The 144,179-nt window shown below is 37.0% G+C and overlaps 2 protein-coding genes across 2 annotated transcripts; one reads left to right on the forward strand and one right to left on the reverse strand.

Annotated features, from left to right (window-relative positions):
* The first annotated feature begins 22,386 nt into the window (after positions 1-22,386).
* LOC131156008 (calmodulin calcium-dependent NAD kinase-like) lies at positions 22,387-73,060 on the forward strand. The gene is made up of 8 exons (XM_058109463.1): positions 22,387-22,597; positions 22,740-22,963; positions 23,106-23,176; positions 24,347-24,568; positions 24,836-24,962; positions 71,894-72,216; positions 72,577-72,721; positions 72,821-73,060. The coding sequence occupies exons 1-8, from the start codon at positions 22,387-22,389 to the stop codon at positions 73,058-73,060; spliced, it is 1,563 nt and encodes a 520-aa protein (XP_057965446.1).
* A 22,375-nt stretch (positions 73,061-95,435) lies between these two features.
* LOC131155496 (histone H1-like) lies at positions 95,436-96,888 on the reverse strand. Its single transcript, XM_058108689.1, has 2 exons — positions 96,487-96,888; positions 95,436-96,384 (listed from the first exon to the last, which is right to left on the reverse strand). Exons 1-2 carry the CDS (start codon positions 96,664-96,666, stop codon positions 95,719-95,721), a joined length of 846 nt encoding a protein of 281 aa, XP_057964672.1. The 5' UTR covers positions 96,667-96,888; the 3' UTR covers positions 95,436-95,718.
* Positions 96,889-144,179: the final 47,291 nt, after the last annotated feature.

Here is a 144,179-nt window from a genome sequence, read left to right on the forward strand (position 1 = left end):
CGGTTGACCAGGACACAAATGACTTGGTCAACCAGGGGACTTTTGAACTAAAAGGCTCGGTCGACCAAAGAGGGCGATTTCCTAATTTTCTGAGTTTCAGTCGACCAGGGCATTTTGAATTGCCTGGTTCGGTCAACTAGACCACTGGGAATTCTCCTGAGAACCCTCCGATCGACCAAGTAGTTGTAGTACAAAAGTTCTCGGTCGACCAGATGGTCAACTGTTGACCCAGGAGGGTTTCGGTCGACCAGGGCCTTTTGAACTACAAGTTTCGGTCGACCGAGTGGTCAATTTTTGACCCAAAGGAGCTTCGATCGACCAGGGCCTTTTGAACTACCTTTGCTGGTCGACCGGGTGGTCAAACTTTGACCTAGGATATCTTCGGTCGACCAGGCCAAAATGAACTGGCTTGGCTGGTCGACCGAAAGTGCATCGTGTGTGCATTTCAGTCCCGTTTTGAAACAAACAAGCCTTATTCAAGTGCCTAACAAATATATGTGAAAGTGTGAGTGTTCTAGAAGCACTTGGGGTCCAATTTGAAAACACCAAAAAAGTCCGGTGTCGGTCGATCGAAGGGTACACCCTAAGGTCTTTCTATGGTCATTTTCTCATTCATGGTTTATTTGAGCTTACAAAATAAATCATGCATGTAATGTGTGTGCTTATTACAAACAGATTACCCTAATTACTATTATAGACAAATTTCACTAAAATTATTACAATTAAGAGCATGAGATTGTCTTCAAGCTTTGAGCTTTCACGTGCCATTGATGATATGCTAGTATGAACCTGCACATAAACTAGATATTTATTAAATACAATCGTATTTGTCATTATCAAAACTAGGGCGTGACCTATAAGGTCAACAGTTATAAATGATTTTCTTTTTATCTTCTATTGACTTCTTAAGTTCAATTATTTCTAAATCCTTCCTATGTTGATCATCTACTTGTATTTTTTCTATTTCTTGAGTCATATCTTTTATTTTCTCCTCTAACTTTTCAATATGAGATTCTTCCTTTTTTTCAATGGATTTAGAAAATTCAAGTTGTTTCATTAGTTTTTCGTTTTTTTCTTTCAAGGTTATGTTTCTTTTGGAGAATTTGATAAACCTTTTATATAAGGCAAATAACTCAGCTTGTAGTTCTTCATAGGAGGGCATGCTATTGCAAGATTCATCACAAGATTCGTTACTAGATTTCGTTGATGAGGAGTAGTAAGAATTTACCTCTTCATCATTTTCCATGAAGCACATATTCCCTATCTCTTGTCCGCTTGACTCGTTCTCCGTTTCGCTTGAGCTTGAATCATCCCATGTAGCTTTCATGGCTTCCTTCTTCTTCTTCTTCTCCTTCTTGAGTAAAGGGCGGTCCGGCTTGATGTGTCCTGGTTTCTTGCAATGATAACATGTAGGAGGGTCATTTTTACTTTTGTTTTCTTTCCTAATAGTTTCCCTTTTTTCAAATTTATTTTTACTAAACTTTCTAGGGAACTTTTTATTTCTCCTATAGAACTTGCCAAGTCTTTTAGTAATGAATGCTAATTCATCTTGGTCTAGATAACTAGATTCCCTTTCATCTTCACTTGAGCTTTCACTAGTTGCTTTTAAGGCAATGGACTTCTTGTGCTTAGGTTCAGGGTTTCTTTCTTTTAATTTCATTCATAAGCGAGTAGTGAACATATAAGTTCGTCTAGTGAGGTAGTCTTAACGTTCCTACCTTCGGTTATTATAGTGGCCTTTTGTTCCCATTTGGAGGGAAGGCCTCATAGTATTTTTTGAATCATTTCATAGGTAGTGTAGGTCTTTCCTAAGGCACTCAGAGAATTTATTATGTGAGTAAATCTAGTATACATACTAGTGATTGTTTCATCTGAACTTATTTGGAAAGCTTCATACTCACTGGTTAGCATGTCAATCCTATTGTCTCTAACATCTATCGTTCCTTCATAAGTTACTTCTAACTTTTCCTTAATTTCTTTGGCCGTTTTGCAGGCAATGACTCTATTGAATTCATTAGCTTTTAGAGCATAATACAAGGCATTTATGGCACTTGAATTTATTTGTAGCATTTTGTAATCTATATCGGTCAAGTCCTTTTTCTCTTTAGGAATTTGTTTTCCATCCACTATTTTGATAAGAATTAGATCTCCATCCATGACAACTTCCCAAGCTTTCCAATCCATATGTTGAAGATAGTTTTGCATTCATTTTTTTCCAAAAAGTATAGTTATGTCCACAAAAGATTGGAGGTCGGGCTGAGGATTGGCCTTCTCCGAAGGGAGCTACTCCTATGTGTGTCATTCAATCTTTTTATAGCTTCTTGTTAAGATTTACTATAACTAGGCTTTGATACCAATTGAAAATAGCATATAGTTCTAAAGAGGGAGGTGAATTGGGTTTTAAAATATTTATGTTCTTTTTAAAACTTTTTATATTACAACAATAAACACAACCCAAACACAATCACAAAGTACTTGTAAAATAATCAATCCAAATCAACCACAATCAATAAAAAATAATCAAGCACTTGATTCTTAATAGCCCTGTAGTAATATGCAATGCTTGTTAGATTTGTGTAAGCCTTGTGTTGAAATTCACAATCACACTTCTTCCTAAGGTTTAGATTTTAAATAAACCTTCAGTTTAATAAGTTTACGATGATCAACCAACGTAGTTCCTTTCAATTTCCACAATCAATGCTGATCAAACCAAAAGAAATTATCTTCCAGTCTATTTAACAACCAAACACTCATTATTTAGAAATTATTAAGCATCCATGTAGTTTGTAAAGTATGCTGAAAAGTAAAGAGTAGGGAAGAGAGAGAGGAACACAAATTTTAACGAGGTTCGGTTTATACCCAGCCTATGTCCTCGCCTTTGGCAAACCACCGAAGGATTCACTAGGTCAGTTCCTTTGTCAGGCAGAACAACACCGTTTACAACACCCCTTCGATTAGGCTAGAGCCTGCCTCTCCAAACGATATCCCCTCGCTTGGCACGACAATCCAACAACCTTGAATCATCTAGAAACAAGAAACAAGTAGAGAGAAATTTGTGTACAATAGACACTCTCACAACAGAGTTGGTTAGTACAATATTCAGCACAAATATACTTCAATGTAAAACAATATAAAGATATTGAAGCTCAATTGAATTTAGATCACCGAATTTATCCTCCGTGTATTAAAATATTCAGACTTTGAAGACTCAAATTCGAAGTTGGGATCAGCAGTAATTCAGTAGTGAAAGCAAGATGAGCACAAGAGAGATTGAGAGCTTTGAGAGTTCTTGATTGCTAGAAAATCTTTTGCTTTAAAAAATCATTATAGTTTGGGCTATTTGTAGATGTTTAAAAGATAATTCCCTTACCCCCCCCCCCCCCCCCCAAATTTTTCTTGGAGTAAACATCAAGTTTTCAAAAAGAGTAGAGCCCAAGAAATCCATTTAAAAATTTTTCCCATTGAGTTTTTAAAAACCTATTCGAGTGGCAGTCACCTACCACAACCTAGCAGTCGCCAACCACAACCTAGTAGTCGCCTGTCATAATGAAAACTAAACAACTAGAAGACTAGCAGTCGCCTGGTTTGACCACCTAGGCGTCTAACAGGGCTCAGGCAGTTGCTTGGGACCCTTCTGTCTCCCAGATTTAATTCCTTTAATTTTGACAATCTACTACCTATATTGGGCAGTCGCCTGGCTCTCATAAAATTCCTTTTTCACTTTGAAAATTTCTTTCCCCATTTGAGACCTTTATCATTTTGTTTTAGAAAACATGTTTTAAGGTCTTTCAAAAATGTGTTTCTTAGTTTCTTTTTATTTGTAAGAGCTTCAATTCAATTTATATTGAGGTTTACATAAAGTACTAATATAAAGACATCCTTAAAACTCTAAACTTTTGATCTTCATGTACATCCTTGTTTTGAAATCTTTCTTTGATCATATATCATCTTTGAGCTTTCAATCATCTTTTATTCTTCAAGTTTTTATAAAGTATGTCCAACATGAGCTTTATTAACCCTTGAGTTTGGTTTTGAAATACTTGAGCTTTACTTGCTTCCTAAAACATTTCAACTTGAAAACCATATCAAACTTATCTTGATTTGCTATCATCAAAATAAGAATTGTAAGCCTTGTTAGGCCAACATGGGCAAAACACATCGAGCGTAAGTATCACCTGATACGAGATATTGTGCAGAGAGGTGATGTAATGGTGATCGAGATTGCATTGGCAAGCAACCTGGTAGACCCATTTACAAAGCGTTTACCAACTAATACTTTTGATAGTCATGTAGAGGGAATGGGAGTAAGATGTATGGTAGCATGGGTTTGAGTCTAAGTGGGAGATTTTTGGGGATTTATACTAAAAGGCATGCCTTATGTAATTGGTTTTAGTATTTATTAATAACTTCAATCATTCCATTTTAATGAGAATCTTTGTGCGTAATGTTTGTCTGAAATTATTTATTTAATGATTATGCATGTGTGTCTTTTATTCTATATAGTAGGTGATCTAGTGTGTAGAGTACGTCTTATACACAAAAGATTAGATCATCCGTTCTTATAGAATATAAGTTTATTGTTCACAGTCTTAAATGAAATTGGACACACCATGGTAGGACTGTAGCACAAGGTTTTAATAGGTCTGTCTTGACTATTGGGAATGGTATAGTTCCAAGTCCTTGTGCTAGTACACTTTGTGTGTATTGAACAGGACCATCTTGGGGCAATTGTTTTTATACTGACTATATAAAACAATTAATACCTCATGGTTATTATGAGTGCTTATGCTCTTAATCCTGATATGATTATTAGACACGTGCATATAGTGTTTATTATTTTGATTCATAGAATAGTGAGATTCTTTATGGGTCAATAAACTCAGTGAGTTGGGAGATGACATTATGTATATGGTGAACATTAATTATAGATGGAATCCACGTCCCGGTATCGGGATTGATGATACCCCTTGAGGAAGCTTATAAGTTTTGATTGTGTCAAACTCTGAAGGTGGATTTTGAATCCGTCACATCAATAAGTTAAGTGGAAGATCTCAGGGAATTAATATGTCAATTAATTAAATTATCAATAATTTAATTTAATAGATACCCACTGTAATCTTTACGTGGGGAGATAAATAAGCATTTAATAATAAGTGCTCAAAATTTAATTTCGAATATGATAGGGAGTGCAATTATAATTTTTTAGTGGTATGAATTATAATTAACATAATTAAGGATGAATCCGAGTCGGATTAGGAATTCTTAATTACGTGGGAAGCCATAGTCATATTTTCCCAGAGATCCCTGCTGTAACCTATATATACATGCTCCACTCAATAGTTAGAGTAAGACAAGCGAACTCTCACAGAGGCAGACGTTTTCATGAGAGAAGAAAACCCTATCAGCCGCTTACGAGTCCACTCTCTCAAGAGAAAGGCGTGTTCAAGGAATACAATAGAAGATACCTGGTCGTCTTCAAGAGCTTGTTTTAGTACTTGAAGATTCGGGATCAAATTAGACAGATCTCGCAGGTATAACCCCAATCACGTACTTAGGGAATACATTATCAGATTATTTTTTTTGTTGTTCGTATGCACTACAGTCGGATCTTAGGGCTATTCCGCAAGTCCCTTCACTTAGGACCCCAAATATGTAAGAGTTTTGTACATGGGATTGTCCTTTTAGTATACACTATGCAACACCTCCAAAATAATTATTACAGGAGGATGTAGTGGATCCTAAAAATAAATTAATTAAATAATTAATTATATAAATTAAAATAAATACATAAATAAATTATTATTATTAATTAAATATTATAATAATAATGATATTGAAATTATTATTATTATATTAATATATATATATATCCAAAGCTTCCTAAAGCAAAGCTTCAAGAAGCATCTTGAAATTTTAGGGAGAGAAGCCGCAACCCCCCCCCCCCCCTTCTGAGTCTCTCTCCCTCATCTCCGTCTCTCTCCCACTTCCTTTAATTTCTCGACTAATTTTCACCCGATCAAAAATTAGAAAATACCGCTGGACTCCATTCTCCGCCACCAACATTTCTTCTGGAGCGGATTTGTCATAGGAGCAACGTAGGCATATCTCCTGGGGTAAACTAAATTCTCACCTTTACCTCAATTTCTTGTAAATCTTAAGCCCAATTGATGATCGAACACCATCACAAGAATCTAGAGATGATTCTCTACAAGTTTAGCGGAGCAGATTTCTTGTGGGGTCATCGTAGCCATAATCCCAAAATTAGGCTAAGGGGGTTATTAAGGGGCTATTTATTATTTAATTATAGTAGATTTTGAAATGTTAAATATTGGGCATTCTGAGGTTGAATTAGGGTCATTGAATTTAGGGCTCAAGGCAAGCGCTGCGGGTGTAATTTTGGGACCCTATAGGCATAGTTCAGGAAAATCAAGGTAATTTGATTATTTTGGAGTTTAACAATTTATTTAGGTTATTGGGAGCCTAGGAAATGTTTTATGGAAATTATGTTGGAATTCTGTTGAAGGTTTTGGGGAAATCGAAATCGTAGATTTTGTGCTGGAAATGCCACGGGCTTAGGATTGAACTGTGTGGGCATCTTAGTAAGCCAAATAAGGGGATAAACTAAGTCAGAATTTTTCATAAAATTATTTATTATTTTGCAGCCTTTAATTTTAGGAAAATATGTATATTGCATAATTATGTTTTGGAATTACTGTTATGAATAGGGATATGATTTAAGTATGTTTATCAGGAAATATGATTTTTAGAGCAAATTTTACGTACAAAACGTTACTCATTTTTGTGTGGCATGAGTTTAAATTCCATGTAATTATGTATATCAGATTAATATGTTTTCCCTAGAACAAGCATGATATGATAATTTTCAGGGAAATTGTAAAATAATACAAGAACCATGATTTTATGAATATTATGTTAAATAGTACAAATAAATCATGTTTAGTATATTATATTATGCCGGCACAGTATCGTGATTCATGTTGGCACAGATGCCATATTCATGTATGATATTATATAATTCATGAAATATTGTCAGGTCAGATATTATTGTGAAACACGAAACAGTTATGTTTAGTATATGAAACATATTATATGTTATCAGAACCCGGATGGCATGGTATAGTTTAGTTTTCAGAAGCACGATACCGTAACTATATGTTCAGCATTATGATAGTGCAACCACACGACCAGAGTGTGGGAAGTGACAGTCGATGTGGCTTCAGTGTAGAGTTGTGATGTCTCCGTGGCAGTCCGAGATTAGCAGGCCCATCATACTTACAAACTCATGTTTTGATCTAGTGTGGTTGGCCATCCATTGCTAGGTCTCACCTTCAGGCTGCAAAACCAAGTCATGTGGGGGTATGACATGACATCAGTTAGCTATCCATCCTGGGTGTTATTTCAGTATAGTATAGTTATATAAGATGTTTTCCATGTACAGTATGCGGTATGTTATATTATGAAATGAAAAATCATATTTTACTCAATTTAGTACAGTTAGACTTTCCAGTTATGTTTTATGTATTATTTATATGTACAACACGAAAATACTTATGTTGCCACACATTGATACTAATTTAATTCCCTTACTGAGAGGTGTCTCACCCTAACATTAAAACATTTCATGAAATATGGGTAGAGGAGTAGATAAAGCTCTGCGACTGTAGAGTTGGATTGTGCTACCCTGTCAGAAGGGTGAGTTGTTGTGCTAGGGTCGGATTTACTTTGGGAATTGGCCCTAGGATACATTTCAATCTTTTGGTGGATGATTGTATATATATATATATATATAATTAGCGGATTTAATAGAACTCTGGTATTGTGATTGATTGGATGGTTGTATGTAAATTACGTTTCTTGCTGCTTAGGTATCAAAGTTTTTTAACAGGTATATCCCCAGTACCCACGGGTCTGGGTGGACCATGTTTATATCAGTATAACAAGGAAACAAGGTAATTATGAATGATGTTATGTTTTCATGTGAAAGAAAAAAAATATATGGTAAAATAGGTAAGTCCTTACAGTTTGGTATCAGTGCCTAGGTTGCTAGGTTCTGTAGACTTTAGAGTGCAGCAGAAACAATACTAGAGTATACGAAAGGAGTTAAGGTTTGGTTCTTTAGTCTGGAAGTAGGACTTTAGTTGTGGTTTCTGTGTCTTTCCTGGGGTGACGATTTCAGGAAAGTCATAGTAAACTATTGTCGAGTTATGTTTCTAAAGTGTAGGATTTAACCTTGAATAAGGATAAGAATGTCAAGATAGGGGGTTTTTGGTTAGATATGTGAATTATAAGAACGGGGTCTATGGATCATATTATTTTCTTTTCAGAATGGACCTAGGAAGCAGTTCTACGAATGCTGGGGGTGATGAAGCAGGACCTTCGGGTGCAAGTGGGGGTGATTCAGATGCCGTACTATCCAGGGAGCAGGGACGCCAGTCTACAAGCCCTGGGTGTACGATTGAGAAATTCACTAAGATGAATCCTATAGCATTCTCAGGAGGGGTTGGTCCTGCAGTCACTGAGAACTTGATGTAGGAAATAGAGAAGGTTTTGGCAGTGCTGCAGTGTATTGAGGAGCAACGGGTTCTAATCGCTACTTATAAATTGACAAGAGAGGTAGAGCACTGATGGACTGCTGTGAAACTCCTAGAATAGCAGAGGATGACACCGATAACTATGACGTGGAACCGATTTAGGGAATCGTTCTTTGACAGATACTTTCTAGCCACTATCAGAGAAGCCAAAGTGGAGGAATTTCTAAATTTGAAGCAGGGACAGCAGTCAGTCTAGTAATATGTGGTGAGGTTTATAGAATTGTCTCGCTTCGCCCCGTTTATAATACCTGATGTAGCAAGGAAGGTGAGACAGTTTAAAAGAGGGTTAAGGCATGAGATCTACAGACAAGTTATGGTATTGAAAATACAGGATTTTGCTGAGTTGGTAAATAGAGCTGCTTTGGCTGAGGCCAGTGAGTGGATGGGTGTTAAGGAGCAGGGACAGAAGAAGAGGTCTACACCTTTAGGCTTTCATCAAGGTTCAGGTCGGGGATAGTGGAGGACAGGAAATTATGGTAGGGGTCAAAGGCAATAGTTTCGGGGTCATGAGGTTCAAGGTGTGCAGACCTACCCTGTATGTTAGACATGTGGAAAGAGACATTTGGGAAAGTTTCAAGCGGGGAGAGGCGTATGCTATCGCTACGGCGGGTTGGGACATATGGCACGAGATTGTCCTACACCAGCTGGTATAGCCCTTGCTCCCAAGCAATTTAGGGGGGGTTACGGAGCGTGTAATGACCCGAGGAATAATGGTATTTAAATAATAAAGAAAAGGGTAAATGGAATTCGAACAGAATGAGGTAGCAACCTTCGTCGACGAACGTGAAGCGTTCATCGATGACGTGACAGTATAGGCTCGTTGACAAAGGCGTGCCTCGTCGACGAGAAGATACCGAGAGGTTTTTTTGGGGGACTCTAAATTTTGTCAACGAAGGGGAGAGTTCGTTGATGAATTTCATCTTGACCTCGTCGACGAGGTGACGTGGCTCATCGACGAAGCCCCTAGTATAAATAGCCTAAAACTTAGTTTTTACGCAGAAAATTGGCAGAAATCTCTCTCTCTCTCTCTCTCTCTCTCTTTATCCTCCCTACAGTTTCTCTCTCCTCTCTCTTCGATTTCGGCTCCATCGTTCGCCGGATCAATGATCTGAGGCTACCACGACGCTCCTGGGGAAGTTCTCTCCAAATATGTTAGAGCGAATCGTTGGTAGAAGCGAGTTGAAATTCATCCCTGAGTTGAGGTAAGGTTTTTTGTGCCAAATTTGGTCTTTTCATAGTTATATGAAATGATATTCACGTGAAAATACTGAAGTTTAGTTCTGATAGTTGTTGAATTCAAGGTGTTGAATGGGGAACCCTGCGGGTGCAGGACGAGTGGGATTTTTGGGGGGCTTCTTTCCAGTTTCAGGTAAGGGAATAAACTAAAGCAGTTACTTTTCATGCGAATTATTATTATTTATCAGCAAATTTATTTTCAGGGAAGCATGTATTATATTTGAATATTATTGAGAAAATGCACATTTGGGAAAATACTGCTGTTATACAGGAAATACAATTTTAGAATGAAATGTATGATTTTACTCAGCAATGTGTGGTATGAATATTATTTTACATGATAAGTATTATGTTATGGCAAATTTTATGAGTAAAACATGTTTTTAGGAATTATGAAATAATACTGTGCATTATGATTTTGAAAATACAAGATAATTGATTTATTTATTCAGAATGATATGTATGAGATATTCAGCGCAAGGTCGTGATTGATAGCAGGTGCAAGGCCGTGTTTTACGTATGATTTTGGCGCAATGTCGTATTTATGAAATGTTCGGCACAAGACCGTATTTATGAAATTATAGAAAATGCTATCAATCCATTTATGTTAAACACTATATTATCATGTATTATATGTTATCAGAACCCAGATGTTAGTTTAGTTCAGTTTCAGAAGCACGGTACCGTAGCTATATATAGATAAGATATCTATGTTCAGATTGGTGCTAACCACCCCACGAGGGGGTGAGAGATGGATAGTTGATGTGGCTTTCAGTGTAGAGTTGTAGACGTCCACCTGGTAGTCCGGACCAAGGTGTGGCGGGCCCATCGTACTTACAGACATTTTTGACTCAGTAGTGGTTGGCCAGCCATTGTCGGGTCCTGCCTTCGGGCTGCACAACCAGTCATGGGGGGTAATACATGACATCAGCTAGCTATTCATCCTGGGTATGTTTTTAGTATTATTAGTTATACTATACAATTATGATTAGTATGATTTATTAAAAATATGAAGGTATACATTTATGCAGTTATTAAATGATTAATGTTTTCTGGTATAAATAATGTACTGTATATCTATATTATCATTAAATATTCATGTTGCCACACAACTGTATTTAGTTTATTTTTCCTTAATGAGAAATGTCTCACCCCCGAATTTAAATAATTTTCAGGAAATCCAGAAGGACTGGCGGGTTGTGGCCGCCGTTAAGCCTGTTGTACCACCCCGTTAGGAGGGTAAGTTTGAACTAGGATCAATGGTCTTGTTATAGGATCCTAGGAAATACTTTTGGTATTTTTGAATATTTTTTGGAGATTGTATATAAACACAGTGTTATGGATTATTGTTAACTCTAGTATTATGTATTTTGTGGTAATGAGGTTGATGATTTACATTTACCGCTGCCTAGGTTCCGCTATATATGACAGGTGTCCCCTCTACCCACAGGTTCAGGTTGACTATTTTACTTATTATGTTTTATTATATGATTAGATAAGCAGGTCATTATAGGGCACCCCATGGAGGCTAGCAGAGGAACGTAGCCCCGGCGAGGGTTTATGCCCTAATGCTAGGAGACATTGAGACTATAGCAGACATAGTGATAGGTACCCTTACTGTATTATCATGCCATGCTATTGTTTTATTTTATTTGGGTGCTACTCATTCTTTTGTATCTGCAAATTATATTAAAATGTCTAGTGGTGAGACCCAGTCATTGGAGGTAGAATTGTCTGTAGTTACACCGTTAGGGTCAGTGGTGAGGTGTCGTAGAGTGTTCAAGGGTTATCCAGTAGAAATTCAGGATAGAGTGTAACCAACTGACCTGATTGCGTTAGATATGCATGGGTTCGATATAATACTAGGTATGGATTGGCTGATAGCTAACTATGCTAATATTGATTGTCATCTGAAAGAGGTGATTTTTAGACCACCAGGTAAGCAAGAATTTAGATTTGTGGGGTCGCAGGTGTGTTCTCCACTTTAGTTAGTGTTAGCCATATAGGTGAGAAAACTGCTCTGGGATGGATGTCAAGGGTTTATGGCCTTTGTAAAGGAGGTTTCAGAAAATGAATTGAAGCTTGGCAGCACACCAGTGGTTAAGGAGTTTTTAGACATTTTTTCAGAGGAATTTCCAAAGTTGCCTCCCGATCACGAGGTAGATTTTGCTATCGATCTACTTCCCAGGACAGCATCGATCTCTAAAGCTCCTTACCGTATGGCTCCAGCAGGGTTGGGGGAATTAAAGGACCAGTTGCAAGATCTATTGAATAAAGGATTTATCAGACCTAGTGTTTCACCCTAGGGAGCTCTAGTTTCATTTGTAAAGAAGAAAGACAGGTCTATGAAAATGTGTATAGACTACTGGGAGATAAATAAGGTAACCATTAAGAATAGATATGCTCTACCCCTTATAGATGATTTATTTAATCAGCTCCAGGGTACATGGGTTTATTCTAAGATTGACCTCAGATTAGGTTATCATCAGGTGAAGGTAAAAGTAGAAGATGTCTCAAAGACAGCTTTTAGGACTAGGTATGGGCATTATGAATTTCTTGTTATGCCTTTTGGTCTGACGAATGCTCCTTCAGTATTCATAGATTTGATGAATAGAATCTTTCATCAATATTTAGACCAGTTTGTTGTGAGTTTTATTGATGATATACTAGTCTACTCGAGGAGTTTTGAGGAGCATAAAGCACACTTATGGCTAGTACTCCAGACGCTCAGGGAAAAGGGTTTGTATGCTAAGTTCAATAAATGCGAATTCTGGTTAGAGAAGGTGGAGTTTCCGGGGCATGTTATCTCAGGTGATGGAATTTTAATGGATCCCAACAAGATTGTTGCAGTTGTGAAGTGGGCCATGCCGAAGAACGTTCAGGAAATCAAGAGTTTCTTGGGGCTGGCAGGTTATTATCATTGATTTGTTAAGGGATTCTCAGCATTATCAGAGCCTTTGACGTGACCGACTAGAAAGAATGTCAAGTTTGAATGGGATGACAGCTGTGAGAAGAGTTTCCAAGAACTGAAGCAGATGCTCATCACTGCACTAGTGTTGATCATCCCATCAGGGGGTGATGGTTATGTTATATACATTGATGCATCCTTGAAAGGACTTGGTTGTGTATTGATGCAGCGAGGCATGGTAGTAGCGTATGCTTCTAGGCAGTTGAAAACGTATGAAAAGACCTACCCTACCCATAAGTTTGAATTGGCTGAAGTGGTGCACGCGCTAAATATTTAGAGGCATTACTTGTATGGTGAAAGATGCGAGATATTCTCTGACCAAAAAAGTCTAAAGTACTTTTTTACGCAAAAGGAATTGAATATGCAGCAAAGAAGATGGTTGGAACTTATCAAGGACTATGATTGCACCATCAGCTACCATCCAGGTAAAGCAAATGTGGTAGCTGATGCACTGAGCCGTAAATCAGGTGATGCGGCACAGTTAGCAGCAGTAATTCAATATCTGATCTTGATGGATCTGGAAAGATTTGACATGTAGTTGGTTGAGTGTGATCACCAGGCTTTTGTTGCCAACCTGGTGGTGCAGCTTACGTTGTATGAAAGGATTAAGGCAGCCTAAAAGAATGACACAGAGTTGGTGGAATTGATCAAGAAAGTGCAGGACAGATAGGGGGAGGAGTTCAGTATTTCAGATGATGGAACTTTGTGGTTCCATTCTAGATTATGCATGCCTACAAATGCTGATATCAGAAGGACGATCCTTGAGGAGGCTCATAGGTCACTGTATTCAGTTCATCCAGTAGAACTAAAATGTATCGGGATCTATGGAAGTCCTTCTGGTGGAGCGGCATGAAGAGAGAAATTGTCAAGTTTGTGCAGCAATGTCTAACGTGCCAGCAGATTAAAGTTTAGCACCAGAGGCCGATGGGCCAATTGCAGCCACTTTTCATTCTAGAGTGGAAGTGAGACCATGTTTCTATGGACTTGGTGATTGGTTTACCACCGGCGTGACAAGGGCAGAATGCTATTTGGGTGGTCATTGATAGATTGACGAAGACCGCTCATTTCATTCCCATTAAAGTCAGCTACTCCATGGACATACTGGTAGAGTTATATATTCAGTAAATCGTGTGATCACATAAAGTGTCAATATCTATTGTATCAGACCAAGACCCACGTTTCATGTCATATTTTTTAAGGAGCTTACAGGAGGCTCTAGGATCTTAGTTATCTTTTAGCACGGTGTTTCATCCTTAGACGGATGGCCAGACTGAGAGGGTGATTCATATATTAGAAGATATGCTGCAGGCGTGCGTGATGGATTTTAGGGGTAGTTGGACCCAGTATATCCCATTGGTAGAGTTTGCATACAATAACAGCTATTAGGCCAACATTGGCATGGCACCGTGTGAGATGCTCTACGATAGGAGGTGTCGTTCTCCTCTATACTGGGATGAGATAGGTGAAAGGCAAATTTTGGGACCGAAAATAGTGCAGCAGGCGTACAATAAAGTCTAGCTCATTAAAGAAAGAATCAGTGCAGCTCATAGTTGGCAGAAGAGCTACACCGATACTCGCAGCTGGAAGTTAGAATTTGAAGTTGGAGATCACATGTTTTTGAAGATAGCGCCACTGAAGGGGATTATGAGGTTTGGGAGGAAGGATAAGTTGAGCCCTAGGTTTATTGGCCCTTTCAAGATTCTGGAAAGAGTGAGGTCAGTAGCCTATTAGCTAGCTTTACCACCGACATTGTTCAGAATTCACAACGTATTTCATGTTTCTATGTTAAGGAAATACATCCCAAATCCTGCCCATGTCATTAGTTATGCCGAGTTAGAACTGTAACGACCTGCCTTTTCATGCCATTTTTTTTCTACTTAAACATATATAACAAATCTCTTTGTATCATCTGTTAACACATCTCATACCACAAGGGAGCACTGAGGAAACTTTGTTCACATTACATTCTAGGTAGCGGTAAACATAAATTTTCAATTGTATTTACAATACCAGAAATCTAGAAAGTCCTAAAATATACATCACAAAATACCCAGTGACATCAATAAAAAACCCTAGGATCTACCCAAACAACCAACACTCAGGAAACACTCATCCTTCCGAAAAGGGTAGCGCAAGAACCTCTTTACCTGCGAGCTTGATTTGCTCGCCTAGCTGGATCACCTCAAAAATGTTAAGTCCGTGGAATGAAACAACGCTCAGTAAAAGAAGATATGTTATCCCTAGTGTGTGGCAACTGAGTTACACATTTAATATACCAATATAATACTAAAACTTTAAAACTGATAATCTAGTTACTGTACAGATCACATTTATTATAGTTTAAAAAAATACAACTGTATATCTGAATTTTCTAGTTACACATAATTCTAATATTATAATAAATCTTCTGCTGTACTATAAATATGTATTTATAGAAATAGCTATGATAATACCCTGGGAACTGATTATCATGATTTAACCCCTCATGATAGGGTTGTGTGGCTCGTAGGCGGGACTTAACTCTGGTTGGCCTACCAGGTAAGTCAATCTGAAACTCTACCAATCAACAATCCGGCCCACTGCAATCTCTTCGGGCACGATACTAATCTCTACCTCGTCAAACCAGCCACCTCAACCCAGCTCTCAGGGGAGATTGCAATCTCTCCTGGCATGGTAGACGGAATCCACACACTATCTGAGATATATGGTTGTACTCTGATCTAAAATAGCAACGGTACCGTGCTCTGCTGTCTGAATCTGACTGAATATCTCCTCAGGGTCTAATACTATTTAGTTCTGATATTTATAATTATCTTACTGTTTTACCATGATTTTGAAATAACCATAACATGTTTAAACTGATCTTCATAATTTGTATATCTGACTGTATAAACGAATAACTGAGTGTTATGGTTCTGAAGTCATGGCGCTCTGAAAAACACTATAAATCATATTTTATGAAAACTGCATCTTGATATTTTCTGTTAATATATTGTATAACATGACATCTGTAAAACTGTATAAATACCATACTAACTGTAATGAACTCATGCCACACAATTGAGTAATTAAAATCTCATGCTCTAAAATCTACATCTCCTAATATAATAATAATTTTCTAGAAAAAAAAAACTAAATAATAAACTGAATTCCTAGCATAGCATATCTCCCTTATCTATCTGACTAGGAGGTTGCCCTTCACTCAACTCTTGCACCCTCGGTGTACCAACCCCAAAAACCTGCATTTACATAGACAAATTCTCCAGTAAATCAATACACACATGATTCCTGAAATTTCCTATTCATAATTTCTTGAATTGTAATTTACCTGGGCTCCCGAAAAAATACTTGCCGAGGTCCTCAACCCATGACTATAAGAGCCCAAAACACCCTATTTTTTAAAATATGACACCCCAAATTTATTCCACAAAACACTAGTATATTCTCATAGAATACAAAATTCATCCCCAAATAATACTGGTAATACTGAAAATACTTAAAAATCTATTTACCCTAATTTTGGGATGGTTCCAAAACTGCTCAAATTGAATTTCCGCTCCATCTAAGTTGTAGAGAATCTCCCCAGAATCATCGTGGTAGTTACTGATCGTCGAACCGGGGAGAATCAGAGCCATAAATTTAGAGAGAAGTGAGAGGGTGTGTTTTCTAGAGAGAGAGAGAGTGAATAGGATCTGAAATTCTCGCAGGAAAAACAATTTTCAACTTTATATAAAAAGCTGGTCCACATGGCCTCGTTGACGAGCCACGTCACCTTGTCGATGAGTCCAAGTTGAAGTCTCATTGACGAACGGCTACTCCTCGTCGATGAGATTCAGGCCCTAAAAACGCCCTCCCGATAACTTCTCGTCGACAAGACACATATCCACGTCAACAAGCCCAAGAAGACTTTTCGTCGATGAACGCTCTGCGTTCGTTGACGAGACCCTACTGCGACTCCCCTTTAAAATTATTTTTCCCTCTCTTTTCTTTATTATTTAATTCTAATAATTATCCGAGTTATTACAAGAACTCAGTGATACTTTGGCTTATAAGGAGATACTAGTGCAGGCTTTAGACAGGAAGGAACAAGAATTACGTAGTAAGAGAATTCCACTAGTAAAGGTCATGTGAAGGAATCATGTAGTGGAACAAGCTTCTTGGGAGCTTGAGGAAGAGATACGACAGAAATACCCGTATCTCTTCAGTGGAGATCAGCAGTAATCAAGGGAAAATACAGGTAATTATATAAAGTCTCTTTTGTGCAAGTTAGTTAGTAAATGTAATAATTTTCTACTAGTAGGTAGCGTTTTGGTTATGGGAGAATTCTATTTTATATGTATTTGTAATCTCCCAGAACCTTGAATGTAACCACGGTATTCCTCCGCCATAAGTGAGGGTAAGTAATAAGATAAGTAGCTCATTTCTCCTTAGGCGATGGTGTATAACACAAACAGTAAATTTTGAGGACGAAATTTTATAAAGGGGAATGTAACACCACAAAAATAATTATTACAGGAGGATGTACTGGATCCTATAATAATAATAATAATAATAATAATAATAATAATAATAATAATAATTAAATAATTAATTATATTAATTAAAATAAATAAATAAATTATTATTAATTAAATATTATAATAATAATGATATTGATATTATTATTATTATTATTATTATTATTATTATATCCAAAGCTTTTGCTTCAAGAAGCATCTTGAAATTTCAGGGAGAGAAGCCAGCCCCCCCCTTCTGAGTCTCTCTCGCTCGTCTCCGTCTCTCTCCTACTTCTTTATTGGAGCGGATTTGTCATAAGAGCAGCGTAGGCATATCTCCTCGATAAGCTCAATTCTCACTTTTACCTCAATTTCTCGTAAATCTTAAGCCTAATTGACGATCGAACACCAGCACGAGAATCTAGAGATGATTCTCTATAAGTCTAGCAGAGCAGATTTCTTGTGGGGTCGTCGTAGGCATAACCCCAAAATTAGGTTAAGGGGGTTATTAAGGGGCTAATTATTATTTAATTATTGTAAATTTAGAAATGTTAAATATTCGGCATTCTGAGGTTGAATTAGGGTCATTGAATTCAAGGCTCGGATAAGCGCCGCGGGTGTAATTTCAGGACCCTACGGGCATAGTTCAAGAAAACCAAGGTAATTTGATTATTTTGGAGTTTAACAATTTATTTAGGTTATTAAAAGCCTAAGAAATGTTTTATGGAAATTATGTTGTAATTTTGTTGAATGTTCTGGGGAAATGGAAATTGTAGATTTTGTGCTGGAAATGCCACGAGCTCAGGATTGAACTGTGTAGGCATCTCAGTAAGCCAGATAAGGGGATAAACTAAGTCAAAATTTTTTATGAAATTATTCATTATTTTGCAACCTTTAATTTCAGGAAAATATATATTCGGAATTACTGTTACGAACAGGGATATGACTTGAGTATGTTTATCAAGAAATATGATTTTCAGAGCAGATTTTACGTATAGAACATTACTCATTTCTGTGTGGCATAAGTTTAAATTCCATGTAATTACGTATATTAGATTAATATGTTTTCCCCAGAACAAGCACGATATGATAATTTTCAGGGAAATTGTAAAATAGTACAAGAACCATGATTTTATGAATATTATGTTAAACAATACAGAGAAATTATGTTTAGTATATTATATTATGCCGGCGCAGATGTCATGATTCATGTTGGCACAGATGTCATATTCATGTATGATATTACAGAATTCATGAAATATTATCATGTTAGATATTATTGTGAAACACGAAACAGTTATGTTCAATATATAAAACATATTATATGTTATCAAAACTCGGATGGTATGGTATAGTTCAGTTTTCAGGAGCACGGTACCGTAACTATATGTTCAGCATTATGATAGTGCAACCACACGACCAAAGTGTGGGAAGTCGTAGTCGATGTGGCTTTAGTGTAGAGTTGTGATATCCCCCTAGCAGTCCGGGACCAGGTGGGGCAGACCCATCGTACTTACCGACTCATGTTTTGATCTAGCGTGGTTGGCCAGCCATTGGTAGGTCCCGCCTTCGGACCACACAATCCAGTTATGTAGGAGTAAGACATGATATCAGTTAACTATCTATCCTGGGTGTTATTTTAGTATAGTACAGTTATATAAGATGTTTTCCATGTACAGTATCCAGTATGTTATACTATGAAATGACAATTCATGTTTTACTCAGTTTAGTACAGTTAGACTTTCCCAGTTATATTTTATGTATTATTTATATATACAACACGAAAATACTCATGTTGTCATACACTGATACTAGTTTATTTCCCTTACTGAGAGGTGTATCACCCAGCATTAAAACATTTCAAGAAATCTGAGTAGAGGAGCGGATAGAGCTCCATGACGGTAGAGTTGGACTATGCTATCCTATCAGAAGGGTGAGTTGTAATGCTAGGGTCAGATTTACTTTGGGAATTGGCCCTAAGATATATTTCAGTCTTTTGGTGGATGATTGTATATATATAATTAGCAAATTTAATAAAACTTTGGTATTGTGATTGATTGGATGATTGTATGTAAATTACGTTTCATGCTACTTAGGTGTCAAAGTTGTTTGACAAGTATGTCCTCAGTACCCACTGGTCTAGGTGGACCATGTTTATATCAGTATAATAGGGAAACGGGGTAAGTATGAATGATGTTATGTTTTCATGTGAAAGAAAAAAATATATATATGGTAAAATAGGTAGGTCCTTACACACTAACTACATATTTGGTACATCTAAATGAAATGCGGTTGAAGGGAATCAAATCGAAGTGATTACTTGATTTGGTCATACTTTCTTTATAAATTTTCATTCCATTACTTTCCAACCTCATTCTATCCACAAACCAAACATGACATAAGGATTTTGTTTGGGAAAAAGAAATCAATGAAAAATAAAGAGAAAATTCATTTATCATTATATGATCCTTTTATATTAAATATTGTTAAAATGAAAGTTTATTTTAATATAAGTAATAATTAAAAATAAAATAAAATATTAATAATGTATAAGTTCAATTTTTTATTATAGATTTTATATAACTTTACTTTTCTTTTTTTACTTTCCTTCATAACCAAATATGAAAATGTAGATTCCAAGACATTTTTCTTTCAGACTTCATTTGGAATTAAGAAAATATGAAGGGGAAAAAAAAGAAAGATATAAAAGAATTGAATTTATCATATTTGGTTATGAAGGAAAATGAGAAGAAAAATAAAATATGTAGTAAATCTATAAATAAAATTGTGATTTTACACATGCTTAACATTTATTTTTTTGAAGTTTTTAGTCATATCAGAACACAATTTAATTTGAATAGCATTTGATATAATGAAAATGTAGATTCCTTGATTTTTTTAGGCTCCGTTTGAAACTTAGAAAGTATGAGGGAAAATAAAGAAAGATATAAAAGAACCGAATTTATCATGTTTGGTTACGAAGGAAAATGAGAAGAAAAATAAAATATGTGGTAAATCAATAAAAAAAAATTTTTTGATTTTACACATGATTAACATTTAATTTTTAAACATATTAGAACATAATTTAATTTGAATAGTATTTGATATATAGATAAAATATGATATAAATCATATTTCTTTTTTTTTTTTCTTTTCTTTTGTCAAATAAAATATTGAGCTCCAAATGAGGTCTCCTTATGAAAGTGAAATTCCTCTTTGACACTTGATGTCTAAAATTAGGAAATTACAAAATAGAAACTAAAAAGAAAAGCAACTTCTCTTTCTAGATCCAGTTAACTCATATTTTGGCTTCTCATACCTTTTTTTTTTTTTTTTCTTTCTTTTGATTTTTTTATTATCTAGAACAATTTTTTTATTTGGTCAACATATAGAGGGATAATATATCCATGAGCAAATTTACGTCGTGTAAGGAGAGAGCGAAGCACACGATAATTTGCACTCTCATCTTATTATATTACCCATAATATTACAGACTTATGATATTTGAAAATGAACAATGAAAGTCATATCTCTCTCTTTGTCTCCTATTTTTGCTTTCGATTCTACGTTACTTGATTTTTCTTTAAACAAAAAAAAAAACATGAGAGAGAGAGAGAGAGAGAGAGAGAGAGAGAGAGAGAGAGAGAGAGAGAGAGAGAGAGAGAGAGAGAGAGAGAGAGAGTCTATAGCTATAGGTGTGACATGCAATTCCATGGAAGCTTTGCTTATTAAACAGGAGCAAGTGTAGTAGCAGGAGATGTAATATGAGAGGAAACATGATCATGTTCTCTCCGTAATATGAGAGGTTCTGTATTTCTACGACTGAGCATGCCACAAACAACAAGCATCCTTTTTCTTGTGACATCCTATTTGCCTATCACATTTATAAACAAAACTTTAGTAGGAGAAACCTGTTTAGCTGTGAATATATTTTCAGAAAATTCTAAAATAATTACGTCTTTTTTAAATTCTTCAGTATTTATATGCAAAAATAATAATCAAAAAATACAATTGACCCTATTTGCTTGTTATAATAGTTTTGTTTTTTACTTTTAATTTTAAAATATTTACAAAAAGATACCCTTTTTCTTAATTTTCGAAATTTCAATAGAAAAATTGGTAAATATTATTTTATTATTTTATAAATTTCTAATATCTTACTCTACCGAATCTTGAATTTGAATTTGTGTGAATTATAGCAAATATAGTATAACAATTATTGGGTTCTTGTCAATCAACGTCTCGCTTTTTTAAAGCTTTTAAAAAAAATTCATGAGCATGCTGCATCTCCGAGATTGTTCAGAGATTCCCGAGTTAGAACAAAAAAAAAATCATTAATAAAGATATGTATTGGATTAAATCTAGGCCTATTTTAAGATAGTTGTACTAAGTAATTTTGAAAAGAGATGTACTATGACCCCTTCTAACTCTTATCATTGTCTCCTTGGATCTCAACAATAGAGGGCAGTACGTGGACCTTAGGCCTCCATCTAGTAATTTAGGATTGACCAAAACACAACAGTATATGTAATATAACCCTGCAATTTTATTTGTTGGGTACAAATTTACATGACTGTCACGGTCATTTTAAGGTTTTTTTTCTTCCTTGGTAACTGAATCAAAAGTGCCATGCATGCATTGTGCCAAGAAAATTATGGGAAAGAAATGATTTGATGCTCAAATTATATATACACTTGTCAAGAGGAGGATGATAGTCTCATAGGAAATCCGAAAACCCATCTCCCAGTTCCATCCAGCTCCCAAACAAACATCACGATTGACCTGCACCTCAAAATTAAATCATTCAATTAATTACTCCATCCAAATCTGCTTGTAGTTTTTGGCTTTTGCAGTTTGAGATAAACAGGAAATCAACATTCCAATTCACTCTAATGAAAAATGCAGAAAGGTAATTGTCTTCAAAGACCAGGCCTGGTTCATCACCTCTCTCTCTCTCTCTCTCTCTCTCTCTCTCTCTATATATATATATATATATATATATACACACACACACACACACACATATATATATCCTCGATGGAAATTTTCTGAAAAGCAAAGAGGTTTCCATACCATGGCTGACTTGTGCACCTGGTTGTGTTCAGATTTTAACTCCAGCAAGCCAACCTTCACACAGATCTTCGTAGCCTCTTCAATCGGACTGATCATTGCTGTGGCAATGCATTATCATCATCGAAAGCGAAGACATGAAAAGATCATTCCATGCCTGAAAATCGAAGAAACCAATAATGCTGTTAAGCTTGAAAAATTCTCCCATTATGTAGGTAATTAATTCATTCTATCATCATAGAATTAACTACCAACAATTTGCATACTTTGATTTTATAAGATCAAATTATCATGCAAATAAACCACTGGATCTCATTGATTTGGAGTGTGTATATATATATATATATGCACATGCAGCAAGGCAACTGGGATTCGCTGATAGAAGAGAGTGTCCACAGCTTTGCAAGCTAGCATCTGCTTATGTCGCCAGACCTGAAGCATGTGAGGATGACATCTATTCATTCTTTGCCAGCGAACCCGATGCGAGTTCTCTATTTGTAAAGCTATTGGAGGAGTTTGAGAGATGCATTCTTAGTTACTTTGCATTCCATTGGAGCCATGCCGATATAGCAATCAGTCATGTATGAAATTAATTATAATTAAGATCCAATGCTGACCAACAAAGTAAAAAAAATAAGAACATTTCTAGGTTTTCATTTAATTATTTCTTTCACTCATACACTAATGCCATTAACTTATTTCTTCTAATTAATATGATTCCAGGTTTTGAGTGCTGATTCTGGCATTTCTGAGGCAAAGAAGAAGCTCAAACGCATTGTCCTGGCAGCTACTAGGTAACTACAGAATAACCAGACATGCAACATGAGAATTTTATTTTCTTCTCTCATAAGGGGTTGGGGTTGGACAAAAGTATGCAAGCAATTACCAAATTATGAACCACTTCTATTTAAATTTTCACACTTAGAGGTTCTCTATCACAGCATCAGACTTCCCGGGTCTGAGGTTTGAACTCGAAAGGGGGTGAAAAGAAGATGAGATGGGACATGGGGCTTCCTCCCATTGTGTAGCCTGGGCACAATGAGTCTCAAGCCAGAGATTTAAAAAAAAAAAAAAAAAACTCCCATAATAAATCTAAATTTTCAAGACAATATATCATCCTACAAGTTTTTACTCTTAAATCTAGCATTTTGACATGTGTTAAAGCTTTTGGGTCCCATTTAAAAAAAAAAAAAAAATTGTAGTTTTAGGAAGCTAGGAAGCCACATGATGAAATGCCACATTGAAGTAAAAACTTTTGTAAGAATTTTCTACATTTATAGTAGAACTCTTTGAAAAATTATAAGATGGGTATAAAGTGAATTACATTATATGAACTAGTATAAAGTGAATTACGTTAGATGAACTAAAATGAAAACAAGTAAAAGGCAATATATCCAAAAAGTAGATATAACTAAAATAAGAATTTCGTAAAGTAAAAAAGAATAATATCTGTAAAGCTGAGCAACTTAGTTGACACCGTGTCTTGTAGGATGGATAGATATAAACCTAAAATAACTACAACTTTCTTTTTGGCCCACCAGAGGCCCGCCTGTGCTACACAACACAAGAGGTAGCTCATTTCCTATATGCCCTTTCCCACCTTCTCTTCAAGTTCAAATCCGAGACTTTCAGCATAGAATTTCTAACCCCTAGGGGACAAAATATCTGCGGCTCAGATAAGGAGATTTGGCAATGCTCAGCTTTTAAAAAATACTGCATGTATAAAATGGTGAAAACAGATTCATACATTTGGAGGAAGACAACACATCAATTTTATGAAGGTTGGAATATGAAATTGTGACCTTGAATTTGACTCGAAATCTTAGGTTCCAATTTAATGTTTCCACCAAATGACTGCCAGCTCTATGATTTTTTCATCAAGTAAGAATATTGAAGGAAGCTTCCATTTCAGTCAACCAAATAGGATTGTTAATGTGCTTCTGTTCTTGTTTTGTCTGAGATAGAGAACAGAGGTTTGAGAGGGTGACAAAAAATTTGAAAGTTGCTAGAGTATTCTCAACATTGGTGGAGGAGATGAAGGCAATCAGAATTTTACAGAATGATGACTCACAGTGTACGGATGTGATGGCTCCAGTTGCCCACAAAGATAGAAGCTCAGTCCTCCTTTTCATGGGTGGTGGGATGGGAGCTGGGAAGAGCACTGTGCTTCAGGACATTCTCAAAGAGTAAGGACAGCTATATATATAAAACTTCCTTTTCTAGGTTGTCTCTGTTTACAAAGTAACATTGAAGCTGGTAAGAGGAAAAGAGGGTAGGAAAAAAGATAGGCAACAAATGGAGAAAGAACTATTTCCTTCTTTTCTCATGCATGTCAAATTGTTGTTATTTTAGATACTTAGCATTGGGAATGGCTCATCATATAATTGTGAGAATGAATACAAAAAAAAGGTGAGGCTACCCCAACTTATGATCTTTCATGTAAATGTTGACAGGCCATTCTGGGCAGGTGCAGCAGGCAATGCCGTAGTAATTGAGGCAGATGCCTTCAAAGAATCAGATGTCATTTACAGGGCTCTTAGCTCCAGAGGGCATCATGACATGCTCCAAACAGCTGAACTGGTGACTCTCACCTTCTCTCTCTCTGTTTGTTGCTTTATTTTGCACAGGGGGATTGGGGAACTGACGTTTTAAGTGTCTATTTGAGTATATCACCACTTCTTCCTAGTTGAGCAAAATCAACCCAATTATACAGACAAAATTAAGGGTTCATTTTCCATCCAAGAGTTTCAGGCATAACTGCATAAGAAGGTTGCCATCTTGCACAAGGCTCCTTGTCTGGACATAAAATACTCAGAAATGTGATCAAGTGAAACGTTTAGGATAACCCAAGCCAAACCTTAAGTGTTTTACCATCGGTCTTGAGTTCCTTCTACTGATTCTTCAACTGAACAAGATCGTGTTCGATTAATGGTCTACAAGTTCAACAGAATCCCAAGATCTTCCTATCCAACTCATGGATAAGTTAAATTTTCAAGCTTCTTTTTGTTGGAAATTCCACTTATGAGCTTCCCACAGTAAATTAGGTTATGTACATGCCTGAATCCAAGACATAAAATAACTTAAAACTTTTGAGTCAAGTTGGTACTTACCCATGTATATCAAGCCTATGTGCGAGGAGTCCTCTAGTACTAACAAGTGGTATCCAACTTGTTCAAAGCGGGCCTTGGTGATCATGCATGTGTTTCTACAGATTTTAATGTAGTAACTAACAAGTGCGGGAGGGATTATTGGGAATCCCAGTTGTGAGTTCGTAGTAAGTAGAAGAGAACAAGTAATTGTAAAAGGAGGAATAATGACCACTAGGAGGAAAAAGTTAATATAATTCAAACTTCATTTAAAATATAATTGTGTAAGCGTATAAAAATAAAAGACTAGGTGTCCAAACAGCTAGCCACACCATCCTTGGGAAATAAATTTGTCAAGAGTTAAAATTATGGACATTATATTTTGTCTCCACTTATGAAAGGTCCAGCTGACACAATATGCATTGCGATGCAGAGAGTTTTTCTTGGGGAAGTAGAAGGAACATGTATCACCACAAAATCTGTCAATGTGTTGTTGCTCCTTAATCAAAACAAAGGAATTCCACAGTTAAAGGGACATTCTGGCCTAAGAAACTCCACCCAGTCCAAACAGCAGAGTCAATTTTCAATATAACTATCGATATCATCAGCCAAATGCACTTTGCCCTCTTTGATTCTAAACATTACCATGCTGAATAGGTAGAGTTTGAGGGTGCTCTGAGTATCTTCATAGAACTTCTTGTTTGATTATTATTTAACTAGTATGGGAAGATCCTTACATCTAGAGTCGGATTCTAAATCCATGCAACCTCTTTCAGCATTTAATGATATTTTGTAGAAAAGTGTCAAATTTCAGGGAATATATTCCCATAGTTTCTTCATCCCAATGTTAAGTCCACCCATATCAACAATTCACTTGCCCAATATGGCTAATGGCAATGACAAAGTTGCCCTACTAACTGTTCTAACTTGGATCAAGATTGTAATCTAGTCAAAATGAAGAACATCGCCTCCAACTCCAATAAGTAACACATAATGAGAACTGAAAAGTAGCAATTGACCTAATCCTGCACAACCTGTTTTCTTCACTCCAAGGCTAGTAATTAATGAACTATGAATTTGCGCAGCGGAATATATAAACACAGCAAGCAATGAAGCGCCAAAATATAATTCACACACGCAGTATATTTGAAAACAACAAGAATCAACACAAAGGTTTACGTGGTTCGGCAAAGCCTACATCCACGGAAGCAATCGGCAAAGGTTTCACTATGTAAAACAAAGTACACAACACAATGGATTTTCAATGATCTTCTATTTTACAATACACTCAAACAAATGTATAAAAAAACTTTCCTTCGGAAGTTCCCCCTCCCCCCCCCCCCCCCAAAAAAACCCAACCAACTTAACGTTCAAATTCAAATTTTGAATTCAGCCTCGCAGCCCATAACAAAACCGTCGACAGTTTTAGGAATAAAATACCGAGAGCAGGTTTCTAAGATTTCTAAAATTTCAGTTAAACCGTCGACGGATTTTCCCAAAATGCTGATATTAACCATGTCCTTCTCCTTGTGTACGTTAACCATTCCAAGAAATGAGCCGCCAAACACACCAATCTCCAACTTGGAGAATTTTTTCCACTTAGGAGAACCCGAAAAACATATCCCGATTCTCCACCTTGACCTTAGAACATTTGGTTGGGAGCACTTGGAGACAAACACCAAGTCCAAGCAACACCGTTTGAACTTGCCGATGGCAACTTCAACTTCTACCATCAACCCCGATACAGTTGTAGATGCAACACTCGAAGACTTCACCCTAGACTTCCAACAAGACCTTCCCATAACAGTAAACACAAACACTGCTGCAAGTCTTCTATCACCAAAGCCCCTTGCATAGTCTTCAACAAAATTAACTACTGACGGTTCACTCTGTTGCCTGCTGAAACACCCCATTGCACAATCATGGGGGACCTTTGACATATCGCGAACATCACAGCCCGTCCTTGGGTACCGAGCGGTAGACATTCCATATTGATTTTCCACAGAACCCCCTTGAGACGGCAAAGCCACCCTGAGATAACACCAATCTCCCTGCAACTCTGTCAATGCGAATCAGCAAACCAAGACCCTTTTGGTCGTACCCAACACATTTATGTCAACCTTTCAATAGAGTTCCCAACTGATTAGCCTTAGTTAAAGCATTTCCAGCCAATAACATGTCATTCACACATAACAGACACATCACTCCACTGCATCCTATCACCCTCTTCCCAACTAGAAGCCTCACCAACTCACACATCTTGTACATATGCAATACTTCCATTTCCTCCACCATAGCACTCATCCACCTATTTTTCCCTTTGTCATGCATTGCAATTTGAAAAATAGTAGGAACCTTGCTGCTGGTAATAATGAATACATAAAACTCCAGAATGTCAAATTTATTTATAAGTGGTGGTCTGATAGTGCACATGGGCCCACCATGATTATGCTGGTCTCCTAAGCTAAAACTCCCTGCAATATGAACTATGTTATCTCTGCCCTAAGTCTCTTGCTCCAGCTGTATCACATGCTCATTCATACCGTGATACTATTGACCCGAGATAGAACTCCCCGCGTTTTCGCCCTAAGTTCCTAACTCCACCTGAATAATATGATTGCTGCTGCCGCAATTTTCTGGCATTTGTTTCTCTTCCTTTACCTGAGTACGTTGTCCCATGACTTTATCTCCAAAAATCATGTCCTCGATCATCCCTTTGTTTGCCACAAGATCACCCAACTTGCACCCACCTTTCTTATACCCTAGAAAGATGTACTGTCCGGACGTAACACCAAGCCTAGATCTTCCATCACTAGAATAGTGCACCAGTAGAAATCCACTCACAACCTAGTAGTCTACCCCAAAACCTATCCACAATTCACCCGTAACTCTCTTATCTAGTGATACCTTTGGCGATCAGTCACTCGAGAAACATGCTATACTCACTGACTTCACCAAGAAGAACCCTACAAGCCTTACATATAACCTGCCTTACTCACAAAACTTCTTGAACGAAACCAGCGTACTCAATCCCAATGTTTGACCTGAGGATTTCTCTCCTGGTCTAGTACTCCACCTCAACCACAAGTTTGACCTGGTAAACACACATCAACATCAGGTTTTTGCCACATGAGATAAACCAAGACCTTTCGTGATACACCCACAAAAATCATATGCCTGCCTCGTGATGCCATCCTCACTAGTCCCCAAACATATGAATACATGTAGTCACCCATATGCTCTAATCACATATACAACGGAATATCTAATTCAGATTCAATAGCTACAGCTCCACCTACAACCATAACACCCTGCAATGCATAGATATTTCCCGCTATCTTTTCTCCTTTCATCACTATCGAGTCTCCTTCACATACTTTTATTTCTCCACTTTTAGACTTGTAACTATGTCCATTATAGTCTAAAGTACCCAATGTAATAACATTCTTCCTTAGACCCGGTACATGCTTTACATCACATATGGTTCTTACAACACTATCTTACATTTTGATTTTGACATTTCCAATACCAAGTATTTTGCATGAAATATTATTTCCCATCAAAACACAACCAATATTAATTGACCTGTAGGTGTCGAACCATTTTCTATTTGCTGTCATGTGATAAGAGCATCCGGTATCTAGAATCCAAGAATCATCCATGAGACACTCCAAACCCGATGAAACACATAGCATATCCCCGTCACTGCTTCTGAATCTAATTCTACTACATTTGTAGATTTTGACGGATCTTGCTGATTTTCAAAATTCCCTTTCTTCCACTCCGGACATTTTGGTCTTATGTGCCCAATTTTACCGCACTTAAAACATTTCACATCCCTCTTCTTTCCGGACTGCAACCAAGATTTGCTCTGGGACTTGCGTATCCCATATTCTTGGTTACTTTTCACAACAAGTCCTTCACCATGTGAAGCTTCATCGCTAACCATTTTTCTTTGATAAAAACCGAGCAATACACTTGTCACCTCTTCCAAATTCAAGCTATCCTTGCCCCATGTAAGAGTGGTAACCAAGTTCTCATAAGTTTTGAGATGTAGGTAGGGAATTTAATAGCGTCATCGCCTTGTCTTTCTCCTCGAACTTTACATCACCACGAACCAAATTACTCACAATCTAATTGAAAGTGTTGATATGTTGATTCAAATCCGAACCCTCCACCATATTAAGCCAATACAGTCTTTGCTTAAAAAAAAGTTTGTTTGATAAGGACTTATACATATACCAGCTTTCTAGTTTATTCCAAACTACTGCCGGAGAATCCTCTTCCATCACATGATAGAGTACTTCGTCGGCCAAACACAAACATATTGTGAAAACCGCCTTTGCTTCCAATTCTCTCCAAGTTGCCTCATCCATACCTTCCAATTGAACACCACACAATGCCTTCCCCACACAAGCAAATCCTTCACTCTCCTCTGCCACAAACTGAAGTTTCCGGTTCCATCAAATTTGACAACATCAAACCTTGCAGAAGAAGAACCTGATGTCATGACAACAACACTCTGATACCAATTGTTGTCAATGAAATATGAATTTGCGCAGCATAATATATAAACGTAGAAAGCAATGAAGCACCAAAATATAATTCACACACGCAGTATATCTGAAAACAACAAGAATCAACAAAAAGGTTTACGTGGTGTAGCAAAGCCTACATTCACGGGAGCAATCGGCAAATGTTTCACTATATAAAACAAAGTACACAATACAATGGATTTTCAATGATCTTCTATTTTACAATACACTCAAACAAGTGTATAAATTAACTTTCCTTCGGAGGATTCCCACCAAAACCCAACCAACTTAACGTTCAAATTTAAATTTTGAATTCAGCCTCGCAACCCAGAACAAAATCATCGACAGAATAAAATACCGAGAGCAGGTTTCTGAGATTTCTGAAATTTCAATGAAACTGTCGACGAATTTTCCTAGAATGCTGATATTAACTATGTCCTTCTCCTTGTATATGTTAACCATTCCAAGAAATGAGCCACCAAACACAACACTATCTACTGCCCAATGAACTTTGATATGGCTTGGATCATTATTGCATGAACTTCACTTTATAGTCAGAGTAATCCCTCACGTTATCTACCTGCTCAAAGAGTATAAGTTTTTCTTAGAGCACTGTATTCCTTCTGTAGACCTACAGAGCTAAGTATGATGTTGGTCAATGTACATGGATAGTTCCAAAGACCACTAGGATTACCAACTTCAATTTAAATTTGAAACAGAATAAACAGAGTGTTGCTATAGGAAACGCTAATTGAATCAAGTAAAACCTAGAAGGTGTTGTGAGAGAGAGAGAGAGTGAGGAAGAGGAGGACACATGCTATAAGTATGTAACTACAGAAAGCAGTAAATTTGGGGAACTGACAAAAATAAAGAAAAAAAAATCCTTCAAAAACCCAAAATTTGTCATTTTCTTTCCACACATCACAAATTTAAGAAATGAAGGGTTGTTAGCCTTATACAAATATATTCATTCTTAACGATAACGACAATTAAGCCTTTATACTGTCTATTTGGGATAGAATACATGGGTCCATTTTCTCCACTTAATTTTGTTTGAGGCTGAAGTCATACTAAATTTAAGGAAAATTTACAAAGATATTCCTATAATTCTACTTTAATTACACTAACATTCCATAATTCTAACACACACCACTTAAACCTTTTCTTCTTTTTTTTTGTGAGAGCATTGTATCCACTATTTCAACCCTGTAAAAGCTGGCACGAGGATCAAACTTATCACATCAATTTGCAATGTCAAGTGAAAGAAGAAAAGATTGGAAAAAATATTTCTTTCATTCATTTTGTTCTTACGTACAATCCAATATATAATACAATAACCTATTCTAATCAAGGAAATAATTTCCTATTAAATGAAATCAAATCCCCCATAATTACTCACTAATTACTCACTTTCCTAATTTTTTTTTTATTTACAAAGATATTCTAGGTTGACATTTTAACACTCCCCCTCAAGTTGGATCATAAATGTTAATCATCTCCAACTTGTTAATAAGATCATCAAAACTCTGTAGTCCCAAGCCTTTAGTGAGAATATCTGCAGTTTGTTCCTTGGTTGGTACATAAGTCATACATATAATTCCCTCTTCAATTTTTTCTTTGATGAAGTGTCTATCTACCTCCACATGTTTAGTCCTGTCATGTTGGACTATATTAAGAGAGATGCTAATAGCTGCCTTATTGTCACTGTAGAGTTTGATAGGAAGGTGTACCAGTACCCGTAATTCCTCCAATAGTTTTCGTAACCACAATCCTTCACAAATCCCTTGAGCGATTGCCCTGAATTCAGCTTCAGCACTACTACGAGCCACCACATTCTGTTTTTTGCTTCTCCAAGTCACGAGATTTCCCCAAATGAATGTACAATATCCTATGGTGGACCTTCTATCTTCCACTGATCTTGCCCAATCTGCATCTGTAAAGATCTCTATTTCCTTGCTCTCACATTTCTTGAAGAAGAGTCCTCTTCCTGGGGATCCCTTGAGGTATCTAAGGATCTTGTATACGGCATCGAAGTGAACTTCCTTTGGTGAGTGCATGTGTTGACTTACTACACTAACTGCAAATGCAATATCTGGTCTAGTATGTGATAGGTAGATCAGTTTGCCAACCAATCTCTGATACCTCTCCTTTTCTACTGGTTTTCCACAATCTTCAACCCTCTTTACTGTTTCTATCGGGGTTTCACTGGGTTTGCACCCTAGCATGCCAGTTTCAACTAGGAGGTCAGTAACATACTTTCGTTGAGAAACACTAATCCCCTTTTTTGTTCTTGCCACTTCCATGCCCAAGAAATACCGCATCTGTCCCAAGTCTTTAACTTCAAATTCAGTAGCCAGAACCTTCTTCAATCTCTCCATTTCTACAGTATCATCACCAGTAAGAATTATATCATCAACATACACTATTAGAATTGTTTTCTTACCTCCTTGAGACTATTGGAAGAATAGTGTATGGTCTGATTGCCCTTGTCGATACCCTTGATTCTTTAGTACCTTTGCAAATCTGTCGAACCACGCTCTTGGAGATTGTTTGAGGCCATATAATGATTTCTTTAGTTTACACACTCTGTCTTCTTCACCTGTTCTACTGAATCCTGGTGGTATAGTCATGTAAACTTCCTCTTCTAATTCTCCATTTAAGAAAGCATTTTTGATATCAAGCTGTTGTAGTGGCCAATCTAAATTGGCTGCCAGGGACAAGAGAACCCAAACTGTATTTAAGTTTGCCACTGGTACAAATGTCTCAGTATAGTCAATGTCGTAGGTCTGTGTAAAGCCTTTTGCAACAAGTCTGGCTTTATATCTTTCAACTGTTCCATCAGATTTACATTTCACTGTGAAAACCCATTTACAACCTACTGGCTTCTTCCCTTTCGGTAGATCTGTCAACTTCCAAGTTCCATTTTTTTCTAGGGCTCGCATTTCTTCCAAGACTGCCTCTCTCCATTCTGGTATTTCTAGAGCTTCCTGAATGTATTTTGGTACTTTCTTCCTGTCCAGATTAGAGACAAATGCACGATATCCTGTAGACAAGCTTTTATAAGACATGTATTTCGACCAAGGATATTGAGTACATGACCTGGTTTGTTTTCTGATTGCAATAGGTAGATTGATATCATCAGGTGCAGAATTGTCAGAAGAAGACTCAATTACCAGATCATGATTATTCGGAGCCATCACCGGGTCCAACGCTATTGGTGCTTCAGATATGAGGTTCTCCTTCTCCTTTGTTTTCGGCTTTCTTGAGTAAACCAGTATGTCTGTGTTGTTTTGTTCTCCTGCATCTCCCCCTGAGGGTAAGTGTTCAGTTGTGTTTGGCAAATCAGGAAGTACTGTAATGGAAGACTCAATAGACAGGCCAGGGAATGAAGTAACTGGAGTAACCGCAGATTCAATAGTAAAAGGATCAAAGAACCGATCTTCACTCCTCCATTTCTCCCCCTGAAGAGAGGACTTTGAGAAATAAGGAGTGGTTTCAAAAAAGGTAACATCAAGACTAACGAACAGTCGTTTTGAGACCGGGTCATAGCATTTGTAGCCTTTTTGGGTAGGTGAATAACCAATGAAAACACATTTAATGGCACGAGGATCCAATTTATCGTGGTGGTGTGCATGGACATGAACAAACGCAGTACAACCAAAAATTTTCAGTGGGAGACTAGAAGGGAATCGAGAGTTAGGAAAGTTTTCCTGAAATTTTTGTAGAGGAGTGACAAATGAGAGTACTCGACTTGGCATTCTATTAATGAGATGTGTGGCTGTTAAAATGGCATCGCCCCAAAAATAATGTTTCATGTGGGTAGTAAACATTAAAGCCCGGGCGACTTCAAGTATATGTCTATTTTTTCGTTCAGCAACCCCATTTTGTTGAGGGGTATCCACACAAGAACTTTGATGAACAATCCCATGATCTTGAAGATAAGTTCCCAGGATGGTATTGAAATATTCCGTACCACTATCAGTACGTAGGATTTGAATATGAGTCTGGAACTGTGTATGAATCATGGTATGAAAATTGATAAAAATGGAACGGACTTCAGTTTTGTCTTTCAATAAGTAGACCCAACAAAGACGAGTATGGTCATCGATAAAGGTCACAAACCATTTTGTATTGGTGCGATTTAGGGAACGTGAGGGACCCCATACATCACTGTAAAACATAGCAAATGGGCGAGATGGTTTGTATATGGATGATGGAAACGAAGTACGACGATGTTTAGCAAGTTCACATACTTCACATTGAAACTCAAAAGCCATTTTATTTGAACAAAGAGAAGGAAACAAACGTTTTAAATATTGAAAATTGGGATGACCCATCCGTGAATGCCATAACAAAAGTTTACTATTTTTAAAAGTAGATGCAGAATCACAAATTGTAGTATTACATAATTCACTCAAACTTGCCTCCTCAAAGTAGTAGAGTCCCTCATACGCTTTAGCAGTGCCAATCGTCTTCCCCGATGATAGGTCCTGAAAAACACAATGGGAGGAAACAAATTTAGCGGAACAATTTGAGTCTTTTGTTAACTGACTGATAGATAACAAATTGCAGGATAACTTGGGGACATGTAAGACTGATTGTAAAGTTAAGGAATCAGATATGCGAATACTTCCTTTTCCAGCAACTGGTGAGAGAGATCCATCTGCAATTTTTACCTTCAAATTCCCGGCATATGGGGAGTAGGATGAAAAATATTGATATGACCCAGTCATATGATCGGACGCACCCGAATCAATTATCCAAGGGCATTTGTAACAAGATGTGGTTTTTAAAGCTGTCAGATGATTACCTCGATGAGCCAGAGAACCAGAGGAAGACTAACCCGATGTTTGCATTGATGAAAACATCTTATATAACTGATCCAACTGTTCAGGACTGAATACACTGCCGGATGGGGTATCATTGTTCTCTCCTTGTGATCTTTCATTTGACCCGCCAGTGTTGGCTTGGTACCCACGATTTTTGTGGTATTGTCTCGGTTTCCAGTCTGCCGGTTTTCCATGAATCTCCCAGCAGGTATTTTTTGAATGACCTGCTTTTCGACAATGTTCACACCACATTTTACCTCTCTGTGGCCGTTGACTAGGTCCTCCTGGGCCTTTTAATGCAAGGGCTGAAGCGTCCGACCCGGTGTGCGGCCCATCTAATTTTTGGGTAGATCCACGTGCAGCCGGGTCCAGCCCAGCGGAATCACTTTGGGGTCGCAACATTACCCGTCTCCTGTTCTCCTCACGCCTGACCTCTACGAAAACTTCTCGGGTTGAAGGGAGAGGGCGCCGGCCAAGGATCCGTCCTCTCACGTCGTCGAGCTCTCGATTCAAGCCGGCAAGAAACTCAAAGACCCTCTCGTTTTCGAGCCTCCTTCGGTATCGCGTGCTCTTCATCGATGCTCAGATCGAGCTCCTGCCAGAGATGACTCATCTCCATGAAATACTCGGTAACCCCTCTCTCGCCTTGCCTCATCTGCCACAATCGGGTCTTGATGTCGAAGATTTGAGAGTAACTCTCGCCATCGGAGTACGTCTCGCGTACGGCTTCCCAGACCTCCTTCGCCGTCGGCAAAAACAAATAAATTTTTCCGATTGATGGTTGCATTGAATTGACGAGCCAAGCCGTGACCATGGAATTTTCGGACCTCCATCTTTGCAAGGCGACGGCGTCGGATGGATCTGGTTTCCTTCGCTCACCGGTAAGGTAACCAATCTTTCCTTTTCCCTCAATTACTAGTTTAATGGACTGAGCCCATTCACGGAAATTTTTTCCGTTTAATTTTTCCAGTGAAAATGGAAAAACTGTGTTATCATTCAAACTCCCACCGGACGTAACCTCTGAATCACCGGTGATGTTTGTGGCAGAGATAGAATCTCTGCTGTCAGCCATTGTTTTAGCTGGGTTTAAAAAACCCTAGCTCTGATACCATGAAAGAAGAAAATATTGGAAAAAATATTTCTTTCATTCATTTTGTTCTTACGAACAATCCAATATATAATACAATAACCTATTCTAATCAAGGAAATAATTTCCTATTAAATGAAATCAAATCCCCCACAATTACTCACTAATTACTCACTTTCCTAATTTGTTTTTTATTTACAAAGATATTCTAGGTTGACATTTTAACATCAAGAATAAATTGAAAACAACAACAATAATCTCACACAAGGAGAAAAGAAGCACCAAACATTGGTTAGCTCCATTGCTACCATCAGCTCAATCTTCTTTCTTCTGCTGTTTCTACTCTTCATTTTCTGTTTTCTTTGATCATATTCTCCAAAAAGAAAATCCTCTGGGGCAACAAAAGCACGAGTCACAAGTTCAGGACCACCATCTATTGATAGTCCACCACAAGCACAAAAACATAAAATACCGATAAAGTTACTTTCATCTAACAAATCCTCGTCCTTTAGCCAGCTTTATTGTCTTATGAAAATCAGTCACTATCTTCAGGCCCTATTCTATTTACTTCTGCAAAAAAGTTAGCCCATTTTCTAGATTTTCCATGAACACAATGGCCTAAATAATTGCATTCCAGCAAAGCAAATTTCTCTCAATTATCCTATCAAGTAATTTTCATGCAATGGCCACTCTTCAACATTTGTTGTACATATCCATCAAAGCAATGTACATAACTAGATCAACTCTAGGAATCTCCTCATAACATTTGTTGAACATATCCCGTCAAAGCAATGTACATAAGCAGATCAACTCTAGGAATCTCCTCACAAGCTTCCCACAAACTAATTGACTTCCCTTGGGTCTATAGGACCAACAAAAAGCAGAAAGCACATTCACTCTCACCCTGTACCTCACCACCATGAAAAGTTTGCAAACTAAACACAAAATCACACATCTACATCCCCCAAGTACCGTTAGAAACACTTTGTGCTCCACGGTTTCAAATAGCAACTACAACTCTTAAGTAATGCTATTACATAATAAATTTTGAGCTCCCAATACTATTATGCATCGCTATAGCAGTGGCAAAAGAAATCACAAATGTAGCAGTCGCAATGCCTCACTTCTACACTGTAGCAACAGCTACAAGCCTACAAAACTCTTACAACCACTATAGGGCCTCTCTACAGGAGTATTTTTATTTTTTCTACCTTTTATTCACATTTTCACTCATTTTCCCTTTGGGCATTATTCCTAATTAGCATTGTGAGGGAGGGGAGAAGATGATAATAAGGATGACAACAGTATACAATTATTTATTTCTTGTAATACTCATAAGAGATCCATTAATTTTGATTTTGAAAAATATTAAAAATATATTCATTTTATTATTTAAATATTTGTAATTTGGGATTTCTTTCCTATTTTGTTCAAACAGCCCTTTTTTTCTTTCCTATTTTCTACATTGTCCAAGCTTTTAGCAATTTATTTTTCCAATAGTAAGTTATATGATCACAGTACTATACTTTTGTGGCTTAGATTAAGTAATATGACAGTAAAAGTTGGTGACTATTGGGGTGAAACCAAGTGATCAAGCAAAACAAGAATAATTTAACATTTTCTGAAAATAAAATTAAAACCACAACAGTTCACCACGTAAATCAAGCATACATAAAGCACACAAAAAAACTATAATTAAATGGAAATAATCAACTCATAGGGGAGACAAGAAATTTCTATGTGGAAACCCCTTCAAAGTGGAGGGAAAAAACCCTAAAGTCTCCAGTCTATTGCTATATCACTAGCGAACAATAAAAATAAATATATGACCAAGTTTGTGCAAACTCTTGGATAACAACAATGCTGATTACTTTAAGCTGGATTTCAGCAAAACATAAAAGGAAAAAATATAAAAATAAATAAATCAATAAAAACTCACCAAGTGGGCAGTTTAAGCAAGCAGAAAACCAATCACTTATAGTGTTTGTGTAATAAAATTAACATCAGTGGAAGGAACACACTGAAATTGCACCATATTGAGCTTCAAATGAACATTCAATCCTAGCTTCAAAGATGTAAAAAATAGTGAAGAAAAGTTCAAGCATTCATATTCTTCTACTTCCCTTTCAATGTTCTCATGTAGATGTCTTTTTGATTCTTTCAGCCAAGGGAAAAATAAAAAATAAAAAATAAAAAACCAACCAACTATAATCATAGCATAACAAGATTCCATGCAAATCCATTAGCAAACCCTAGTAGTCGGACTGCTACTACTACTACTACTACTAGGTGAGACACCAGCTAACAATTTTCCCTCATGTTTATATGGAGGATTCCGTCAAGACCACTACCTTAATAAAAGCAACTAGTTTTTCCATTAAGTTTTTAATCATCATATTCAACATCATACTTGACACATAATCAACACTGATTTTCTCAAGCTTTGACAACTTCATCTCCTATGCATCCCAAATCCAATGGCCTCACAACAATATGCTTTGATCTTGAATAGAATGGCAAGTTCTTGCTATGACTGCCACAACGAAGAATAACTTGCTCATACTTCAGGCTCAATTATGGAAGAAATTTTTTAGCCATAGAAGTTCTACCAATATTTTGGAATAACGAAGTACTTGGTCTCAGCAATACACAAAGAAACACTTTTTTGCAACCTAGATTGTCATCACACTACCATTCTCGAAAGAGTTATCAAGTCCCAAAGTGGATCTTTTAGTATCAACATCCCTTGCCATGTCTACATCTGTGAAACCATCCAACAACAGTTTATCATCACTAAAACACAACCTAGACGTGTTTGTAAGATTATAGCCCAATGTGCCTTAACTAATTTATAAAGGATCCAACTAACCACACTAACCATGAGCAACATCTACCCTAGGTAAATATATATCAAACTACCAACCATGGATGAATAAGACACTTTGTTCACTTCTTTTCTCTCTCTTTCGCCGTTAGGACACTACTTGGCACGAAGCATGAAGTGACACACCAGCGCAAAACTCATCAATTTTGTCTTGACCATGTTAGCATTCCTTAATACCTTTTCAATTTTATTTCTTCTAAGATAGTCAAATAGTTATAAAGTTAGAGATGCAGAAGGGAATAGGGAAACAATAGAAAAGGAGAAAATAGCAAATTGCAGTTTCTTGAAGCCTGCCTAGTTATGCATTAATAATTTGAAAAAGAAAAATATGGAAGATAAAAATACCACACACAACATAATTACAAAAATAATTTATTGTCTTCTAACATTCCCCTTTGAGGTTTATAACACTTAACACCACTTTGTTATCACCACTAGACAAGGCAGGCCTTCATGAAAACGTCACCTAACTGATACACATATTTCACAAACAGAGTACTCACACCTTCTTCAACACAACATCACTTATAAAATGATGGTCAACTTCAATATGTTTTGTCCTCTCATTAAACATTGGGTTGCTAGGAATATAAATGGCAGCTTGATTACCACAAAACATATCTATAGGCTTTGTTACCAAGAATCCCGTCTCTATTAAGAGACTTAATCACAAAAGCCCACTCATAGTAGAAGTCATAACTCGGTATCCAGCTTCAGCACTAGATCTTTCTAAAGTAGCTTGTTTCTCCCACACCTGGTAACAAGATTACCTCCCAAAAATGCACAGTATCTGGTAATATACCTCGATCATCGGCACCAGCCCAATCTGCATCAGATTGTCCCATGAGGAATATAAATGGCAGCTTGATTACCACAAAACATATCATCGTTACCAAGAATCCCATCTCTATTAAGAGATTTAATCACAAAAGCCCACTCATAGTATAAGTCATAACTCGGTATCCAGCTTCAGAACTAGATCTTGCTAAAGTAGCTTGTTTCTCCCACACCTGGTAACAAGATTACCTCCCAAAAATGCACAGTATCTGGTAATATACCTCGATCAACAGCACCAGCCCAATCTGCATCAGATTGTCCCATGATCTTATAATTTTACCTCTGCCACAACAGCCTTGAGACAACTTATGATCCTACAAACAACATCCCAATGTTGTTGTTCAGTAAAAATACCGAGTCACCGTCCCATAGTTACAGTCAAGTAAATCAACTTGCTAATCAACTTCCAATATCAACATTTGCCTTTAAAGACCAATATCCCTCAACAACTTCGTGTTGGCATCCATAAGAGTATCAAATTTTTAGTTCCCAACATATAATTCTCACTTGGCAAGCCCAAGGTACATTTTCATTGAGACAGAATCAACCCTTTGTCCCTTTCTCACACCACACAATCTAAATACCAAGAATGTAACGCAAAGTACCGAAGTCCTTGATTTGAAATTTTTCTTGAAGCTAATCCTTGACATCTGCAATTCAATCTTGCTCTAGTCACTAATCCACAACTACAAAGATGGAGTCAACACCCCTAGTTGTTCATGGCAGTCTGATCACAAAATCCATGGTAACATCAACCCATGGGGTTGTAGATATTGGCAAAGGAGTGTAAAGACTTTTGTATTCTGCTGTTGCCCCTTTGAAACTTGGCAAGTGCGACACCAATCAACATACTTATACACATCCCGGCACATAGAAGACCAAAAGTACCTTTTAGCTACTAAATTTAGTGTCTGATCCCTCTGCCAAAGTGACCTCCTAAACCTCCCCCATGCAATTCAAATATCAAGTATTCCCTTAACAAACCTAGGGAAATGCATAGCTTAACACCCTTGGACACATACGCATCTTTCACCACAGAGGCTACACACACGTCACGATTCCTAGCTGCAAATTTCTCAATAATTTTAAGAAAATAAGGGTCGTGTTTGTATTGTTCCTTGATCAGCTCCAACCCAACAACACTAATAGACATAGTTTTAAGCAAATAAGCCCTTCAACTCAATGTGTCACCTTATTTTGCAAACAAGCCTTATGTCTCAATGTGAAAGTGTACTCCTACAAGAATGCCACCCATTTAGAAATCCTTTGACTTAGCTTGTTTTGAGAATTGAGATATCTAAAGGCCTCATGGTCATAATTCAAAATAAAGTCCCTTTGAATAAGGTAATGCCATTAGATTTTCAATGCTCGAACAATAGCAGAAAATTGTAGGTCATAAGTAGAGTAGTTTTTTCAAGCCTTGTTGAATTTCTCGCTGAAATGCCACAGGACTTCCTTCTTGACCCAAGACAGCCTCAATTCCAATCTTTGATGCATCGCAATCAACTTCAAAGAGCGAAGGCCAAAAATGGCGCTTGGGTCGTCATCTTCTTTATCTCCTCAAAGCTCTCTTCAGCCTTTGAAGTCCAATTGAACCTCCTTCCTTTAAGACGCTCAGTGATAGGTGCAACTATATTGCTGAAATTTCTTTAAAATCTCCTGCAAAATATGGCCAAATAATAAAAACTTCTTGTCTCTGTAATTGTTCCAGGAGTTGGCCAGCTGGTCATAGCTTCAATCTTTGGTGGGTCAACTTCTATTCCCTTTTCTGAGACAATGAAACACAGGAAGTCCATCCTGTCCACCATAGGTATGCACTTCTTCATGTGGACAAAAAGCTGATTTTGCCTCAAGAACTATAGAATAGCCCTCAAATGGTTAACATGACTATGCTTCTCTGTGCTGTACACCAAAATATCATCAAATTAAACAACAACAAACGTCCTAATAAAAGGTCTTAGCACCTGATTTATAAACCTTATGAAGGTACTAAGTGCATTGGACAACCCAAAGGGCATGATCAGCCACTCATAGAGCCCTTCCTTGGTCTTAAAGGCTGTTTGCCACTCATTTCCTAGCCTGATCCTAATTTGGTGAATAACCACTCTTAATCTTGGAATAAACCTAAGATCCACTCTTCAAAGTCAATCTTAGAATAGGAAATCTGTATTTAATGGTGATTTTGTTCACAGTGCTACTGGAATTTTGTAGAGCATGTACAATGTGATATTCCCATCTTGCAGGCCTTTCATTTTGTCATGCAGACCTTTCAATTTAAAAACTCCTATCAACACTAGAGCTGGCAATTTCAGCCTTAGATTGCTTATTTATTCATTTCTTGCTCCTCTAACAAAATCATATTCATTACCGCCATCGTTTTGGTGGCCTCGATTACCAACAGCTTGTGTAGCAAGCTAAGTAGTCCAGCTTGTTCCTGCAGCTCTCCAAACATGCCAACAGTCACACATCTACATCTACCACCCCTATTTCCTCTTCCACACCTTGCGGCCATGAACCTAAAAGAACAACTTTGCTCTGATACCAATTTGATGCAAATAGGTGTATGAATATAAGAAAAATTCAGAAATAAAGGCTGAGATTTCATAATAGTGTTGTAGAAACCTTCTTCAACTCAAGTAGCTTTTAAATCTGTAAATTATAAATAGATTATTTCTGTGAATTTCAGTTCAGCAAATAAGACAATTTCCAGGCACAATAGAAACTTAATCCTCAAATCAGTACCTGTTTTGGCACCGTTCCAGAATGGTAACAGTGGCTTTCTGCTAGCCTATTGCGCCTTTAGCAGCGATGGAGAGATTGGCAGGCACTGCAAGATCGAATCCTCAAAACCCTAGCCTCCAAATCTTCACAACCCTAGCTGGTCTAAAGTTGAGCTCTGGAGAAATGGCAAAAACCTCCTGGAAAAGTGGTTGAAGACTCCTATTATACTAGGCCTAAGGCTTCCAAGATAAGCCGACTCTTATTTTGCACATAATCCCCTCTAGAAACCACCTATCTTCTAAAGCCCCACCAAAAAAAAACACCCCTGAATACTACAAATTGACCCTCCAAAGCTAATTTTCCAAACAAACATCAAAATTCTGAAATTATAAAAATACCCCTAGCACCCATAAATAACAACACTTGATATAAACAGAAAATTAAATTAAGATTGCCGAATTGCATCAGTGGAACAGAGGAACAGCAACAGCAGCATACTAGAAACAGAGTATAACTGACTTCACATCAACAAATCACCATGAAAACACACAGCTTCCTACCAAGGATGCAGCACAACCTCGCCAAGAGGAAGGTGTCCTTAAATGACTCTCAAACCAACCAGAAATTCAGTTTTGAGGACTGATTAGGGAAGAATAAGGAAAAAAAATGAAAAAAGGAGCATCAAAATCAATTCAGATAAATCAAATTTGAAGGAGATCAATGCTCTAAAACCATGTTGTAAACTTAGAGATGAAGGAGAGAAGAAAAGAAGAAAAGAAGAAGAGAAAAAAAGAAAACAAGAGGGAAAACAGGGCGGCAGTTCCTGGAATCTACTTAAAACTCCAGGTCTGCCCCTCTAATATATTATTAATAATAATAAAGTCTTAAGGACAAAAATACCTCCATTAACCCAACCTAATTACTAAAATAGCATATTCTCTTCTAACACTAAGACCAAACTAAGCTTTTATTTCCTAGTAGAGTTGAGTAAAATACATTAACAATTTTGCGTGTCTTTAACCAATAGGGGTAGGTCATATATGAAAAACCATCCACAAAGGACACAAAATATTCATGATCAATCAAATTCTTGGCTCTCCATAGACCCTAAATATCCAAATGAATAATAAAAGGCAATGACTTACTGCGAAATTAGACTACAGATGCAAAAACAAAAACAAAAACAAAAGTCCTAATATGCTTTCCTATTTATGACAATGACAGAACACTCAAAAAGGAAAATAGACTTGACATGGAAAAACCTTCTTGTAGTTTTTGAAGGTATGATGATCCAAATAAGCATGCCATTGACCCAAAGAAATGCCAAGACTAGAAATTGAAGAATCCATATAACAAGAACTCGATATGCCACCACCAACAAAGAATTAGTGCAGGTCATCCTTCTCAAGCTCCATCAATCCTATTCTTCATTGAGATCTTGAATAACACAATGAGAAGGAATGTTTTAAAATGCCCAATCAAGGCTCGCCTCAAGAGAAGGCATCCCTGAAGTGCCTCAAGGTTCGATCTAAAATATCAAATGCCAGAAAGGCCAACATAGTTACACACAGAGGCTTACACATTTGTACAAAACACAAGCCTTTTATGCCTTCACTTTTAAAACATTGATAAGGAAAAAAGATCAAAGAACATTTATGGGATTTAGTTAATTGACTAACTAATAATAGATACAGAGAAAATTTAGGCACATATAACACAAAAGGAAAAGGAATAGAATGAAACAAAAGAATATTTCCACAACCAAGAAACAAGTGTAATTGAATCACCACCAAAAGTAACCCTAAGAATGTAAAGTAGCAACTTTCATGGACAAAGTGTAAAGGTCTTGGGTTTCATAGACTGAAAAAAATTAGCTCTTCCTGTCACGGAGGAGGTACCACAAGGTCCAGAATCAATGACTATGGGGAGGAGGATGAAGAGACAAGAAGCCCAATTGTACCTGAATCAGCCACAATATCACTCTATGTAGAAAACTAGGTTTGGAGTTGTGGAATCATGCAAATAAAATTGTTATACTCCTAGGACATAAGAGATGATGTACTCAACTCCACCTGTAACGCCCCTGTTGAGCATTTGTGGAGCCTAGTTGCGTTCAATCTGGATAATAACCCGACCTTTCTTCAATGAGAGATTTCTATCCTAAGGCTTAGTCCATGGAGCGAAGGCTTGGGCCATTTTGTAGCCCATTCGGAACCCTGTGCGCAGCATATAAAATTATTGTTTTTGGGTGATTAGGGTTATGCGGTCACACTTCGCAAGAGAGCAAGAGGGAGAGCATTGTACCGCCACACTCTCTGTATTTTCTTCCTAATAATAGTGAAATCCCTACAACTCCGTGGACGTAGGCAAAATTGCCGAACCACGTAAATATTGTCTTGTGCGTGTGATTGATTTTTCTTTGGCGTGTATTCTTTCTCTATTTTGTTTCTCACAGGTTTCAGGAATTTGTTCTTAATTCCCAATAGCCCCGACCCGCCACGTGGGCCCGAGGTGCTACTGTAGTGACGTCTGTGTACCTGATACCTTATTCCTCATATATGAAACACATATATGCAGCGGAAATAAAATACAAAATCCTCAAATCACATTACCAGAGTTCTGACTATCTTTATACACAAATATCTCTATTTGCACATAATTACATCCCATAAAACCATACAAAAATAAAATCTCTGTCCATACATACCACCTACATAAATTTAAACCACTAGCCCGGCTCCTCTAGCCTGCTAGACCCGATCCTAGGATTTCCTGAAAAGATAGTTTGTAAAGTAGGGGTGAGGCATAGCTCAATAAGGGAAAGACTAAGTTAATGTCAGTGTGTGGCCAGCATGCATTTAGTGTACAAAAAATAACCAGTTCACTAAGTAGATAAACACATTTATAAAATCATTCTTATTTTACACTCACACACACAATTAGCCGAGGATAGGGAAGATTACCCATTTATACAAGTAGTTTCTCTCTGCTCTAATACCATTACTGCTACTAGGATACTCACCTTTCTCAGCAAGCCCTCGAAGTTATTAATTAATCGTATTCACATAAATTAACAGATATGCATATAAGACACTCTCTGTGACAAATACGTCATTTACTTCCCCCATAACACGGGTTGTGCGGCCCAAAGGCTGGACTAATGTCCAGGGGGATCCACCCAGACTATAGTCATCTATACTCTCTGCTAACATACTCCGCAGGTATATGCAACTCTAGCTGCTGGTCCAATTGCCCTTACCCAAGGGGGTACATTCACCTCACATAGGCAAATCGGACAAGGTCACCCTTCACCTCTCAGCACGGGTGTGGGCGCACAAGGCCACATAACAAATCCCTAGCAGCAGTGTCATGCTCACAATACACTGGTCCCGAAGGTTTCTAAAGCATATCATGCAATTTAGATAATAGAAATCACCATTTAAAACATCAATTCACATATATTTCCTGTTATTCCAAAAACCCGGCCCCCGGCCACAAATACAAATCCGGCTCACAGCTATTTAAACAAAACCCCGACCCTCAGTCGTCATATCAAATCCCTTCATTATTCACAAGAATTTTAACTATTTCGCAAACAATTTCAGTATTTCACAAACAGTCCAGTATTTCAAAATCCCAAATTCAGATATACAATAATTCATACCAATTAAATCATCTGCCACACGATTTCCACATTTTAACATAACCATATAAACAAACAAGTTTTCCACCGTTCATTTTATTTAAAAATACCATACCATATATCCTAAGTTTGTAAAACCCATTTCGAACAGTTGGTTTTCAAAGTAACCTTTAAATTCTTAAATAAATAAATATATATTTATTTATATTTAAACATAACAATTAAATTGATTCAATTTTCCATAAAATTACTGACTTAACTTAATCCCCTTACCTAATTCCCTGAAACTACGCTAGTTGGGATCCCAAAACGATGTCTGCGGCGCTCACCCGAACCCCAATTCACTAACCCTAATTTAATCAAATCAACCCTAAATAAAGTATTATTTTAACATTTCCTAAGCCTATAAATTCCAAATAACAATTAAACCCCCAAAAACAACCAATTTTCTTAATTCCCTAAATCCTACTCTCACTTTGGAGTGGTGCCTAGGACCCCCAAATTGAAAATTTGGTCCGACCAAAATGACGACAATTGAGACTAGAACCCCGTGATGGTGCCCGATCGTTGATTTAACTGAAGATTAAAGGAGAAATTAAGGAAAGAGAGGGAGTATACCTTTCCCCAGGAGTGGTGCCTACACCGCTCCCACAACAAATCCGCTCGGTAGGAATTGTTGTGCCGGGCACCCCACTTGTTCCAACACCAATACTACAACTATTGTTATTGAATATATAAGAAACTAAAGCAATGCAGAAACTAATAATAAAACAGTAAAAAGAACAAGACAAGAAATTAACGAGGTTTGGTATAGAACTACCAATGTGGGACAAAAAACAACAAATCTCCACCTTGACAATAAATTAAACAAATTTTTCGGTCACCAACATTTTCTGGAGTTCCACATCATCGGCGCCTTCAAAAAATATTCAGACTTGCGGGATATTGATCAAGTCCAAACAATGTTTGAACTTGATTGTTGTCACAATCTTGGTCAACATATCTGCGGGATTTTCAGTTGTAGCAATCTTCTGAAGAAGTATCTTGCCTCCATCAATAATATCCCGCATCAAATGAAACCGAACATCGATGTGCTTCGTTCGTGCATGGTAGACTTGATTCTTTGCCAAATGAATAGCACTCTGGCTATCACAGAACACAACAATGTGCTTCTGAACAACGCCCAAATTTTCAAATAAACCCTGCAACCAAATAACTTCCTTAACAGTCTCTGAAGCTATCATGTACTCTGCTTCTGTTGTAGACAAGACAATGGTAAACCGTAAGGTAGACCTCCAACTCACTAGATCATTAGCAAATGTAAAAACATATCTAGTAGTTGATCGACGTTTATCCAAATCACCTGCAAAATCAGAATCCACATATCCAACAACACGTTGATCAATAGTATTATTTTTCTCAAATACTATACCAACACCAATCGTATTCATAATATATCTCAAAATCCATTTCACAACTTGTCAATGTCCTTTACCCGGATCATGCATATACCTGCTCACCAGACTAACAACTTGTGAAATATCAGGTCTAGTACAAACCATTGCATACATCAGACTACCAACAGCACTTGCATAAGGAACCTATGACATATACTTACGTTCCTCATCTAATTTAGGAGATAAAGCCGCACTAAGTTTGAAATGAGGAGCAAGAGGAGTGCTTACTGGTTTTGACTGCTCAGACATGCCAAAACTCTGTACTACCTTCTTCAAATACTGTTTTTGAGACAAACTAACTCTTCCTCTCCTTCTGTCTCTGCGAATCTCCATGCCAAGTATATTCTTTGCTTCACCAAGATCTTTCATCTCAAACTTTTGATTTAACTAACTTTTCAACTTGTTGATTTCTTCCCTATTCTCTGAAGCTATCAACATATCATCAACATACAAGAGTAAATATATAAAAGATCCATTTTATAGTCTGCGAAAATAAACACAATGATCATGTTTATTTCTGATGTACTTCTGACCCATCATAAACTGATGAAATCGTTTGTACCACTGTCTTGGAGACTGTTTTAAACCATACAACGATTTACCCAGTTTACATACCCAATTTTCTTTTCCAGCAACCTGAAATCCATCTGACTGAGTCATATAGATTTCCTCTTCCAAATCACCATATAAAAATGCAGTTTTTACATCGACCTGAACTAGCTCAAGATCAAATTGTGCTACCAAAGCCAACAAAATTCGAATGGAAGAATGTATAACAACTGGAGAAAATACCTCACTATAATCAATGCCTTCCTTCTGTGCATAGCCCTTAGCTACCAATCTAGCTTTGAAGTGAAAATTATTTGCATCTGAAAATCCTTTTTTCTTTACATAAACCCATTTGCAACCAATTGCTTTCTTACCCTTAGGCAGCTGGGCTAGCTCCCAAGTCTAATTCTGATGAAGAGATTGCATTTCTTCATCCATCGCTCTTTTCCACTTGTCTGATTCAGAGTTCCTCATTGCTTCTTTGAAAGTGTAAGGAACATTATCATCCACAATAGGAAGTGCATAGGCCACCATATCAGTATACCGAGCAGGTTTTCGAATTTCTTGTCTTGGCCTTTGAGAAACAATTGATTCTCGTTGTTGTGAGATTCTCGAATTGAAATATTCTCTTCTTGTACACTATTCCCTGCTGTAACTGGAGAGTTACCTTGTGTAGTCTCATTTCTCACTGGGTTTCCCAAAATTGTCTCAACCTCCACCTGTTGTTGAGTACCACTGGTCTTCTCTTCAACTCGTGACTCCTTGCGTATTGTTTTCTTCATCATCGCAAGTTCATCAAAAGTCACATCCCTACTTAAAATCATTTTTTTCGTCTCTAGACACCAAAGGCGGTATCCTTTGACTCCTGCACTTATCCCCAAGAATATTACTTTCTTGACTCTTGGATCCAACTTAGATTCTTTAACATGATAATAAGTCATAGTACCAAATACATGTAAAGAATCATAATCGCTAGCAGGTTTTCCAGACCATACCTCATAAGGTGTTTTTCCCCCTATTGCAGATGATGGTAGACGATTGATGAGATGACACGCATATCTAACAGTCTCAGCCCAAAACCTTTTTATCCAACCTAGCATTAGACAACATATATCGAACTTTCTCCAGCAAAGTCCAATTCATGCGGTCTACCACCCCATTCTACTATGGTGTATCTCGAACTCTGAAGTTTCGAGCAATACCTTCGTCCTGACATACCTTCATAAACGGGTCACTCGTTTATTCACCACCATTATCTGATCTGAATCGTTTAATCTTTCCGCCAGTTTGAGTTTCAACTAATTTTTTCCACTTAAGGAAAATATCACTCTTTTCATTTTTATGCTTTATAGAATACACCCAAACTCTTCTGGAAAAATCATCAACAAAAGTGACAAAATAATGCATACCACCCAACGAAGCCTTTTTTGTGGGCCCCCATACATCTGAATGGATGTAATCTAAAATACCTTCAGTCTGGTGGATTGTAGTGCTAAATTTCACTCTAGTTTGTTTTCCTAGAATGCAATGCTCACAAAATTCAAGTTTGCACACCTTTGCACCCTTTAACAAACCTAGCTTAGCTAATTGTTGCAAAGATTTTTCTCCTGTATGTGCTAATCGCATATGTCATAACCTGGTTGTATCTGAACCTACATCTTTCTCAGAAACAACAGCTGCTGAGCTAATAACTGTACTACCTTGTAAATAACACAAGTTATTTTTCTTTATTCCTTTCATCGCCACCAGCTCACTTGATTTAATCTTTAAGGTTCCATCTTTCAAAGTGATAGTGAACCCTTTAGATTCTAAGGCACCCATGAAATCAGCTTCTTCTTTAGGCTTGGAACATACCTAACATCAGTCAAGGTCTTAATAGTTTCATCTTGACATTTCAACTGTATTGATCCTATTCCAGTTGTTTTACAAGTATTATCATTTCCCATTAAAACAACCCTACCATCTAATTCTTCAAAATTAGAAAATCATTCCCTATTGAGACACATGTGATAGGAACAATCAGAATCCAAAATCCACTCACCAAAATAATGTGACGAAGATGTTCCAACAAGAGAAAAAGCTGACTCACTCCCATCATAATTGGCTATATTGGCATTAGAATGTGCTTTTCCCTTATTCTTCTGCCGTAATTTAGGGTAATCTTTCTTCCAATGCCCTCTCTCACGACAAAAGGCGCATTTATTTTTAGTAGGTCTCCCACGAGATTTACTCCTCCCATGAGATTTACTCTTCCTTCCAGGCATACGACTCTGAGAACGTCCTCTTATTGTTAGTGCTTCTGTTTTTTCCTTATGGACCATCTGATCCTTCTTTCTGCATTCAGTACTAATCAATGCAGTACAAACAGCATCATAAGTAACTTTATCTTTCCCATACAATAAAGTAGTGATCAAATGTTCATACTCATCAGGGAGAGAATTCAGTAACAATATGGCTTTATCCTCATCTTTCACCTTTTCATCTAAATTTAACAAATCGGCCAAAATTTTATTGAAAGCATTTATGTGGTCATTAATCGAAATACCCGATTGATACTGGAAGCGAAACAATTTATTTTTCAAATAGAGCCGATTTTCCAGACTCTTGGTCATAAATGTATCTTCCAATGTCTTCCACAATTTCTTTGCAAATGTCTTCCTCATAACACAATATTTATGATTTTTAGCAAGACACACACGAATCGTACCACATGCCTGACGATTGATCTTTTCCCAATCTCTGTCACCCATATCTACTGGTTTATCATCCAAAGCAATATCTAGTTCTTGCTGATACAAGATGTCCATCACCTCACATTGCTACGTACCAAAATTATTGGTACCATCAAATTTCTCCACCTCAAACCGAGCATTAGCTATTGTCTTCGATGATGATGTCGAAGCTGAAGGGGCTGGAGTTCGTGTGGACAGAGTTTCTTCTACTGCTGCACTAGTTTCTGTCATCTTCTATATATTTAATAGCAACCAACAAAGCAAAATGCCTAGGATGAATAGTACGTACCAACTGTCTCTACTCTGTTTTATCCTATGAAATTCCACCTCCAGGGAGCGACTAAGCCGCAATGGTCTCTAAGCACTCGCTCAAATAAGGTCTTTCTTAGGCATCAAACGTGGAATCAAGGATCCTAACAAAGGAAGACCTTCGTATCGACACTATTCAACCTAACTCTGATACCAATTGTTGTGCCGAGAGCCCCACTTGTGCCAAACACCAATACTACAACTATTGCTATTGAATATATAAGAAACTAAAGCAATGCAGCAACTAATAATAAAACAGTAAAAAGAACAAGACAAGAAATTAACGAGGTTCGATATAGAATTACCTACGTCCTCGGGCGCCAACGATCAATCCACTACTTCTTGACAAAGTACAACTTTGAGGTGTTTTTTACAAATGGAGAGTTGAGCTCTTTATATAGCTTCAACCTCAAGTCCAAAAAACACTTCTCTCCAATGTGGGACAAATAATACAAAAAATTCAAAACAACTTTTTATACTAATGTAGGACTATTCTACCAATGTGGGACAAAAAACAACAGGAATGTCGGTGGTGGAAATAGGAACCCAACGGTATCTTCGATTTTCCAATCGACCGAACATTGGCCAAAAAAATGAGAAGAGTGGGAGAGAGAATGAAGGAGACGGGAGGAGAGACGCTGGGAGGCAAAGTGGGGGGGCGTCTGTTTCTTTAGAAATTCTGAAATCTTGAAGCTTCGTAATAGTTAACATATATATTTAAATAATATAATAATAATAATAATAACTTTTAACCTATATATATATATATATATATATATATATATATAGGTTAAAAGTTTTTATTATTATATTATATATATATATTATATTACTTAATTCATAATTCTTATTATTTATTAATTTATTTATTATTCAATTCAATTTTAAATCTTAAATAATTTATTTATTTATTTAGTTATTTTATTTATTATTTTATTTTATTTTATTTTATTTTTTACATTCCCAAACCTATTAATTTTTTTGGGGCGTTACATAAGGCAAGTGCACTTGATGTGTCAATGGTAAAATGGCCCTCAACAAGAGACTTATGCCCAATTTGGTTTCTTGTGGAGATCCCACAGCAATAAGTATGATTGCCATTGCCATATGCGTGCAAATGAGAGAATAATCATAATAAACTCCTTGTCCTTACACCTATGCCATGATAGCCAACCAAACCTCTTCCCATCCTCATCCTCCAATAATTTTAAGAGCACGGTTAAAGGAAACACTAAGCATGGCTGAACTATCACAAGATGAAAAGCCCAAGAAGAATATTGAGAATTTCTTTGGTGATACATTGGATTCCAGCATATGCTTCATTCATGGATGGAAAGGATTCACAGTAAGAATATGATCGTGGATGGATTCAACCTCAAGACTCAACCCAAAGAAAACTTGGCAGCGAATAACTCTACTTGTTGCAGCTTAATCATCTCCACGTCACAAGTAACCTTGAGTTCCTCCCACATATCCTTCAGAATGCTATAGCACTCACTAATGGACCTACCTTCTTGGCCATATTTGAGAACTTCTTTTATAGATCAAAGACACAAGTTTTATTTTTATCCTGTGAGAAGCTTTCACAAAGATCATCCCATATGGCCTTGGGCATTCAAATATCATGTTTGCAACAATTCATGGCTCCATGATATTCCACAACCACATGAGCAATATGTCTTCTCTTTCATCCAAATTTCATAATCTTTGGAGTCTAGTGATAGGAGAATGCAGCAGATACATGCACTTCCCTTTTGCATTAATAGACACATGCACTACTTGACAGCAGAACAGCTAGTCGGAGGATCTAACCAATTTTATGGTTGTAATCTGCATGTTAATGGTATCAGCTCATGTTCTCTCAGGCCATTAAAAAAAAAACTCTCAATGATCTACAATTGCAGACACCAGCATCAGATCGAACAACACAGCAACAATGCAAAATCAGGTAATGCACACTAGCATAGAACAGCACTTCACTTAAAATGTCCAGAACTTCAAGAGAAATCTATGACCACAGAACTAAAGTTACAATATCCTAAGAGGAATCACTTGACCATGCAGAACAGAGTAGACCACAACAAAACACCACGCGCACTTAAAAACTGTGGGGAAGCAGCTACAGGCAACATTATGGCTGGCAGCAAGTAGAAGTGAGTTCAGGAAAGAACAGGAAATACAGTCACTGAACACCAATCCAATACAACCAGAAAATGACACAAGATTGCAAGAAATCAATCACGAACACATGCAACATTAAAACAGCCACACCATGCCACAATCAGCATCAGAACAGGAAATAACAGTATACCAGAAACAGTGCACAACTGATGTCGCATCAGCAAACCACCAAAAACACACACAAAATTGGACCGAGGATCCTGCATAGTCTAAGTGAGAGGAAGATTGTCCCTCAACAACTCTCAAACAAAACAAAAAATCAGATTTCAGAATTAGGGAAAGGTTTTTTTTTTTTTTTTAAAAAAGCTGTCCAAAAAGAAAATTAGTGTCCAAAATCAATTATTAGATTTAGCAGAGATCAGTGCCACCATGCTGTAAAGACAGAGATAGAGAAGATAGGAATAGAACAAAAGAAGAGAAGATGAGAAAATAGCAAGCGGAGTTTCCTGGAGCCTTACGTTCAGCTCCAAGTCTGCCCTACTTAATAATAAAAAACTGTGAGAGACCAAAATACCACCACTCACACTGCATAATTACTAAAATAGAGCCTATTATCTTCTAACACAAACCTTTCCATTCTTCTCAGCATAAATAATCCTCATCCCAAGGATTTGTTTGCCGATGTCAAGTCTTTCATGGTAAAGATTAGCTATGTTCTTTCTTCAAAGTATAGTATTATCCATAACAATCAACAATAACATAGAGCAAAAAAATTAATAAAATCACCATCAAAGAGATTTTTTATAAAAGATAAACACCAAAGTATCAAAATTGGTCTAGCTATATACCCATTAATCACCACAAAAAAAACCGAACTTTTTCTATCACCATCGAGGTGCTTGTTTGATCCCATATAAGCTTTTCTTCAACTTGTATGAAATGTTTTTCCAACTTTTAAAACCCTTGCAGTTGCTCCATATAAATCACTTCTTCAGTCATCATGACGTGTTCTTTACATCCAACTGTTCAATCTTCAACTTTCACTCACACTTTACAAGATCAAGAACAACTCCAATAGAAGATTGTAACAGCAGCTAAGAAAATTTCACCAAACCCAACTCTTTTTCTCTCTCTTCACAACCATGCTTTGTACCTTGGCTTTGAGCTCATCTTTTGATCTTCAACCTATAAACCCATCTGCATTTAAGTTCCTTGTTGCCCTTAGGGAATTTTCTTTCGAAGATTTCATCTCTTTTCGCATGGCTCTCATCCACTCTACCTGTGGTCATCTAACATGGCCTCTTGATGGTATTCTATTATATGCGTAAGCAATCCATACTCATAAGGTACTCTCTATGTGCATCACTATGAACTTGAATTTCTCCACTATTTGCATTTATCATGAAGGAGGAATAGGACCCAAATTAACAAAGCTTCCTTGCCCAACTCACTTCTCTATGACGTCCCTATTTTGGCACATGACTCCATCTAACATCCGAGGGAGTCTCTAGGCCTAGGCAATAATCTTTTTTGCAAAACCATCATTTGAAAGCAAGTTAGAATCCAATTAAGAGTGAATATTTGTTAAAACACAAGACATATATTTCATAAAGCAACCAAAAAAATAGTTTTACTTCCATTGACAAGCTCTTTACATCGGAGTGTACTTTAAAACACATGCTAAGTGACTAAGTGTCTCTGGTATCTTCCTGCAAACCTATAGTACATGTCAAAATGCAGTCTCTTAGGAAATTTAATTAGGGGGCCCTCCTTCAGTTTGAACCTAAAATTGTCAAGTAAGGTGAGCAACCATGAGCTCAATAGACTAGACATTCTTAATTGCCCCTTAGTCAACTAAAAATTTCAATTCGTCAAGATATGATTTTGTATATGCATGCATAATCAAATGGTACATGAACACACTATTCTAAGCAATATGCATGAAGACACTCTTTATTCTAAGCAATCTCTTTATCTATATTAACCATGTCAAAACATTCAAATAACAAGCATTTCAACATTTTTTCAGCAGAGCAGTGCTGTCCCAGCCAAGTGCAATTTTTATCTCAAACCAATGCTGATTTTCAGCTTGACCAACCACCGTTTAACACAGAAATACCATCCAGAGATTTAGGACCTTTCACCCAAAGGAGACACAATATCTACTTGCTCAAATCCCACGATGTCACAGCCACAAACAACACATGGTGCCAGCTATTTCACACAATAGCAATTCAATATCTGCTCAAACAAGCTATACAATAGCAAGTATAACCATCATCCATACAAGATGAATATCTATAACATGAAAATTTCCCAGCAAAGCAAAATATGCAGCTATGATAACTACGGAAAACATATATGTAGCCATATCAAGTGATTAGGATTCAATTGCATGCAATTTTCTACCCCTATTTCCTTTGAATATGCAAAATCTCTAGATGAATAAATAAAAATTATGAACTCCTACATTAAACATCAGCTTCTCCCAATTATTTTGAGGTTCCTCTGAAGTTCATATTAAGGTTTACAGCACTTGGCAAGGTGTATTTTGCTATTTCCAGTATGCTTATTGCTAAACAGACTAGAACAGCAGCCGCTGCACTGTTGTCAGCTGTGTGCCCAGTGTCCGCTGCTGGTCTGCAGTGCTGCCAGTTGGATTTTGCTGGTCCGTAGTGCTGTGAGATGTCACACCTGGTTTCAGCATGGCCCCAGCTTTGGTTTTTTTTTTTTTTTCTTCTCTCCTTGCCCCTACTATTATATTATTTATGTTTAAGTATAGCCCTCATAATTTCCTTTCATCCAAGCCCCTCTTCCCACTAATAGATTGAATGGAATTTCCAATATACATAACTTAGTGAACATGATTAGTATGAACTTCTCTCTCTTTCTCTCCCTCTCTCTCTAAGGCTTACAGAAGTTGGCAAGGTGCATTTTGCTATTGCTAGTATGCTTACTTCTAAACAGACTAGAATAGTAGCCACTGCAGTGTTTCCAGCTGTGTGCCCAGTGTCTGCTGTTGGTATGCAGTGATGCCAATTCGATTTTGCTGGTCTGTAGTGCGGCTGGTGTAAGTAGGAGCCTTCAACCACCTTTTCAAGAGGTTTTTTGGCATTTTTCTTTGAGAAGATTTCTCTACAAATAATCGTAACATTAAGTAGAATCCTAATTGATTTAGGAATCATATTAATTAGAAATCCCAATTGATTTGGGAATCTGAACATTCCCACCTCCTTCAAATCAGCCTTGTCCTCAAAGCTGAGCAACAATAAACTTTGAGAATCTCTCCACTTTGCAGCTGCATGCACAATGGCTAGCATCTCTTTGTCAGCCATGCCTATGTGGGATGGAGAAAATTAATTATTGGTAAAATCAATGAAGCATCTATCTTGGATTAAACTACACCAATGTCAAACCATGATGCATCAGAGTCAATGATGAACACCTCGTTGTAATCTACCAAGGCAAGAACTAGTGTGGTGGTCATCGCTTGCTTAAGCTTGACAAAGGCTTGCTCAGCTACCTTACCCCATTTGAATGAATCCTTTTCCAGTCGAGTGATTAGTGGAGCATTGGTCAGTCCATAAACATTGACAAACTTGGAGTAGTAACCAGTCAACCCCAAAAATCCTCGCAGCAATTTTATTGTTTGTGAAATAGGCCAGTTTATCATCACTTGTATTTTAGAAGGGTCAATTGAAACAGCTTCTTGGTGAACAATATGCCCAAGGTATTCCACATGCAGTTGAGCAAAACTGCATTCAGATATTTTGACAAACAGATGATGCTCACGAAGAGTGGTGAGTACAGTTCGCAAATGACCTAAATGATCTGGCAATTGAGGAATGCAGTGATCATGTGTTCGCTAAGGTGGCAATCCCTATGGCTCCTCAAATAGGTCAAAAAAATTATGAAATAAGAGATTCTAGCACTTCAACTTGCCCAGATTGATGTTGTAACTCCTTTGATGCTCGAAGTTGTACAAGTAGCCACGTCGCTCTTTTTTAAGGAGCTTCTCCATACAATGGCTTGAAATTGTAGTGAACTTCATAACCTGTTTAGAGAAATTCCAAGCTATATCACCTAAAGTCCTCAACCATTCAATACCCAAAATCACTTCATAGATTTCTAGTAGCAGCAAAAAGAAATCAACATACAACGCATGACTTTGCATAGTAAGTTAACCTTCAGACACTTGCTTTGACGGGTCAAGGTCCTTCCATCTACAACCCTCACATCAAACTTTTCACATTGCTCCACATGAGAGACTAGTCATTTAGCAATTTTAGTGCCCATGAAATTATTAGTGCTACCCGTATTAATTAAGATAGTAACAAGTTGGCATTTTAGGAAGCCACTAAATTTCATGGTTTGAGGATTAACATAACCAATTAAAGCATGAACTAAAGAAGTGATAGATTCATCATTATCATCAAATTTCATACCTTCTTGATCTAAAGAAGGGGGGTCATCCTTAACCTCTTCTGGCCCCTTTTTGGTTCAATCATCAAGAGTTGTCCTTTTTCACAACAGTGCCCTCTACGCCATTTTTCATCAAAATGCCAGCAAAGTCCTTTTGACATTCACACTTTAAGCTCCTTTTGAGTCAATTGTTTGGCAAAGGGATTGTGAGGAGCAAATGGTGTGAAACTGTCATTCTTTTTACTAATGGTCTTGTTAGAACAACACCGTTCTTCTCCTAACTTTTTTTCTTCTAACTATGCAAAAGGAAATTGTAGCAGTCATAGTTCGTGGCCAACGCACTTTGACCTCATGCCGAATGTCAGATAGGAGACCTTTAATAAAAGTACCGACAAGTTGGCTTTCATTCCAATCTTTCCTGTTTGATAGCCACTCACATCGTGTCTATTATTCCAAGACAATGCTAGTTTGGAGTATTTTAACAAGCCCTCCATCAATATTATCATATCCAATGGGCCCAAATCAGACAAGTAATCCAGAAACAAATTCTTCCCATGAAGGCATTCCATAACGAGCTTCAAACCAATCATACCATCGAATAGCATCGCCATCCAGACTAATAAAGGCAAACTCAACTTTAAATATTTCTAGAGTACAGTGAAAGCAAAAGTATTTTTCAGCCCTAGAAACGCAACCGATAGGGTCATATCACTGTCCCATCAAAGAAATTCCAGCTTCATACGAGTAGGACCATGATCATGCTCTCCTTGGCAACCTCCTTCACGCATGTACGGCTGCTCCCTACGATTAGCTGATGTAGAGACATCATTTTCTCTCTCTTTATGGGAAGATGTACTGACTAGTTTAGAGAACAATGCCTAGATCTGTTCAAATTGAGACTTTAACATATTGCTAAGTTCAGCCTTTAGCCTAGCTTCCATCTGGGACTCTATTGAATTTTCTAAGGCCATTGTGTATAAGTGAAGATCACAAATTTCAAGATCTTTCTTTTGTTGGTGGGTTAACTACATCCAAAAGAACACCGGTTCTAATACCAAATGATAAAACCTTGGGGTTTTATTGTGGAGAAATTGAGGAAATTTAATGGAAAATATTAAGAGAAATAAGGTTTGATCACTTCGAGGGGATCTGCCACCAAATTAGCCAAAGGCTATAAATTATGTTATTGCTTCATTGTTTGAATGCCAAAAGCCTTATAGGGGTCACATATATATAGGGTAGAGAAACTGACTCCTATTAGGACTGTAAAATATCTCCTCAAAACCTAAATGATTTGGGAATCCTAACAAACATTAAATAATACTAACATTAAATAGAATCCTAATTGATTTTAGACCCATATTAATTAGAAATCCCAATTGATTTGGGAATCCTAAATAACAATCATTAAATAATCCCAACATTAAATAGAATCCTAACTGATTTGGGAATCAGATTAATTAGAAATCCCAATTGATTTGGGAATCCTAACATGTGGATTTGAGGTGTTCACACTGGAGACTAGAATAAAGGTAGATATAGCCTTCATCTTGATATTTCTAGACTGTTTTCTTAATTCTCTATGGAATGCCATCTTGTATTGGAACTGATCTGATAAAGATGTTGTGCCAAGGAATTTCCTGATTTGATAGATTAAAATTCACATTAGTAATCTCTTTATTATTTTGAGGATTTAGTAGTTATTTGAGTCAAAGAAAGTTGTTCAATACTATTATGAAATCTTAGTCTTTATTTGTGAATTTTTCTTCTATTCCTACGCCTACTTGCATCAAAAAGGAAAGATTAACCACTGAAACTCTTGGATAAAAAAAAAAGGGATATTACGTTGAGTGATGCAAAGATAAGTGAACCATCAAAAATGGCAACTCGCAGTGAAACGAGTTTCTTCTACAAAGGGGAAACAATGCAGTTTTGAACCAATGAAGTATCAGTTAGTATTCTCTAGATGTTAGTTGACCCTTTGCCTTGTTGGTTGCAACTTGCAATAGTATTAATTAATTTTTTTTTATCTAGGTGTTGTTTTTATGGTCTAGTTAAGTGTTTCATTTCCTAATTCCATGTTTACAACTTACAAAGTCCACTTTTTTTTTTTTGGTAGAAAAGGGCGGCACCTCCTATCTTTATTAGAAAACCCCTCACTTATGAAGGAGGAATACCGTGGTTCCAACTGACTTGCCAATTTATTCAAAACTAATAAACCAAAGACCAACAACCAAACAAATAAATAAAAACTAGACAACTATATGATCGAGATATACCAGATTTGCCCTGCTTGGCAAAGAAATCCACACTTTGATTCACCTTTCTGTACACATGTTCCACTTTGTAATGTATGCCTCTCAATGCTAACACAAGCTTTTCCCACAATTCCCATAAGTTCCAAGCCAAACACTTCCCAGAATTAATCCACTGAACCAACAAAGCAGAGTCACAGGCAATCTCCACTTGATCAAACCCGAGATCTTTGCATAGATTAATCACTATAATAATCGCTTTCAATTCAGCCATATTATTGGTTCCATAATCCAGTAATGAGGAAAAAACTGCTTTAAATAAACCATTTTCATCTCTTATCACGCCTCCACCACCACAATTACCTGGGTTACCTCTACAGCTTCCATCCACATTCAACCTAACCCAACCTATCCCAAGTTTAATATGAACCCACACATTTTTTACTCGAATATCCAAAGCACGAAGGACTGTAATATCCGTGCAAGAAGCAAGTGCACATCTAGAGAATTTGTCTAAAATGGATCTCATCCAATATTTAATATCAAGCCACACAGTTCTCACCGAATCATGAATGGATTCCATCCTGGCTCTACATCGACGAGTCCAAAGTCTCCAAATGATACGACTAGGTATGAGACCTACCAAAATGCCTAACTGTGAGGCCCGTTTTGCACAACTTAACCAGAAATTAACTCTGGTTTTCCATTTATTCGTTGCCATAAAACTAACACTCAACGCCACTGCTGCTTGTTTCCAAACCTCCTGAGCAAAAGATCCCGTGCAAAACACATGGTCTAGAGATTCAATCTTAGCATTTGAACAACAATCACACCGAGAGGCCATATGAACACCAACTTCTTGAATACGAGTATCAACCAGATGACAAGTGAACCAAGACTTCTACATACCAATTGACACCCGTTTTGGCAACATAGGATGCCAGATCCATTTTGAAACTAAGAATTCCTCTTTACGCTCCCTTATAATTTCCCAAGCACTTGCCGTGGTAAATTTCCCATCTGTTGAAGGTTCCCAAATTACTGTATCAGGATCCTCCTTGCAAGAAATAGCGGAGTTCATTACTTCCTCAGCCTGTTCTTCACCCAATAGATCCACTAATAAATCAACATTCCTCCCATCTCTATCCCAACAATCTCATGTTCGTAGCTTATGGTTTCTGATTTCCTGAACCTTAGCAGAAAGGGGACCGGAGGCTAACCAACAATCAAACCAAAAAGAGGCCGACCCTTCTTTAATTTGAACTCAAACATGCTTTAATACTTCAGGTGTCACACGTGCAATCGATCTCCAAAATCTAGTTCCTTTATCTGGCTTCATTTCTCTCAAGTGGTGTATATTATTCAAATACTTGGCTTTAAAGAATTGGGTCCACAGATTATCCATAGTTAACAATCTCCACACAAACTTCATATGCAATGATTTTTTTACTTACTCAAAATCCCTAATACCCAAACCACCCTCATAAACAGGCTTAAATATATTAGGCCAGGAACACCATTTCCTTTTCCTTTTTTCATTTACTCCACTCCAAAAAAAAAATTCGATAACAGAGGATTTATCTTTATGATGACAATATTAGGAATGTCAATTACCGCCAATTAATGAACCGCAATTGATGATAATACATGCTTAATTAAAGTTAAGCGGCCCCCTTGAGATAAAAGCTTAAATTTCCAACCCACTATCTTTTTCCTCAATTTAGCAACTAGAGGCTCTAAAATACGGGCCATAAGACAACCTGATACCAAAGGAACACCTAAATATGTTGCAGGGAACCCTCCTTCCGCAAAGCCAGTCATCCTTAACAAGGATGGCTTCCGAGCATAAGCAATTCTCTTTGAAAAAAAGATACTTGACTTGTCTTTATTTATCATTTGACTAGACCAATCCTCATATTTCTTAAGAGTCTTGATAAGCATTTGAATGGAACTTCTCTTACCATTGGCAAAAATAAGAATGTCATCCGCATAGAGTAGGTGAGATACCAAAGGCGCCCCATGAGGATGATAGTAAGCCCCAATCTTATTCTCCATAAAATTTTTCTTTAGAAGCCGAGAAAGAACTTCCTACAAAATAATAAACAGATAAGGAGATAGAGGGTCTCCTTGGCAAAGCCCTCGAGAAGGTTCAAAGAAACCTTTATAAGTGTCATTCATCATAATGGAGAACCAAGGAAACGAAACATATTCCGCCACTAAACCACAAAATCTCTAGGAGAATCCAAAGCTTTTCAGAACCAAGTTTAAAAAATCTCAATCGACCCTATCATATGCCTTTGCCATGTCAACTTTAATCATTACATTTCCACCATTAGACTTCTTATGCAGTGAATGAACCATTTCTTGCGTCAATGTAATATTTTCAAATATACTTCTACTAGGAATGAAAGTTCCTTGCTCCGTAGAAATCAATGAAGACAATAAACCTGTCATCCTTGCAACAATAATTTTTGAAAAAATTTTGTAGATAACACTACAAAGACTAATAAGCCTGAACTTGTCAAAACTCTAGGGATTCTGAACTTTTGGGATTAGAACAATGTAAGATGCAAAATAAAATCTAAGAAGAGGAGACCCAGCAAAAAAATCTCTAGCTGCATCGATCACCTCTTCTTTTACAATATCCCAACAATCATGAAAAAAAGTCAAACCAAAACCATCCGGACCTGGGCTACTATTTCTCGGGATAGAAAGAATAGCACCCCTTACCTCCGCCTTGGACGGTGCACGACAAAGACCAAAATTCTCCTCTTCAAAAACCATAGGAGATATAATATCATCAAGGTAAGTTGTTCAACTAGGTTAGGACATCTATTAAGAAAGATTGAAAATACCTTACGGCACCCTCATGAACAGCCTCCATAGAATCCAACACTTCTCCATTCGGAAGTTTCAATAAATGAATCATAGCCTTCTTCCTGTTTCGGTTCACAAATGCATGAAAGAACTTTGTATTATTATCCCCTGCCTCCAACCACTTCTTTTTAGCTTGCCGAGAAATACGAATCTCCTCCCTCTTTTCCCATGCTTCCAACTCGAGTTTAGTAAGGAAGAAATCTTCCTCAATTTATGGCGAATACCCTTCCTGAAGCTGAGCCTCTAGACCCTCCATACTTTCCTCCAGTTTTTAATGTTCTAATGCACATGTCCAAATACCTGCTTGTTCCAGTCTCGGATTGCAACTTTCGTATGCTTCAATTTAGCAGCAAGTCTAGCTAAACCCGTGCCAAGGAATTCCTCCCTCCAGGCTTCCTCCACGCAAGACTTAAAAGACTGATAAGTGCTCCACATATTCTGATATGTGAAGGGAGAAGGACCATACCGATGCAAATCTCTATGAAACCGTATAATCAAAGGGTTATAATCTGAAGTCCTCCTATTTCCATACTCAACATAAATATTTGGCAAAGATTGGAGAAGAGTCGAATTAAAGAGGACCCAATCCAATTTTGCCCAACTTCGAGAACGTCCACTGCAACCATTACACCAAGACATGTTGCTGCCAGAAACAACCAAATCCATAAGACCACAGTTGTCCAAGCAAGTATTAAATTCCTCCATAGCCGATAATGGCCTCGTATGACCACCAATACGTTTCGAATCTGAACGGATGATATTGAAATCTCCCGCCACTAACCAAGGGAAATCATCCCTCTTTACAAACTCCAAATCATTCCAAAGATCCCGTCGATCTGTTTGACGACATTTAGCATAAACAAATGAAGCCAAGAACTTCTAGTCCACAGAACGAAACCCGAAATAACTTGATCAAACATATGTTGTAACTCAAAGTGCACTCCCTCTTCCTAAAACATCCAAAGTTTGCCCCCCACTGATGCATTTGCACAAAAATTCGAAAAATTTAGAAAGCCAGCCCATTGCAACATCAAACTTTCATCAGAAAATGGCTCTGAAAGAACCAAAATAGAAGGCGAAAATTTCCTTATTAACTTTTGTAAACGGCTTTTAGATGTGCCTAAACCCCGCACGTTCCACACTAGAATTGTATTAATCATAAATCAAGTTTCTTTGGATAGGTAATAACCCGTTGAGACTTCTTCTCACTTTGCCCATTAATATCCTTTAACTTAACAAGCGAAACATGTAAATCATCATCCGAACAATAGCCTTTTTCCAATGGGAGTTTCTCTAAAGTATTTGTCCCCACCTCCCTATCCGATTCACAATTATGAAGGACATACCAAGGCATGATTGTACACTCTTGTTCCAAGATTTCTGAAACCATGTTAAAAGATGTCATCAACTGATCACGCACTACTATAGTATCTTCCACTATCAAAATATCAGCGTCTATAGCACCCAAGACTGGTTCAACAATCTTCTCCCTCTGCTCAATCTCATACTGTTTTGTGTTCATCTGCAAAATCTCCACTTCAGGCCTCGATTCTTCAGGTACAAACTCCCCCTCTTCCATTTCACTTTGCGGAACTGTCTCAACCACTAGCAAAATTTGTGATGTCGTTGCATCCTCTTGAACATGATCCACCTCTAAAGTTTCTTCAACAATGCATGGATCTCTCAATTTTCTCTGAACTTCTTTCCCTTTATCCACATGCTTCACACGCCAAACTTCTTGTCGATTTTCTTATCTAGCATTTTTTGTATCCTTACGTCTATCCTCAAATTTCTGTTTCCTTTCACCCACATGGCATACAACCTTGGACTGCCCTTGTCTATGACATTTCTCACAATAAAATCCTTGTTTTTCGTACCTCACTTCTTGCCAAATTTTTTATTTGCAAAAACAACAATCAAGAAAGCATCCCCCTGATCTGCCAATAAACCCACCTCCATGCACATTCTCGCACCCGTAGCCCTGGTTCGGTTAAGCGTAGCATTGTCAGTTCCTAGATATCGACCAAACCTCGTGGCTAGAATCTGTAAACAATCAGGCCTGTACATGTGCATCAGAAGACCAGGGATAAATAATCATTAAGGGGCCAAGGATGGTTCTTGCTTCAAATTGAAATCCTTTGTCCATCCAAAAAGACGAAATGAGAACCCAGCCAAAATCTTCCTGCACGTGACCATCCATGAAGAAAATCTCGTTCATTATTCATCTAAACCAGTACGTGAAAATCATTCATTAAACTAACAGAAGGGAGCTCCAAAAGGCCCCAAGACTTTATAATATTCAAACAGATAACGTCAATGGATGTCCTAGAGTGCAAAAATTTCAAAACTAACGCAAACCAGAAATCTTCCGCCGCTTTGTGCATCTTAGCCTCAGAGAAAATGAATCCTATATCTCCATCTATATCAACAGGATATCTCATGGCTAGTTTGAAAAAGGAAGACGACGGGTTAACAACGTGAGAACGTGATACTACATGGGCATACCACAAAAGTCCTGAATCGCCTTTAGGAAGACGCCCCACTGGTGGAGGATCCACCAGAGGGCCGGCGTGCGCCGCCATCGAAACCCTAGGTCCGTAGGCACCTAACTTCAGCGAGTCTCAGTCAAATTCATACCTGGGAGGAGCTCACGCCAGCGGCAGCGGGAGAAGCGAACGCCAGCGGCAGCGGGAGAAGCGAACGCCAGCGGCAACGGCTGCAGGTTGCACCTACTCCTGCTCGTGAAAAACACTGGCGAACGGCGACGATGATGACGAGATCGTCCTTGTGTCGAAGGGGGCAAGAGAGCTATCAAAGAGATCAGCGGCGAGGCATGGTCACAATAGCCATGGCGGGCGACAGCGATGGCAGCGATTTGGTGGTCTGCAATGGTATGCAGCGCCGATCGGAAAAAGAGAACCACGGCCGGCGATCAGAAGTTCTCTGCAACTGCAAATCAAGGGTTTGCGGCCCCCCGCAGAGTCTCGTTGTGTCGAAGGGGCCACAACTATACTTACAAAGTTAACTTATGAGTATAGTTCCAATGTTCTTTATACAGTCTTTAATTCTAGAGAAATTAAACAAAGTAGTTAACAGCAGTCATTTTCCAGGCATATTTAATGCCCAACACTGTTGTGCACTCATATATATATATACTGAAGGAACAATACAGAATTTTCTCTCAGCATTTCTCTTTATCTGTTTTGATATGCTTATAATCTTCCTAAGATATTGGTAGTGTGAGTTGAGGATTCACTGCCTTTGCTTCTGCATGAGAGGATCTCTCTTTGCCACTACACATCCCTCCAATTAACCCTAATCCTTCATATTTCTAGTAAAACGGATCCTACAACCTTTCCTCCATGCACACTAAATCAAAGTGGTGCCAAAGTAGTTCTGTCCTTGGGATTGTTTTTATTGCTTATTGTTTGTTTTCTCATCTTGGGTTGTTTTGCTTTTGGTCTTCTTCATATATCCCATTCGCAAGTCCATTGATATGTTCTCTCAAATTTGCAAGGTAGCAACTTATTCAATCTTGAATCATCGCATAGCTACCCATCCATGTTTAAAAGATAAATTATTCTAATTGTCAAGGCTTTGGTTTTTGAAACTAAGAGAAACCTTGGTTCAATATAACGGGTAAGATGGCAGTAGCAATCTCAAAATAAAAGCAAAGGACGTTCGTGAAAATATCTGGAGGAAGGATAACAGGTAGCACAAGACTTATTTTAGAACAAGATGCATAGCAACAAAAAAGCTTTATAAGTTAGAAATTGACAATGACAATTGCATAAATATGTTGAGGTAGTGATGCACAAATTGAAACTTGAACAGGTGGAACACCCTCTCTATGGTCCAATAAAGGGAAAGATAGATTCATGGCAATGAGATGCATGGGCAATTTTCAATTGGAATATGTTTGGTGTGATATAGCACCAATGGCACATGCCATACTCTACTTGCTCTTCCTTGGTTAAAGGATTGAAGTGTTGTCCATGATGAGCATAACAACACCTACTCTTTCTATGTCAATGATGACAGCAAGCTAGTTTAAAGCCCATGAGGAATGTTGATGTGGCAAACAAGGAAAAGGAGGAAATGCAAGCCAATAGTTATGATAAAACAAACCAACATGCCACTCAAATGAGAAAGGCTTAATGGAGATATCAAGTGCTTCCTCAATTGAAATTCAAGTTGACGAAGCTCTTGGTACATTTAGTTACCCTAAAGACATAAGTGGAATGATGACAAAAGCAAGATTCATCACTAATGTCGACCCCACTCCCATAAATGGTTGTAGCAATAATTAAGCAATCTATGATTAGCATATTCCACGAAACTGGAAAAGTAGTTGCCAATACCGAAGCCAGCTCAAGAGTAAAACAACAACAAAAACGAGTATTAGGGGCAAAGAATGCCGGAAATGTGCATAATGTTCAAGAAGCTCAAAGGAAATATGCAAAAACATGCTAGAAGGAATCTACTAATCTCTGCTGCAGGTTTAGAGAGGATCAAGTGAAATTTGATCTCTAAATTGCCATCACAACGATAGGGAAAACTTTGAGAATAGTTAACCGCTAAAAAAAGAGAAGATGTGGCAAAAAAAAAAGAAAAAGCAATCAAGGTGCACGAAATCAAAGAAAGAAATGAAAATTTTGACTTCTAATCATGTGGAAAGGAAAGCACTACCATGGAAACACCTGGATGTGCAAATCATACCTTATATTGAGTGATGCCAAGATGTCTAAACCATTAAAGATGGTAACCTACACATAGGTGAGTTTCTTCAAATGAGATAGGAATGATGCCACATTAATATTCTTTAGAAGTTGTTCCACTATGTGCCATTAGCTGCAATAATGTTTATTAATTATTATTATCTAGGTGTCATTATTATGGATTAGTCAATTATGTCATTTCCATGCCCAAGTCTATTGTTTACAAAGTTCATTTATGAGTCATGCTCCAAAGTTTACTTATACTCAAGTCTAGAGAAGTCAAACCAATTGTATTCAATAATAATCATTTTCAGGTCATTTAATGGACGAGGCTGTCATGTTATCACATAAAAGATAGTCGAGATAAAGGGAAAAAAAAAAAATTTTAAATCTCACTCTTTTTTTTTTTCTGCTTGTGAATTCTCATCTGAATAGAATTTTCTCGAGAACTTAACGTGTGAGTTGAGGATTCACCTAGTGGAACCTCCTTGGGCTCCAATATTGTGCTATGGTGTGGGAGAGATCTATTTACCACTAAATATCCTTGCAATTAATCCTGATTTGTCAAAAATCTGACAGATCCTATAGTCTTTCCACCACGCACATTGCATCGCCAATCACCAAACAAATCATCGAAGAGACTATACACTCTCCAATATTAATACATTCATCACCTAAGGTGGATTTTCCATAGAACACCAAGAAAAAACCTCCCTAAATAAGTCATATAAGCAAGAAAATGCAAAACCCATTAAAAGATCAAAACTAGTACAAATAAATTGCACTTCATTGGAGCAACATACTTAAATTTTATCAAAACCAATCTTCAAACAACCATTCAATCATGACTATAAAAATTTATACAAGGGAAAAAATCCATTCTTATCCCTCCGGTTTCTAAAAATGATAATGGATAGCCTACAACAACAAACAACAACAACAACAGCAAGCCTTAAGTCCCACTAGGTGGGATCAACTACATGAATCCTTTCCTGCCAATTCACCCGATCCAGAACGTTTTCCTCTATTAGTTCAAGGGCTATTAAATCCTTTCTCACTATCTTATTCCAGGTTATTTTAGGCTTACCCCTACGCCTTTTCACGATAAAAACAATAACTAACTCACTCCTCGTCGCAAGTGCTCTATGAAAGTAATGGTGCAATCCCAAGAGGGGGGAGAATTGGGCATTTTAAAATTTTAATACACGGAAGCTTGATTAATTTTAAAACCTAATTGCCACGTGCCCTCACTATTTCAATCACCACAAAAATCTAATCAGCGAACAACTATACCAATCAGCAATCCTAAATATAATATCAAACCACAAGATACATTATTTTTCAGCAAATTTATATTGGCAACAAGATTATTTAACCATACAAATATTATCCTTGTATTTGAACAATTAACTAATCAATATTAAACAATCTCAGCAGATTACAACAAGTACGAATTTTCAGCTACAGCAGCTTTTAATCTCAATGGATAGTTAAATCATTCAATACATTCACAAATCAACCTCAGCATTCATACCATTCCCGAATCAATTTAAATTTATTCACAGCAGATAAGATCAATAAATATGCGAGGAAAATTAAAGAGATAAAAGGAAAGAAGAACACCAACATTTTTTACAAGGTTCGGCAGCCTGTCTACGTCCTTGCCTCAAGCAACCCACTGTGGGGATTTCATTTATTCTCTCCGTTCAATAGGTTGAATTTCCTCTCTCCTTTCAGTAGGTGGAGCACCTCTCTCCGTTCAGTAGGTGGAGATCCCTCTCTAGCAAGAACACCCCTCTTGCTAGGCCGATTCTATCCCCGAATCGATCATTTGTAAAAACAATTACAGCAGCAGATTTTCGAACAAGAGAAACTCTCTCAAAAGAACAGATTTGTACAAGTAAAATTACTAATATACTCTCAACAATAAGATGCTATGAAGCTCAGCAAGTTTGCTAGGGTTTTCTAGATTTAAAGATGAGACATCAAGAGTAAAAACCAGAATTTGATTTGCAGCAGTGAAGAATGCGCACAGCAACGTATGAAGGTTGAAATCAAAGAGTATTATGTGTGATTGGTTGCCCTAATGTGATTGGGGTTACCCTTAAATAGGTGGGTTTTGAAATCTGACCGTTTGCCCAAAATTTGGAAACAATATATTCTGAAAACGGAAAGAAATTGCAATGTCTGCAACTTAAAACGCGAACTTCGGTCGCCCGAACTGAGAGCTCGGTTACCCAAACCATTTAAAAGATCTGAATTTCAAACAGGCAATAGCCTTTCGGTCACCCGACCCAAGAGTCTGGTCACCCGAACCAACATTGTCTTGGCTTCTCTCAATGGTAGTACATCTTTGGTCGACTGAACCAAGTGTCCGGTCGCCTGAACTCACTGTTGCCAAAACAGGTTGTTCAGTTTACTATATTAGGTCAATTGAGCTAGAGCCTCGGTCGTCCGAACTCTCTGAAATTCAGTTTTCCTTTTATTTTTGACTTCAAAATTCATTTGTCTTCTTTTGAAAAGATGTTTGGACTCTGAAAGAATATTTTTCAAGTTATTAAAAATAGGTCCCTAAGTCCAATTAATCCTATGAGCTTCATAAACAAACTTAAAATTGAAAAGTACTTACATCAGACTTCTAATACATTACATATCAAATAAAAACTAAATCCTCATGTCTTGAAGCTTTAACTTCATCCATGTTTTATCCAATCTTCATTTAGCTTTTATTCTTCATGGCTTTTAGGCTTTAAATGTAAACCATTTTGCTTCCATTGTGCTTGTAAGATATAAAACCTGAAACTTCACTTGAACGCACAATCAAAGCTCTTTGTTTGTCATTATCAAAACCGAGATTAAGCCTTGTTAGGCCAACACTATACCAGGCATGTGTTTCAAATGTCCAAACCATTTAAACCGCCCCCTCTCTTATCTTGTTTTCAACTAGTGTTATGTCTAATTATTACGTATATTCTCATTTCTTACTTTATCTTTTAATGTTAAACCACTCATCCACCTTAACATTCGCATCTTGGAAACTTTTATTTTTTTGTACATGTTTTTTCTTAGTTGATGACAATGGATAGTCTATGTTTCTAAAATTGCCTCGGGACCCCCCAGTTTTAAATAATTGTTAAGGCATGATACACAATGTTGGCCCACAACCTAACAACTTGAGCTTTTAGGTAAACTGATAATCTAATATGGTATTAGAGCTAGTTACTAGGAGGTCTTAGGTTCCAATCTCGTTGCCCACGTTTACCATGTGGTGCTTAAAAAAAATTATTGCGGTCCCTATAATGGGTGTTATTTATCATGTGTTTATTCTCCGACATGCTGTCAAGCTGCATGTGCGGGTGAATGCTAAGGCTTGATACACATTGTTGGCCCACAACCTAACAACTTAAAGCTTTTAAGTAAAGCAGTAATCTAACATTAATGATAGAAATTCCCTGCTATTATGTCGCCGGTAAGTGTATGGACTTTTGTAATCAAAATATTTTTTACCTTTACTTCAAACTTGATAATAAATAATGGTTCTCTACTATAATTTAATTTATGCACGAGCACATGATTTTTGTGCAAACATGTGCACACACAAACGCGAGTACTTCCACATCCCTATGTTAGACTTGAGTATCGCGCGAGTTGGGCTAGGATCATACGACCTTTGGGTCAGGTCAAAATATGTTTTGCCCAACAACACCCATTTATATTTATAAACATTCAACATTATTTAAAAATATCAAAAACTAAAAAATGGGAAAAATTTATTGTATATATATGCATATATAAATATAAATATATATATATATATATATTAATTCATAGCCTTTATATTTTGGCCTAATTTGAATGTTGCCCGACCTGCTTGATACTAAAGTCTAACATATGGATGTGCAAACCCAATTTGAATCATCTAAAATGTAGATCAAACACATATATTTACAAGAGCCCATGCTCACAGGCAGACATGCACAATCTCGCACATGCACACAGACGTCTACACACAAGTCATGTGTTCATGCACAAAATAAATTATAAAATACAGTATTTCAAGTGAAAATATTATAAATTTATTATTAAAATTATATTATCTCTTTCCATCATTTAAGACACTATTCAAATGTTTAGAACCATTCAATGCTGTGTTAGGGATCCTGAATTTAAAATTGTGTGAATTTATCAAGATATAATAAAAAAATGTTTTAAATCTTGTACAGTTCTAACAAATTCTAAATCCAAGATTTAAACTCCGCACACATATATGTAGTGTAGTTGCCCATTTTGTTCTGTCCAAGTCTTCCTTACTTTCTAGTCTCTATTACAGGGTTTACACCACTGTCATTAGATATGTATCATGTAACAAATCCTTATATTGATCACACAATATTCTTGCAATTGCTCAGATGAGGAAAAAGAAAAAAAGAGCTGATATTCCTTGAACAGGTGCACCAATCGTCTACAGATGCAGCGTCATCCCTCCTGGTGACAGCGCTCAATGAAGGACGGGATGTGATAATGGATGGCACACTCTCCTGGGAACCTTTTGTTGTACAGACAATTACCATGGCCAGGAATGTTCACCGCCGCCGCTATCGCATGGGAGCAGGTTATAAGGTAGCAAATGATGGGGTTGTAACAGAAAATTACTGGGAACGGATTGAAGAGGAAGAGCAAGAAGTCGATGGCGTTAAAAGGAGAAAACCATACAGGATAGAGCTAGTTGGAGTCGTTTGTGATGCTTATTTAGCTGTTATAAGAGGCATAAGGTACTTTGAAAACTGAATGAAATTTGATAAATCTATATTTGGAATATTCATTAGGAATAATTACACAAGTCCCCGAAATTTTTCTGAATAACACTTCACTCCCTTAAGTTTAATTGTAACAATTTGATCCTAGAAGTTTCATATTCAGGTTAGTTCAAGTCCCATTTCAAAGATCTCACGGAAGGTTAAATTAAAACTTTTTAAGGATGAAATTGTTACAGTTAAAACTTCAGGGAGTGAAGTGAAATTCACTCAAAATTCACATACTTGTATAATTTACCCTATTTATTTGCATGAAGAAGTACAATAGAAATTTTACTTTGATGCTGATACTTTAGTGGACATTCGGTATGCATACAGGAGAGCTATCATGAGCAGAAGGGCCGTGAGGGTGAAATCACAGTTGAAGTCCCACAAAAGATTTGCTAATGCATTCTTAACATACTGCCAATTAGTGGATAATGCCAGGCTATATAGCACCAATGCTTTGGAGGGACCACCTAAGGTAAATGCTAAATTCAAAAATTAAGATGTAGCTAAAAATGCGAAGCAGCAGTTTACAGTTGTGTTAATATGTGATACTGACACAATGATGGTTCTGAAGTTGATAGGATGGAAAGACAGGGACAGGAATTTGCTTGTTGACCCAGATGAAATAAACTGTTTAAAAATGGTAGGCAGGTTGAATGAGGAAGCAGACTCCATATATGAACTCTACAAGCACCCAAATCCAGCTTGTGAAGCTGGGTCAGTTTGGAAAGACATTGTTTTGTCACCTTCAAGGTTAAACATTCAAAAGGAGCTGAAGTACTCAATCCAGGAAGTTGAGAGATCAAAATTGTAATAAGTGGTTCAGGACCAGTGCAGTTCCAATCTTTCTAATGGACAAGGCCAAAGACACAAAAAGGCCGAAAAAGGTTTCTGATTCTCACTAGATTAGCAAGCAGGGAAGGTTTCAAATTTTTTGTTAAACTCACAACCAGGAATGTGTTTCATCTAATGGATGTATTAAGATGATAAAATTCATATGTACATTTTCTTTTTTAACATGCAAAACTCAGTTTGGGTCATGAGAATTGAAAACTGAAAAATATTTTATTGACATTGATGAAAGTTGCATTGTGAAGTATTCTAGGAGAAGTTCTAACAGCAATATAGCACAAAAGAAGCAAACACAGCAGTTAGCAGCCACAAAATTTTCTTAGAATGATTTACAGTTGCTAGTTGTCAGTGAATACATGTATATATATAAATATATATATAGAAAATTTCAGTAAAATAAAATCATGCAAAAGGAGCAAACATAGATATCTACATTTCAGATTTCTTGCATCTTTTTTGGTTCTTTCATTGCTATTAAAGTTTCTAATAGTTACTGTTAGATTACCACTTTACCTAAAAGCTTAAGCTATTACGTTGTGGGACAACAATATATAACAAGCCTTAACAATCCCCTGCACATGCAGCCAATGCACGTGGAGCAAGGTAATAAATTTCAATTTCGAATAAAATTTTGAAGCTCCAAAAGTATAGAAAGTTCTATGGAAATTTCAATTTTGATGTCAATTTTGATTTCGATTTGAAAAAATGATAAAAATTAGCAGTAAAACATGGAATTCTTCTATGAAAATTTAGAAATGGTTAATAGACATAATAATATAAATTTTAGAACAAATATATTACAATTTAAATACATCTATGTTATATACAAGGTGCAATAATTGTAGTATAAAATGTGTATCAAACATATTTGATTAATATAAATGAAATTCATAAATCTATATTATTTTTTATAAAGTAAAGATAATTTAGACATGAATGGTTAAATAAAATGTTGCTGTAAGTTCAGTTTTTCATATAATTTCAAAAGCATTTGAAATAATTTTTTTCTTTCAATTAAAAATAATAATAAATTAAGAGAGAAATTTCACTTTGCGTCTAAGTCTCACATTTGAATTCAAATAAAATTTTATTGTATAGTTAAAATTTTGACAACTTTCGCAAAGATTTTGAGATTTCAATATTAGGATTATTTGTTGAAATTTCAACAGAAATTAAGATGGATGAAAATTGACTCCCATTTTGATTTCGAGGGTGATGGAAAGTTGAAATTTCGACAAACATTCGGCACTTTTGTGTAAATTTAAGACAATGACGTGGAGAGAGAAACAAATGATAAAAAACAGCCATTTCAAGGAATAAGATCATTTTTAACAAACAAACAATAATTGCAAGCAACTAAACTAGAGCCTAGGTTATTCTGAAAACCATGGCTCTGAAGCCTCTGATACCATGTTAGATCATGTAGAAGATCAAGTGATTTCAATTGAAATCACTGCTGAAGATCAGGAGATATGATTTTGAAGACTTCAAACTTGAATTTGAATTTGAATTTAAACTTGAATCTGAATTTGAATTTGAATTGAATTTGAATTTGAATTTAAATTTAAATTTGAATTTGAATTTGAATTTGAATTTGAATTTGAATATTAGGAAATCAGTTGTAAATGTGTCTATATATACATGTAAGGTACAAGCGAATCAATGAGAAATACAGAATTCTTTCAAACACTTTCTCTCTTCTATTTCTTTACATGGTATCAGAGCCACCGTAAAAATACCAACGTCTAAGCCATGTCTTCCTCCTCTCCAATTTCCTCTACTACCACTGATAACCAACACTCACAATCTCCCTCTGTCAGCACTATGTCCAATGTGGTCACAGTCAAACTAAATCCCGACAATTACATTCTTTGGAAAGCACAAATGGTGCCTTACTTTCGTGGTTAAAACCTCTTCGGATATCTTGATGGTACCATGCCCAAGCCTCCCCACACCATCTCTGTATCTCATCCTGATAGTGGTGTTATATCTTAAACACCGAATCTTGCCTACTCTCACTGGATGCACCAGGATAATCTTATTCTCAGTACACTAATGTCCTCCCTCACTAAAGGGGTACTTGCTCAGATTTTATCGTACTACTTCCTATGTTGTTTGGCATGCACAAGAAGAAAATTTCTCCTCAAGGTCTCATGCAAGGATTGTGCAAATTCGCACGCAGCTTGCAGTTGCAACAAAAGGCAGCAAGTTCGCCACCGAATATTTTCTTTTCATTAAGAAACTCACTGATGAATTAGCTATTGCAGGACAATTTATGACTTGTGAAGATGTTATCACTTATGTGCTAGCAGGATTAAGTCACAAATATGATAGCTTTGTAGCCTCAATTTCTGCTCGCACCGATATCAACACTTTACAAATCGAGGAAGAGGTGGTCCTCAAGGGAGGGGGCGTGGAAATCGTGGTGGTTTCAATAATACTTCTCGTAACACTGATCAAAACTACTTAATATGTCAGGTCTGTAATAAACCACGCCACTCGGCACGCAAATGCTATCATCGTGTTTATCTTTCTTATCAGCTCTCAAAACCATAAATTAAACAAGCGATGGTCGATGCTCCTTCTAGAAATTGGGAAACTGAATGGCATGTAGATACCAGTGCAACGCACCATGTGACCAATGATCTCAACAATCTGAACCTCAAAAATGATGACTATCATAGTACAAATCGTGTTCCAGTTGGAAATGGAAAAGGTCTGCAAATCTCTAAAACTGGTTCCACTAAACTTTCCACTGCCAACTCTACCTTTGTTCTTAATCAAGTTCTTCTTGTCCCGGAAATTCAAAAGAATTTGTTATCTGTTCAAAAATTTTGTGTTGACAACCATGTTTATTTCGAATTTCATGACCAATTCTATCTTGTGAAGGATTACTCAGGGAAGGTCCATCATCAAGGACATCTCAATAATGGACTCTATCAATTTACATCCAAATCAAGCTATCCACAGGCTCTCTCAACTGTATGTGTCTCTCTTCGTGAATAGCATTGTCGACTTGGGCATGCATCCACACTCGTTGTCAACAAAGTTCTTTCATGCATCAATTTTCCAATGCAAAAAAAAAAAAAGCACTGTGTGACTCGAATGTTAGATGGCCAAAAGCCATGACTTGCCATTTAAGTACTCAACTCATCTTTCTTCATATCCATTAGATTTAATTTTTAGTGATGTATGGAGAACAACACCCGTGGCTTCTACCACTGGTGCCAAATATAATGTTAGTTTTCTTGAAAATTATTCAAAGTTTGTTTGGTTATTTCCAATGAAATTCAAATCCGAAGTTGAATCAATCTTTCTTCAGTTTCAAGCTTATGTTGAAAAACACTTTGAACGAAAAATAAAATCTATCCAGTCTGACTGGGGTGGAGAATTTCGATGCTTGAGTACTTATTTTACACAAATTGGAATTAATCATGGACTAGCATGCCCATATACTCATCAACAAAATGGTTCTGTTAAGCGTAAACATTGACACATTGTCGAAGTTGGGAAGATGCTTTTCAAACAGCTGCAATTTTTATTAATAGACTACCAACACCTGTTTTGAAGCAAAAATCTCCCAAAATTTTATATAACCACATGAGTGATTTCTCTTTTATGCGTGTTTTTGGTTGTGCATGTTGGCCCATCCTAAGATCTTACAATACAAGCAAACTCAATTTCTGCTCAAAAACATGCATATTCATTGGCTATAGTCTGTGTCATCAAGGGTACAAGTGCCTTGATCTTTCTACTAGCAAGATTTATGTTTCACGACATGTGGTTTTCGATGAGACTCTTTTTCCATAAACCAAAGAAAATGCTTCCCATCCCTCTCGGCCACAATTGGTTCCCCTTCCTCCCAATATCAATGTCTCACTTCCTCTCAGCTCCACAGATTTGCAATCTAACCATATTCCAATTAGCACAGCAGTTGTACCTTGCTTGTCTCTTTCTCCAGGTTCAGATGAAGATATCAATCCACCAGCTACCACAGATCAACTTCAAACCACAGAGCTCCCCTCGGTTTTGCAATCTCGTAGCAGTGTTTCAAATCTTGTAAGAAACAGTCATCCCATGACAACAAGATCAAAGAACAATACTCACAAACCTCGCAAGCAATCATATGAATATGTTAGGCAACCACTACCTTGAGCATTGCTAGCCGAAAGATCATCACAACTGTAGAATCGATCTCTTATACGGAAGCATCAAAATCATTCTTTGGCGAGAAGCTATGAACAAAGAATTTAATGCATTGCTACAAAATGGTGCTTGGTCCTTAGTTCTACACTCACTAGGTACAAATATTGTGGGATATCGTTGGGTTTACCGAATTAAAAGAAAAGGTGATGGGACTATCGAGCATCATAAAGCTCGACTAGTCGCCAAAGGCTTCCATCAACAAGAAGGAATTGATTTTTCAGAAAAATTTAGCTCAGTTATTAAGTATGCCACAATTAGATTGGTTCTTTCAATTGCAGTTTCTCTTGATTGGCCCATTCACCAAATTGATGTACAAAATGCATTTTTGCACGGTGATCTTCAAAAAGAAGTTTTTATGACTCAACCACAAGGTTACATTCATCCTCAATTTCCTAGTCATCTCTGTAAGTTACATAAATCACTATATGGTCTGCAACAAGCTCCAAGAGCTTGGTTTTCTAAACTTTCAGACAAGCTAAAGTCATTACACTTCCATGAAAGCAAAGCTGATACTTCACTATTTGTTCTTAAAACAAAAACAGCAACTATTTATGTTTTAATATATGTGGATGACATATTAATCATTGGATCAAGTTCGTCTACCATCAACCGAGTAATTCTTTGCTTAAAAGAGGCATTTTCTATCAAAGACTTGGGCCCTCTTAACTTTTTCCTTGGTGTAGAAGCACTTAGATGCAGTGAAGGTCTTTATCTTACTCAACGCAAATATATAGTGGATTTTCTCAAAAAGATCAACACGGATCAAGCCAAACCATGCAGCAGCCCGATGGCTTCTACTTGCAATGTCACTTCCACAGATGGCAAATCATGTGCTGATGCAAGCCTTTACAGAAGTATTGTCAGCAGCATGCAATACCTTGCATTTACACAGCCTGATTTGGCTTTTGCAGTCTACAAAGTCAGCAAATTTATGCATAATCCGCTTGCATCACGCTAGCAAGTCGTAAAGCGAATACTTCGCTATCTTAAACATTCAGTTTCAACAGGCTTGCTAATCTCTAAAGCTGCAGACTTCAAACTTCATGCATTCTCAGACTCGGATTGGGCAGAAAATGGGGATGATAGTAGCTTTGTGGTTGCTTATTGTATTTATCATGGTCCTAACTTGATCTCCTGGTGCTGTAAACAGCAGCCAACAGTGGCTCGTAGCAGCACTGAGGCTGAATACAAGGCACTGGCAAACACTACAGCCGAGCTAATGTGGATCAAGTCAGTTTTCATTGAACTAGGAATTTCTATTCGACAACCACCTATTTTTGGTGCGACAACATTGGTGCCACTTATCTCACATCCAATCCTACGTTTCATGCAAGAACAAAACGCATAGAGATTGACTTTTATTTTGTTTGAGATCAAGTCCACCACAAACAATTAATAGTTCAATTCATCTCTAGTCGTGATCAGTTAGCAGATGCACTAACTAAACCATTACCACCAAAGAAGTTCCGAGATGCTCAATCCAATCTAAATGTCCGTGATCTCCCCTTCAGATTGAGAGGGCGTGTAGAAGATCAAGTGATTTCAACTGAAATCATTGCTAAAGATCAGGAGATATGATTCTGAAGACTTCAAACTTGAATTTGAATTTGAATTTAAATATTAGGAAATCAATTGTAGATGTGTCTATGTACACTACATTTAAGCTACAAGCAAATCAATGAGAAATAGAGAATTCTTTCAAACACTTTCTCTCTTCTATTTCTTTACAGATCACCACTTAAAAGTTAAAATACAAGTTCCCAGGTGACTGTTCACACTCAAGTAGCTGAACTATCAGCTATTATTCCCCTAACTAGTACATAAAAGTTTGCTCAGATCCTTTTGAGTGTAAGGAGCTGGATTTGATTTTTGTTTCGCTTAAGGTTCAAAGAGGTCTTTCTTCATCAGCTTCCATTGAGAAGACAGAGAGCTGGAGCATGCCAGCAACAACCCCCACTAGGAACCAATGGATACCCAACCATCTTGAAAGTTCTTAATTTAAACAATGCATACAAGAGCATTTCTTTTCAATTACTTGTCCCCTCACAGTCACCAGCATCAGAAATGTGCGAGAGAGAGAGAGAGAGTGTGTTTTAGCGCTGCCCCTGCAGCACCCATGGATAACAGACTTCCAGCCAGAACTAGACATATTCCTACCCCATGAAGTTACTGCTCTTTAGACTGATTTGACTTTCCTTTCAAACAGCCCATTTCCATTATGCAACTGTCCTTCATATACGAACAGGGAAGGACATTAAAAACTAGTTTTTTAGTAGGCGTTTCAAATGTAGGTCTTTTTTGGCCAAAACATATCAAAGCCCTTCTTAAAGGCACAAGTCCTAAAGGTTGCAAGCATTTTTTCTGTTAATTGTATGCCATATGCCCAAGAGAAAAAAGGCATGCCTTCACACCTTTTCAAAAAAAGGCAACACATATTGAGAACCCAAGTTTTATATTTTCTAATCAGAAACATAATATTGAAGAAATTGACTGGGGCTTAAGCCCCTTTGCAAATTCCGGAACTATGTATCTGGTTTTGAAAGTCTCTCTCTTTTGACATTATGCCAGCCATATTTGTTGGCCTATCAAGGTTTCATCCTGTTTTGATAACGACAAACTAAGGCATCTAATTGCGCTATTAAGTATGTTCACAGGAATTAAGGTTTTTAAGCACTATAAAAGATGCAAATTGGAAGCCATAAAGCGTACAAGCTGATTTTATTAGGTTATAATCACGGAGCATATAAAAGACCAAGCTTGAAGACTTGGAGAATTTTTTTTATGCATATTGCAAATAGGACCTATGTAAGTACACTACCCTTGAATAATGTAATGAAGCTCATAGGTGACCTTAGTTGGACTCTAGGTACTCTAAAATTCATGAAAAATATCTTTTATAAAAGTGCAAAAATTATTTCAAAGTGTTTTGGAATGAAAATCAAAGGGTTTTGCTACTCTTAGGTAGTTCAATGCCTGAAGCAGGGGACTTAGTCAACTGAATTGATACTGGTTGTACACTGGTCCAACTCCAGGTCGATCGGCCGAATCCTGCGGGATTATTATCCCAACGGCAGCTATAAAACGGCTAGATTTTCAATAATTAAGTTATTAAATACGTCCAACAGCTAGAACATTTTTTTGCCTATAAATACAAGGCTTCTAAACTTGTTCTAGTACAGAGATTATTATTGATAGTATTTTTGGTTCATCATTCAAAGAGGCTATTTCATTCAAAATCGTAAAGAACCCTTGTTACTCCTTTGAGCTTTGTTTGTATTCATTTGGGAGTGTATTAGAGTGTCATTTGTAACTGTACTTAACAGCTCAATTCAGGAGTATTCATTGTACACCATCTTATTTCGATTCCACATTGTATATTGACGATTTAAGAGAGAATCGTGTCAAGCGAAAGGGATTTTTCGCTTGAGGAATTATAAAGGCATCTCCAACTAGGGAAGGAGGGATTGTAAAGGCATCTCCGCCTAGTGAAGGAGGGAGGCATCTCCACCCATTGAAGGAGTGATTAGAGGAATCCTTAAGAAGTTGTCTTGAGGCAAGGACATAGGCAAGTATTGGCGAACCTTGTAAAACTCGATTTTGTTCTCTCCTCCCTTAACTCTTTAATTTCAGCACATTTGCGTTGATACATATTTATTGTGATTATTGATAACCATTGCATACTTAGGACACTTAATTAAACCGTGGCAAAAAATTATTTTAAGTGTTAACTTAAATTTTTTTAATCACCCAATTCACCCCCCCCCCCCCCTTTGGGTCTACACCTCAACTTACATTTGGTATCAGGACTAGGTTACAATAAACCTAACCATATTTGTGTAAAGATCACATGGCAAACCTAGGTGTATCCCCTTTTGATGAGGGTCAATCCTCTACAAGGCCTCCAATCTTCTGTGGCGCAAATTACACCTTCCGGAAGCAAAGAATGAGAATTTTTATCCAAACAATGGATCAGAGAGCTTGGAGAGTGGTTGTTCAAGGCAACTATGTGCCTATGAAAATTGTTGATAATAAAGAAGTTTCTAAGCTTGAAAATGAAATGAATGAAACTGACATGAAATTTATGCAAATTAATTCTAGTGTCATGAATGCATTATATTGTGCTTTAGATGCTAATGAGTTCAATAGGATCATGGCATGTATGAGTGCTAAGGAAATATGGGAAAAATTGGAAATTACATTTGAAGGAACGAACGATGTAAAGGATATTCGCATTGATATGCTAACTAGTGAATATGAGGCATTTAAGATGATTCCTAATGAATCCATTTCTACCATGTACAATAGATTCACACATATTATCAATTCTCTTAATGCACTTGGAAAAACTTATCCTACCTATGAGATGATCACGAAAGTGCTTAGAGGACGACCATCCATTTGGGAGAGTTTGAATGTCCAAACCTTGAACAATCCAAATAATAAATCTAGTGCTATTGTGGCCCATTGAGGTACGACCGGGCTTATTGTCTCTTCATCCTCCTCACCTCAGGTAATAGATTTTGGTGCCTCCTATATGACACGTAGTCCTTGTCAACGAAACAACAAATAGCAAAGCAAAAGATTTCTTTCCTTGATTTCTTTCCTTACTCCAGCCCACATTTATTTCCTTATATTTCAATTCATTATTTTGTACAGTTAGCATATATTTAGTTTACATGTATAGGGCTTGACAGATTATAGTTTACTTGTATAGGGCTAGAATCATGCTAGACCTTATTTACTTTCCATATATAGCATTCTTGTAAAAGTCTATATATAATATACAAAACTCAAGGCCAATTCATTTGGCCATTCACAAAATATATGACATGGTATCAGAGCCAGCCGACTACTAGGTTTCTTTCCCCTTTGATTTTTTGTCTTCTCAATTTCATGGCTGTTGTAGTTTTGATTTCTCTTCAGGAATTTTTCTCTGTTCTTTCGGCACTTCTGTGCCTGCGTGGCTGTCGGCACAGCAGGCTTCTAGGTTGCCATTTATTCCTCCGGTTTATGTCCTTGTGATTCTCGGCAAGCAGGCAACAGTTTTCTGTTGCTGTTTGTGACTTTCAGCACACAGGCACAGCAGGTTTCTGGTTTGCCACTTATTTTTCCAGTTTCTGTTGCTGTCTGTGACTCTCAGCAAGCAGGCTTGTGACGGCAAGCAGGCACAGCAGGTTTCTGGTTTGCCACTTATTTCTCCAGTTTCTATTGCTGTTTGTGACTCTCGGCAAGCAGGCAACAGCTTTCTATTGCTGTTTCTGGCACTTATTTTCTTGGCAAAGCAGGTCTTTGGTTCAAGATATAATTGTTCGTGCATTTTTTTTGGTTCAAGACTTAATTTTTTAGTGCAGGGAGGTTGTTCTTGGTTTTTTCTTTGTACCTGCATTGTTTATTTTGGGCTTCTAGATTTTCTGGTCGTCTGTTTCCTTCAGCACAGTTTGTTTTTTTGGGCTTCTCGATTTTCTCCATTATTTAGCATGGACTTCGCACCTGTGTGCCAAGTTTACAAGCAACAATTATTCTACATGGGCTTTCCAGTTTAAACTTTTCCTGAAGGGTAAAGATCTTTGGAGTCATATTGATGGCACGGATTGTGCACCCAATCCTGATAAATCCAAGGAGTTCGCAGCTTGTCCTTCATGGGTTGTGCTTGATATTCGGATTATCTCTTGGCTTCTTTGCTCGGTTGAGCCACATATCGTCCCCAACTTGCGACCTATCGCACCGCTCAATCCATGTGGACTTATTTAAAAAAAGTATATCATCAAGATAACGGTGCCCGTCGTTTTCAGTTAGAGCGACAATTGTCATGTTTCAACATGACAATCGTTCCATCCAAGACTATTATTCGGGTTTCTAACTCTTTGGAATGAATATTCTGATCTGGTTACTGCAGATGTTCTTGTGGCTTCTCTTCCCATTATTCAACATCTTCACGAGACTAGTCATCTTGATAAGTTTCTTATGAAACTCCACCCCGAGTATGGATCTGTTCGCTTGTCTGTGCTAAATTGCTCTCCTATTCCTTCTCTAGATGTTTGTTTTGGTGAGTTACTTCGTAAAGAACAACGTCTTAGTACTCAAGTTACTCTGGCACAATCTAATGGTAGTTTCGGGTCTATCCCTATGGCTTATGCTGCTCAACGACGAGGATTGCCTGTGCATTCTAGTACTTTGCAGTGCTTTTACTGTAAAGAATTTGGACATATCACTACTAATTGTTCTAAGAAATTTTTGCTATTATTGCAAGAAGGGGGGTCACATTATCAAAGAATGTCGTATCCACCCGCAGAATCGTCAGACCCAGCTATTCCAGACTTCTGTTAGTGTACCCCCCATAGTGACTTTTTGCGGTCCCAAGCCCTTCTTCAAGTGATTTCTCTATTCCTGCACCTCCTCCAACGAAAAACTGCACACCCGAAATGGTGCAACAGATGCTAATTTCGGCATTATCAGCAATGGGGCTCCAAGGTAACAACTCTACTAATCTCTGGTATGTGGACTCGGGTGCCTCTAATTACATAACGAATAATCCCACTACCTTGTGTCATGTTCGGCCCTACGCTGGTGAATCTGCTATTCAGACTGCCAATGGCTGTTCTTAGCCAATAGCTACTGTCGGAGATGCCTCTTCCGACAAATCTTATTTCTGTTGGTCAATTAGTTGATAACAATTGTGCTGTTAATTTTTCTGGTAATGGTTGTGTTGTGCAGGACCAGGTAACGGGGGAGCCGATCGTGAGAGACCTAAAGTGGGGCGCTTGTTTCCACTACTTTTACCTGTTCCAGCACGTTCTCCAGTTTCTTCTATTAAGTCTTTTTCTTGTAATAATGTTTCAGATCCTAGTATGGTGTGGCATCGTTGTTTACGCCATCCCAATACTTAGATCTTATCTCATGTATTGAACTCCAGTTTACTTGGTAATAAAGAACGTTCTTCTTTATCTCTTGAGTGCGCCTCTTGCAAACTTGGTAAAAGAAAAACTCTTCCCTTCCCTTTGCATGCTAGTAGAGCTTCTCAGTGCTTTGATCTTATCCATAGTGATGTTTGGGGACCTTCCTCAGTTAGTTCACATGAAAAATTTAAATATTACGTGACTTTCATTAATGATCATAGCAAATTTACTTAGGTCTACTTTCTTTGCTCTAAATCTGACGTTTTTCGTACTTTCACTGAGTTTTTAGCATATGTTGGCAATCAATTTTCTTCTTTCATTACAGATTCTGGTGGTGAATATGTGTCTACTGAGTTTCAGGCATTTTTGGCTTCTAAAGGTATTATTCATCAACGTTCATGTCTCACTACTCCCCAACAGAATGGAGTAGCCGAACGGAAAAGTTGTCATCTCCTAGATGTGGTACGTACTCTCTTGCTGGAATCCTCTATTCCATCCTTGTTCTGGGTTGAGGCCCTGAAAACGGCTACCTACTTGATTAATCGTTTACCTTCTCAAGTCTTACTCATGGAGTCTCCCTATTTTCGTTTATTTTCTAAGCAACATAGTTACGATAACCTTTGTACCTTTGGTGGTGTATGTTTTGTTCATTTACCTCCTCATGAGCGACATAAATTATCTGCTCAATTTGTTCGATGTTCATTCTTGGGATACAATGTGTGTCAAAGGGGATTTGTTTGCTATAATCCTACATTACATTGTACACGTGTTTCTAGGAATGTTATTTTCTTTGAAAATCAACATATCTTTCCTATGCCCTCTATACCCTCCTCTCCTATAGTGATTCTCCCCTACTTTGAGGAGCAATTCTTGGATCCTCATCTAGTCAGTTCTCGTTTTAAACCGGGTATTGTGTATACACGGTGCCCCTGCCCACAGTCTCTTCCGGTCGCTCATCCGATATCTGATCCTACCACGCTCCAGATTCAGTCAATTGCAGCACCTTCAGAGCCTTTGGTAGGTCGCACTTCTCGAGTGTCTATACCCTCAAACAAGTATGGGTTTCCCTCTTCAAGTTTTGACAACTCTGATTCAGCTCTTACTGCTGCATTGTCCAATTTAAATATTCCCACTTCCTACTCGCACGCTGCCAAGAATGATTGTTGGTAACAAGCTATGTAGGAAGAAATTACCGCTCTAGAAGCCAATCACACCTGGGACATTAAGCCTTGTCATCCCACCATTGTTCCTCTGGGTTGTAAATGGGCTTACTCGGTCAAGGTTCAATATGATGGAAGTCTAGATCGTTACAAAGCTCGCCTTGTTGCACTTGGGAATAATTAAGAATATGGTGTCAATTATGAAGAGACCTTTGCTCCTATGGCTAAGATGACTACTGTTCATACCATTCTGGCTATTGCTACTTCCAGCGAGTGGCCACTACATCAGATGGATGTCAAGAATGCTTTTCCTCAAGGGGATCTTAAAGAGTGTATTTATATGAAGCCACCCCCGAGCTTGTTTCCCTCTTTGAATTCACATGTGTGTAAGCTTCGTTGGTCTCTTTATGGTCTCAAACAAGCTTCGAGGGCCTGGTTTGATAAATTCCGCACCACTTTATTACAATTTTCATTCTAGCAGAGCAAGTATGACACTTCATTGTTTATTCGGAAATCAGACATGAGTATTGTTGTTCTTTTGGTTTATGTTGATGATATTGTGATTACTAGTTCCAATTCTGCTTTACTTGCTCTGCTCAAGACTCATCTCTCAGAGTCCTTTCATATGAAAGATCTTGGGTCTCTCACATATTTTCTTGGTCTTGAGGTGCATCGTAGTCCCTCAGGTATTTCACTTAATCAACATAAGTATGCTAGTGACTTGGTGGCCAGAGCTAGCCTTCAGAAGGGTACTTCCGTTGATACTCCCATGGAATTAAATGTCAAGCTTCGCAAAGAGGAGGGTGATTTACTTGCTGATCCCAGTTTATACCAGAAGTTGGTGGGTAGTCTTGTCTATCTCACCATTACTAGACCAAACATTTCTTTTTTCATACAACAAGTCAACCAGTTTCTTCAAACTCGTCGTCATCTTCATTTGGCTGTTGTCCGTAGGATCATACACTATGTTCAGGGCACTTCTGCCCGGGGTTTATTCTTCCCTACAAGCAATTCTACTCGCCTTGCTGCTTATAATGATGCTGATTGGGCTAGTTGTGCAGATACACGTCACTCCCTCATTGGTTAGAGTCTGATCTTAGGTGATGCATTGAGATCTCTTGGAAGAGTAAGAAACAAGACAGAGTTTCTAACTCATCGACCGAATCTGAATAGCGGGCGATGTCTTTTGCTTGTTCTGAAATTATTTGGCTTCAAGGCCTACTTGCTGAGCTAGATTTTTCTGAGACTAATCCTACACCTCTACATGCTGATAATACAAATGCTACCCAAATCAGGGCCATTCCTGTCTATCATGAGCGCACGAAGCATATTGAAGTCAATTGTCACTTTATCTGTGAAGCATTTGAAGCTCGTGTTATCACTCTTCCACACATTTCCACTGAATTACAAATTGTGGATATCTTCACCAAGGCTCTCACTCGTCATCGACATTGCTTCCTAAGTAGCAAATTGATGTTTGTTTATCAACCCGCATCAATTTGAGAGGGGCTGTAAACAGAACAGCAAACAGCAAAGTAAAAGATTTCTTTCCTTCATTCCTTTCCTTACTTCAGCCCACATTTATTTCCTTATACTTCAATTCATTATTTTGTGCAGTTAGCATATATTTAGTGTACATGTATAAGGCTTGATAGATTATAGTTTACTTGTATAGGGCTAGAATCATGCTAGACCTTATTTACTTTCCATGTATAGCATTCTTGTAAAGTCTATATATAAATATATAGAACTCAAGGCCAATTCATTCGGCCATCCACAAAATATTTGACAGTCCTAATCTATTTGAAGACTTGAACCCACTACTTTACAGTCTAGGTTACTCTTACTCTTGGTTCGATTACACCTGGTCCTGATAATATTCTTCTAATTCTTTCTATTCCCCTTTTCTCTATGTCAATTTCCACTAAACATGTTATCAGTTCATTATTTAACTAAGTCTAATAACGGTTCAATGATTTCCTTCTCATTGTGTTATTCAGAATCTCTAGACAAGAAGAGGTTTGGTGTAGGGCTTCAGAAGGATGGCCTATGCTCAGTTCTAGTCACATGGCTTCCATAATTTCTACTCATGGTGTTTCTCTTGATTAGGGGCACACTCAATCATCCATCTCTTTAAAAACTACAACAATCTTTACCCATGTTCTCATTTTTTAGTGTTCTGCCTATCAACTGGAAAAACATATTAGGGCATCTTTTTCGCTTTGGAGTCAAGTTCCATAGTAAATTGTTTTCTCTTATTCATTTAGATATTTGGGCTTTGTGTAGAATCAAAATTTGACTGTCAAATGATTTTTCACGTATGCTGTGGATCTATTTGTTAAATGATAGGTCTAAATTTCTTAATGTATTTAATTCTGTCAAGAAACAAAAACTCAATTTTACATTGGCATTCAAATTTCTCACTCTAATAATGCACTTGAATTTGTTCAAAATGAGTTTCAATCTTTATGGTTAGATAAAAGGATTATTAATCAAACATCATGCATTCATACCCCTCCATAGAATGGAGTAGTTGAATGAAAAAATAGACATTTAGTTGACATAGCACGATCTATACACGTCCATAAGCATGTTCCTACTTTTGGACTATTGCACTTTTTACAGCTTGTCCTTCGTCCAGTAGGAAGCCTTCAAGTGTTCTAGAGGGGGCAAAGCCCCTTCTCCATCATGTACCCAAAAGCTTCCTTTTTCTCTATTGTGCCTCACGTCTTTGGGTGCATATGTTTTGCTTAGGTCCCATGTACTCATCAGGACAAGTTCTCTCCTTATCTTGTTAAATGTGTCTTTCTTGCATACTCCTTAGAAAAGATATAGATGTAATGATCCCCACACACATATGAAGTATCTTAGTGCCAACGATACATTTTTTTAAAAGGACATCTTATTTCTCTAATACCCAGTCATCCTTGGATGAATCTATTTTTAGTCCATCAATGATTTATAGTCCCCACTCCTGTGTTGATCCTCATATTCCTTCTCTCATCACTCTCGAGAAATCTTTTGCTTCTCTTTCAAATCCATGAGTTATTGATCCACAAAAATAATTAACGATTTACGAACAACACAAAGCAAGCACAAACATCACTATCACCATGTAGCGCCTTTTCAGCTTATCACTATTTCAACTTCTAGAAATCCATCCCAATGTGAATTGGATTTGCCAATTGCTCACTAGAAATGTACTCAAACACATACTCAATAGTCCTTCGTTTCTTATCATGTTGCCTATTATGTTTTTTTTCTTCACCTTCCTAGTCTTATGCATTTGTTTGTATCATAAAGCCAAGTTTTGTTCAAAGTATTATGCTTGCTTGTGACCACTTATCCTGTGTACATAGGATCAATAACCATAATGTAAATGCTAGTGTAAATTTTATTTTTGAGTAGGATAATGCCTTGTGAGAATAGTGAGTATGACTCCTCGATCACTTTGATGTTTCTTGGTGATGGAGTGAGAATAGTATAGAAAGTTCTTTAAGAGAGGGTGAGTGTTCATCAATCGTTGTAAGCTATTGTGAATGTGTTTAGCCTACTTACCTCCCTCTCAAAACAAGTGCTCATGGAGGTATGGATAATGAATTGTGTTGTTTTACGATTTTCCATGCCACTTGTGTTTACACATGCTTGTTTACTGCTTCTACTTACTTTGTATTCAATGGCTATGAATTTGCTCGTGTGATGAGACCGCACTGTAATTTCAATTGACTAATTAAGCTAGTGTGTGATATAACAAGCTTTGGCCTATGATAGTTGGTACCAAAGTTTGGTTATGTGCTTCGTGATTTGATTGCCATTAGATTATGGAATTGTATGAAACATCGGTAAGAGAACCATACTACACAGTAATACCAAGAGAATTGATGCTATAAAGGCACAGGTCGAGACAATCGACAATGTGGCCATAGAGATGGCTCAACTTGCTAAACATGAAGATGTATTGGAGGAATCCCAAATCAACAAGTTTCCATTTAAGAAATTGTTAGATGACTTCCATGGTACAGTTTACAAATCCAAATGTGTGAGCTTACTACCAAGATGTACTTGATGGTCCATGCTATTAGGAATTCCAATTCTACAGAGGTAGAGTATGGACAAACAAGGCTTCCAAAACCTAGAAGTACGGGGGTGCCTCAATGCTTGTGAGGCTAACGAGTTTGAAAAATTATTTGACATGGAGCAACATTTTCATGCGTTGAGGACCAACTCAAATAAATTCGAAGTATCTATGGAAACAATGCAATTGAGTGGTGACGAGTTGTGTTGGCTTACCAAGAATGATGGCATTCAAAATAGTGTATAATTGATAGTTGAGCAAACCTAAGGAGGGAGCTCAAGGCCCAATTCATTCCAGAAAATGTTGAATACAATGGTCAAGATAAACTAAAAGATCTTATAAGGGAGTGAAACAATTCTCTGCTTTTAATATTGGATATCCGAGACATGTTAGAGAAAGAGGAGTTGCTCTGTTTCCATGAAGGGTTAAAACTGTGGGCAAGGATTGAACTTCATAACCAAAGAGTTCAAGACTTACCTACTACAAAGGCTGCTACGAAATGCTTAACTGACTACACTAGAGAGAGTTCCACCATGTCCAAAGAGAGTAGCATGTCGGGGGTGGAAACAATGGGAAGTCTTTCAAAAAGGGCAACCACAAGATGAGGATGAGGAGGAAACCTCGAGCATGGGTACAATGCAGTTAGAGAGGCAAATGAAGGAATCGAAAGTTACCCCCGCTAAAGGGCTAATGCTGGTAGATCTAGGTATCAATGGAAAGAGCACCTTTGCTATAGTGGATCCCCAACCACACAGATACTTGGAATTAGGAGAAAGCTAGAACTAAGAGTCTCTTGTAATAATTGGTATCAAAGCCATGGCAGCTTAAAGACTCCTTCGGAGCCTCCACCACTCCTTGAATAATGGATCTTTCGCCCACAACAGAGGTAATTGTTCTAACCCAGTATGCTCTGTGGTTGCCACATCCCACATGGATCCTCCACACCAAAACAATGATGAACAAAGCTAGATTAAACTTTCATTCAAAGCATCCCTTTTCTTTCGAAATTATCAAAGAGTAAGACCTAAAGGCCATGGAAGGCTGTGTTTTGGTCGGGCAGAGCTAGCTTCTTTGGTGATTGAAAGGGAAGAGGAATACTTTGATTGATTCTGCGTTTTTATTTTCACAAGATGGGCAAGAAATATGATCATTCATAGGTTGTGAGAAGAAGTTTTGAACATGTCAATTAATAAACCATGTATTTTAGAGCCATGATCACTTCGTCCCCATCCTTCAACTCTTCTCCCAGATCTTCATCTGCATTTAGCTTAGATCATCTTGATTATATGAACGAAGTAGATTATGTACTAGAAGATGGTCTTGTCCCTCAAACCAAAAGTCCCTAAATCACGAAGTCTGACAAAACCAAGTATCCTTTAAACTACTAAAGAAAATCATTGGCAAAACGGTTGTGCCGAGAGGCATCAAAGAGATCATCGAGGCATCACCCTTCGATTCTCACTTCCTCTTGGCAACTGAAGCAGAACAGTTTATCACCGTAGAGTTCTCCCCAGATCTTCCTCGAAAGTATCTCAACCAAGGATTTACCCATATCCATATTGGTGCAATCAAGTTGTACCATACCTTCCATACGAGGAAAGGTCTTCCTATTTGCTCTAGGATTGCTCTCCTTGATTCAAAGTTCTGTAAGTACGAACATGCTTGCATAGCCACTATGCCGACAACGTTGAATGCAGGAGTGGTTAGCTTTACCATCTTCCTCGACACTCCGAGCTCCTTCAAATCCACCCAACTTTCTCACGATTCCCTGCTTTCCCCCTCTCCCAACCACTCATCCTTGGCAGATCTACCATTCCAAAGACTGAAATCAAGAAATCGTACCTTTGATAAGTTGTTGGAATTGTTGGAAGCTGAAGAATAAGAAGGACCCTTTGTTGCAGTCAGCCAACACTCCCCCTCCACCATTTCTCCAATTTCTTCAAGTTCAAAAGCTAAGATCTGCCCTCCTTAAGCAGTTGATCAAAGGCTTAGATTCCCCCCCTACTCGAGCAATCAAAGGCTTGAAGCTTTGTCCTAACCTGTTCGGCAGTCACAGGCCAACCTGACAGCATCTCAGCGAGTCACCGCCAGCCTTGCAGCAGCTCCAGGAGTCGCCGCCAGCCCTGCAACAGCTCTGCGAGTCACCGCCAACCCTGCAGCAGTTCCGCCAATCACCGCCAGCCCCATCTCCCTTCTGGTCTTCGAGACTTCGAGTCTTGGAGTGGACTCTTTGAGACTCCTCCAGCGCACCCTCTATCTCTCTCATTCTTGAATCTTCACTCTTCAGGTTCCTTTTTGTTTTTTTTTCTCTTGTTATTTACTTAAATCTTAAACTAGTACATAATTTATATATTATATCATGTTTAGCTTTATTTATATATTATATATTGCTTTAGTTATTTATATATCATATTATTTACATATTATATCAAGTTTAGCTTTATTTATATATTATATACTATATGAGGTTTACCTAAAATCCTAAATTCCTAATCGCTAAGATTTGAGAAATAAATTTAATGGTCTTAAAATAAATATATTGTACATAAATAATTAATATTTTTTATATTATGACTCTTATTTTATTAATAGATGAAATATCTAATATTTTAATTTTTTAATTGTTTAAAGATTTTAAATAAACACTACTTATTAATTTTAATCGAAGATATATTTTATTTTTATGTAATAAATATTTAAAATTAGGACTATTTAGTACTTACAAATTATATTATATCTTATTTTCATTTTTTTATAAGGACTATAACTTTGTATTTTCTATATGTTTTGTGTAGAGATCATCAAATCAAGTCTATCAAGATGCCACATGAGAAAAGAAAAGAGAACTTACCTAATGAGGACATTGGATGGCATTTTGGTACTCCGATGGACAATTTCAAACATATTATTATGTGTAAGTTATGTGGGAAAATAATTAAAGGAGGCATTACACGCTTGAAACAACACTTGGCACATAAAGAAGGCCAAATGGTTAGATGCTTGAATGTAACCACACAAGTAAGAGAACAAATGATGAAACATTTACAACAATATGTTGAGAAGAAAAGAGATAAACAAAAAAGGCAAGAAGAAGCGAAAGCTCAAATTAGACGAGATTTTAAGAACTTGAGCAATGAAGAAGACTCGGAAGAAGAAAGAATGAGATTTGCTCGACAAGAAAGAAAACTAGAGGGGGTAATATATATAAAGAGGGAGGTGGCTCTAGAAGTGGTGGTGTCAGTGGTTCAATAGAGCTTGATCTTATAGTGTTTGAGAAGCTGGAGGTAGTGGGCGACAATGGATCGATCCTGATGCCCCTAAAGCTAGAATAAGGGCTATGGATCCTATTTTAGAAAGAATCAAGAGTGCAAAATAGCCAAAAATAAACACTAAGACACTAAAAGGTTTAAGAAGTAAATTAGGAAAAGCAGTTGGAAAATTCCTAATTTATAATCGGATTCCAACAAATGCAACTGACTCTCCATTTATGCAACCTATGTTTGATGTTGTTGCTGAGGTTGGAAAGGGAGTGAAAGATCCATCACCCTATGAGATATCTAAAATTTATTTGGAGCAAGAGTATCGGGAAATGAAAGATTATATATCTTCTTTTGCTAACATTTAAAAGTAGAGATATGTAACCATTATATGTGATGGTTGGTTAGGACCAACTAGAAAATGCATAATAAACTTATTAGTTTACTGCAATAGAGGCACCGTGTTTCATAAGTCAATTGATGCTTCTGATGTGCCAAGCCTAACAATTGAATATTATTTTAAGTAACTTTCTAATTTTGATTGTATATGCAAATAATATTATGGACTTGTATATTTTTAATTAAGTAGTAGTAATTATTAAATTTATAATTTCATTTAAGATTAATGGACAAGGTGGTTGAAAAAATTGGAGAAAAGAATGTTGTCCAAGTAGTGTTTGATAATCAAGTTGTAATGAAGGCATAAGGAAAATTATTAATGCAAAAGAGACTCAATCTCTACTGGACAACATGTGCATCTCATTGCATAGATCTTATTCTTGAAGATATTGATAAGAAAAATAACGTGAAGAAGGTCTTAGAGATGCAAGAACAATAACCTCTTATATTTACAACCACACATAGACAGTAAATTTTATGAAGAAATTCACAAATAATAGAGAGTTGTTTCGCCCTGTTCTCACTCGTTTTGCAACCAACTTTATTGCCTCGGAGATTTTTGTTAGGCATAAACAAGCATTGAAAAAAATGGTCACATCTAATACTTAGAAAAACTCAAGGTTTGCGATGGCAAAAATTAAGCCAAGCATATGATGCGAAGAAGATTATCTTAAGGAAAGAATTTCGGCAAAAGACCTCCGATATAATTAAAGTACAGGAATCCTTAGTGAAAGTTCTTAAATTAGTTGATAGTGATGAAAAATCAACCATGGGTTTCAAATACGAGATAATTGATAGGGCGAAGTTAACCATTCAAAAAGATTGCTGGTTCTACGAAGACTAGAAAATTATTGACAATTGGTGGAGTTTCAATTGCACCAAGATTTGCATGTTGCTAGTAAAAGTAAATAAAATACAATTTCTTATAATTACCCCAAAGGCCCAAAATGCCCTTATAATTAATCATTATCCTCTTTTAAATCAAATGCATATACCCTTTAACTCCTATTCATTTTCTCTACAATTATTTCTCAAAATAAATTAAAAAATTTAGAAAAGGCACAATAATAATACAAAGGGCCATATATCCGGCCCATGTTGTGGGACTTAAGGCTTGGTTGTTATAATCAACTCCATATCAAAAAATTCACTAATAGAAAACACATCAGGTTATTGACTTTTAGCCCCAACAAAATCTAAGAAATGTTGCCAAATAGCAAGCTTGTCAATCCATAAATAGGAAGCGAAAAATACAATAAATATAACAGAGTTAACAAATTAGTTATCAAACACATACTAAAAGTTATACCATATAGACTTCCAAATTGTATAAATGCATGCTCTACCAAAAGTAGCCGAGTTAACACTAGGATCAACTTCCAAATATATGCAACCATGGAAAACACTTGCCCAAGGATAATCCATACTAGGTTTGGGCACCACAAACAAAGCACTAGCAACTCTCAACTCTCAATAGCCATTCATTTTTTCATATCATCCTATCTTGTTAATCCCCTAAATCAACAACACCCCCCCCCCCCCCAAAAGAAAAAACAAATGCCACTTTCTGATAAAGTTCTAAATTTTATTCCATGGAAATCAAAATTTCATCAATGTGGCATATAGCAATAGTATATTCAGGGACTTGGGGGAAAAACATAATAGATGAGATCTTACTCTGTTTATTTTCATAAAAAATAATAATAATTAAAATGCATTGAACAGTTATTCATTATTCCAACAAAGATGTAAGCTCAACAATAAAACATAAATATCTACCTTTTAGAAGTATACTAACATTCTCAATTCAAGAACCCAACCAGATAGCAAACTCAGCAGGCACATTGGTGTCACCGTATCTGCAAAATTTGCAAGCGCAGGATTGAGTATGCAGAGAGAGAATATAGCAATAGAAAGAATAATGGCAGGAGAGATGCATAATCAGACTAAGGATTCTATACCCCAAACACCAGAGACTCTGCTTCACCATTTACTATAATCACAATCAAACAAACACAGAACCTATGAATCAGTTAATTAAATAATCAAAATATTAATTAAACAGTAGGGATTTACTCTCCCCCTCTACAACTAGCTATGTAATCGTCCGCGCATGCAGGAGACAATACTTTTTTCTTCAAGTTCTTTCGTTGATTTTAGTAGAATCCACCTGAAAAGCAAGACTAACCCAGCATCAGCAAGTTTCACTGAAATAAATGCTGATACTGAACTCACCACCAAAGGGGAAAGTGCTACAAAACCAAATTATTTCAGGGAATTCAAAATTGATAGAATTCAATGGCAGAGAGCGGCAAATACAACACAATGTATCTCACTTGTGAGATTTGCAAATAAAAGAAGAATTCTCATTCGGTTAACAATAGAGTCGAGGAGATTGCTAAGATATGCTCAATGAGTACATCAGTTCTATTTCATCTGGAAATCCGCTGAACTGAACAGTACATCTAACATTGTTTCAATCACTAAACAAGGAGAAAATAGAACAGGAACTCAAAAAAGATTTAAGTAAAATCCCATGTTATATCTTTTTCTATGGGCAAATAACTCCAAATACAACCACAAAGATCAGCAAATTTACAGAAGCTACCCCTACAAACGCCGTTCCCTCACTTCTTCCCTTTCTTTGCCGATGCTTTTTTTGCCGTTGTCGCTTTTTTGGCCGGAGATTTCACACTCTTGGGCTTCGCGCTCTTTGAAGAAGCTGCCTTAGCCGGTGCTTTCTTTGCAGCAGGCTTCGGAGCTGCAACTTTCTTTCCCGGCGAAGTCCTGGCTGAGGTTCTCGATGCTTTAGCCGGCTTCTCCTTTGGCTTTGCCTTTGGCTTTGCCACCGCTTTTGGCTTTGCTGCAGGTTTTGGTTTTGCAGCAGCTTTTGTCTTAGCAGGGGCAGCTTTGGGCTTGGCAGCCGGCTTCGACTTTGACTTTGCAGCCGGCTTGGGCTTCGCAGCAGCTTTGGCCTTCTTTGTTTTGGCTGGAGCCTTCGCCTTTGTCTCTTTCGATGCCTTTGCAGACTTTGCTTTTGTTGCTACTGCCGGCTTCTTCTTCGCCGCACCAGTAACTGCTGGCTTCACCGCCGGTGACCGAGCAGCCGGAAGCTTAAATGATCCTTTCACCTTCACGAGTTTTCCGGCAGCCACGAGCTTCTTCAAATGAAATAACAGGAGCTTCTTGAAGTTGGGAGGCAAGTGCTTCTGCTTTTCCTCAATGAACTTCGTGATCGCGTACTGGCTGGACCCTGTCTTCTCTTTCAACACCACAATCGCCTCTGTAATCATCTAAACATCCAAAAACAATCAACGTGGAACAGATCAGATCTCTAAAACAAGCTCAATCACAAACAAAACAAAACATTAGCAATTAAATCACAACTTATATACCTCTATGTACGGAGGATGAGCAGGGGGATTTCTAGGCTTTCTCGGAGCAGCCGGTTTCTTCGCCTTCGGCTCTTTCTTCGCCTTCCCGGCCTTGGGAGCCGGATTTTCCTCCGCCGGTTCGACCGAGACCGGATCGGCGGCAGCTGCCTCGACCGCCACTAGCTGCTCTTCAGACGCCATTACCGAACCAAAAACTCGAAATTATAAGGTTAGAGGCAGGGATTAAGTGGAGGCGATAATGGAAATGGATCCGTATGGAGATAGTATACCCGAATCAGCTGGTAATTTCGTTGTGCGAGAAGATGACGGAAACGAAAGGAATTAAATAGTCCAAACCTGTGAAGGGGCATGCGAAAGCTGAGCGCTGATTGGTCCACGAAGTCGTCACATGGATCTCTCCCTTCGGGAAATTTTGAATGCGAGCCTTCGGATTGCACGTTATCGACGGTTGGTAATGCCACAACGGAGTCTTTTGGATGGGGTGCTATTGAAATTTGGGGTTTTGAGGGGATTTGGGTGTGCTTTCAAGTTGGATTTATTTGAACATAATTTGAGCTACACCTCATGAATTTTTGTGGGGTTTGGATGGTTTTGTAGATAATTATCTGAGCTTTCTGATGAGTATTTACATGAGTTTTGAGGATTTTTCATTTGTGAGAAATTTAGTTTTAAAGCTACAAAGGTCAGAACTAGGGTTTGCATCGAGTTTGATATGGTTTTTAGTCATTTTCAAAGAATGTTACGGATCAAAATAGGATTTTATCATCTTAATTAGTAGTGGCTTAGCAAATGAACCTACCAGATCAAGAATCGTGAAAATATGATATGTTTTGCATATGAAATTATTGGTTTGAAGATCAATGAAGTTGAACAGTCTTAAATATGTGTGGTGTACAACAACCAATATGCATGGCGTCTTTTTAAAGAGTAACAAAAAGAAAACAAACCTTGATGATATAAATTTAAAATGATGGATAGAATAGATAGAGTGTGGATTCAAGTAAGCTAGAGGTATATGCTTTTAAGAAATTTTTTGTATCATTTTTGTTGATGTCTTATAGATATTCATCGCTCGGTATATAGTGTCACGTACAATTTGTTAATTCTATATTCCTTATGGCCTTATTGATTGAATTACGCAAAATATTGAACCAAAAAAGAGAATGACATAAGATATTTAAGTAGCACAACATTTCACTCACCTCAGACATTTATAAATTAATTCAATTTATATAACAATTATCGCATGCTCTAAAAATTAAAAACTAAATAATATAAAATCATTCATTCAAAGTTAGTTATTGGATCTTATGCTTAAGATTGTAGGCGATTTATAGAATAGAAACAATGAGGTTGAAATAGGATATAATAATTTGGAAATGAATAGAATTTATTATTTTAAAGCAAATGGAATGCAAAAATCATAAACCCTAGTGGAGAAAATGGTTGTGAGGATTTCTTGATCCAATTTAGATCTCCTCCATGCATATTAGATCATGATTACATTTTATTGATTCTCAACTTTAGCTAAGCTGATTTGGTTGATTTGGTTGGGTTATGTTTATCATAGATTTCAAATGATTCAATTAAATCAATACCAATAAGTATAAATTCATAAAACAATATATTTTGATATGATCATCAAGATTTTGATGATATTTGTTAGAGGAAAATTTGTTAACCATCTTTTTAAGATGATCCAAAAATTAGGCTATGGTAAACTTTAAGAATGGTCATTTTTTGTCTAGTTCATACTCATCGGAAGAACAACGGCTTTTGATTGATAGTGTATCTTGAAATAGTACTCCATCCTATGTAATTGTCTTCTTGTTCCTTTATTTTATTTGTGAGTCAAACATAGCCTATGTTGATATAGAAAATATTTTTTGGATCCTTAGAGTTGTCATAAGGCATTCATCCTACAAAATAATTTAGGATATTTTTGCAATTGATTGTTGCATGGTCGTATGATTCGAACTTGTATGTTTATTGTTGGTGTATTTTAATATTATTATTTTATGTATTACCTTGGAAAAGAGCATGTATCTTGGAATGAGTTACGTATCTATATTTAATTAGGTCATTCATTCATGTATTTCATAAATGTATAAAATTAATTATATGAATGTACCTTGAATCTAGGTTTGTATTTATTTAACAGATACACATTTTATTTATTAAGTACATGGAGAATGAAGGATCATTTTGTGCCTATAAATAGACTCTTGAGGTTTTAGCATAATACACCAATCTCTTCTCTTCATTCTCATAATGTCATCCTTATTTTGAGTATAGATAGTTTAACAAGCAAAGAAAGGTGTTTTTAGTGGAGCTTTGGACTCCTCCGTTTGTGCAGAATTGGAAAGTCATACGATTCAAATCAGGCTGTTGTATCTTCGGGAAGACAAGTCTTGAAGAGTTTTGCTGCACCGATTCGTGGGCTAAGTTAAAAATCGCAAAAGGCTTGAATCTCCTTAAATAAAGCAAGATATTTATGTCTCAACCTATTTGTGAATTGTGTTATACTTGTATTTTTATTTGTGTTAAAGTTTTATTATTTTTATTTTATTAAATTTTCTAATAATTTTTAAGGAGATTCAAAATATGGAGTCCACGGTTGAGAAACCAAGTGAGTATATTGGAGACCTCAACAAGTCTTTTCAGTTTAACGAAGCCCACCTCATGAGACGAAAAGAAAGAAGTATGATACCAAGGAGGTAAGAGGGTAAGATGCAATTCTACAAGAAAATGGTAGTACCAATAACACTAATACCACAAAGGTAAATTTAATTGCTTCCGAACATAATACTTCACCAAAGGTCTTTTTCCTAAAAATCATCAATTAAAGCCTAAGAGGAGAAATACGAAAAATGATAGTAAACCTCACAAAATGAATAAGGGCAACCCTAATCAAAAGAATTTGAACCAACGACTCCCTTACAATCATTACAAGCAAAACAACAATGTTTGTTATGTTTGTGGCAAAAGTGGGCATATTACTCAAATTTATATTTCTTGTAAATTGACGATTCCAAGGGTTGTTTGGATCGTTGGCTAAGCAAGGAAATATTGCTTAGAGAGGTGGGCTCTAGCCTATGTAAAGAGTGACCGAACGAGGGGATATCGTTTGGAGAAGGCGGACTCTAGCCTTAACCATTGAGTATTGTAATCGGTATTGTTTCACCCGTCAATGGAACTGAACTAGTGAATCCTTTGGTGGTTTGCCAAAGGTAAGGACATAGGCTGGGTATAAGCCGAACCTCGTAAAAATCTCCGTCTTACTCTTTTTTTCCCTTACTCTTTATTTTCAGCATATTTAAATTGCGTGGATGGTTTATTTGATAATCATATATATTATGTAATATAGAAATCAAGTAAACTTAAAGTTTAATTTTGATTTGGGTTGCGGAAACCGAAAGGAAGTACGTTGGTTATACCGTATCTTGCAGAAACCATACGGGAGTACGTTACTTGGTTAACAGCCTAAAGATAAATTAACTGAGAGTTTAGTTGAGTTCTGAATATTGAGAAGAGTGTGAATGTGTTGTTGAAAAACATATTGAAGAAGCAAATCTCTATCAGCAAAGTATAAATTATAATTCAACTATAGGGCTTACAATTTCACAAAAGATATATTGTGATTGAATGGTATAAAGCTTGAGATTAATTGGATAGTATTTGTATTCCAAAAGTGCTAAATCTTGAATTTTACATCAATCTTATTGTGCTGAAGTGAATTTATATTTGGCAATCAAATTGGGTGTATTGGTTTGGAAATTGTGATTAATTGTTTGATTGTTCTTACTTTCAAAGTGTGGTTGAAGATTGAATGTTTGATTGTGTTTAATTGATTGGTTGTTTAATTGTGTTATTGATTGGATAAAGAATTAAACAAACAAGTCAAGAATTGGTTAAAAGAAATAAAAGAAGTTTAAGGTAACTTAAAAGGAATTAATAGAAATTTTTAGAATCCAATTCACCCCCCCCCCTCTTGGGAAGCTATTCCTAATTTCAATTGGTATCAGAGCGGGGTTATAGCAACTCTTAACTAGAAGCTATAAAAAGATCTAAATGACAAACTTAGGTGTAGCTCCTTTTGGAGAGGGACAATCTTCAACTAGGCCTCCGATCTTTTGTGGTTTGAACTACACATTTTGGAAAAATAGAATGCAAATCTATCTCCAAACGATGAATTGGAAAGTATGGGAAGTTGTTATAGATGGAGATCAAATTCCCACTAAAATAGTAGATGGAAAACAAATCCCAAAAGAGAAGAAAGATATGACCGATCAAGATTATAAAATGCTCCAAACAAATTCAAGTGCTATAAATGCTTTATATTATGCCTTGGATGCTAATGAATTTAATCGATTAATGGCCTGCAAATTAACTAAGGAGATATGGGATAAGGTAGAAGTAACATATGAAGGAACAACGAATGTTAGGGATAATAGGGTTGATATGCTTACAAGTGAATAAAAAACATTTAAAATGAACCCGGATGAATCCACATCCAGCATGTATACTAGGTTCACTCATATAATAAATTCCCTAAATGCCTTAGGAAAAACTTACACTACTCATGAGATGATAAGAAAAATTCTTAGAGGGCTGCCACCAAAATGGGAACCAAAAGCCACTGTCATAACTGAATGAAGAAATCTGAAAAACACATCCTTAGATGAGCTTATAGGTTCTCTACTTACATATGAAATGGCTATGAATGAAAAGAATGGAAAATCCAAAACCCAAGATTCAATAGTCTTCAAAGCCTTAAAAGACAACTTAAGTAGTGAAGAAGAAATGGATGAAGATGAAGTAACTTTCATATCAAAAAAGTTAGCAAGAATACTAAGAAGAAGAAACAAATTCAAAAAAAGAAATCAAAAATCTAAATCAGATGAATCAAAAGAAGAAGTTAGCAAGAAATCAAAGAATAAAACTCCTAAATGCTACAATTGCAATAAAGCTGGACATTTAAAACCAGAATGTCCACTATTAAAAAAAGAGTCTAAAAAGAAAAACAAGAAAGCCACTACTTGGGATAGTTCAAGTAGTTTAAAGAATGAAATAAGTGACCAAGAGGTTGCCTACACGTGTTTTATGGCATGGGATAGTGAAGAAAGCTCCTTAACTAAATTTTCAAATAATTCTTGTAGTGATGCATCAAGTGATGAGGGTATGTCATCTTATGATGAACTTCAAAATGATCTATTCAAAGTACATAAGATGTTGATCAAAACAAATAAACAAAACACCTCATTGAAGAATAAGAATGAAAGTTTAATGAAAGAGTTAGAATCCCTAAAGAATGCCGAAAGAGATAAAGACTCAAAACTCAAGCAAGTAGAACATAATTATGAATCAGCAATGAAAGAAATAGAATCCAAAAATCTTGCTGAAAAAGAAAACAACTTGAAAATCAAGAAACTAAAAAGCAAGAATGAACAAATGATAGAAGACCTCCGATCCCTATCCTCTACTGTATATGAGAAAGATATGTATATTTCTAAATTAGAGGATAGGATCAGAAAATTATCTCTAGAGTTAGAGAAATCATTAAAGAAGGTTGATAACAAGAAAGACATAGAGTTAAATGATCTCAAGAATCAAATCAAAGATAAGGATAAAATTATTTACAACTTTACAAAGGGAAAAGAAAACCTTGATAAGATGATTGGCTCACAAAGAATGTCTCTAAACAAAGAAGGCATTGGATTTAATGGAATTGAAAAAAAAAAAGAAAAGGAATCTTTACATGGATTATTTCTCAAAAGCCTCCAAAGATAATGCAAGCACATCCCTTAATGCTTACATTAACACCATATGCTATCAATGTAAGAAAAAGGGGCATATAAAGTTTGAATGTCCATTTAAGAGAAAGGGTGTGAAAATTAAACAAGTATGGAGAATTAAGGAATCATCCCTTATTAAACCAACCGGACCCAAGAAAGTATGGGTACCGAGATGATAGACTAGTTCATAAATGAAAATTTTCATGGATTAAGTCATTCCCTTTAAAAATTGAGAAAGTAACTTAATTCATGATCAACAAACAAACTAGTTAAAATAGAAAAACTTAAAGATGAGTTTAAGATAAGTTTGAGAATGAATGACTATATGAGATGCTATATGCTTACATGCGTATATGATATGCTACATGATATGCTTGACTTATATTGAAAATTTATGGCTCACTATGTTGAAAATTTGAGCATGAGATTATTGAGTATAAGCATGAATTTTGATATGAGATTAATTCTTGATCATGCATGCTATTGATGAATTACATGGACAACTGCTTTTTATATTGATATCCATAAGCTACGAGAGATATAATGGTTATATTGGTATCCATGAGTTCTGTATAATGTGATAACGACTTTGGTATCTATAAAGTCTTTGGTATCCATGAATATTTTTGGTATCACATTTTAAAAATTTTAATTGGTATCACAATTTTAAAAAACTCACTTGGTATCACAATCTAAAAGTTAAATTTGCTTTTGAGCATCACAAGTATAATTATATTTGTGAGCATGGTATGACATTGATGATATTGGCATGATATTGATATTTGATATATAATGTGAATCAATGTTTTGAAATATAAGATGATGAAAGCAAAATTGATAACAAAACTGAATGTATTGAATTCATGGGGAGTGTTATGTCATATTGCTTATATTATAATTGTTTCCCTATTAATCAATTCAAAGAATTTTCAATTGGTATCATGAATTAAATTTTCAATTGGTATCAATTCTCAATTGGTATCATGAATTTTAAGTAGATATCATGAATTCAATTTTAAATCGGTATCATAAAATCAACAATTGAAATCTTGAATATTGTCTGTAGGAAAAAGCTGTTAGGAATGAAATTACAACTCATATACTTGAATGTTACTACACACTACACATGCTATATTGAAAAAAAATAACTTGAGTGTGTACATATGTTTGGAATACATGGTTATTGATATGCTTAAAATGATTTGTATTGGAATTTAAATCATTTCTTTTCTTTTTGATTGATGTCAAAAGGGGGAGAAGTTGTGAAGCAAAAATAGCAAAAATTGAGCATGAACATAATATATCAAAAGGAGGAGAAGTACTTGATGTTGATTGATAAACTTGAACTTGAATGAAGTGATGAGCATAATGTAAAATGAAGTGATGAGCATGATTGTAAAAGAGGTTTTGAAATTGATATTGATCTTACAAATATTGTTAAGATGATGCTTATTGAAAGGGGGAGTCTTTTTAAGGCTTACTCCAATTTTTGCTTCTTGTTTGTCATCCTAAAAAAGGGGGAGATTGTTGGCCTTACAAGGCTTAATATCCTATTTTGATATTAACAAACAAGTAGAACTTAACATGTTTTGTTTAAGTGATATATTTTCAGGACTCAAGGATAGAGCGTTAAAGAATTGATGAAAGCTTGTACTTTAAAGAATGAATTCAATATGAAGCTTAAAGCATGGATTCAAAAATGGATTTAAAGTTTAAAACCTGAAGATCATGAGAGCATTGATATTAAAGAAAAGTTTTAAGAATAAAAACCCAAGTGATCAACATAGAAAGTTCAAAGAAAGATGAAGCAAGCATAAAGACCTCAAGGAATTCAAGGATTGAAAATTTGAAAAAGTCTAGGAAATTTCATGTAAGTACTTCAAATAATTTCAATATGGATACATGAAACTCTTAGGTTAATGTCTTGGACCTAAATACCTTTGAACATACTTGGAAAATATTTTTATAAGGTCAAAAACTGTTTCAAAAGGTTAGAATCATTTTTGGAATGAAAAGCACAAAAAAGAGGATTTTCAAAATGCTGTTAATTTTTCTACATCTGCATTGAGGTGTATTTTTATCTATTAAAAACTCTTTCTTTTAAAAAGTGTTCAACATGAAAGTTGTAGGATTTTCTCTTAGCTTTCATTTGAAACCAATATTATCAAATTCAAAGTTATAAAGAAAAAGTTATTACCAAAAAACAAAAGGATGCTCGAAGTTGATAGCAGCATGTGTGCATGCCAGGCGACTACCTGAACATGCCAGGCGCCTGGGTGGCTATACCAAGCGACTGACTTAGTTCTGGAAGGCGACTTCCAGGCTACTCCCCTGCTATTCCTTTAAAAATAACATGGCAAGCGACTGGTGGATTGGGGCAGGCAACTGCCATGCGACTGTTTTGATTTTTCTCATAACTGTCAAATTTTTAAATGGGGTTGTTTGTGGCTCAAAATTTATGGAAACTTGGGGGATATTTCAACACACTTGGGGACCAAGATACTTACTTTTTAAAGTCTATAAATAAGCTTCAAAGATTATTGAATCAAATACCAAGAATTCAAATTCAGCAAAAATTCAAAATCTGTCTCAAATTGCTTTCAAATTCTCAAGGCTCTCTCTTGCTCTCAACTTGCATGAAGCTTACTGAGTTCTTGTTGATTTTACTCAACAAGTTTGTGCTACAATTCTGAAATATTTCATCCATTGAAAGAATTAAATTGGTGATACACTTCCTTGAGTTTCAAGTTAATTTCCACATTATTCTTTACTTTGAAGTATATTAGTTGTTCTGTAATTGTTGTACTAATCAGCTCTTTAAGGAGCAAAATTTGTACACATATTGTGGTTGTATTTCTTGTAGATTGACGATTCCAAGGGTTGTTTGGATCGTTGGCTAAGCAAGGAAATATTGCTTAGAGAGGCGGGCTCTAGCCTATGTAAGGAGTGACTGAACGAGGGGATATCATTTGGAGAAGGCGGACTCTAGCCTTAATCAAGGAGTATTGTAATCGATATTGTTCCACCCCTCAACGGAACTGAACTAGTGAATCCTTTGGTGGTTTGCCAAAGGCGAGGATGTAGGCTGGGTATAAGCTGAACCTCATAAAAATCTCCGTCTCACTCTTTTTTTCCCTTACTCTTTATTTTCAGCATATTTAAATTGCGTGAATGGTTTATTTGATAATCATATATACTACGTAATATAGAAATCAAGTAAACTTAAAGTTTAATTTTGATTTGGGTTGCGAAAACCATACGGGAGTACGTTATTTGGTTAACAGCCCAAGGATAAATTAACTGAGAGTTTAGTTGAGTTTTGAATATTGAGAAGAGTGTGAATGTATTGTTGAAAAACATATTGAAGAAGAAAATCTATATTAGTAAAGTATGAATTATAATTCAACTATAGGGCTTACAATTTCATATCCAGGACTGACAACAAAAGATATATTGTGATTGAATGGTATAAAGCTTGAGATTGATTGGATAGTGTTTGTATTCCAAAAGTGCTAAATCTTGAATTTTACATCAATCTTATTGTGCTGAAGTGAATTTATATTTGACAATCAAATTGGGTGTATTGGTTTGGAAATTGTGATTAATTGTTTGATTGTTTCTACTTTCAAAGTGTGGTTGAAGATTAAATGTTTGATTGTGTTTAATTGATTGGTTGTTTAATTGTGTTATTGATTGGATAAAAGAACTAAGTTCTTATTTGATTAAATAATTAAACAAACAAGTCAAGAATTGGTTAAAAGAAATAAAAGAAGTTTAAGGTAACTTAAAAGGAATTAATAGAAATTCACCCCCCCCCTCTTGGGAAGCTATTCCTAATTTCACGAGGACGTAGGCAAGTTTGGCCAAACCTCGATAACAAACTTGGTGTCTCTCTTTCCTTATCTCATTTACTTTCTGCACTCTAATTTCCATATGTGTATGTTTGCTTACTTACTGTTATAGTTATTCACATGCACACATTTGATTTAAAAAAGATAAACTGCATACGTGTATGTTTGCTTTTCACTACTAAAATTATTTTACATACACACATGTATTTTGAATGGGATATGATTTGTGGACTATGAATTGTTAAATGGTAAATAGGTTTGACTAATAGTATATTATACATGAAAATACTTTCATATACATGCATGATAATAGGTTATGCAAGTATTTGGTATTGGTGTTTGAGAAATAAAATTTTGAATAATATGCTTTTATGTGTGGATGGTACTCTTGAATTGATAGAGAGTGAGTTTAAATCATGTATAAACTGCTAAAAAATTTAGAAGATTATGATTATCTTATTCAATCTTATTTAATTGACTTTGTTTGGATGAGACCCACAACACTTTGATTTGTGGATAAGATTTATCATGTGATCTGAACTTGCATGTGAAATATTGTGTTAGCCTAGGGGCAACCCAAGAAGGGAGTGAATTGGGTTTAATAAAAATTAAATATTTGATACAAAACTTAAAGCAAATTAAATATACTAAGCAAATAACACAATATTAAAGAAATTTACAGAGATAAGGGAAAAGCCATGCAAATACTTTTTATAGCACTTCGACTATCCCCGCTTATGTCCACTCTCTTAAGGCCAACCGCCTTGAGTTGCACTAATTTCCCTTGTTTTAACATAGACCAAGGAAACCAATTTATACCCTTTGTTTTCTATGGAGATAAGACAACCAAAACAACTCTTGTTTTTTTGGAGACCAAGGATACAAGAGAGATTATAATAAAAAATTTGCTCACAAGGAAGGATATCCAATTTGATGCTCACACAATAAACACACAAAGAATAATCAAAATTATGGTTCAAGAGTTTTCTAGACTATCTTTCAAAGATGAGCAGTTTAGAGCATGTAGACACCCTAATTTTTACTAGGTCATCTTAACTATGAAGCAAGTTCCTTATTGGTCATAATTCCAAATCAGTTCAATTCATAAACTGAAGGTTGGGGTTGTTCATCATTTAAGTCTTTGTTGACCATTCCCAAGTGAGGGGTGTAATTGATGAATCATACAACCATGTTCATAAGTGTTTAGCCAACCCTTGTTAATACATTAGTTAAAAATTATTCTTATCCATTTTTGGATTAATTGAAAAATTTTTTTTTGGTCTTTTAGTTTTAACTCCTATTTGTTTGCATGAGTGAATAAGTCCCAGGCATGCATGACTAAATAAACATTTTATTAAGTGGACATGTGCCCAAGTCATAAAATATAAGATATAGAGAGGTACAATACTGAACTATAGGATACAGAGAAATACAGTAAATATAAGGAGATGCTAAAATACAGAGAAATACAGTAATTATAAGGAGATGCTAAAATACAAGGAAATATCGTACAATACATGCAAAGGAAATACATGGGAAATAAAAGTCAAATCAAAATCTTCAATTGAGCTCACTGAAATATTTTGAAGCATCCTCGGGGGTCCTATTCACCAAATTGGAAAGAAAATTAAGAAAGTCAGAACTGTTAAATGAAAAATCAAAAGAAATTAAACATGTGCGCAGAAGATACCTCGGTTAAGGGTCAGTTTGGAAACAAATTCTTAAGAGAGGTCGCAAAAATTTGAAATGTTCCTTCCTAAGACTTGTTGCCAGAATCCCCATTAATTGGAGAATCAGCCCAGTCGCGAGAATTGGGGAACCAAATCGCTGTGGGAAGGAAAGCCAACAATCGATTGCTGCTGGAAAGGAAAGAATGAAGAAAAAGACTAACTTAACCTTGCCTAATCTGACATAGGACCAACCCTATAAATAGGGGAGTCTCGTGCAGAGCAAGACACACACAATTGAGTAATTAAGAGAAGGAGTGCATACTGAAAGCAAGGAGGACTGACATAAGTCGAAAGAAAGAAGTTCCTGAAGAAGTTTCAAAGCAGTAGCAACCCTACAAAGCTCTTAAAAGTTGGAGCCAAACCCTCAAGAGGCACACCCACTGGTGTTGGACTACCTTATCTGAAGAAGGCACCCCATAGTGCCTCCATTCAGAACTTAGGGGCCACCTCCCAAAAGGACACCCCAGAAGAACACCCTAGATTGGTACCTACAAACTCAAAAATGGGATAAGAAGACTGGAGGAGAGGAAGACCAAAGGTAAACAAAAGGCTTTTCCTTCCTGTTTTACAATCTAATATGTTGAACTGTGCATGAGACTCTGAATGCAGGAATTCAAACCCAATTTTTGGGTTCAAACCCCAATGAACCCAGCCCTAACTAAACCCCCCATCCAAGTCCTACTAAACCCAGGAATGACCGAATCCCAACTAATTCCCACTGAAACCAAGACTGACCGAACCCCGTACTGAGCTGAACCCCGAGCCCACTAACATTATTTAACCCCAAAGCCCATCAGATTTTTTTAAAGGAACCGAACCCACTTTAAATAAAACCCAAGTCCGTGTGCTTTAAAAATAAACCCAAGCCTATTTAATTTTAAAAGCGACCCGAGCCCAACATGTTAAAGCCCATGACCCATTTGAACTTGAGCCCGACATTTTAAAACCTACAACCCATTTGAATTTCAAAACCCAGCCCACCAAATTATTTTAAACTCGAGCCCACAAACTTGTTTTAAACTCGAGCCCACCAACTTGTTTTAAAACCCGAGCCCACAACCTTTTTTAAACCCAAAGCCCATTTTATTTAAAAGAACCCTAGCTCGTAAATCTTTTTTTATTTATAAAAAAATCTACAGCTCATCATTTCAAGCCCAACACAAGTCAGAGCCACCAGGCCTACTCTGAGCACGTTCGAGTCCACACGAACCCTGACTCCCAGTGACAACTCAACAGATTAGGGTTTAGACGAGTCAACTCGTCCTTGAACCCTAACCTTCGAATCTGTGAAATGCTAGACCCGAACTAGCACTTAATGCACATGCAACAAAGAAGGCAAAGCACACACGCATTCACACACATCACCAATAGTTTTTAAAAAGAGCAACAATAAAAAAAGGAAAAGGATACTTAGCTTCGAAACTTTAGTCAGACCCCGCTTGGGTCTCATCGCAAGATTCACCATGCTTTGGGTGTTTTGTAGTTTGCCACAGCCAAGGCAAACGAAGCTGGGGGCTTTAGTTTTAGAAGGGTTTCTAGATCAGAGGGCTAGGTTTTTGAATAAAGGGGTTCTAGACATCTGATGATCAAGGTTTCGAATAGATTAGAGAGAGGGAAGAGAGAGTTTTAGGGGGATCTGAACCAAGGTTTCAGATTGTTCAGGGAAAGAAAGAGAGAGAAGAGAGACTTCTAGGGAGATAAAGATCTGAACCAAGGTTTTAGATCATTCGGGGGAAAAGAGAGAGAGAAGAGGGAGTTCTAGGGAGAAAAGATCTGAAACCCTAGGGTTTTAGATCGCTCGAAGAAGAGAGGGAGAGCAGAGAGAGCTTTTGATGGAAGAGAGAGAAATGAAATGGAAAAAATGGGCGAAAATCTAAAATTTCATCTTTTATATGATTACCCTTGAGGCCACCGATGCGCAACACGTGGCCCTTTATCCTCCACAAATGCTTAGTGTTACGCAGCCTACTCACAACCGTTCGATTTGTGTTTCTTTGTGACGGTCAAGATCGCGCCACGTTAAGGATCCTGGTCATATCAAACTAGCCTACTCGATGGCCAACACATGGCCAGCGGACGTCATACTGATGTCAGACCCTATGCACATAAATGAACATATATATATATATATATATATATATGCAGGGACCACATGGTCTCACCTGGAGATGACACGTGGCCTTCCCATTGATCCTGTCCGGTTCTCTGTGAACTGATTGACTCCACTGAACCGGCTTTGAACAGGTTCCTTTTATTTTCTTTATTTATTTTTATATTATATTATTTATTTGAGTTAAAAATTTGGGGAAAATATGAAAAAATCACAAAAAATAGGAAAATTTAAGAAAAAATATGAAAAATATTGGGCCCAGGAAATTATTTTTTTCACATTTTTTCACTTGAAAAAATAGAAATGGGTTCCAAAAACCTCCCATATAATTTTTGAAATATTGTAAATTATTTAGAAAATTTCTATAAATTTTGAAATAAATTTGGAAGCTATTTTAATAAAAAAATTTCTCGATTTTTATCCCTGTGCTATGAAAGAAAAGGCATGGACTTTTCAAACTTTATGTGTCTTAGTTCTGAGTGATATTCTATTATAAATATACTATGTAAAAATGTGAATATTTGTGTGGTTTATTTGCATGTACATTATTATTTTGTAAATTTACAATGTGAGTAAAATAAAATGCTATTAAATTTAATTTGGGATAGTTTTTAATTAATTAGGTACTTTTCATAGAACATGTGTGTAGGGGGTGCTAGTACCTTCCCCTCACATAACCAAACTCTCGGGCCTGATCTTGGTATACGCAGACCAATTTTATCCTTAATTGGGTAGTAATCATGTGTTCGAACTACACCCCAAAAGGTTAGTAGCGACTCCAATTCCAGTTTTTCCCAAAAATAATAATCATTTTTATATTCGCCCTCCCCGGCACACCTCGCTCTTGGGACGTCACGATAGCTTGGCGACTCCGTTGGAGACATTATAGAGTTGAGCCATTAATTAATTATGAATTATCCCAAATATGAATTTAATAAGTCATTTAGTTACTCCTTATTTTGTGAATATTATTTATATAATTGTGATTATTTGATTGCATATGTTTACTTGTATATATTTTGTGAATATTTTACATATATGTTTGAATATATTTGATTAATTGTGAATATTTGCTTTTATATATGTTTGAATAAGCATGTGAATAAGTAAATAATTGTGAATATCATTATGGCAGATTTTGTTTCTATATCTATTTATATGTGTTTGGATAGGTGCTTGTATGTCAATCTTGTGAATACTATTGTAAAGATTTGATTGTGTATATATGTTGGATATGTGATTATGAGCTTGTTATTAAAATTTGAATATTGTATGATGTGTGGGGATAGTGGGAATAGGCCAAGTATATAAATTCACACACATTTTCACGAGCCTTCTACTTGAGCTTCAACAATTAGGATTAGATAGGAGTGTAATACTGTTTTCCCCACGTAGCAGAGCTTGTGGGGACCCGTGAACCACTCCGCTTAGTTTGAGCTTTGTCCGAACCCTTCGGGTAAGGATGAGGTTCATGCTAGGAACCTATTGTCAATAGGAATTAGAGCCTACTCATACATACTTGTCCACAAGATTCCTTCCCTATGATAGAGTTTTGAAGAACCTTGTAAAATAGATGGATCCCCCTGGGGTTGGGGCAGGAGCCTCATCTTTCTCCACATAACTTATTCCGGTATTTTGTACATATGTTGTTGAAATACTTTTTGTTGTGTTATACATTCTACATCCATATTAGACATTCATATCACTTGGTCAAGATTTTGAAAAAAACCCAATTCATTCATGAAAGACTCAAATTTTATCTCCTAAAATACCCTGCATCCAAAAAAGGGGAAAATAGATCAGTCCCATGATCATTAGTTGATAAGGTTTTTCCTAGAATTCTAGCCAAATGGTTATTTAGGTTGCATCACATTCATGCATTTCATGCATAATTTCACGCATTGCCATGCATGAGAATTCATCTCCAATGGGTTAGTAATCACATTCAAATTGCCTATAAAACCAGTACGCCAAGGTGGTAGAATCAAGAACTGGGATTCCAACATTGAGTAGAGCAAGTTGATCTCTCTACATCCTTGTAATTCCAGGCGAAAGGTTAGAATCATAGGAACCTGATGCCCGATCATAGCAAGAATGTATTAAATGCCATTAGGTTGGAGGATTGATTGGTATTCGACTTCATAAGTGAGCCCACATGACGCATAAGTGATGGTGGAAAGTCAATCACGTGCTTGATTACCTATGGGTGATAACCAGATGAATACATCCATGAATCCTTTTTGTTTAAATTATTTTGAATTTGAATGAAATAAAAATGCATTTCAGTATCATCTCATCACATCCTCCTCGGATCATCACCCTATGTCAAATTTTGTCTATTTTTGCTTGCATTTCGTGCAAGTAATATAGGGAATGGTTTTGCCAATACAAAGGACTTGGAACCAGTAGTTGGTTTTGGGAATCTATTCAATGGGGAAAAAAAAAAATGATGAAAAAAAAGCCTTAAGTTTGGAGCTTAGTAAGGACCCCACTTTAACAATACAGAAGATTTTGACAAGGAGCCTTCTGAGAATGAATTTCAAAATAATGAAGGGTTTTTAAGAGAAGTAGATGAAGACAATTTATCCAAACTTTGCCACGCATAAATGAACAGAGTCTCTTGTCTTTATTATCTAAATTATGATTGGTGTCTTAAAAGTATGATTATATTTTAATCAAATGAAGGGTGGCCATCTTTGGTCGACCAGTTTTCCCATAAAGAACTAAACGTTGACTTATCATTCCTTAAACTCTTTGAGCCTAAATCTTAAACCAATTTTTTCTAAAGTCATTTTCCAAAAGTTTAACCAAGTTCGGGATATTTTAAGCATCCAACAAATCTTATGAGAAAACAATTAGTTACCAAAAGGACAGCATGCCATTGTTCTACTGCCAAAAAAGAAAAAGTCGAAAAAAGAAAAAAACCCTTACTAGCCTTTTTGAGCTTGAAAAATTCAATTCTTGGTTAAGCCGTTAAAAGATCAGACCCCACATCGGGGTAGTGTCGAAAGGATTAGTCCTAAATGAAAATGATGCTAAGATTCCTTTATGAAAAGAAAAAGCAAAAGGTACAACAAAAGAAGAAGAAAAGAGGAAAAAGGGAAGAAGAATGAAGAAAAGTAAGGGGCATACTTCATATGTGATTTTTGACCAATGTTACCCTTGATAAAATTGTTAATTTTGTGCTTTACTAAACCCTTTTCTTCTTTAACCAATACCCCCCAACCTACATTACGGTCCAAATGAAAGTCCTGACCGGATTGATACATATTGTTGTCTCTAATGATTTGGCAGACTCAATATTGGGTCTGAACTACGTAATGACCTGATCCTGGAAAGGTACATAAGTAGTTTGTTCAAATGAAAGGTTTGGTCAATATTCTGCAAATACTTCGCCACAAACTAGGGAAGAAAATATTATTAAGAGATAGGATTTTTGAGCCACAGTTTCCCTTTTCTTTAGGAAACGTGTATCCTTAAGCCTACATTTCATCATGTGTCTTAAAGTCCACCTTGAGAATGGAATATTGATCAGTGACTCAATCTAAAAATAAGCAGTTCGAAAGCTATCCCAAGTATAGGAGTTTAGTCGTGTAATAATTAGCCAAATGGCCAGATCGTCTCCTTAGGGAATGCAATTTAGTTCCAAAGTTTGTGTAATCCCAAAATAAATTAAGAAAATAAAAGTTTACTGAACATGGTTTAGATTCAGTCCGTGGGGTTTTTGAAATTTTGGTGATGAAATTAACTCCAACTAAAAATATAACATGCATAAAATAACTGAATAAAAGCCAGACTCAATACCAGGATAACAAAAGAAATAAACCCTGCAATCATTCAACTGAATAAAAACCAACTATGCAAAATAATAAAATTCAACTAAATAAAAATATCAGATTTAATGTTGAGATCAAGCAAAATAAAACTCTCACAAAAATACTTAATAAAAATGTGAACTTTATTAATAGAATGTCCAAAGAAGTTGTTTGAATCCTAAAACAAGGTATTTAAATGAGATGAAGAGAAGCTAAATTAAATAGTCCCAAACAAAATTAAAGAAACAATAATTAATTAAAGCAAAAATAAAAAATAAAAAATAAAACTTGCTGCTGTTAAAAAAAATTAAACTTTAACAATACTTCAACATAAAAATAAAAATAAAGCAAAGTAACAAGAGAGAGAGAGAGAGAGAGAGAGAGAGAGAGAGAGATGGAGAGGTCGTGGGGATGTGTTTCACACAGCAACCTTGCTGTTGCTTTTCTTCTTTGCTACGACTGCTCCTCCAAAAAAAAAAAAAAGGGACCCTACTAAAGTTTCCAATCCTAATCCCCCTTTTTATGCTATTAAAGCCCTCAAAAAGCAACATTTTTAAAAATACATTTTAATCCCCCAAGGCCCTACTCCCCAGCGCCTTCTTTTGTGGCTACCCTCTCTGCACCTTTTGCATGGCCGAGTCAAATCAAGGGTACATGGGTTTTTTTTTCCATCTCAATTCGGCTCCAGCTGTCATTCACTTTCAAGCCCAATTTTGACCTTCCTACAGTTCGTATATGTAACGACCTGATTTTACTGCCATATTTCTTTTTTTTTTTCCTTCCAATAAATATATATAATGTGAAATTTCACTACTCTAATACCTTTTAATATAAATCAAACCCTTATACTAATGGAATCTGAGACACAACAAACAACCTAAGCAGCAAGAAGCTGAATTCATAAAACCATAACCATATATATACAATACAATACCAGAGTGTCAGAATAATTCCCAAAATATACATACACAGCTATTCCCAAAAATACCCTCAACGGCAACTAGGGCTATACAAAAATAAGCTCCCAAGATACTTACCCTACCAATAGGGCAGTACTGTAGTCCCCTCTATCTGCGACCTGATCTGCTCACCTAGCTGGATCATCTGAAAAATATTAAATCATTAGGATAAGACAACGCTTAATAAGACGAAATATGCTATTGCTAGTGTGTGAAAAATGAGCTACATATTTGTAAAATATGATTTAGAAATACCATAGATGGCCGAATTTGAGAAAACATGTATATATAATGTACAATATAACTCATATCTATGTTTCTTAACATAACTGTCTTTATAAATTTTCCATTCATAATACTTCTAATATTCATAGATACATCTACTGTTTTTGTAAATCTGATTATACATATAATAACTGAGAAAATTTCCCTGGATGGATAACTGTATGTCACGATTTAACCCGTCATAACAGGGTTGTGCGGCCCGTAGGCGGGACTTATCACTGGCTAGCCTACTAGGATAAATCACTGTACTCTGAAAGTCAAATCAACCTCCTCAACCCTAGCTGAAGGGGAGCCTGTCCACAACATAGGCACGATCGACTGCTGTATATCCACATACTATCTGAGTTATGTGGTTACACTTTGAACTGTAAATAACTATGGTACTGTGCTCTGTAAACTGAACTGTAACGGTCCACAGGGTCTGATACTATATAATACATTTCTATATAAAATCTATCTGTTTTACCATGATTCTATATCAACTGTATTAACCATGACGCTGTAATAAACTGTATTTCTGTATGTTATGGTTCTGTAAAAACTGTATAATCATGGTACTATGAAAACTGTAAAAACCATCTTCCTTTCTGTATATACTGTAAATCATGATCCTGAAAATACTATAAAAACATCTTTCTGTATATATACTGCAAAACATGATTCTGTAAGTACTATGTAGCTATAACTTTGTAACAAAACTGTAAAATCTATATATCAAGATTCTATAGAAACTATATAATTGTAATTCTGTAAAAAGCTATGTAGAATTCTGTACTATATCAATATTCTCATGCCACACAATAATTAAAACTCATTAAATATAACTTATAAAACTGTATAATTTTCCTATTTTGAAAACCCATAAACATATACTATATTCTACTACTAAAAATCTCTATTTTAACTAGCATAGCATATTTCCCTTACTTGATTACTGGAAAACCCCTAATATGACTAGTCCTACACCCGCAGGGTTCCTTGATCAACACCCTGAAAACAACATCTCTCATAACAAAACTTTAGTATTTCTTTAACCACTACATTTTCTATAACTGTAAGTAAGCCAAATTCTGAATAAAAAGTTTTTCCCTAAATTTGGGATGAAATTCAAGATAGCCCCACCAAAAATCCACTCCAGTAGACTTGAAAAGAATATTCCTAGGAGTGTCGTGGTGGTCTCGGATCGTCGAATTGGTAAGAATCCGGCCCAGAAACTTAGAGAAGAGGGGGAAAGGGCGAAGAAGAGAGAGAGAGAGAGAGTTTCAAAATTTCTGTTGCAAAATCGAGTTTGAGCTACTTATACACTAGCCTTCGTCGACGAGACACGTCACCTTGTCGACGAGGTCACGAAGGAAGTTTGTCGACGATACTTATTCTTTGTTGATGAAATTTAGAGTTGAGAAATAACCTTTCGATATCTCCTTGTCGACAAAAGACACCCCCGCCGACTAGCCCAATAAGCCACTTCGTCGACGAACACGCTGCGTTCGTTAACGAGGCCCCTGTTGAATTTCATTTACAATTTCTTTTCTCTCCTCCCTTTATTATTTAAATATCATAATTCTTTAGGTCGTTACATTTTCTCCTCCTTATAAAATTTCATCCTTGAAATTTACTATCCATATGATTCACTATCCCTTAAAGAAACGTGGTCTACTTATTTTATTACCAACTCTCACTTGTGGTGGAGGAATGCCATAGTTACATTCCGAGTTCTGGGAGATTACAATTATGCCCATAAAAGAAAAAAAATTCTCCCAAACCAAAAACACTACCTATCCTATACCTACATTACAATTACACTATACTAAATAAAATAAAATTATCATTACTTTAACTTACATATCACTGTTGTATCCCACTAAATAGGTGTGGGTATTTCTGTCTGATTTCATCTTCAAGCTCCCAAGAAGCTTCTTCTACCACATGATTCCTCTATAGGACTTTCACTAATGGTATTTTCATACTGCGCAATTCCTAGTTCTTTTCTATCTAAGATTTGCACTGGAGCTTCTACATATGCTAGAGTATCACTGAATTCTAATTCTGTATAACTGATAACATAGGAAGGATCTGGGACGTATTTCCTTAACATAGAAACATGAAATACGTTAGCCAATAGGCAAATGACCCAATCTTCTCAAGTATCTCAAATGGGCCAATAAACCTAGGGCTCAACTTACCCTTCTTCCCAAACCTCATGATTCCCTTCAGTGGTGTTATTTTTAAAAACACATGGTCACCCACTTCAAATTTCAATTTTTGGTGGCGAGTATTTGGGTAGTTTTTCTGCCGACTCTATGCTGCATTGATTTTATCTCGAACAAGTTGGACTTTATCATATGCCCACTGCACTATTTCTAGTCCCAAAACTCGCCTCTCACCTAGCTTACTCTAGTATAAAGGAGAATGAAACCTCCTACCATAAAGCGCTTCATAAGGTGCCATGCCTATGCTAGCCTGATAGCTGTTGTTGTAGGCAAACTCTACTAGTGGCAAGTATTGGGTCCAACTACACCCAAAATCCAATACACACACTTGCAGCATATCCTCAAGTACTTGGATCGTTCTCTCTGTTTGACCATCTGTCTGAGGATGGAAAGCGGTGTTGAATGCTAACTGAGATTCCAAAGCCTCCTACAAGCTTTTCCAGAACCGTGATGTAAAGTGTGGATCACGGTCTGAGACTATAGATACCGGTATTCCATGGGGTTGAACAATCTCCTGAATGTAAATCTCTGCCAATCTGTTTATTGGGTAGCTAACTTTAATAGGTAGAAAATGAGCTATTTTTGTCAGCCGATCAACAACTACCTAGATGGCATTCTGGCCATGCGGCGCAGACAATAGCCCCGTAACAAAATCCATGGATATGTGATCCCATTTCCACTCAGGAATGTAGAGTGGCTGTAGCTGCTCAGCCGGCCTCTGGTGCTCAGCCTTAACTTGCTGACACGTCAAGCACTGCTGCACAAATTCTGCAGTCTCGCTCTTCATGCCATTCCACCAGAAATACTCTCAAATCCTTATACATTTTAGTACTGTCAGGATGAACTGTGTATAGAGATCTGTGAGCCTCCTTTAGAATCGTTCTCCTAATATCATCATCCGCGCATACACACAATCTAGTGCGAAACCTCAGAGCCCCGTCATCAGAAATGCTAAATTCCTCTTCTTGACCTTCTCGTACTCTGGCTATTACCTCTGCTAATTTTAGGTCATTCCCCCCGAGTGACTTTAATCTTTTCATATAGCGTAGGCTACACAACCAGGATGACAATAAATGTCTGAGGATTATCCTCCACTAACTCCACGCCGAGCCTTTCCAAGTCCATCTGAATTGGGTGCTAGATTACTGCTGCTAACTGCGTCGTACCCTCTAATTTACGGCTCAGTGCATCAACCACTACATTTGCTTTACCTGGGTGGTAGCTGATGGTGCAATCATAATCCTTAATGAGTTTTAACCATCTCCTTTGCCGTATATTCAACTCTTTTTGCGTAAAGAAGTACTTTAAACTTTTATGGTCAGAAAATATTTCACATTTCTCATCATACAAGTAATGTCTCTAAATCTTCATTGCGTGTACCACTGCAGCCAATTCTAGATTGTGAGTAGGGTAGTTCTTTTCATACTCTTTCAACTGCCTGGAAACATACGCTACCACCCTATCATGCTGCATCAATACACAGCCAAGCCCTTTCAAAGATGCGTCATTGTAAATTACATAACCATCACCTCCTGATGGAATCGTCAGTACTGGTGTAGTGATGAGCTGCTGCTTTAATTCCTGAAAAGTCTGCTCGCATGCATCATCCCATGGAAATCTGACATTTTTCCTGGTCAAATGCGTAAGAGGCCTTGATAAGGCTGAAAACCCCTCAACAAATCGACGATAATAACCTACCAGTCCTAAGAAACTTCTGATTTCCTAAACGTTCTTAGGTCTGGCCTAATTCACCACCGCATCAATTTTACTGGGATCCATGGAAATACCAGCCCCTGAGATCACGTGACCCAAAAACGACACTTTCTCTAGCCAAAATTCACATTTACTAAATTTGGCATACAACTTCTTCTCCCTGAGCGTCTGCAGTACCTGTCTCAAGTACTCCTCATGATCCTCAAAACTCCTCGGGTAAACTAGTATATCATCAATAAAAACTAGAACAAACTGGTCTAAATACTGGTGAAAGACTCTATTCATCAGTCCATGAACACAACTAGGGCATTCGTCAAACCAAATGGCATAATGAGAAATTCATAGTGCCTATACTTGGTCCTGAAGGCTGTCTTCGAGATGTCCTCTACTTTAACCCTCACTTGATGATAGCCTGATCTGAGGTCAATCTTGGAATATACTCGTGTACACTGGAGCTGATCAAAAAAATCATCTATATGAGGTAGAGGATATTTGTTCTTAATAGTTACCTTGTTTATCTCCCTGTAATCAATACACATCCTCATAGACCCGTCTTTCTTCTTTACGAACAACACTAGAGCTCCCCATGGCTATACACTGGGTCGCATAAATCCCTTATCTAGCAAGTCTTGCAACTGATCCTTTAATTCTCCCAATTCAGCTGGAGCCATACGGTAAGGAACCTTAGAAATCGACGTTGTCCCTAGAGGTAAATTTATAGCAAAATCTACCTCGCGATTGGGAGGCAACCCGGGGAGCTCATCTAAAAAAATATCTAGAAATTCCCTTACTACTAGTGTACTGTCAAGTTTCGATTCATTTTTTGACACCTTCTTTACAAAAGCCATAAACCCTTGACTTTCGTCTAGGAGTAGTCTGCTCGCCTGCATGACTGACACTAACTGCGACGAAGCACGTACACATGAACTAATAAATCTGAATTCTTGCTCGCTAAAGGGTCTAAAAATTATTTCTTTCTGATGACAATCAATACTGGCGTGATTAACTTCCAACCAATCCATACCCAGTATTACATCAAACACATACATATCTAATACGATCAAGTTAGCTGGTAACACTCTCCCCTGAATTTTTATTGGATAACCCCTGAGCACTCTTCGACACCTCATCACTGACCCTGACAGTGTAGCTACTGGCAATTCTACATCTAATAACTAGGTCTCATTTCTAGACAATTTGACATAGGTCGTAGAGACAAAGGAATAAGTAGCACCTGAATCGAATAAAACAATAACTTGATATGGTAGAACAGTAAAAGTACCTATCACTACATTTGCGGCAGTCTCAGCATCACCCAGCATCAAAGCATAAACCCTCGCCGAGGCTACATTCCTCTGCTGGCCTCCACGAGGCGCCTGATAACCTCCTCGATAGGGTCTGGGAGCTGGGAGTTGGATTGGTGGTCCTGGGCATGCTCGTGCCATGTGGACGGGTCTCCCACAGCGATAGCAAACATCTCTCCCTACCCGACACTCCCCCAAATGTCGTCTCCCGCATGTCTGACACACTGGGTAGGTCTACTTACCCTGATTCTCACGGGGTCCTGTCATCTGTCTCTAATCACCCCTTTAACGGTCTCCTCTCCATGGGCCTCAACTGGAACTTTCCTAAAAACCCTGAGGCGTGGGTCTCTTTCTCTGACTCTGAGCTGCGATACCTATTTGCAGGATACTCTCAATGACCGCAGCCCTATCTACAACCTCCGCAAATGTCTGAGCCTGAAAACCATTAACTTGCTCAAATAAGTTCTACCTCAAGCCTTCTTCAAATTTTCTTGCCTTTTTCTCTTCGTTTGGTGCCAAATATGGGGTGAACCGAGACAGCTCAATAAATCAAGATGTGTACTATGATACTGTTATTTGCCCCTGAACTAAGTGCATAAACTCTGCTGCCTTTGCGCTCCGAACGATAGCAGGGAAATATCGCTCAAAGAACAGACCCTTGAATCGACTCCACATCATTAGCACTAGATTCGGCCTCTGCTCCTCAATCAATCGCATTGATCTCCACCAGCGTTTTGCCTCTCCTGTTAGTTTGAACGTTGCAAATGCCACCTTCTGTTTGTCCATACATGGAAGCACTACCAACGTCTTCTCAATGTCCTAGACCCTATTTTCAGCCATAATCGGGGCAGCTCCTCTAGCAAAAAATGGGGGCTTCATCCACGTAAACTGCTCGATTGTGCAGCTATGCTCCCTTAAATTCCTGGCCATCTCAGCAATCACCTGCTGGGTGACACTGCGCAATACTGCATCAGTATCTCCCCCTCCTATAGTGGAAGGTCTTGGTCCATTTCCCCCAGCGTTCATACCACTGCTTCTAGGGTCCATCCTAAAAAACAAAGAACACACTTTAACGACCCTATCTCCCATGCAAACCTATTCTATTTCATTCAATTGAAATCCCATATTCACACTTAACTATCCCCTATGTTTAAAATCCAAAATCAAATCCTATAACTTGGACACATGACCCGAAAATAGTTTACTATGACTTTCTTGAAATTGTCACTCGAGGAAAGACATAGAAACCACCACAAAAATCCTGTACCGAGACTACATAATAAAACCTCAAATTCTTTCCTATACTCTGGTATTGCTTCCGTTGCACTCTAGAGTCTATAGAACCTAGCAAACTAGGCTCTAATACAAAACTGTAACGACCTGATTTTACTGCCATATTTCTTTTTTTTCCTTCCAATAAATATATATAATGTGAAATTTCTTTGCTCTGATACCTTTTAATATAAATCAAACCCTCATCATTGTCCAGATAGAACCCATGGAATCTGAGACACAACAAATAACCTAAGCAGCGAGAAGCTGAATTCATAAAACCATAACCATATATATACAATACAATACCAGAGTGTCAGAATAATTCCCAAAATATACATACACAGCTATTCCCAAAAATACCCTCAACTGCAACTAGGGCTATACAAAAATAACCTCATAAGATACTCACCCTACCAATAGGGCAGTACTGTAGTCCCCTCTATCTGCGACCTGATCTGCTCACCTAGCTGGATCATCTGAAAAATATTAAATCATTAGGATAAGACAACGCTTAATAAGACGAAATATGCTATTGCTAGTGTGTGAAAAATGAGCTACATATTTGTAAAATATGATTTAGAAATACCATAGATGGCCGAATTTGAGAAAACATGTATAAATAACGTATAGTATAGCTCATACCTATGTTTCTTAACATAACTGCCTTTATAAATTTTCCATTCATAATACTTCTAATATTCGTAGATACATCTATTGTTTCTGTAAATCTAATTATACATATAATAACTGAGACAATTTTCCTGGATGGATAACTGTATGTCATGATTTAACCCCTCATGATAAGGTTGTGCGGTCCATAGGCGAGACTTATCACTGGCTGGCCTACCAAGATAAATCACTATACTTTAAAAGTCAGATCGGCCTCCTTAACCTTAACTGACAGGGAGCCTGTCCACAACATAGGCACGATCGACTGCTATATATCCACATACTATCTGAGTTATGTGGTTACACTCTGAACTATAAATAACTACGATACCGTGCTCTGTAACTGAACTATAATGGTTCATCTGGATTTGATACTATATAATACATTTCTATATAAAATCTATCTGTTTTACCATGATTCTGTATCAACTGTATTGACCATGACGTTGTAAGAAACTGTATTTCTATATCAACTGTATTTCTGTATGTCATGGTTCTGTAAAAATTGTATAATCATGGTACTATGAAAACTGTAAAAACCATCTTCCTGTCTTTAAATACTGTAAATCATGATCTTCAAAATACTATAAAAACATCTTTCTCTATATATATTGCAAAACATGATTTTGTAAGTACTATGTAGCCATAACTTTGTAACAAAACTATAAAATCTGCATATCAAGATTCTGCAGAAACTATATAATTGTAATTCTATATTAAGTTGTGTAGAATTTTATACTATATCAATATTTTCATGCCACACAATAATTAAAACTCATTAAATATAACTTATAAAATTGTATAATTTTCCTATTTTGAAAACCCATAAACATATACTATATTCTACTGGTAAAAATCTCTATTTTAACTGGCATAGCATATTTCTCTTACTTGATTATCGGAAAGCCCCTAATATGACTGGTCCTACACCCGTAGGCTTCCCTGATCAACATCCTGAAAACAACATCTCTCAGAACAAAACTTCAGTATTTCTTTGACCACTACATTTTCTATAACTGTAAGTAAGCCAAATTCTGAATAAAAAGTCTTACCTTGAATTTGGGATGAAATTCAAGATAACCCCACCAACGATCCACTCCTGTAGACTTGAAGAGAACTTTCCTAGGAGTGTCGTGGTGGTCTCGAATCATCGAACCGACAAGAATTCGGCCTAGAAACTTAGAGAGAAGGGGAAAAGGACGAAGAGGAGAGAGATGGTTTCTGTGTGAAATTTCTGTTGCAAAATTGAGTTTGAGCTATTTGTACACTAGCCTTCGTCGACGAGACACGTCACCTCAACAATGAAGTCACGAAGGAAGTTCATTGACGATACTTATTCTTCGTCGACAAAATTCAGAGTTGAAAAATAGCCTCTTGGTATCTCCTCCTCGACAAAAGACGCCCCCATCGATGCACCCAATAAGCCACTTCATCCATGAACGCGGCGTTCATCGATGAGGCCCCTATTGAATTTCATTTATAGTTTCTTTTCTCTCCTCCCTTTATTATTTAAATATCATAATTTTTTGGGTTGTTACAGTTTCTCTCAAAACTCAAAACATTAATGTTGTGGAGAATTTTTTTGACTTTCCATAGCATTATGAATCACCTCAATCAGAGCTTGGATGAGAAAGTTATGCTTAGATTACAAAACAATGTTGAAATAGTCCATAAAAATAGTGTATGATAACTTCACATACGATTTCGACCTCGATGCAGCCAATATCTTTCAAAATGCAAAATGCTAAAGTTGTAGAGAGTTTTCTTAGGTTTCTACATCATCTTGAATAATCTTAATCGGAGGTCAGATGAGAGAGTTAAGCATAGATTTTGAAGCAGTGTCGAAACTATCTATAATTGCCCAATTAGCTTCGTTTTTGCACTCAGCGCCTTAATTTACATCATTTTGCAGGGCCTGATCTTCTTGTTATTGCACGTATGGCCTCTCCAATTTTTCAAAAAATTATCCTACAATAATTAAACATGAATATTCGTAAATCTCTGACAAAAATAGGATCATTATCTTAAAATTATCAAATGAGCTAACTGATTAAAATATGGGACATAATCTGTAACGACCCGAAAAATTTTAACTATTAAAATAATAAGGAAAATGAATAAAGGGAAAAGGGAAAATAAAAGAAAGGGGGAGGAAAAAAAAATTAAAAAAGGGCATTAAGTAGGGACTTGTCGACGAGGTAGTATTACTCGTCGACGAATGACCTACATAGTCTCATCAATGGGTATGCATGTTCCGTCGATGAAGAGATGTTGAGAGAGGTTTTAGATATTAATTTCGTCGACAAACTCTCAACCTCATCGACGAACGGTCTTCTTGGGCTCGTTGACGAATCCATGTGTCTCGTTGATGAGGCCACGTGGCAAGTCACCTATTTCAATGAGAATTCTTTCCTTTTCTCATTTTATCTCTCTAGAAAATGGCCCTCCTACCTTCTTTCTATGTTTTTGGCTTCTTTTTTCCCCTGTTCGATGATTAGAAGCTACCACGTTGATCATGGGAAGATTCTCAACAACTTAGTCGGAACAGAATTTCAGTTTGAGGAGTTTGGGAATCATCCCAAAATCAGGGTAAGTAGGATAATGTATAAGGCATAGGGAGTGATAAAATAGCATTTTTGTTGAAGTGTGGGTTGATAAATTTGGGTTTTTGAATTAGGGACCGAGTGAGTACCATTGACGTCGTTTTGGGGTATTCGCAGGCATAATTTAGAAGAACAGGTAAGGGGAACTAATTATAGTTGGATTTTTATTAAAGTTTAAGCTAGATAATTTGAGAATATAAAATATATATATATATACACTTAGGTATGATTTATTTGAATAGTTGAACATTTGGGAAAATAATATTTTTAACACACACATATATATATATATATATATGGAAAATAAATTATGTGGTAGGAACACAATTTTCATAATTTTAACTAGCTGATGTGAGTACAGAATGATGAAATTACTATTGATTTGTGAATTACTGGTTTGCTGTGAGAACAGTTTATGGTAAATATTGATTGTTTTGAATATTGGCTGCTTGAGATTACTGCATGATAAATAATGTGATTTGTGTGTATGGATTTTTGTGTGGTTATTCATGTGCATCACAATATAATGTTGGTAGGCCTAAGGAGTTCATTATATTGCCTAGATGTAATCACGATATATGTTGGTAGGCTTGAGGAGTTCATATATTGTCATTATATATTGGGGTAGAGCATTGAAAGGCCTAAGGAGGTTGTTCTACTGATATATTACGGGCATGCCATGGGGATTTGTACTAGTGGTTAGTGGTGCCAGTGTGGGCCACGATGTGGTCTGTGATGATAATTGTCCTGTGTGGACCAGTCCTGTGTGGACCATGTGAAGATTATTGTCCCGTGCGGACCAGTCTTATATGGGCCATGTGATGATGATTGTCCTGTGTGGACCATGTGATGATATTTGTTCTGTGTGGACCAGTCCTGTGTGGACCATGTGTTGATATTTGTTTTGTATGGATGAGAGTCCTATGTGGACAGAATGTTTATATGGAATATGATCTGATAAGATGAATGATATAATAATTAAATTATATATATATGACAAGGTAAAACTTTCTACCAAGAGCTTGGTGAGAAAGGTGAGTGCCCTAGTATTTTCAGTTTGATGTCAGAGTAGAGGGAAGTTACTTGTATAGGCGGGTAATCTTCCCTATTCTTGGAGACTTTGTCTATATACATAGCCCGATGGCTTACTGAGTAAGGTGAGTGCCCTGATACTGGTATTAAAGCAAAGGGAAGCTACTTGTATAGGCGAGTAATCTTCCCTATTCTCAGGTTTTATTATTAAAAATAATTATGAATGTGAGTATGGAATCAGAGATCAGAACTTATGGATATTAAATGTAAGTATGAATTCAGAAATTTATGTTGATATCAATGATGTGTTTTCTCAGCAGGGGTTGGTGATGATTGGCGAACGATAGTTTATTTTGTAATATTTAAACACTCTGCCACACACTGCTATGATTTGTTTTTCCTTACTGAAATGTGTCTCACCCTAGTGGATGATTATGTTTTCAGGTCCATCAAGAGATCGGGCTTAGGGCTCTGGCAGGGTAGTTTTTTGGGTAATTTTGGGAAGTTTGTATAAACAGTTTATGAATAGTTTATGCATTTAAGTACTATTGTGTATTATAAAGAAGTCATGACAGTTATTTATGGGGTACATATATGTATACAGGTAGACTTTGGTATTTAAATTTGAGGTATAATGTTTTAATTCCGCTGCATGAGTGTTATGTATGGTATCAGAATCTGGTGTTTGGTTCACTTGACCTCCGGGCCCCACTTGGTGGGTTTGAGGTGTTACATAATCAGACATTTAATTAAAATTATAATCTTTAGTGCATGAATTTAAATGTATAACTAAGCAACTTTGATGCGTAATCACATCCCCAACTAACGTTTTGCTAGTCTCTAGAAAATAACGTGAATGAAATCTAGGGCGATACCCACAAACACTAATTCCAACAATCATGAAATGAATGCACATGCGACACAATTATACCACTTCACATACAGGAATATATTTAGATTACACACAGGCTCAATCATACACAATTCACGTAACTTTGAAGCAAGTTAGTCATGCAAGTTTCATCATTTGATCCTAAAAAATAAATAAAAAATAATAATAATTAAAATAAAATAAAATGAAATTTAAATGAAATAATAATAATTATTAATTAAATAATATATATATATATATATATATGTTAAGGATATTATATAATAAAGATATATGTAAATCTCCCGAAGGATATCCTTCAAGAGATATTTCATTCAGAACAGAGGCCACCCCCCCCACTGAACATGCCTCTCTCAGGCTCTCTGCATCTCTTGTTGTCTCTTCATCCCTCCTCTTCTCTCACCTCATTTTCTTGACAAATATTTGGCCAATCGGAAAACAAAAGATATCGTTGGGTTCTTAACTCCGCCACCGACATTCCTACTAGAGCGGATTTGTTGTAGGAGTGACATAGGTACCACCCCTGGGGAAAGGTATATTCCCTCTCTTTCCTTAATTTCTCCTTAAATCTTCAGTCAAATCTACGATCGGGCACCACCACGGGGTCCTAGTCTCGATCGTCGTCCTTTTGGCCGGAGCAAATTTTCAATTTGGGGGTCCTAGGCACCACTCGAAAGCGAGAGTGGGATTTAGGGAATTAAGAAAATTGGTTATTTTCGGGAGTTTAATTGTTATTTGAAATTTATGGGCCTAGTAAATGTTAAAATAATATTTTATTTAGGATTGATTTAATAAAATTAGGGTTATTAAATCAGGGTTTGGGTGAGCGCCGTAGGCATTGTTTTAGGGTCCCTGCTGGTGTAGTTCAGGAAACTAGGTAAGGGGAATATATTAAATTAGTATTTTTGAGAAAATAACTGGTGAAAAATGGAAATATTATGTATAGATGTATATGATTTTCATGTGGGTTCTGAAATGCCAGTCGTTTGAATTGTAAATTTTTAGGCCTGTGGCTGCGTTACTAGATATTATTTGAGAAAATAGAAAGTTGAAATGGCAAATTTTCTGGTTAATTGTGTAAGAAATTAAATGTATATTTTCAGTATATGAACGATGATTGTGGGTTGGCTATTTTATAGTAAACATATGAATATATTTTGTTAAATTGTGTGGCATTAGTAAATGAAGTTTCTGTGTTGAATAATGATATACGTATGAGATGTAGGAAATACTGGAAATGTATTGAGAAATAAATGTGATATGATTTATTTTGCATGTGTTTGATAATTTTAAATTACAATGCATGGTTTGAGAACTCCGGTGGACCAAGAAAAGGGCATAGTACTGTTACGAAAATGTCTGGTAGTGCTAGTGCACCCACATGTCTTAGATAGGGTGTGGAGACGGGATAGTCGATTGTGCTGGGAAGGGTAGGGTCCCTCTGGAGCCTAGACCAGTGTGGGAACAACCAATCGTACCTACATACTGTAGAATATGGTTGATTTAACTCTGGAGGGCCGACTAGGGTTAAGTCTAGCCTTCAGGCCGCACAACCCGTTATGGGGTGGAAGCATGACTGTGATTATCATTGGTATAAAGGGTTCTAAATGCATAATTGTAAGTTTAACCATGGATAATATGAGAACAACAAATATGGAAATGGCAGTTATGGAAGCAATGAATATAAGATCAGCAAATGGAAATGACATGAAAACAGAATATGTGAAAATGGACATGAATATAGAAAGAGATGACGAATATGTGACACATGAATATAGTGTATGAAAGTGAATGTAATGAATGACACGGTGATAACAACATAAAGAGTAATGTAGTAAAGTATTATCAGTATTAAATATAGTAGTATTACATATATTTGGGGCAGGGTATACTCTTCGCCCGAGTGCTTGCTGAGAAAGGCGAGTGCCCTGATAGGTATCAGATGTAGCTGTGGACTGCATAACGTATTAGGGTAGAGGGAAGCTACTTGTATGAGCGGGTAATCTTCCCTATTCTTGGGAACTTTTTCCAGTAAACCTTTGTGTGAATGTGTGAGTACGAACTAACCACTTGAGGGCTTACTGAGTAAGGTAAGTGCCCTGATATGCTTCAGTTGTGACCATAGGTTGCTTAAGGTATCAGAGTAGAGGGGTGCTACTTATATGGGCGGGTAATCACCCTATCCTTAGGAACTCTCATTGGTAAAATACCTTACATGTGCTTGAGTAGGAATAGAGAATGATTTCATAATTGCGGTTTATTTGAAAATAATAGGTATACATATATGTTGTACTTTAACCACATAATTGTCAAACACAACTTTAATGTATTCCATCCTTACTAAGATGTGTCTCACCCAATAGTTGAATTTATTTTTTCAGGAACTTTGCATGATCGAGATTAGAGAGCTCGGGCTGTTGTAGCATTTTTGAGATAGAGGGTATAAAGTTTGGTTATAATTTTGGGATTGTAATATGTTTATGTTTTCAGAGATGTTTATGGATGTCTGTTAATATTGCATATTGGGTTATGTTTTTGAGATGTATATAGATGTAGAAACTCTGGTATATTTTATTGAGGAGTTGTTATTATTTTCGCTGCATAACTAATATAGAGCTAGGTACCGGTAATAGAACACATGGCACCTGGGCCCCACTTGGTGAGTTCAAGGCGTCACAAGGTGGTATCAAAGACATATTTCAAATAACACTCTAGACCCTAGTTTCTAGTTTCGGGTTTTGGGGCGTTACAATTATATAGCCATTAAGAATAGTATACTCACATAAAGTCAACTAGCAGTTACAATTCAAAGTTAATGTAGCAGTATAAATTCAAGTATAAATAGGCGAAATCTTGAGGTATGTGTAACGACTTGCTTATCTTAACATATAATAAAACATAATAAATAAAATAGTCAACCCGAACCTGTGGATAGTGAGGACACCTGTCATACACAGCGGAACCTAGGCAGTAGTAAATGTAAATCACATTCATCAACCAATAATTACATAATACCAGAGTCTACTATATTCCCAAAAATATTGTATTTATATATACAATCTCCAAAATATCAAAATAAACCTAGGATCTTATAACAAAAATCTCCTGATCCTAGATCAAAACTTGTCCTTCTAGTAGGGAAGCTCAACTCACTCAGCGGTGGCCCTAACCCGCCGGTCTCTTTGGGTTTCCTGAAATAATTTAAACTTGGGGTGAGACACCTATCAGTAAGGGTAGATAAATTAAAATTAGCTGTGTGGTAACATGAATATTAATGCTGTAATACATATACCGTACATTTCACATAGCATTAAACAGAAATCGTAATATGGTTAGATAAACACATAATTTCATACTTCCAAGTAATCATACTAATCATGTATTATCTGATATAATCTGTAATACTGAAAACTACCCAGGATGAATAGCTAGCTGATGTCATGTATTACCCCCCATGACCGGTTATGCAGCCCGAAGGTGGGACCTGACAATGGCTGGCCGACCACTGTCGAGTAAAAAATGTCTGTAAGTACGATGGGCCCGCCACACCTTGGTCCGGACTGCCAAGTGGACGTCTACAACTTTACACTGAAAGCCACATCGACTATCCATCTCGCACCCCCTCGTGGGTGGTTAGCACCAATCTGATCATAAATATCTGATCTATAAGGGTACCGTGCTTCTGAAACTATGCTAAACTAACATCCAGGTTCTAATATCATATAGTACATAATCATATATTGTTTATCGTAAATCAAATAATAGCAATTTCTGAATCTTACTTTAACATAATAATTACGGCCTCGCGCCGAAAATATGAATAAATGCGGCCTTACGCTAATAACATGAGTAATTGCGGCCTTGCGCCGATCATCAATTACGGCCTTGTGCCGAACATATCATATATTCTGAAATCATAATTTACTATGTTTATCATGTTATTCTTGAAAATATTTGTCAACATGCTTATTTTGTAAATTTAACTTAACATGGTATAATATGTGTATAAAATAATATTCACACCACACGAATTGAATGAAACCATATATTCCGCTCTGAAATCACATTTCCTGTACAATTGCAGTATTTTCCCAAACTTACATTTTCTCAATTATACTTATATATAATCACATGCTTTCTAAAAATTATTCTACTATTAAATAATAGTAATTTCAATGGAAAATAACTGTTTTAATTTATCCCCTTACCTGGCAACTGAAAAGTCCCTCTATAATACTGGTCTTACACCCGTAGGAAACCTTAAGCAGTACCCTGAAAATGATAATTTTCATAACTAAACTTCAGTATTTATTCGCGCACATCATTTTCTTCAACTGTGGAAAGACCAAATTTTGAATAAAAAACCTTACCTCAACTCAGGGATGAATTTTGACTAGCTTCCACCAACAATCTGCTCTGGCAGATTTGGAGAGAACTTCCCCAGGAGTGTCGTGGTGGCCTCAGATCGTCGATCTGGCGACTAACGGGGCCGAAATCGAAGAGTGAGGAGAGAGAAACCGTAGGGAGAGAGAGTGAGAGAGAGAGAGAGATTTTTCTAATTTTATGTGTTGAAAATTTGAGTTTTTGCTATTTATAAGGCCGAATTTGTTGACGAGACACGTCACCTCGTCGACGAGTCGTGTAGAAAGTTCGTTGACGTACCTGTACCCTTGTCGACGAATTTTAAACTTCCAAAAATCCTCTCTCGGTATCTTCTCGTCGACGAAACTTGTCTTTGTCGACGAGGCCCTCTTGTACCCTCATCGACGAATCCCCTGTGTTCGTCAATGAGGACCTGATAAATTTTTCCTGGTCATTGCATCCCAAAGTGCAACGTCATCGATGAACGCGAAGTGTTCGTCAACGAAGTCGGCTGCCTCCTTCTATTGCTGTTTCCATTTCCCTCCCTCTTTATTATTTAAATATCATTATTTTTTGGGTAATTACAGTATGTCTAATGTGTATGACTTGTTACACCCAAGATACCAATGGACACCTATAGAATGATTGTTTTGAATCGGCCTAACTGGTATACCCTAAAAAAAAATAAAAAATGATGGGTTCACTCGTCATATGTGAGGATGAGTGTCATGATCAAACATTCCACATATTGCAAGGAATAAACAAAAAATGTATGAAGTGGACTAGTCTAAAAAGGATCCAGCCTATTTGTGAGGTGTCAGGTTGTAGAGACCTAAAAAATTAAATTAATGAATAAAAGAAAGAGAGAAGAAAAGAAAAGAAAAGAAATGAAAGAGAAGGAAAAAGGGAAATGAGAACAGCAGGGATTCATCGACGAACCCAGGGCCTTCATCGATGAATGTCCCTGTAGCTCTCGTCGATGAAGTACACGTGTCTCGTAAACGAGGAGATACCAAGAGTTTGGAAAATTTCAGGGAATTTTAGGTTCGTCGACGATCAAGAACCACCACGAGGTTCTTGGGAAGATTCTCTGCAAGTTAGGCGGAGTATATTTTTAGTTTGGAGTTCCGGGGTATCATCCCAAAATTAGGGTAAGTGAAGTATTTTAGGGTGTTATGGGTTATTTGGAGTATTCAGAACCTAGGAAGTACTAAATGAGAATTGTTTTGGGAAAAGAGTTAACTGATTTGGGAAAAATGTGATTTTTAAGATTTTGAGCTACGAACGCCAAGGAGCGTATATTCTAGGGTGTTAGAGGACCTCTTAGTAAGTCAGGTAAGGGGAATAAATTATAGCAGTCTTTTACAAAAATTATTAGTTGAGAAATATGAGAAAAAGGAAATATGATATTTTACTTGAAATTTATTATGATATGAATATAAAATGAAAATTTTTGTGGCATATAATTTATACTAATATATGTTTGAAACTGGGTTAAATGATTTTCCTTGAGAATTATGGGATTGTGAAAAGAGTATTGAAATATGAGATTTGAAATGTGGGAAATGATGAAAGTGATATGTACTGAAAAATATATCTTCTGAGAAATGATGAATATGAGATGTGGAAATGTTTTATTGAGAAATGTGAATAATGTGAAATGAGATGCGTATATGTTATTATGAGATGAAATGAGTTGTGAATACTGATATGTGAATATGAAAATGAAAATTGAATATTGCAATGTGAATACTGCAATATAGATAGTAAAACGTAAATATGAGAAATGGGAAATATTGCAATGTAAAATTCTGTAATGTGAATATTGAATTGTGAGAATTGAAATGTGAAATCCTGAAATGTGTATATTGAAATATGAATATTGAAGTGTGATTGATGAAATGCCAATACCGCGTAATGATTGTGGATATGTGGTAATGATACCCTTGATGGATATGGAAATCCTAATGATGGGTTGTGATATTGAGCACGGTACCGTTCTAGTGGTGATAGTGCAACCACACGGACTCTTGGAGCGTGTGGCATGGTAGTTGACTGAGCTGTTTAGTAGAGTTGTTGTGCCCCCTGAGTCCAGATTAGGGCTATAGGGCACTACAAACACGGATATATGGTATGTTTATTTTGATCTAACTGGGTAAGCCAACTGTGGTTAGGTCCAGCCTTTAGGGCACACAACCCTGACAATGTGGGGAAGCATGGTGTGGAATATGGAGATAGATTTCAACCATGGGGTGAAGCATGGCGTGGAGAAGTATCCTCAGGGCAGCCATGAGTTACAGACACGGATATAACCAAGGACACTCATGAGCTAGATGTGAAATGGAAGTGGAATGAAAATGGAAATGAGAAATGAAATAGCGTGAGTTAAAAATATAAATAATTAAAGCGATGTAAAACACTCTGCCTGAGGGCTTACTGAGTAAAGTGAGTGCCTTGATAAGTATCAGTTGTAGCCGAACCCATGTTATTTGGGCAAAGATACAAATGATATTAGGGCAGAGGGAAGCTACTTGTATGAGCGGGTAGTCTTCCTTATTCTTGGGAGCTTCATTGGTAAACATGAGTTATGTGGAAATGAATTTAGAAATGGAATTAAAAGCTTATGAAAGCTTGTGTTATATATATATGATTATGAATGTGGAACTGGTATATTTTTCTCAAAAGATATTATCACTAAAATGAAATTCATACTGCCATACACTATAGATAATTTATTCCGTCTTACTGAGATGTGTCTCACCTAATCATTTAAATATTTTAGGAAACCTAGATAGTCTTGGTGATAGAGCTCCGAGATAGAGGGTAGCTGATACCCTGCATAGACAGGGTGAGTGTTCAGAGCTAGGGATGGAGGATTCCCCTAGAGTATTTTGTGTTTATTTTTGGGAAGGTGTTAGATGTGTATATATGGTTGGTAATTACTCTAGTATGTGTATTCGCTGTGTTATATATAATATGACTTCCACTGTTAGGTTTGTATATATGAGTATGATTATGTACTCGGTACCCACTTTTGGGTCAGGTTATGTATTATGGTATCAGAGGTTGACGTGGCCGATATGTGATTATATGATTTATGTTTTATATAAAAAAATGGTAAGAAAAATTGGGGTTTCATAGTTTGGTATCAGAGCCTAGGTTACTAGGTTCTGTAGACTCTAGTAAATAGTGGAATATAATACTAAAGTATAGGATTGGATTTTGATGAAAATAGTGGATGGATAGATTGAAATATGAGTCAGTTGTTGTTAGAAGATGAGATTATAATTTAGGGTTCTATTTTACGACCTGGAGGCAGGACTTCTGTGGCTGTTTTTGTATTTTTCCTAGGGTGACGTTTTTAGGAAAACCATGGATACTATCGTCGGTTCTTGTTTCTAAGTGGTTGGATTGAATCTTAAATGGGGGTTGATTATGTTAAGAGAAATGTCCGTAGCAGAATATCTTGGGGATTTTAGTATGCTAGATGTGTAGTGAGTTATGATGATAAAGTTCTAAAACCATTTTATACCATTTGCAGGATGGATCCAGGGAGTAGTAGTGCACGTATTGGGGGTGATGATATAGGGCCTTCCAGTATGGGTGGCGAAGATCTTGATGCTGTATTGCATAGCGTCACCCAACACGTGATGGCAGAGATGGCTAGAGGTTCAAGGGAGCGGAGATGCATGATTGAGCAGTTTACGCATATAAGACCCCCATCATTCTCTGGAGGAGCTGACCCATTTGTGGCTGAGAACTGGGTCCAAGATATGGAGGACATGCTGGCAGTTCTCTCGCGTACAGATGAGCAGAAAGTAGTATTTGTGAAATTTAAGCTAACAGGGGAGGCAAAGCGCTGGTGGAGGTCAGCAAGGTTGTTGGAGAAGCAAAGATCTGGCCCTGTAGTGGTGACGTGGAGCCGCTTCAGGGAGATCTTTTTTGAGAGCGTGCTACGATCAGAAGTGCGAAGGTAGCAGATTTTTTGCATTTGACGCAGGGACATATGACAGTACAACAATATGCAGCTAGATTCAGTGAGCTGTCTCCGTTTGCTCCGTATTTAGTACCAGATGAGGAAAGGAAAGCGAGGAAGTTCAAGGAGGGCTTGAAACAGAGTCTATTTAAGCAGGTTATAGGCTTCCGGGCCCAGACATTTATAGAGGTAGTGGATAGAGCTGCGGTGATTAAGGGTGGCCTACAAAGAGGTGCTACAGCACAGGGTCAGGGGAAAAGGGTTGTGCCTTCAGATTTTCAAGTAGGGTCCAACCGAGGGCCTTGGAGAAGACAGGATAGTAGAGGGGAATGGAGATAGGTAATGGGAGATCGGGCAATACAGGGCATCTAGATGCCCCCTTCTTGTCCCATATGCTACTGGAGATACTTGGGAGAGTGCCGGGTCAGGGAAGTGATATGTTATCAGTGCCATCAGCTTGGGCATATGGCGAGAGATTGCTGAGCACCGCTAGATATTGTGCCTACTTTTAGACCATTTAGAGGGTGTCGTCAGGCACCTCGAGGCGGACAACAGAGGAATATCGCCCTAGCATGGGTTTACGCGTTAACACCAAGGGATATTGAGGCGGTAGGAGATGTTGTGACAGGTATAGTTTCAATTCTATCATTTACAACTACTGTTTTCTTTGATTCAGGGGTGACTCATTCTTTTATCGCTTAAGAGTTTGTGAAATTTTGTAGGTTAGAAACACAACAGTTGGGTGTCAGTTTGTTAGTGGCTATACCGACAGGGGCTGTGGGGATATGTGAAAAGGTACTCAAAAACTGTCCAGTATACATTCAGGGGAGATCTATATTAGCTAATCTGGTGGTCTTGGATATGCATGGGTTTGAGGTGATACTGGGGATGGACTGGCTAGCGGCTCACTATGCCAGTATAGACTGTAATCAGAGAGTGGTAGTGTTCAAACCTCCAGGAGGATAGGAGTATAGATTCGTGGGGTCTTGTGTGCGCACCCCACCATGGTTTCTATCCGCCATTCAGGCAAGGCGTTTGTTGTTAGAGGGTTGTCAGGGATATGTGGCTTATGTGAAGAAGATATCAGAAAAGGAGTCGAGGTTAGAGGATATCCCAAGAGTGAGGGATTTTCCTGATGTTTTTCCTGAGGATTTGCTGGGACTATCTCCTGATCGTGAGGTAGAGTTTATTTGTTGATGTGGTTCCGGGGATAGCACCAATTTCGAAAGCACCCTATAGAATGGCACTGGCAAAATTAAAAGAATTAAAGGACCAGTTGTAGGAACTATTAGACAAGGGATTTATTCAAACCAGCGTGTCGCCCTAGGAGCGCCGGTATTATTTGTGAAAAATAAAGATGGGCCGATGAGAATGTGCATCGACTACCGAGAAATTAAAAAAGTGACTATCAAGAATAAATACCTGCTTCCCCGCATCAATGATTTATTTGATTAGTTGTAGGGGACACAGGTTTTCTCGAAGATAGATTTACGGTTTGAGTATCATCAGGTAAAGGTTAGAGTAGAGTATGTTTCAAAGATGGCATTCAGGACTTGGTATGGTCATTACGAATTTTTGGTTATGCCGTTTGGACTGACAAATGCTCCTGCAGTGTTTATGGATTTGATAAACAGGGTCTTTCACCAGTATCTAGACCGATTTGTGGTGGTATTCATTAATGATATACTGGCGTATTCAAAGAGCGTTGAGGAGCACAAGGAACATCTGAGGTTAGTGCCTCAGGTGCTGAGGGAAAGGGAATTGTATGCGAAACTTAAGAAGTGCGAGTTCTGGTTGGAGCAGGTTACTTTCCTTGGGCATGTGGTATCCAAGGGTGATATTTCAGTAAATTTGAGTAAGATTGAGGCAGTAGTAGATTGGGTACGACGAAAGAATGTTCAGAAAATCAGAAGTTTCTTGAGATTGGCTGGATACTACCACAGGTTGTTGATGGTTTTTCTAAATTTTCGGGTCCTTTGACAAGATTGATCAGGAAAGGGGTGAAATTCGAGTAGACCGATGAGTGTGAGCAGAGCTTCCAAGGGTTGGAGCAGTGGCTCATCACTGCACCAATATTGATGATTCCTTTAGGAGAAGAGGGTTTCGTACTTTACAATGATGCATCACATAAAGGACTTGGCGGTGTTTTGATGCAGCAGAGGAGAGTGATAGCGCATGCCTCTCGAAAATTGAAAAAAATGAGAAAAATTACCCTATCCATGATCTAGAGTTAGCAGTGGTGGTTTATGCGCTGAAAATTTGTAAACATTATCTTTATGGGGGTAGGTGTGAGATTTTTACTGATCACAAGAGCCTGAAATACTTTTTCACGTAGAAAAAATTAAACATAAGGCAGAGGAGGTGGTTAGAGCTAATTAAAGATTATGACTGCACCTTCAGTTATCACCCTGGAAAGGCTAATGTGGTGGCTGATGCCTTGATCCATAAATCAGTGGGTGCATTAGTATCTGCAGTGGCGATACAACATCGAGTTCAAATGGATTTGGAGAGACTTGGGTAAAAACTCGTAGAGGGTGATCATTAGGTGTTTATTGCCAATCTGGTATTGTAGGTGACTCTACAGGAAAGAGTTAAAGCGGCTCATAGGAGTGATGCAGAGTTGGTAGAGCTTATAGAGAAAGTACAAGATGTTCAGGAGGCAGATTTCAGTGTTTTAGAGGATGGAACCTTGAGGTTCCGTTGCAGGCTGTGTACCTACTGACCCTGTGATTAAGAAAGTGATTCTGGAGGAAGCACATCGATCCCTGTATACAATACATCCTGGTAGAACTAAAATGTATACGGATCTTCGGGAGTTTTTTTGGTGGAGTGATATGAGAAGAGAGATCGCTAAGTTTGTAGTGCAGTGTTTGACATGCCAATAGGTGAAAGCTGAGCATCAAAGACCGGCGGGGTCATTGCAATTGCTGTATATTCCTAAGTGAAAGTGGGAGCGTATAACGATGGATTTTGTCATAGGATTACCGCTGGTACTACATGGACATGACGCCATTTGGGTAGTCATAGATCGACTGATGAAGATTGCTTTTTACCTACCTATCCGAGTTAATTAATCCTTAAACAGACTGACAGAGTTATATATACAAGAGTTAGTTAGAATGCATGGTGTGCCAGTGTCCATAGTTTCAGACCGAGACCCATGGTTCACATCCCGTTTCTGGAGGAGTTTGCAAGAAGCCATGGGTTCTCATTTGTCGTTCAACACAACATTTCATCCTCAGACAGATGGACAGACAGAGAGGATGATACAAATATTGGAGGATATGCTATGTGCATGTGTGTTGGACTTTGGAGGCAGTTGGATACGGTATATACCACTAGTTAAGTTTGTGTATAATAACAACTACCAAGGCAACATTGGGATGACACCATTTGAGGCATTATATGGCAGGAGGTTCCGATCCCTATTATACTGAGATGAGATTGGTGAGCAACAGATTTTGGGGCTAGAGCTGATACATCAGACTTAAGATAAAGTCAGACTTATCAGAGATAGAATCAGAACAGAACAGAGTCGGTAGAAGAGTTATGCAGATACTTGTTGACGAGAGTTAGAGTTTAACACTGGGGATCACTGTTTTTGAGAGTGGCATCGTTGAAAGGAGTTATGAGATTTGGGAGGAAGGGTAAGCTGAGCCCTAGATATATTGGACCATTCAAGATTCTTGAAATAGTGTGTCCAGTTGCCTATAGGTTGGATTTACCACCAGTTTTGTCTAGAATTCACGATGTATTTCACTTTTCCATGTTGAGGAAATACATCCCAAATCCCTCCTATGTGATCAAATATGAGGTACTGGAGCTTAGTTATGCCTTGTATTTTGAGGAAGTACCAGTGCAGATTTTGGATCAGAAAGAGCAGGAGCTGTATACAAAAAGCATACCGCTGGTAAAATTTCTGTGGCACAACCATGTAGTAGATGAAGCTTCTTGGGAATTAGAAGAGCAGGTGCGCCAGAGATACCCTCTTATTCAGCAGGAACCAGGGTTAAGGTATGTATTTTGATTTGTATAGTATAGGATAGGTAGAGTTTTGATTTTGATAACAATGGTTTTGGGGAGAATGTCTTTCAATGGTTGTAATCTCCCATAATTCCTTTGTAACTATGGTATTCCTCTGCCATAAGTGAGGGTAATTAATAAAATGGTGGTGTTTTTCTTTAAGAATGGAAATGTGATGAATGACAAATTTTGAGGACAAAATTTTATAAAGAGGGGAGAATGTAGAGACTTGGAAAATTAAATTAATAAAAGTAATAAAAGAAAAAGAGAGGAAAAGAAAAGAAATGAAAGAGAAGGAAAAAGGGAAAGGGGAACAACAGGGATTCGTCGTTGAACCCAGGGCCTTCATCAACGAATGTCCCTGTAACTCTCATCGACGAAGTACACGTGTCTCATCGACGAGGAGATACCTAGAATTTGGGGAATTTTAGGTTTGTTGACAAACGAGCCTCCTCGTTGACGAAGTGCCTTGAGGGATTCGTTGACGAAGTGACTTGAGGGATTCGTCGATGAATTACTTGAACTTATTGATGAATGCCGGTCTATAAATGTTGAAATCCTCACTTTCAGTGCGCAAATCTCTCTCCTTTCACTCTCTCTCTCTAAAATTCGAAACCCTCACCTTCTCTCTTCAATTTCGGCCCCGTTAAAGCCCTGATCGACGATCAGGAACCACCACGAGGTTCTTGGTAAAATTCTCTACAACTTAGGCGGAGAAGATTTTCAGCTTGGAGTTCCAAGGCATCATCCCAAAATCAGGGTAAGTGAAGTATTTTAGGGTGTTATGGGTTATTTGGAGTATTCGTAACCTAGGAAGTACTAAATGAGAATTGTACTGGGAAATGAGTTAACTAATTTGGGGAAAATGTGATTTTTAGGGTTTTAAACTACGAACGCCGATGAGCGTATGTTCTAGGGTGTTAGAGGACCTCTCAGTAAGTCAGGTAAGAGGAATAAATTATAACAGTATTTTACAAAAATTATTGGTTGAGAAATATGAGAAAAAGGAAATATGATATTTTACTTGAAATTTATTATGATATGAATATCAAATGAAAATTTGTGTGGCATATGATTTACACAGAAATATGTTTGAAATTGAGTTAAATGATTTACCTTGAGAATTATGAGATCATGAAATGAGTATTGAAATATGGGATTTGAAATATAGGAAATGATGAAAGTCATATGTACTGAAAAATATATCTTCTGAGAAATGATGAATATGAGATATGGAAATGTTTTATTAAGAAATGTGAATAATATGAGATGAGATACGTATATGTTATTATGAGATGAAATGAGTTGTGAATACTAGTGTATGAATATGAAAATGAAAGTGGAATATTGCAATGTGAATACTGCAATATAGATACTAAAATGTGAATATGAGAAATAGGAAATATTGCAATGTAAAATTCTACAATGTGAATATTGAATTGTGAGTATTGAAATGTGAAATTTTGAAATTTTTATATTGAAATATGTATATTAAACTGTGATTGATGAAATGCCAATACCGAGTAATGATTGCGGGTATGTGGTAATGATACCCCTGATGGATGACTATAGAAACCCTAATGATGGGTTGTGATATTGAGCACGGTACCGTTGCTAGTGGTGATAGTGCAACCACACAAACTCTTGGAGCGTGTGGCATGGCAGTTGACTGAGTTGTTTAGTAGAGTTGTTGTGCCCTTTGAGTCTGAATCAGGGCTATAGGTCAGCTAGTCGTACTATAGACGCAGATATATGGTATGTTTATTTTGATCTAACTGAGTAGGCCAACTGCGGTTAGGTCCAGCCTTTGGGCCGCACAACCCTGACCATGGAGGGAAGCAGGTCATGAATACGGAGACAGACCTCGACCATGGGGTGAAGCTTGACATGGGAAAGTATCCTCAGGGAAGCCATAATATAACTAAGGACACTCATGAGCTAGATGTGAAATGGAAGTGGAATAAAAATGGAAATGAGAAATGAAATAGCATGAGTTAATAATATATAAATAATTAAAGTGAAGTAAAACACTTCACATGAGGGCTTACTGAGTAAGGTGAGTGCCCTGATAAGTATCAGTTGTAGCCGAACCCGAGTTATTTGGGAAAAGAGACAAACGATATTAGGGCAGAGGGAAGTTACTTGTATGGACGGTTCCTTTTTCTTGGAAATTTCGTTGGTAAACATGGGTTGCGTGGAAATGAATTTCGAAATGAAATTAAAAGCTTATGAAAGCTTGTGTTTTATATCTATATTATTATGAATGTGGAATTGGTGTATTTTTCATAGAAGATATTATCATTGAAATGAATATATGTTATGATATAATGAAATTCATACTACCACACAATGTAGATAATTTATTTCGTCTTACTGAAATGTGTCTCACCCAATCATTTAAATATTTCAAGAAACCTAGATAGACCTGGTGATAGAGCTTCGAGATAGAAGGGAGCTGATACCCTACATAGATAGGGTGAGTGTTCAGAGTTAGGGATGGAGGATTCCCTTGGAGTATTTTGTGTTTATTTGTGGGAAGGTGTTCGATATGTATATATGGTTAGTTATTACTCTAGTATGTGTATTCGTTGTGGCATATATAATATGACTTCCGCTGTTAGGTTTGTATATTGACGTGGCTGATATGTGATTATATGATTTATGTTTTATATGAAAAAAAAATTGTATGAAAAATCGGGGCGTCACATAGGTTCATCACCCTAGCATTTTCTCACCTACTTGTCATATCCAACCAAGACCACCCTAGATCAATTTATTCACAAACCAGGTGTGAATATTTCAGAGGCATTAAGTGGTTGAAGAGTCTTCATATGTGGAGAACGTGTGTCGTGTCGCTGACTTTTTGTTGTATTTGTTTGGAGCAGGTATTAATTTTTCACCTCATTTTGGTGCATTTCTATTTTTTTTTTCTTATGCTCATTCTTCAATTTATTTCTTTTCATGGTCAATTAGGACAATCATTACACTTCTTTTGTTGTCTTCATATCACCTATGGAAATTAAGCTCGGATAGGAGTCAATGAACTAAGTCTATTTCTAGGGGTGTCTTAGCCTTCACATCTTGAGTAGGCCACAAGACCTAGGTTTCTTTCTCTCCACTAGATGTCCCTTATAGGCTAACAAGTCAAAAACCAAGACTAGTGTATAAAGAATATCCAGAAAAAAAGGGAAAATTGAGTTTCATGAACTCTAAGCTGATGTCAAAACTCAAAAGAATGATAAATGACTCAACAATACCTCACAAGGTGTCAAAGTCATCACAGGTGCTCTCTCAGTGCTCACAAGGAACCCTAAGTGCTACAAGTCACGTGAATGTGTATTTTCAGCCTTATAAGATACCATGTAAATACAAGAATTTATCTAGCCAGATTAACGTGAATGAACTACTAGTCAACCTACATAGAGTTACAATTCCTAGATTAGCCATATAAAGAGAAATTACACAAAAATAATCCACTATACATCTTAAGTGTGTAACTCTTAGGTTATATGCAAGTATGTAAAGGGTATAAGTCAGTGTTAATCATGTCCTAATCATTAATATTCAATTTTTTTTTCAATGTATTTTCTCAACCCCCCCCCCAACTAAAGTGGAACATTGTCCTCAATGTGAAAGTATAGGGGAGATAGAAGAGATGATAATGAGGGAAGTAGAGCATGCCTGGGTGGAGAAGTAAGGAAAAAGAAAAACTGAAATTAAGGAAAAATGTACCTAAAAATTAACTTAAAATAAAACAAGGTAAAAAAAAATGAAAAGAAAGGAAAGAAAAACATCATAGTTTGTTTGGCGGAGGCTTTGGAGGAATTTTTTCTGGTGGGTGTAGGTCTATAAATTGAACTGGCGAGTCTCCAAATTTGAGTCACCACAATGAATCAGTTTTGTTATCAGCACAAAAGTTAGCCTCAAATAAATCAATACGTTTTAAGCTACCAGACAAAACATGTGCAGACTACCTTTCTTGTTTTAATAAGAAAGGATCTTTATTCAGTATATTTTCCAAGAAATTCACTTCTTTAAGAACCGGTTTTTGAGGCAAAGTTTTCAGAGAGGTTACCTTTGGTTTTTCAGAAGTATCAACATTAAAATTTTTACTTGGTTCCTTGAAATTTAAACTCTCACCATTCTGCTCAACTTCTTTATCGAGTGTACCAATCACCTTACCACTACGGGGATTTGCTTTAACATTACACTTCTTGACATTTACTCTAGTAGGGAGTGATGGTTCTGTGGCTGCCAATATATGAGGATAAGGTACCACAGGTTGGTACTCCTTATTAATCTCGGCCTCCTCATTAACTGACTTCTTCACTTTTAGGCTCGCTTCCTCTGATTTTTCTTTGACTTCATCTGTCTCAGTCGTAACTTCAGGTGCTAGGATAATTGTTTGTTTGTCGATGAGTATCTCAGGTTAGGAAACTTCTTTTCCACTTCTTGAAGTAATAACGACCTCCACTGTCACAAGAGAAACGTTATGTATTTGTTGCTGTTGGTGTTGGTATTCTTGAGGATTAGGATGAGGTTCTATAGAAAATTCCCCTTTTTCTAAGATATTCAACTGCGTGCTCATCTCATTAATGGTATCCCGCAATTCATTCATGGTCTAAGTATTAATTTGCATAAATTCCTGAAGTGTATTAGTCATTTGCGCCATGTTATCCTCAAAAGACGTCGTTGGTGGAACATGAGCTTTATTAGATTGAAATCCTGGAAGTGCGTTGCTCTGATAGATCTGCTGTGGTAGATACTGATGCGGAGGAGCGTTTGGATAATATGTTGGCTTATATTTACCTCCACCACTTATTGTGCTAAGAGGTTGTACTGCCATTGGTGCTTGATTGTATCGTGTATTCCATTGTTGGGCACTTTCAGCTAAGTAATCAAAGAATTATAGTGCCTGATCCGGTTCCTTGCTGAAGAGTTCTCCATTGCACATATTCTGGACAAATTGTTTGCAATCAGGAGTAAGAGCTGTATAGAAATAATTGACTAACCTCCATGATTCAAACCCGTGATGTGGACAAATATTTATCAGATCCTTGAACCTCCCACAGCAAGCATGAAAAGTTTC

This window comes from Malania oleifera, chromosome 5, assembly GCF_029873635.1.
Source record: "Malania oleifera isolate guangnan ecotype guangnan chromosome 5, ASM2987363v1, whole genome shotgun sequence".
Classification (NCBI taxonomy): Eukaryota; Viridiplantae; Streptophyta; class Magnoliopsida; order Santalales; family Ximeniaceae; genus Malania; species Malania oleifera.

What these genes read in the sequence shown, in the direction of transcription:
- LOC131155496 (XM_058108689.1), bottom strand. Translation starts at nt 96,666, where the DNA reads ATGGCGTCTGAAGAGCAGCTAGTGGCGGTCGAGGCAGCTGCCGCCGAT. An exon ending in CTCATCCTCCGTACATAGAG is followed by an intron (nt 96,385 to 96,486) that starts GTATATAAGTTG and finishes TTGGATGTTTAG; the next exon opens with ATGATTACAGAGGCGATTGT.
- LOC131156008 (XM_058109463.1), top strand. Translation starts at nt 22,387, where the DNA reads ATGGCTGACTTGTGCACCTGGTTGTGTTCAGATTTTAACTCCAGCAAG. An exon ending in CCGATATAGCAATCAGTCAT is followed by an intron (nt 22,964 to 23,105) that starts GTATGAAATTAA and finishes ATATGATTCCAG; the next exon opens with GTTTTGAGTGCTGATTCTGG. An exon ending in ATTGTCCTGGCAGCTACTAG is followed by an intron (nt 23,177 to 24,346) that starts GTAACTACAGAA and finishes TGTCTGAGATAG; the next exon opens with AGAACAGAGGTTTGAGAGGG.